The 136101-nt window shown below is 63.1% G+C and overlaps 5 protein-coding genes across 5 annotated transcripts; 2 read left to right on the forward strand and 3 right to left on the reverse strand.

Moving 5' to 3' along the window:
* Window positions 1-1958: 1958 nt before the first annotated feature.
* On the forward strand, window positions 1959-53222 carry CNNM4 (cyclin and CBS domain divalent metal cation transport mediator 4). Its single transcript, XM_077805636.1, has 8 exons — window positions 1959-3308; window positions 28417-28560; window positions 28998-29135; window positions 30321-30490; window positions 30786-30885; window positions 41119-41300; window positions 45391-46536; window positions 48555-53222. The coding sequence occupies exons 1-7, from the start codon at window positions 2021-2023 to the stop codon at window positions 45595-45597; spliced, it is 2229 nt and encodes a 742-aa protein (XP_077661762.1). The 5' UTR covers window positions 1959-2020; the 3' UTR covers window positions 45598-46536; window positions 48555-53222.
* Window positions 53223-54260: 1038 nt separating this feature from the next.
* On the forward strand, window positions 54261-74351 carry CNNM3 (cyclin and CBS domain divalent metal cation transport mediator 3). The gene is made up of 10 exons (XM_077805572.1): window positions 54261-54338; window positions 58773-60372; window positions 67981-68124; window positions 68669-68821; window positions 69109-69278; window positions 69713-69809; window positions 70144-70277; window positions 71099-71234; window positions 72161-72277; window positions 73029-74351. Exons 1-9 carry the CDS (start codon window positions 54261-54263, stop codon window positions 72232-72234), a joined length of 2586 nt encoding a protein of 861 aa, XP_077661698.1. The 3' UTR covers window positions 72235-72277; window positions 73029-74351.
* A 2634-nt stretch (window positions 74352-76985) lies between these two features.
* On the reverse strand, window positions 76986-84163 carry ANKRD23 (ankyrin repeat domain 23). Its single transcript, XM_077805877.1, has 9 exons — window positions 84137-84163; window positions 82314-82469; window positions 81534-81665; window positions 81171-81278; window positions 79262-79360; window positions 78904-79002; window positions 78042-78140; window positions 77691-77789; window positions 76986-77103 (listed from the first exon to the last, which is right to left on the reverse strand). Exons 1-9 carry the CDS (start codon window positions 84161-84163, stop codon window positions 77002-77004), a joined length of 921 nt encoding a protein of 306 aa, XP_077662003.1. The 3' UTR covers window positions 76986-77001.
* Window positions 84164-84821: 658 nt separating this feature from the next.
* ANKRD39 (ankyrin repeat domain 39) lies at window positions 84822-89396 on the reverse strand. Its single transcript, XM_077805573.1, has 4 exons — window positions 89219-89396; window positions 88876-88982; window positions 87677-87817; window positions 84822-87247 (listed from the first exon to the last, which is right to left on the reverse strand). The coding sequence occupies exons 1-4, from the start codon at window positions 89310-89312 to the stop codon at window positions 87104-87106; spliced, it is 486 nt and encodes a 161-aa protein (XP_077661699.1). The 5' UTR covers window positions 89313-89396; the 3' UTR covers window positions 84822-87103.
* An 8721-nt stretch (window positions 89397-98117) lies between these two features.
* Window positions 98118-111247, reverse strand: SEMA4C (semaphorin 4C). Its single transcript, XM_077805792.1, has 14 exons — window positions 111136-111247; window positions 106213-106361; window positions 105782-105844; window positions 105379-105477; window positions 102943-103039; window positions 102657-102773; window positions 102062-102213; window positions 101653-101828; window positions 101235-101379; window positions 100741-100963; window positions 100329-100444; window positions 99920-100077; window positions 99571-99641; window positions 98118-98950 (listed from the first exon to the last, which is right to left on the reverse strand). The coding sequence occupies exons 1-14, from the start codon at window positions 111245-111247 to the stop codon at window positions 98118-98120; spliced, it is 2511 nt and encodes an 836-aa protein (XP_077661918.1).
* Window positions 111248-136101: the final 24854 nt, after the last annotated feature.

Below are 136101 nucleotides of genomic sequence, written 5' to 3' on the forward strand. Positions count from 1 at the left end.
GCCTGGTGGGAATGACCTGTGTGCTTTGTATAACAGTTTGCAAAGCAGTCTGGGATCCTCCAGGGATGGAGTACACTCTAGAAATGCAAGATATTTATAGACCTCCTCAGATGCCAGCATTACCCAGCGGCAGAGTGCCAGGTGCACAATGCAGGTTTTCTCTGATGCCACAATAGGGAGCTCTTTCTGCATGCTTTTTGGAGGACAATCACCGCTGCTGTAATGTGTCTGTCACAAAACCCACCACAAGGAATACAAAGTAATGCACCTCGGAAAACACAATGCCAACTACACATATCAAATGATGGGGTCTAAATTAGCTGTTACCACTCAAGAGAGATCCTGGAGTCATTGTGGACGGTTCTCTGAAAACATCCACTCAATGTGCAGCGGCCGTCAAAAAAATCGAACAATGTTGGGAATCATTAAGAAAGGGATAGAGATAAGACAGAAAATATCATATTGCGTCTACATAAATCCATGGTACGCCCACATCTGGAATACTGCGTGCAGATGTGGTCGCCCCATCTCTAAAAAGATATATTGGAATTGGAAAAGGTTCAGAAAAGGGCAACAAAAATGATGAGGGGGATGGAACAGTTTCCGTATGAGGAGAGATGAATAAGACTGGGACTTTTCAGCTTGGAAAAGGGACGACTAAGGGGGGATATGATAGAGGTCTATAAAATCATGACGGGTGTGGAGAAAGTAAATAAGGGAGTGTGATTTACTCCTTCTCATAACACAAGAGGGATCGAAGGCTGCAGGATGGCGCTGGGCAAGCCGCCAAGGTGTCGGTCCCCTTCCTGTAGTTACTGACTCCTGCGTTTTATGGCAAAGTCATGAATCAATAAACAAGGGGCAAGGAGTGGAAAATTCCACCAGGTGGGAGGGTCAGCGTGCGAGCAGGGAGAAGCTCAGGGGCGTGACTCCCCAGCCGCGCCCTAGAGAGTATCATCATGTCCCTCTGTAGGGGCCTAGCCCCCATGTTAACTATGGGATAGTGTCTTACACCGGGGGCGGGGCAGGGCAGAGAGGCCTAGGCATGGCAGGGCTGCCCCAAAGGACACCCCTGCCCCACAGTTCCCTACATCCCCCTTCTGTACCCCCCCCAAGAATCACCCCCTGTCCCATGCACCCCCTCCCCCACCACTCTGAAAATCATCCCCAACCCCATAACGCCCTCCCCCACCGTCCCCCAAAAGTCACCCCCCGCCCCATAACACCCAAAAGTCAACCCTCCTGCCCCATAACACCCTCCCCCAACACCCCCCCAAAAATCAACCCTCCTGCCCCATAACACCCAAAATCAACCCTCCCGCCTCATAACACCCTCCCCCATCATCCCACCCCATAACACCCTCCCCCAACACCCCCCAAAAATCAACCCTCCCGCCCCATAACACCCTCCCCCAAAAGTCAACCCTCCCACCCCATAACACCCAAAATCAACCCTCCCGCCCCATAACACCCTCCCCCAACACCCTCCAAAAGTCAACCCTCCCGCCCCATAACACCCAAAAGTCAACCCTCCCGCCCCATAACACCCTCCCCCAACACCCCCCAAAAATCAACCCTCCGCCCCATAACACCCAAAAGTCAACTTTCCCGCCCCATAACACCCTCCCCCAAAAGTCAACCCTCCCGCCCCATAACACCCTCCCCCAAAAATTCACCCCCCGCCCCCTAACACGGCCCCCCGCAGCCGCGAACTCCCGCCTCCTTAACGCTCCCCCCAGCCCGGCGCCTCCTTAAGGCGCCTCGGGGGCGGGGCCGGGGCGAGGGGGCGGGGCCGCGCGGCGGGCGACGTGCGCCGTGCGCGCCGCCGCCGGCCCAGCAGCGGGCGGTTGTGACGGGCGAGGCGCGGGGCGAGCGGAACATGGCGCCGGGCGGCGGCGGCGGCGGCGGCAGCGGGGGCGCGGCGGGGGCGCTGCGGGCGCTGCTGGGGCTGGCGCTCGCGCTCCCCCTGGCGGCGGGGCCGGGCCCGCCCGGCAGCGACGGCGGCAGCGTGATCCTGGGCATGCGGCTGGAGGGCACCAGCAAGCCGGCGGCCGCGGCGGCCGAGGGGGGCGTCATCCAGGTGACCGAGGGCAGCCAGGTGCGGCTGCGGCTCTTCGGGCTGGGCATCCGGCCGGGCACCGGGGAGCTGGTGGCCTTCGCCGCCCTGGGCGCCTGGGCCAACGCCAGCGCGGCGGGCAACGCCAGCGCCCCGGCCCGGGCGGAGGGCGGCTGCCCCGAGCCCACCCAGGACCTGGTGGTGCAGCCCCGCATGGCCGAGACCCGCGACACCTCGGGGGTGCTGCTCGTGCGGGTGCAGCCCCTGCGGAAGCACGAGCGGGCCAAGGTCTACGTCCTGTGCACCAAGCGCGGCCCCGGCCAGCCCTGGCTGCAGCACCAGGGCAGCGACGGCCGCCTCATGGTGGTGGAGGAGAAGAAGTCGCTGCTGCCCCTCTGGTTCCAGATCATCCTCATCCTCTGCCTGCTGGTGCTCTCCGGCATGTTCAGCGGCCTCAACCTGGGCCTCATGGCGCTGGACCCCATGGAGCTGCGCATCGTGCAGAACTGCGGCACCAACAAGGAGAAGCGCTACGCCCGCAAGATCGAGCCCATCCGCAGGAAGGGCAACTACCTGCTCTGCTCCTTGCTGCTGGGCAACGTGCTGGTGAACACCACCCTCACCATCCTACTGGACGACCTGATCGGCTCCGGCTTAGGCGCCGTCATCGCCTCCACCATCGGCATCGTCATCTTCGGCGAGATCGTGCCACAGGCCCTCTGCTCCCGGCACGGCCTGGCCGTGGGCGCCAACACCATCGTCATCACCAAGTTCTTCATGCTGGTGACGTTCCCCCTCTCCTTCCCCATCAGCAAGCTCCTGGACTGCATCCTGGGCCAGGAGATCGGCACCGTCTACAACCGTGAGAAGCTGGTCGAGATGCTGAAGGTGACGGAGCCCTACAACGATCTGGTCAAGGAGGAGCTCAACATGATCCAGGGAGCGCTGGAGCTCCGGACTAAGACAGTGGAGGATGTCATGACTCCGCTCCACGATTGCTTCATGATCAACAGCGACGCCATCCTGGACTTCAACACAATGTCGGAGATCATGGAGAGCGGCTACACCCGCATCCCGGTCTATGAGGAGGAGCGCTCCAACATCGTGGACATCCTCTACGTCAAGGACCTGGCCTTTGTGGACCCTGACGATTGCACCCCCCTCAAGACCATCACCAAGTTCTACAACCACCCGGTCCATTTCGTCTTCCACGACACCAAGCTGGATGCTATGCTGGAGGAGTTCAAAAAAGGTAAGCCCGCCCAGGTTGGGTTCTGCTTGCTCCGCTGTTGTGTTGGGGCTGGGCTGGAGCGCTAGGTCAGTAGCTTGCGGCTTTAGTGGGCAGATGGAGGAATGCCAAGGGGCTGTGACTAGAGGGAAAGTGAGAAAGGAAACTCTAGACTGACCATCACTGGAGTCTCTCCACCACTGGGCTCAGTTACACCGGTGCAAATCCAGAGGCATCTCTGCTAACCTCAGTAGAGTTAGATCAGGGGAGCTGAATGACACCTGCCAGAGGCTTCTCCTCCCAATGGGAAGTGCTAGAATCCCAGGCACTCGGGGTGTTTAAAACTAGACTAGACCAAACATTTGCAACTATGCTGCAAGGACCAATCCTGAGCTGGGCCCCTGTGGAGGTGAGCTAGATGGCACCTCGTAGGGGCACATGCTCCGGCTGCAGCTCGCAGGGGAAGGGATGCACTCCTACCGACTGTTTGGCAGCGAGGATATGTAAAACTGAGCATTGCGGGGGAGGGAGAGACTTCTATTTATATTGCGAGGAGGCAAACTCAGTTCAACGCAAAAATTTAGAAATACTTTGTCTGCAAAAAAGGCTTGTTTATTCTCTGAGCAGCAGCCCCAGAGACCCATTAATGGGCACTGATGGATTCCTTAGGCCTCAGATGGAGGTTTTGGTCTAAAAAGTTTCCAAAAGCTAATATTTACATAAAATATTTTACATGCACACAGCCTTTGTTTGGGGTTTTATTTATATCTGGAGCTAACCACTTCCCCATGTGTTTGCAACTCAAACATTGCAGGACCTGCTACAGCAGAGAACCTGAAAGTGAAACTGATGTAGGAGTGCCAATGAAATTGAGGAATCTGTTGTCCGGGTGGAATGAAATGCAGAAAGCAAACAAAGTGTGTGTGTGTGGGGGGGGAATTGTGGCTGGGGGGAGGGGGGGTCAGTTTAGTGTTTTTTTTATCATTTTGGCTGTCCTTAGCCCAGGGAAGAAACGTCTTTACTCAAATACGGGGTTTTTAACTTGGTGATGTCTCTTTAATTCAGACTGTGGGTGATTTTCTCATTTGTTTTCGAGCATTCCTGGTTCCGGGTGAGCCAAGTGCACGTCAGAGACTCAGGGTTCAGCCAGGCTGGGGTGGGGGGTGTCCAAGGCAGAAGTGTCCCCCCTCATGCTGTCCCTTAGATGGGAGTTCTGTGTAATGTGCTGGGGGCAGGGGTCCCCATGTGGTTGAGGACCTTCAATCTGCAGCTCGTGTTACTGTGTAAACTAGGAAGTCAAAGCAACAAATTGCTTGTACGCCACCCTGCCTTCCCTCCCCCACCCCCACCCCCACCCAGCCATGTGGGTCACTCTCTAGCCCCGGTATATATGGGGCAGGACTTGACCCCACCAGCCGTGCAGTGACCGGGACAGTTACTAGCTTGGCTCTCCAGCTTAGCGGGAAGAGAGGCAAACAAGCCAGGAAGCACTGCTCTTTTTCTAGTATAACCGCACTTGCTGGGTGCCCCGGGCCTGATTCTCCTCTTACACTGATTTGGCACCAGGGTCACTGCGCTGGCTTCGGCTTTACCCGATGGGCCCAGTGGTTACATTCGGCAGACTCAGGGCTCTGGCAGTGGGCTGCAGAGACACGCTTTGGAACCGAGTCAGCTGTGGCCCAAAGTCCTGGCAATGCGATGACTGGTTTGTGGCCTGTGTGCAGAGGGAAGAGGTGTTGCACTCCAGTTCCTGATGGACAGGGGTCCACCCCGCTGGCCCCAGCACTTGGGGACAGTCAGAGCAGAGAGCTCAAGATCTGAGCAGGCCATGGAGACAGAAGTCCCCTCTCGCCCAGAGGCCGTTCCTCCACTCCAGCAGCTGGGGGAGTTGCCTGCAATACTTGTGTTGGGGATCAGGAGACAATGGGTCATTTCACAGAATGGCAACAGCGAGGCCCAGGGCTGGCTGTTGGGCCGGCTCCCAGCTGGGTGTGTGGGCCCAGGTCTGAGCGCTTTGTTTGTGTCTCCTGGCCCTTTCCTGGGAGTAGCCGGCACGGGCATCCCAGTCTGCGTGGGGCTTGATCTGTGTTTGCTCTGCGCTGTGCAGCCTTTGTCCCTGTGCTGACCCCGCAGCCAGGCTGGCAGGGCTGGGGCCGGTGATACTGAGACACCTGCAGCCCTGTGGGCCCTGGGCTCCAAAGGTCCCACCCCAGGCAGGGCGAAATACTGGGACAATGTTTACTGCTTCTGGTTCAGCCCCACGGGGCTGCGAGCTCTGCAGGGATCATCTGAGCCTGCTGGGGAACCTGGCGGGAATGCATTACACGTGTCCCCCCACCCAGCCGAACAGGAATCCACTCTCCCTGTTACCCACCTTCCTCCCCAACCACGGGCCCAGCTCGCTCCCATTGCACTGAAAGGGAGTTTTCCCTGTGGCTTCGAAGGGAGCAGGACTGGGACCCTTGCCAGTCCCCTTTCTCCCCAGCCCAGGCAGCAATGGGGGTGGGGAGAGACTTGTTTGCTAGAACCATCGCTGGGGCACTGCCAGTTAGCACCCGAAAATCTGGAAGCTGCCACTGTGCCGGAGCCCCGGTGCCCGCCCCATTCACCCACGCGATGGGCACCACGGACATGGCTGGCCGGCTTTACACACGTGACTTGGGTCTGGTCTGGGGTTGGGACAGGAGCTCAGGTCACTTTAATCTGATCTCTCGTCCCCGTTGGGTGTGGTTCTGGCTCAATCGCCTGAAATCCAGACGCACCCTCCGGTCCGGGCTGGCTGCAGCTTTTCTGCTCAGCTGGTCCAGGTGTGGTTCGTGCTGTACGTTGGACCTAATAAACCTGGTTCCCGCCCTGCCTGGCCGCGGGTAGAGGCTGGCAGGAGTTTGCGCCGTGAGAGCACTTGGGGGAATGGTCACAAGGATCTCTGGCGTCCCCGCACCCCAAAAGCCCCATCTGCAAGAGCCTTTGCAGGCATGCGCCCCTGAGGCACTGGTGTGTATGTTCTGGGGTCGCGGGCATGGGGCAGGTCACACCCTGGCCACGCTACCCCCGTGACAGCAGCCAGGGCCTCAGTCCAGCCAGCTGAAAACTGAGTCAAAGTTGGGAACCTCGCTGAGCTGCAGCTCTGCCCACAGACTTCCCTGATGGGGGAGGAGAGGGGTTATGAGCGCCCAAATATCAATACCCCCAATCCACCCACCCAACACACACACTTAAAAAACCTAAATCAAGGAATTAGTGGCTAAGCTGCAGATTCACTCAACCCCGCCTGCTGGACAGGGCTGGGCATGGACCTAACCTCCCACTGGAGCCTCTTACTGCTTTTTTTAATCATTTTGGGGACAAAATTGGCCCAGGGTTGAGCCCGTGTGAAGATCAAGCCCCTTTCTCCCGCACCCCCCCGAAGTTGGTCCCGCGAGGGTGGGCTGAGGCCCCTGGCGAAGTCAGGCCTGCTGGGTTCTGTGCCCAGCTCTTCTGCTGACTCGCTGGGGTCCCTGGGCAAGTTCCCACCCTCTCTGTGCACTTTGTAACTGGGGCCAGTGACCCAAACCCCGCTCTCAGGGAGCGCGTGCAGAAGCATCCTATGCTGAGTATGTGCTCTGAGATCCTCGGATGGGCGGGGCTAGAGAAGGGCCCTGGGTTAAAGTCCGTGATTGAGGGTGTGTCCACACCCGTGGCTGGCCTGGGCCAGCTGACTCAGGCTCGTGGGGCGTTTGGGCCAAGGGGCTGTTCAATTGCAGTGTAGCTGTTCCATGCTAGGCCCCTGCAAGGCAGGAGGGTCCCAGAGCTCGGGTCTGAGCCTGGGTGTCTAACAGCCCCGCAGCCCGGGCCAGCCGCGGGGGTGGAATTGCAGGGCGAGGCAATCTGGGCAGTGCCTGAGGTCCCTGCTGTGTGGTGTGGGGCACACGCCCACGTAGGAGAACGTACTCACTTTGTAGGGGGCTGTGGAAGCTCTTGCAGGATTTCTCTCCCTCTACCCTTGGGGCCTTGTGGGGCAGGGTCTCTTCGCTCCAGCCGTGGCTAACGCTCTCTTGCCCCCATACCCTGCACCTTGAGAGCAGCACAAAGCACTCCTGCCCCTCTGCCCCCCGGGGCTGCTCCAGGGTGCAGCCAGTCCCTGGTGGGCTGAGGGTCTCCGGAGCCTGGCGCTGCTCTCCCATGATGCAGCCTGTTACTCTGCCAATCGACTGCTGGGCTGGCTGACGTTCTCCAAGCTTGGGCCTCAAGGGGAGATAAAAGGCCTTTAAAAATAAATAGCCTCTTGCCTTTGGCTTTCCCCTTGCCGCAGAGAGCATGCAGCCTGCAAGCCACAGTCTGTGAACGCCGGTTCCTCCTCCCCTCTGCCCCGGCCCCGCTGACGGGTCCGCGTTCCAGTGGCAACGCCTGCCGAAGGAACAGATCTCAGTGGGTGAAAGCTTTTCAGTTCACATTAAGATCCTCCGTCAGTATCGCATCTGGCATCCCACCACCGCCTGCCTTCTTTGTTACCCCCGCATTCTTCTCTGGACACTGATCCATGCCCCCATTAGATCTCCTTGCCCTGCTCTGTCCCGTATTGATTACATCTCTTGCCATCGGTCTCGGAGCATCCGCCCCATCCACCGCTCGTCACCACAATGCTTATCTGGCCCCCGTGGTGGTGGTATCTGGATGTCTCACAATCCTACCTACACTGATCTTTGCAGCGCCATGAGGCAGGCCAGTGCTGTTCTCCTGCTTTACAGACACAGAGCAGGGGCCCAGAGAGACTAAGTGACTTGCCAAGGTCACACAGGGAGTCTGTGGCAGAGCAGGGGATTGAGCTGGGTCTCCCAAACTCCAGCCTGGCTTCCTGATCTCTGGCCTATCTAGCCAAAGTCTTGGTTCTTTGCACATTCAGTTCTCTCCTCTCCAGTCTCTCCTCTATTCTGTGCCATTTCCCAGTCCAGCCTGTCCTTCTCCCCTTCCCACACCACTCTGTGTGCTTTCAGAAAAGAGATCTGGTGAATTTCATTTTGCTGCTGGCTCCTGGAGCAGAGCAGCAAAGCCAAGGATGGGTACTGGTGTCCTTTTCTGGCTCGTCCTGGGCCACTTTCAGCTATGCCCTGAAGAATGAGACTTCGTTTTTCTTGCACCTTCAGATGTAGCTCAGATCGCTGTGAATCAGCCTTGCAAAATCAGCCGCAGCCCAGGGCAAAACCCAGGGTGCACTGGTAAATATTTGTAATAACATTGCAAATCACTCCTTACCTGTCCAGTTCCTTGTCCTGGGTCAGGCAGGAAAGTGGAAACTCACAGAGCATCTGTAAATAGTATTTACTCTTCTAACACCATTCTAAAGTCGTGCAGGAGCATTTCTTTTCCCTCATGTGGCAGTGAGTTCCACAGGCTGAATCAGCACTGGCATGGGGAAGGGCACAATAGATCACTGTTAAACTTCTTGACGTCCCAGTTCACAGCTGTCCCCCTGCTCTTCCCTCCGGGGGCTAACAGCACGATGGCATCTTCCATCCTGTCTCCATGGTCCCGAGCCCGCAAGGTTACTGTCCTCCTCATTCAGAGCGGGGAGCCGGCGGCATGAGGGCAGGGGGCTTGCCCAGCTGGGGAGAGCCAAGAATGGACGAACAAGGGGCCAGATTTTCACAAGAGCTCCACTCCTTTTTAGGCACCGAAATAAATCACCAAGTTTTCAATGTTGCCTTTGAAAATCTGCCCTGACGTGCTACCTTGAGAGCCCGTCTGGCTGTCTGTGCCCTCCCACCCCCCCGCCCGATCTATCTGCTAGTCTGTCATTTTATACGGCTGCCCATTGCTGTCTCACCTGTCACGTCATATCAGTGCAATAGTGAAGTTCAGTCTGGCCCCAGCTGAGGCTTTGAAGTCCTTGAAAACCGGGCCCCGAAGGGAGGGGAGCAGTGGGATTCCCTTTTCCACTCAGCATAACTGCCCGCAGTAGAATCTCCCTTCACAGATATGTCTCTCTGCCCCTCCTGGGTCCCCAAAGCATGTAACCCACATCCGCCTTGGGGGCGTCAGTGGGGTCTAAGCACGTGGTTGAGTGTGCCGCAGAATCTGTGCCTGGAGCCCGGGGCTTGCTGGGTCCGTCTCTGAACATCTGCCGCCGTGTCCCTTTCTAGGTGAGGTGGCAGGAGCTCCGCCCTGTGCTGTCTCTAGGTTCTTACGTGGTGCCCATCACTGTGCTCTCTGGCCACCTCCCCAAGGGAGGAGCTGGGCCCACAATAAGGGATCTGTTTCTCCCCCTCTCCTTCACGGTCGGCAGCTCCTGCTGCTCACGCTTGTGCTGATTTCGTCCAGGAGCGAGATCCCAGTCCTGGAGCAATTTCCAGGGAAGCTCCCTCCTGACTCACTGACACGTAGCGGTTGGAGGCAGCTGTGATCACACAGAGACAGGCGTCTGTGGCCTATCTGGGCTGGTCCAAGGAGTGTTTTAGAGACAGTGATGTCATTGCAATTTGCCCAGTGGTATCTTATTAACGAATGCATGGGCTGTCGATCTGGGCCTACCATGCTCCTATTTAACAGCACTACTGTGCGTGATGGGGGCCGTCGGTCAAAGGATTTACTGTCTCTGGGGTGGTCCCGTTACTCCTGAGTGGGGAAGCTGGGCCAGCTCCAGGAGTGTTCTGTTTGTGCCACCACGTACTTTACCGGCCAAAATCTCTGTTGTAGTATTCTTCCGTACTCCATTGGTCGTGCTCTCCATCGCCTTCACGTGTAAAGCCGGGCTTCCTGAATAGCAGGAGCTCAACTGACCAGCCTCTATGGGAGGGAGAAATTGGAGCTGGTATGATTCTGAAACCTGTACAATTAGCTTTCCCTGCATCATGATGTTGTGATTTTTACGGCCTAGCAGGCTGCCAGCGCTAAAGCTAAACCCCATGTGCTACTGGTAAGGAGAGTTCTTAGCTTTATCATAGAATCACAGAAGATCAGGGTTGGAAGGAACCTCAGGAGGTATCTAGTCCAACCCCCTGCTCAAAGCAGGACCAACCCCAACTAAATCATCCCAGCCAGGGCTTTGTCAAGCCGGGCTTTAAAAACCTCTGAGGAAGGAGATTCCACCACCTCCCTAGGTAACCCATTCCAGTGCTTCACCACCCTCCTAGTGAAATAGTGTTTCCTAATATCCGTCCTAGACCTCCCCCACTGCAACTTGAGACCATTACTCCTCGTTCTGTCATCTGCCACCAGTGAGAATAGTCTAGAGCCATCCTCTTTGGAACCTCCCTTCAGGTAGCTGAAGGCTGCTATCAAATCCCCCCTCATTCTTCTCTTCCGCAGACTAAAATAACCCCAGTTCCCTCAGCCTCTCCTCATGAGTCATGTGCCCCAGCCTCCTAATCATTTTCGTTGCCCTCCACTGGACTCTCCAATTTGTCCACATCCTTTCTGTAGTGAGGGCCCAAAACTGGACATAATACTCCAGATGTGGCCTCACCAGTGCCGAATAGAGGGGACTAATCACTTCCCTTGATCTGCTGGCAAAGCTCCTACTAATGCAGCCCAATATGCCGTTAGCCTTTTTGGCAACAAGGGCACACTGTTGACTCTCATCCAGCTTCTCATCCACTGTAATCCCCAGGTCCTTTACCAAACACCAATCTGTGAGCTTGCGGGGTCAGAAGATATTGGATCTGTCTGGGATGGAGTATTGCCCTGCTGAGCGTCCTTTTGGGTGGGCACATTCTGACACACAGATGTTTGAGTGAGCTCCAGCAGAAGTGTGGGCTGGATGCGGGGGCGTAGGCGGGGGCTCTGGCTTTGCAGACTGGATGGCCAGAAGGGATCACTGTGATCATCTCGTCTGACCCTTGCAGGCCTGCTGGCTCTGCGAAATCCTGCCTTCAGGGCAGCTGGAGAAGGGGCCATTTCTGAGCAGTATTTGGTCTGCGAGTTGCTGGGTGGGTGGTGGCTGGAGCCATCGGCTGGGCAGGGTCTGGTGCAGCGGAGGGCCGACGATCTGCAGAGAACTGGCTGACCACGTAGCGACAGTAGTAACCACAGGCCTGGCTCCTCTCCTCAGGCCTGTTGCAAAGCCCATTGGGTCCCTGGGAGTCTTTCCACTGGCCTTGGGGCTTTGGATTGGGCCCCCCTTTCCAGCTGCTGAGTTGCATGGAGACCCAGCCACGTGCGGCTTCCTGAGTGATGCTTCCATATGAGCAGTTGCAGCTGCTGCCCCAGGGCTGTTGTGCGAGGAGGGGAGGTGGGAGGCGCCCACCCGACGATCTGTCTCAGAGTGCGCCGCACGCGGTGAAAAGGAGAGAGGAGGCCTGGCCAAGTGGGCAGAGTGCAGGTGAGACAGGCCAGAGTGTGCAGCAACCAGGGGGTTACTCCTTCTCATAACACAGGAACTAGGGGGTCACCAAAGGAAATTAATAGGCAGCAGGTTTAAAACAAACAAAAGGAAGTATTTTTTTCACACAACGCTCAGTCAGTCTGTGGAACACGCTGCCAGCAGATGTTGTGAAGGCCAAGAACATAACAGGGTTCAAAAAAGAACTAGATAAGTTCATGGGGGACAGGTCCATTGGTGGCTATTAGCCAGGATGGCCAGGGATGGTGTCCTGAGCCTGTTTGCCAGAAGCTGGGAATGGGCGACAGGAGATGGATCTCACTTGATGATGACCTGTTCTGTTCACTCCCTCTGGGGCACCTGGCATTGGCCACTGTCAGCAGACAGGATCCTGGACTAGATGGACCTTTGGTCTGACCCAGTAGGGCCGTTCTTATGTTCTTATGAAGTCCCAGCGTGAGTCGGTGCTGGAGCTGGGAATGGGGTGCAGGGGTCCTGACCAGCAGCCTCCTGCTCTAACCACTAGACAACACTGTGGCCGCATCAGAGCTGCAGGAATTCTGTATGGAGCGTTCGGCATCCCAGGGGCAGGGGCGGCGGGGCAGCGCCCAGCTGGCGGGAGCTGTCCTAGCCTCTGCAGTCACTGGGCCTGTGCCAGTGGACACCAGCTGAGGTTCAGCCCCGGTTCTCGGGCGCTCGGTGGGGCCTGAGGGCAGCCGTGGGTCCTCTCATCACCTCAGCCATGCTGTGCGCGCCCAGGTGCCAGGTCGGGGCTCGGATCCATCCCTCGCTGTAACTCCTCCCTTCCCAAAGCGGAAATGGGAGGGGCCCCTTCGTCCTGGTGCTGATTGGCTGCGCCAGGGAGCCTGTGGCCGAGGGGGGCCTGGCGGTAAAGGCAGCCTGGGCCCCAAATCCCTGGTTTGTCATGTGTGTTAAATCCCGGGGGTCCCCTTGTCGCTCATATCAGCCAAGCGTCCAGTCCACTTGCACAAACACTCTGGGTGCCGCCCTCCTACCCCATTCAGTTCAGGGTCTCCCTGCAATTCTGCCCGATTCCCCCCATGCCAGGGGCCCTGTGCCCCCTTCCCCCAAACCTGGGCCACCTCATGCCTCCCCACACCCTCTCCCCTCCCAATCTCGGAGTTAAGTCCCAGGGTGCTGGCCTGTGAAACCCGGCGTGGGATGGGCAGAGGAGTTCAGCTGTTGTGCTGGGAGGCGTCAGCGGCTGGGGTCAGCCCTTGTTTGACCATAGACAATTGCAGAGGTGCTCGGGGCTGTGCTAATGAGCTGACAGGGGCTCCGTGTGCCCCCCCAGCGGCCCCTTTTGACTTGCTGATTTCCCCCTAGGACATGCTCTGAAATTGTGGCATCGATCTGATGTGGCATCCAGTAGTCGTGTTGCAGACAGATCCCGGTGTCGCTGCCGGGGCCCATGGCTTCCCCCCCCCCCCGACCCCATGCACAGAGCCTGGGGCCCTGCTTCAGCAGCAGGAGCAGCGATCCCAAGCAGGCTGCAGCTGTGCTCCCAGCCAGGAGAGGAGCCGTGCGGGCTGTCGCATTTGACACCCCTCTCCGCTGTTTTTGGGGGCGCCTGGGTTTCTCCCTGGGATGAGGCACCCAGTGCTAACGTGAAGCTCCTGGAGTCCGTCGGGATCAGGCACCACATGGACTCCCAGCCTCCTCCCCAGTTGCAGCTGTGCTGAACTGTGCCCATAGGCAACATCCCCTAGTGGCGCCATCACCCCAGGTGATGGGTGTTTTCCAGCTCTCCCAAGAATCACGTACTGGCCCTGCAGGGTGTTGGACTGGCTGGGGCAGCCCTACGGACGCTGTGCGGGTGAATGAGGCCGCGGTTTGGCCTGAGGTGGAGGGGGATGGAGAGAGGGGGATGGGGGTACAGAGAAGCGGATGGGGGTGACAGCAGGCAGCGGGGCAGATGTGCCCAGAGGCAGAAAGTCGGCGTCTGAACTATTGAGAGGTGGGTCCCCGTCAGTGCCTGGATACATGTGTGCGAGCTGCTGCAGTTGAGTCAGGGGGACGGGGGAGGCCAGTGTATGGACCACGGCAGGTCTGTCTTTAAATGGCTGCGTGGCTAGAGCCCTGGACTGAACTTCGGGACCTGGATTGTGTTCCTGGCTCTGCCACTGGCCGGCTGGAACCGTTCCTCGGTTTCCCATCTGGGCAGTGGGGAGAGTGATGCTGATGCGCGTTGGGATCTCGGCCTGGCCAGTGCTGGCGAAAAGCTGGGGTTGTCCCTGGGAATTCAGCGCTCTCTGAATGAACGGGCCTTTCGGGCCTGCGGTGCCGAGGCTACGTGTCAGGAAGATCCATCTCTTTCCCCCTCTTCTGTCCTGGCTCCGTGCTGAGCTGGTCCCCGTGTGTCACTCATTGCCAGTGCGGGAGCAGGGTGCGGGCGCAGCGGCTGGCCAGGCAGACGGGGAGCCTCACCTGCTGGGGGGCAGCCCAAGGGGTGAACTGAGCGGTTCGGCAGGGGAAGGGGAAGGAGCTAATGCTGGTGGAGAAGGGCGTGCGGACCCAGGCAGGTGAGAGGGGGCGTTGCCTGATCTGTGCAAACTCCCTGCCGAGGCCGCCCCGCCGCAGGGGGATGGACCTTCCTGCTTGCCCCAGGGTGGTTCCTTTTGATCTTCTCTCTGCCCGGCAGCAGCCTTTCCAGTATGGCAGGCTCAGCTGGCGTGGCTGGCAGGGTGAGCAAGCAGGTTCCCTGCTTCCTTGTGGGGAGGGGGCCGAGGGAGGGACACCAGGGCTGGGGGAAGGTCAGGAAGCGAATAGGGGAGCTTGGGAAGAGAGCCAGACGGAGACTCGCTGAGTGACCTTGGGGGAGACCTTTCCTTGCTGTGCCTCTGTGTACGTGTGACCTGGAAGGATAAGGCACCCACCACCTCCAGCTAATGTCTGTAAGATGCGACCCTCACTGGCCAAGGTGTTCTCGTTCGCCGGTTCCTTGGACTCCTTGCTCCAGAGCGTGACTGGTGTCTAGGGAGAACATTGCAACCTGCTCCGGTGGCAACAGTTTCTGTTTTAAAGCTGAATTTTCGAACCTCTCCCAAGTCCCCGAACGTCGTGAGCGCGCCATGTCCGGGCCAGGGGAGCACGGGTGCTGCAAATTGAGGCCACTTGGCAAAGGGGCTGCTGAGATCCAGCCCCCCAACCCTTCCTCCAATGCCCTGTTTCCCAGACCTGAGGAAGACTCTGTGTAGCTCGAGCACTTGTCTCTCTCCGCAGAAGTTGCTCCAATGAAAGATCTCCACTCCCCGCCCTTGTCTCTAATAGCCTGGGACCGACATGGCCACACCAATGCGGTTTCTAAAATGTCAGCTTTCTGACCGTCCGTTTTTGCACAAAGACAGAGAAAGATCTATAGGCAAAACGCCCATAAAACTCGCCCCACGGGGCTGGTGCTGTGGAGATCCGGCGCTTGGTACCAAGAACAAGCTACAAAGGCTCGTTGTTACCAAGTCATTCACCTTTCGTTTGTGGTACGCTGGACCGTGCATGGGATGCCGGCACGGTGCAGAGAGAGTCCTCTTCCCAACAGGGCCTGTAGCCTAGGGGAACGTGCACTTGGCTGGAGACTGAGAGTCCATGTGTGTTCTGCTAACTGCTTTGCACGCTTTGTGCACTTCACAACCCTGATTGTTAGCCCATTTCTAACGTAGAGACAAACAACTGTCACCCACGTGAGGCTGCACATGGTCACGCTAGCCAGATCTGTAAAGAGCACCCAGATCTGACAGGCCACGTCTAGTTAACTCAACCTCGCTGCCTTTCAGAATGAATGTGCCAGATCTAGAACACGAGACTGGCCAGACTGGGTCAGACCAAAGGTCCATCCAGCCCAGTGTCCTGTCTGCCGACAGTGGCCCCTGCCAGGTGCCCCAAAGGGAATGACCAGCACAGGGAATCATCAAGTGATCCATCCCCTGTCGCCTATTCCCAGCTTCTGGCAGCCAGAGGCTAGGGACACTCAGAGCATGGGTTTGCATCCCTGACCATCTTGGGTAATAGCCATTGATGGACCAATCCTCCATGAACTTATCTAATGCTTTTTTGAACCCTGGTGTAGTTTTGGCCTTCACAACATCCTCTGGCAAGGAGTTCCACAAGTTGACTGTGCCTTGTGTGGAGAAATACTTCCTTTTTCTTTGTTTTAAACCTGCTGCCTCTTAATTTAACCCGTGCTGAGTTTACCATGGTGCCAGTGGCACCGGGCCCAGAATCAGAAGGGGCCCTGGCCAGCCTGATCCCCCGGCCGGCTGAGCTGGTCAGGAAAGCTGTCCGCGCCCCTGCTCCACCTCCACCCTGCCTCTTCCCGCCCCTGCCGCACCTCTTCCCCAAAGCCCTCACCCCTGCTCCGCCCCAGCCCCGCCCCCACTCCACCCCTTCCCCGGAGCTATGTCCCAGCTGGGGGACTGCAGCAGGGGTCGGGCACGCCCTGCATTCACCGGGCGGCGGGAAGTGGAGCAACGTGGCCCCAGCCCGCTCCGCCGGCTCCCAGCCGCGCCGCTGGTGAGTGCTGTGGAGGGGTTTCCCTCCTGTCCTGCAGTCCCAAGGCTGGGAGCCAGGGGAGCAGAGCGGAGCGGGTTGGGGCCAGGTCACTGCACTTCCCGCCACCCCGTGAGTGCGGGGTCAGGCCCACCTTGCAATCACCGGGCGGCAGGAAGTGGAGTGACCCAGCCCCAACCCTCTCCGCTCCGCTGGCTTGTGCTGCGGGGCAGTTTTCCCCCTGCCCCCCCAAGCCTGGAGAGGAGATGGAGTGGTGGTGAAGGGGCATCGCATGGGGAAGAGAAGGGGATAGGGGAAGCAGGGGCTCAGCATGCAGATCCCCTTGGCAGCAACTGGGGCTCCCCTGTTAAGCAGGCCCATCAAATCCTCACCCTGACAAGCCCCACCTCCCCTGCATCTGTACCACCCTGATGAGCCCCCCCAGACACCCTCCCCACTGAGCCCCAACCACCTACACCCCCACCCAAATGAACCCCACCTCCCCTGCACCCAGACACCCTCCCCACCCCCGCTGAGCTCCAACCACTTTGACTTGGTCCCCCCTGCAGACTCCCATGGCCCCTGCACCTGGAATCTCCCTGTGCATCCAGATCCCCCACTGAGCTGCCTGCACCCAGACTGCCCCACACAGAACCCTCTTACCCCCATCTGGATCCCCCCACACTAAGTCCCTCTGCACTTGGATCCTGCTGCCAGGCTGAGCCTCCCTGCCCACATCTGGTGTGCCTGGCACAAAAGGGGCAGGGCCCCAGGGTGTTTCTGTGGCAGGCATGGCCCTTGCGCTGTGTCGGGGTCAGGTCCCTGTCCCAGGGGGGCAGGGGAGGCTGCAGGGTATTCTCCCACCTCAGTGGCCTGTGCTCCCCACTGCCGTGGTGGAACTTCCGTATTTCTTAATTGAAAAAAATATTGCAGAATTTTAAAATATTATGCACAGAATTTGATGCAGAATTCCCTCGGGAATGTGGGGCACTGTACAGCTGTGATGGTGGGACTGTGAAGGGTGTGCTGGACAGTAGGGATCTGTGGGTGGGGGAGCTGGGCAGTTGTGGTGGGAGGGGTCTCAGGGTATAGCAGGTCTGGGGAATTAAGCATAGGGATCTGTGGGGGAGGGCTCTGGGGGAGGGGGTGCTGGGCAGGGGGGCAGTGCAGAAGGGGCACGCTGGTAGCGCAGGCTGGGCGAGCCGGTGTGCGTCTAGCAGTTTGTAAAGTTTCTGGGTTTGTAAACAGTGCCTTTGTGCTGGGCTGAGTGGGGCCACTTCCGCTGCGCTGCGCCTCATTGCCCCCAACCGGCTCCTCGCTCTGCGGCCCGCCCCCCATCACATGCCCTGTTTCCCTAATGGGGGCCCACAAATAGCTTTGGCGCTGGGCCCACAAAAAGTTAATCCAGCCCTGAATTTAACTAGGTGATCCCTGGTTCTTGTGTTAAGTGAAGGAGTAAATAACACTTCCTTATTTACTTTCTCCACACCAGTCATGATTTTATAGACCTCTATCATATCCCCACTTAGCCATCTCTTCTAAAAGTCCCTGTCTTTTTCATTTCTCCTCATACAGAAGCTGTTCCATCCCCTTAATAATTTTTGTTGCCCTTTGTACCTTTTCTAGTTCCAGTATATCTTTTTTGAGATGAGGTGACCAGAACTGCACAGATGTGGGTGTACCATGGATTTGTAGAGAGGCAATATGATATTTTCTGTCTCATTATCTATCCTTTTCCTAATGGTTCCTAACCTGTTCACTTTTTTGACGGCCGCTGCACATTGAGTGGATGTTTTCAGAGAACTCTCCACGCTGACTCCAAGATCTCTTTCTTGAGTGGTAATAGCCAATTTAGACCCCATCATTTTGTATGTATAGTTGGGATGGTGTTTTCCAATATGCATTACTTTGCATTTATCAACATGGAATTTCATCTGCCATTTTGTTGCCCAGTCACCCAGTTTTGAGAGATCCTTGTATAGCTCTTCTCAGTCTGCCTGGGATTCAACTATCTTGAGTAGTTTTGTACCATCTGCAAATTTTACCACCTCACTGTTTACCCCTTTTTCCAGATCATTTATGAATATGTTGAATAGGCCTGGGCCCTATACAGACCCCTGGGGGACACCACTATCTACCTCTCTCCATTCTGAAAACTGGCCATTTATTCCTACCCTTTGGACAGATTCCTCTCTGTTCTTTGGATCTGGGTTCCTTAGAAAGTGCAGACTGGAGAATCACTGTAAGTGTAGGATGCAGGGGTGTTGTAGCTGTGTTGATCCCAGGATTTTAGAGAAACAAGGTGGGTGAGATCATGTCTGTTATTGGACCAGCTTATGTTGGTGAGAGACACAAGCTTTCGAGCTACATGGAGCTCTTCCTCAGGTCCAAAGCTCGCCGTGACAAAGAGAGGTTAGCAAACGTACATCTTCTTCAGACCCGTGGAACAGTTCTGTGTAGCTCAAAAGCTCGTCTCTCATCAACAGAAGTCGGTCCAATAAAAGATATTTCCTCACCCACTTTGTCTTTTAAAGCACATAAAAAATTACAGAAAACAAAATACAGCTGGTTAATGGGTTACAATGTCACAAAATGTGCTCAGCACACAGAGGCACAATTATCCAGAGACACTAAATCAGTTCAGTTCATTCAAGGGTCTTATCACAGTCCTGCTAAAAGGCAAACATCCTGAGTTCTGTGCTAGGCTTGGCTGGGTGGGGTTGGTTTCAAGGTGGAACTATGGATCCTTAAACATAGACCCTTGGTGATCTCCAGTCCCGTTTACTGACCATTTGAATTCGAGGACTGCTTGTGTCACTTCAACCAAGCAAGTCTAAAGTCGAATTGAGAAATGTAGCTGTCAGATTCTGTACTTTGGGGGAGTGTCCTGGAACCCCCATATTCCTCATTTTCCTATAATTGTGACCTTACATATAAAGCGGGCCTTGTAAGGTATCCGGGGAAAGGTTATGATCTGCTGAAAGTCATTTCTCTGTCCATACATGTGTATCATTAATGCATAAGAAGTTGTGAGAATTGTGTTGTATGGTGGTCACTAAAACATGCTGTAAGTTTGGGGAATCAGTGAGATCTTAGCTCCCCAGAGGCAACAGCAAGGAAAGTAACCAACACCCGAGTGGGGTGTGAAACAACCCATCAACAGCCATTGTCCAGCAAGGGAGCACAATGCAATGACTCACCTGCATGAGGCCCCACCAGGGGAATTGCTCAGCCTTGCTTGGAGAGACTCAGCAATGCCCCCCAGACATGCCTGGACTTGTGCTCCCCAAGCACATGGACTGAGTGTATAAAACAGACTCAGTGGACACACACTGGGCCTTCTCCTGGCCCCACCTACGCTGCAAGCAACCAAGACACTGAGAAGAAGACAAGACTCCAACAGAGGAGACTGGCCCAGGTTTAAGGAACAAACCTGTATATTGAGGACTGCAAGATCCAGGGGGGTGAGAAAAACTGCTTCATCTAGATGTTGCTCACTCTAATCGGGTTGAGAGTTCAGACTGCGTGCTGATATTTTACTTCTTTTGACAGGTTTCAGAGTAACAGCCGTGTTAGTCTGTATTCGCAAAAAGAAAAGGAGTACTTGTGGCACCTTAGAGACTAACCAATTTAATTTAAATTGATACAATTTAATCAATTTGTATCTGATGAAGTGAGCTGTAGCTCACGAAAGCTCATGCTCAAATAAATTGGTTAGTCTCTAAGGTGCCACAAGTACTCCTTTTCTTTTTACTTCTTTTGGTAACTAACTCTGACTTTTTGCCTATCACTTAAAATCTACCTTTTATCATCAATACATTTGTTTAATTGTTTATCTTTACCAGTGAGTTTGTATGAAGTGTGGGGCAACTCTGCTCAGGTTTGACAGAGGCTGGTGTCTGTCCACTTTCCATTGATGAAGTGGTGACAGTATATTCCTGGGGTACAGTGCTGGGAGCTGGGGGGATTTGGCTGGTGCCTTTCTCTGTGTGATTCATGAGTGGCTCTGGGAGCATTCATGCAATTTAGCTGGTGGTGGGGGCTCCCCATGCGGTTGTGCTGAGTGATCACAGCGCCTGGAGGGGTTTGCTGCTGGTCACTAGCCAGGCATTGTGAGAGAGAGCCCAGGCTGGAGAGAGTACAGGAGGCACAGTGGTCCTACGGTCCCAGGCTGCACCCGGGGGTATCCCGTCACAGCGGTGCAGCGAGCAGTGTGAAATACACAGCTTGTTGTACTGAGCAAGATTTGCACTTCATATACTGGTGTAAAGATTTTAAGTGAGGCTTTAATTGTGGTGGCTAAGGACAGTCCGGAGGAGGCTTGTTGTTTTTCTGTTTGCTTATTTCGGGTAAGTGAAGTAGGGACAGAAAAGCAGGAAAATGAATGAAAGCAGTGAAGCCATTGCGAAGTTGGAGCTTTTTAGGCTGCAGGTTGCAGAAAAGGAGAGGGAGCACCAGAGAATATTACAATGGGAAACTGGAGATAAAGGAGAAGCGGGAAGAAAGAGAGAGAGAGCGAAAACACTGGGCTTGCTAGAGAAGCAGAACCAGAACCACCAGCCCCAGCGATTCCCATCATGCCAAAAATCCACAGTTGGGACCATTTATTTCCTGCATACAATGAGGCAGATGATATTGCTGAATATCTGACCACCTTTGAAAGGCTGTGTGCAGTGCATGAGATCCCTGATGCCAAGCGTTCCGACCTGGATTGCAAAATTAACTGGTAAAGCTCTGAATATATTCAATGAAATGCCCATTGAGGATGCTTTAGACTATTGTAAATTTAAAAACATTGTTTTGCAAAGGTTTCAGATTATCCCTGAAACATATAGAGTTAAATTTAGGAATCTGAAGAGGGATATTGGTTTGAGTAATGGGGAATATGTGAACAAAATGAAAGATTTGATGGGAAAGTGGGTGAGGGGCAAAGGTGTTACAAGGTTTGAGGGAATGTTGGATCTTGTTGTTCAAGAGCATTTCCTAGTTATATGTAAGGCGGATGTGACCCAGTGTCTATGGGACAAAGAGGTAATGTCTGTGGATGAGATGGTATCTCTTGCTGATGCCTTCATAGACTCATAGAACATCAGGGTTGGAAGGGACCTCGGGAGGCCATCGAACACACCCAGGCAGCTCTTGAAAACAAACCACTGAAAGAGGTGTTTGAAGCTGGTGGGAAGAGGAGATTCCTAGCAAGAGGGAGGGTGGCTGGGAGACTGGGCACTCACCTCCCCAAAACCATTCCTCTAACCCTCATCCCAAACCTCCTGTAAAAGCAGACGAGCCCAGAAGGTGCTATCAGTGTGATTCCACTGATCCCCTGAGGAATAAACGCCCTGTGCTGGGCGGAAGCTCCTGTTAGTTCTGCTGCCCTCAACACTGAAACCGATCACGTTGGTTTTGTGAGGTTAGCCTCCGCAGAACCAGACATGGAGCATGTAACGGCTGCCCAAATTGATGGCAGGGAATACTTGGGGCAGAGGGATGCAGGGGCCCAGATCTCTCCGGTTAAGCAGGGTGTGGTCCCAAAGGCCAGTATGTTACCTGGCCAAATGGCAGAGATTGTGGGGGAGGGTGAAAGCAGATTCCTTGTGCCGCTAGCTAAAATCCATGTGGTTTGGGAAGGTTTGGAAAGTGTTCTGACTGTGGGGGTAATAGAACACCTCCTAGTCGACCTGCTCCTGGGGAATGATTTTTTCCGTGTAGCTCAGGTTAAAGTATTTGCCTGCAGCAGGTGGGAGTATCCCTTCCATCAGCGCTTCTCTGGTGCAGACGTGGCCACGGAGACGTTAGAACAAGGGCTTTACAGCAAGTCTCTTCGCGCTCGTGGACGGCTCTGTCCTTGCTGGGTGGTGTCATCCAGCAGCCTGCCATGGTCATTGACGCATCCCTCGGTGCGAACAACTCATCCACCCTCCACCTATACAGACCAGCTCCGCACCCCGCTGGGCCAGGCCCTGAGCAGCCCTAGGTGTCCGTGAGAAGCCGAGGAAGATCACTTTTTCTCTAGTAATAAACGAGGCCTCAGGCCAGTGGTTCTTAAACTGTGGGTCGGGACCTCAAAGTGGGTCACAATCCCATTTGAAAGGGGTCGCCAGGGCTGGCGTTAGACTTGCTGGGGCCTGGGGCTGAAGTTGAAGCCGGACGGCATCGGGACTCTGATTACAGGCCTCTGGCCTGGGGCTGAAGCCCTTGGGCTTTGGTTCCCCCCGGCCTGGCTTTGGTCCCTCTCAGGCTTTGGTCCCCTCTCCTGGGGCTGGGCAGCAATGGCTGTTGTCAGAAGGGGGTCGTGGTGCAGTGAAGTTTGAGAACCCCGCGGGGCCCTGGGTATTGTCTCGAATGGTGTTGCTGGAGCTCCTGTTGCTCTGACCTCGGCTCCAGGCAGAGAGCTTCGAAACGAGAAGAAAAAGGCAAAGGAGGAAGTTCCTCCCCCCTGGAGCGAGGTTTGCGTTTGGGTGGCTGCTGCCAGGACCCAGCCTCCGTCCCTGCCTGCACTGCTGTTTGACCCAGGCCTGGGTTAGGGAGGCGTCTGGCCTGGGCCGAGGTGTCCGTGACCCCATCGTTAATAGGCTCCCCCGCACGGCATGCTCCGTACCGCTTGGGCTGCTGGCTGGGCTGGCCTGCCCCACTGGCCTGGCCCTCCAGCAAAGGGGGTTAATGTCTCCGGGAAAGGCAGGCCGCCAGCAAGCCATGCTCCGCCGGCCTTGGAAGCGATGGGGCGGGGGCCGGCAGCTCAGGGGGCCGAGGCTGTTGGAACAGGACGATTTGGTGCACTGAGGATGGGCATCGCCCCTGGACGTAGAGGGGAGCTACTGACGCAGGGGGTCCCGGAGAACTCTGGCTTCTCCAGCGCTGAAATACAAAGGGACTCCCCGCACCCCGCACTTCGCTGCTCTCCTCGGGCTCTTCCCCCGTCCCTCTGCCCCACCTCGGCCCAGGCCCTGGGGTGCCCCTCTCTGAAGAGGCATGCCCGCGTCTCACCCCAAGCCCCCAGCTCCTTGCATCCTTCCTGGCCATGGGCGGTGTGTCTCAGAGGGGCATTAAGGACAGGGGAGTGGGAGGCTGGGTTATGGGTGCGCTGGGGGGGTGGAATTCCACCAGGGACGGATTTGGCCCAGGGCCTGCCTGTGGAGGGCAGAGCCGTGTCTGGGGTGGGGGCAGTCGGGTCTAAGGCCGCTGATCGGAATGCGGTTGTGTGCTGGCTGAGATCTGCTGAGTGTGAACGCTGCACATTGGGGGTTATCTAGGGGAACCCAAGGGGGCGGTAGGAAGGAGGGTCCAGTGGACAGGGCACTGGGCTGAGACTCGGGAGATCCAGGTTCGAGTCTCGACTCCCTGTGTGTGCTCGGCCGAGTCGCTCGCTTTGCCCCCTGCCTCGGCTCCATGTCCCTGGGGATGTGCCCTGCGGGGCGCGAGGCTCAGACCCCCAGGGAGGGGCCAGTGCACATCCTGCGGGCGCAGAGAGCTCGGCAGGTGCAGCGGGGGGGACTGAGCGGGGGAGAGTTGAGGCAGGGGAGCCACCGGGCTGTTCAGTCAGCGCCCCTAGGGACGCCTGCCCTTGGACATAGCCAGCGGTGGGTGCTCCTGCCCTGGGCCCCGGGCTGGGGCTAGGCCTCGGTGGGATCCCTGAGGTCAGTCCCCTGAGTTCTGCGGGCTCCAGCGCTGGCAGCCTGGGAGCGCCAGGGCCGTCGATCCCACAGCCCATCCAGTCTGAGCTCCCGTGTTACCAGGCCCCAGACCCTCTCCCCCACCGCCCGGGCTGACGCAGAGCGGAGCCCGTAGGAAGAGACGTCCCATCTCCACCCAGTGACTCCGGGGCCCGAGAGTCCAACGCAGCCCCCAGGACAGCAGCCCGTGGGGGTTCCCCTCCCTGCCCCTGCGGCCTGGGGCTCTCGATAAGACGAGCCTGGTGGCTTTTCTCCTCTCTTTACTGGTGGGGGCAGAAATGGCACGTGTGCAGGGGCCAGGCTGGGGTAACCGAGGGCCCATTTGCCGTCAGCGCACAATGGTGTCTATAGGGTTTTGTTCGGGACTTTTCACATCCAGCCCCTTGCTCAGGGAGCCTTCCCCGCCCTCCCACCCCCCCATCTAGGTGTCGCTGCCTCTGCCCTTTGTTCCTCTTCCTTCCCAATTCTCTGCCCAGTTTCTGAGTCTCTCTTGCTCCTTCCTTCGCCCTGGCCCCCAACCATTCACCAAAACAGTCAGCAATTCTGTAGAATGTCATCGCTGGCCTTCAATGGGGACGCCCCAGTGCGATCCATGCCTGGCTGCTGGTTTCACTCCTCTCCGAGTAATTGTTTCAGGCTCTCTGCAGACTCTGGCAGAGGTCACTGCAGCGGGCGTGCTTGGGGCATGTGTCTTCAGAGCCAAACAGCTGGAGTCGCTTGTTTGTGTTTTCACTGGGAGCTACAATTCTGCAGAGTCCGACTGGCCTCAGGACACGTCAGGCCGGATCCAGGCCGGGTGTGAGACTCCTCTCCGTTGGAGTGCGCCTGGCGGGATGCAGCTTGGACAGCCAAAGTGCTGCCCCGGGGAGTTCTGGGCCACTGGGCGGGGATCTCGGCTCCCCCTTTCCAATGGCCTTGGTGCCACAGCGAGAAGTCTCGAGGCCGGGGGGCTTCCCACCCTGGCTGTGTCTGTGTGTGCTGAGCCCTAGGGCTTGAGGGTGCGGCCCTGTCCGCCTGGCCAGGCTCCTGGCAGGAGACGCTTGGTGCCGCACAGGAATCCAGGACACGGGCTGACATGGGCTCCCCGGGTCCCATGGGTGACCCACAGCCCCTGCTATCCAAGCCCTGGGCTCCCCTGCCCCAGCTCCGCCGGTGCCCTGCGCTCCCGACCCGCAGCCCCCCTCCGCTATTCTAGCATGTGCGTACCTCGCCTTTTGAGAGGCACAGCCATGCCGTGGGGACGAGGCTGAGACGCCCAAACTTGCCTCCTTTGAAATGTCAGCAGGACCCCGCTCTTCCCAGACGGTTCTGGGCGCTGGCCCAAGCCCTCGGCGTTACACCACCGGGCTGTTTACTCGTGGATTTCCTTCTCTCCGAGAGCCATAACCCTGGCTTTACGAGGCACAGACAAGGGGTGGCAGGGACGGGTGCAGCGCCCTGGCTGGTGTGCTAATCTCACCGGCTCCCGCACTCTGCCCTTGGAGGGGTGGGTGGGGGGGCCCCCGGGCTGGCTTCAGGCATGGGCCAATCAAAGGCTGCTCGCTGCCTCCCTGCGCTTCCCTGATGCTTCTGCGCTGGGTGGCCCCAGGTTGTGCCAAGCAGCTTCCTCCTCTCCCCCGGCCCCATTCTTTCCTTCCCCACCGAGCCCTGCGCTGCCCTTTCCCAGCAGGTGCCATGGCTCCCAGGGCTGGGCCCTGCCTCCCACCTCCCTCAATTCCCCTGTGGATTGAATCCGATGGGGTAGCTGAGCGCTGTGGCCCAGTTGCCTGGGCTCTTCCCAGAGGTGGCTGCATGTGAGTGGTGGATGGTGGGGATAGTTCAGATTTCCCAGGGATTCAGGGCTCCCCTTTGTCCGTGCTGGAAGCCAGGCTAGGTCCAGCGCAGCGTGTCCCCAGCGGGCTGATGGGGGCCCAGAGCAAGTGCTACCCGTGTGTACGAGGGAGGGAGAGCAGCCTGCCTACGTGTAGCCTGGGCTAACGTCATGTCTGTTGCGGGGGCGTAACGCCTATCGTCCTCTTCAGTTACAGCCTCAGCCAGGAGGCACCGCTCAGACTTTTACTTGTTTGGTTTCTTTCCCTGAGGCCTGCGGGGAAGGAGCAGGGGGCTCGGGGAAGGGGACAAGGGGGCGGGTGCTGCCCTGCATGCCCAGACACAGACTCCAAATCCCCTTGCCTGGTGCAGGGAGCGAGGAGGAGGCCAGCAGTGAAGGGAAACCCCCCCCCACACACACACACTCCCTGGTCCCCGGGCCCACATGTCCCAGGAGCCCCCCCCGCCGTGCTGGATAAGACCCGCCCCATGTCCCGCCTGCGGGATGAACCTGCAGGTCGCTTTGCCTTGGCCCGGCTCCCCGCAGGGTCTGCAGGCCGAGGGGAAAAGCCGGTTCTCCCCGCTGCGAAAGGCATGGACGCCAGGCTCTGGCCTCGCGTGTCAGGCTGCGCAGCGATGCTGCGGGCAGTGGGGCGGGCGTGTCTGGACACTGCATTGGTGCCCGCCGTGTGCCTGGCTCTGAGAGGTGAGAGGGTCTCTCTTTCCTCGCCTCAGTCCCATGTGCCCCCCATATGGATGCAGCTTGTGGGTGGGCCAGACCGTGGCTTAAAGGGCCTGCCCGTCCGGTGCCATGGGGCCCTCCTGCTGGCAGCACGGGAGTGGGTGCAGCATCCTGGGTCAGGATGGGGGCAGCTGGGAACAGGCAGCGTGGGGGTCGCTTAGGCATGGTGCCTGGCTAGCAAATGACCATGTACCCGCTGAGCGGTGCCCGCTGGCCTGAGACCAGGGCGAGCAGGGGCCGCCCGCCTGGCTGTGAGCTCAGTGTTCAAGTTCCCTGCGGCTGGCACGTCTCCCCTTCCCCGACAGCACCAGCTGCAGCTAGGCCTGGGTCCCCGGCCTGGGGGCAGATGTGGGCGTCCTTGTCCTGTCCAGGGCGCTGGGATATCAGCTAGTCAGGGAGTGGGCATAGGTGGCCCCTGTGCCACTCGGGGGTGCTGAGCTGGCTGAGCAGATATCCACATAGGCGATCCAGCCCCAAGACCCCCAGGGAGCTGCCCCCCCGAATGTCCCAGCAGGGGGAAGGGGTGGGGGACGCTGTGGGAACGGCAGTGTTTTATTTCAACTTTATGCAGGGAGAAAATGTTATCGGGGGCAGGACTCCTGGGTGCTGTCCCCCAGTTCTAGCCCAGGCTCTGGGAGGGGAGTGGGGTCTAGTGGTCAGATTGCGGGGGCGGGGGCAGTTGAGAGCCAGGACACCTGGGTTCTGCCCCGAGGGAGTCTGTGGTTAGAGCAGGGGGGCTGGGACCAGGACTCCTGGGTTCTATTGCCATCTCTCTCTGTCCCAGTCAGTGCCCCCCGGTTGCTCTCAGGGCTGCCTGCATGCACAGGGGTCTCTGATAGGAGTCCCCAGTACCCCTTACGCTGCTCATCCCCCCCGCCCCCTCCCCGCCACAGTTGGGGGTCAGCAGCGTGGTGCTGAGGCTGCTGCCGGGGCCCAGGCAGGGGAGCTGGTGGCTCCCCTCCCCTCATCAGCGCCCAGCCCAGCATGGCACCAGCGGGCCCAGGAGCTCGCGGAGCTCGGAGCCACCTGCGGGAAGGGGCATCCCCCGGTAATGCGGTGATCGCAGAATAGCGCTAAACGAGCCTCATGGCGCGGCACGAATCCCGGGGGCGGGGGGAGAGACCGAGAGCAGGGAGTGGGGGTGGGGCAGAGATCGTGGGGGTGGGGGAGATGGGGTGCAGGTGGGAGTGGGGGGTGAGAGGGATTGTGATGGGGGAGGGAGGGTGTGTGTGGGTGATGGGGTGTGGGTGTGAGGGGGGTGGGGGAGAGACCAAGGGGGCGGGATGTGTGGGAGACAGGGCACAGGTGTGAGTGGGGGAGTGAGGGATTGTCATGGGGAGTCTGTATCTGACACTGGCTCAGTGAGCAGGGGGTTCTCGGGTCCAGACGGACTCGCCGGCTCTGTCTCTGCTGGCTGCCATGGGGTCTTCGCCCCGGGGGCGGAGGGGTCACTGCCCCGTCTGGTGCATGGGGCAGAGCTGAGGTAGTTAATGTCGATGTTTCTCTCCCCGATGTCCCAGTGTCAGCCACGGCGTGACAGCTGTGGGGCAGGACTTCCGGGAAGGGGGCAGGTGCTGCCCCATCCCCGCCTGCCCGCTGCTGTACTGCGGAGCCCTTTGGGGCGTGGGAGCTCCCGCAAGGGCTGGCAGGCAGCCGGGGCATGGCCCTGGCACGGATCCGTCCCTACGGCAGGGCTGAGAGCCCTGGGTGGGGTCACAGCCGTGGGCAGGCTGGCCCTGCCGGGCGCCGATCCACAGCTGGTCTGGGAGCATTGACACAGCAAGCCGGGGCATGGCCCTGGCACGGCCAGTGCCCGCTGGAGCCCAGGGGGCTGCGCCAGGGTCAGGTGCCGCTGGGATTTATGCATCTGGATCAGCCCAGGGCTCCGGCGGACTCGGGCTCCTGGCCCAGCCCGTCGGGGCCCGGATCTGGTGCGTTCATTGCTCGCTTGGTGCCCCTGGGGTTAAAAGTGCAGCGCGGTGGCCAGGCCGGTGCCCGTCCACAGCAGCCAGGCCCAGCGTGTGCCATGCGGCCCCGGAGCAGGCTGGCCGGGGGCCCGTCACACCCCTGCACTCGGCCCGCAGCCCAGGGTGACGGTGTCTGTGTCCCCAGGCAAATCGCACCTGGCCATCGTGCAGAAGGTGAACAGCGAGGGCGAGGGCGACCCCTTCTACGAGGTGCTGGGGCTGGTGACGCTGGAGGACGTCATCGAGGAGATCATCAAGTCGGAGATCCTGGACGAGTCGGACATGTACAGTTAGGTGCCCTCTCCCCCCGCCGGTGTCCGCCCCCCCGCCCCGGGTGCAGCGCCACTGGCCTGGCCCCCTTCCCCACTGGTCCCCCCCCCTTGGGCGCAGAGCTGCTGGCCTGGTGCCCCCAGCCGGCCACCCCCCCGGTGCAGCACTGCTGACCTGGCCCCGAGCAGCAGGCCCCGCTGGCAGACAGAGCAGCCACCGGTGTCGTGCTGGGGGGTTGGAGAGGGGACGCATTGAGCACCCGGCTCTTACCTCGCAGCCCCCATTATCCCCGCCCCCTGGGGGGGCACGACCCTTCTTGGCACCAGCGCCCCCAGGCCCTGGCTGAGGCAGCCGGCGCAGGTAGGGCAGGGGGGAGCCCAGGGGCGCGTGCTCGAGTGTTGGGGGCCCTGGGTGGGAGCTGGGACTTCTCCCACCTTGACACCTCCTTTCCCCCAGCTGACAACCGCACGCGGAAGCGTGTGGCCAACCAGAAAAACAAGAGGGATTTCTCCGCCTTCAAGGACTCCGACGGCGAGCTCAAGGTGAAGATCTCGCCCCAGCTGCTCCTGGCCGCACACCGCTTCCTTGCCACGGGTGAGCCTCTGGGCCGCGCCGGGACCAGCCAGCCGGCAGGGCTCACGGGCGGGCAGCGGAGGGGATGGGGGGTCAGGAAGGACAAGGGGCTGTCGGAGGGCGGGGAGGGTGGTCAGGTTGACGGGGCGATCCTGGCTGAACACTGTCCCGAGTGGGGGCAGAGGCCCAAGCCCTGGCTGGCAGAAGGGGGGCACCAGGAGAGCAGGGGTTGAGAGCAGGTGGCTGGGGAGATCCGGGCCTGGGCTGAGCAGGCTCCGGCGGATGCAGCGAGCTGCTGGTGCTCTGCATGTCTGGCAGCTCCAAGGGCTTTGAGCCCCCAGTTCCCGGTGCCCATCCAGTGCCAGGGGCGAGGAGCCTGGTCTCCCGGCATTGCCCTGAGACTGTCCGGGAGGTGGCGGCCCCAGGCCATGTCGCGGTGGAGCACAGTGAGGGCTAAGGGTGGGGTTGTGGGGGGAAGCACAGGGCACCCACTGGCTCCTGGTGACCAGGGATCCACCCACGGCCACTCCAGGGCGTGCTCGTTTGGGGCTGTTGGTGGGTGCGCCCGGCGTGGCTGGGCCGTGCCTTGCCTGTCACACACACCAGCCTGTAGGTTTCCCTTAGGGGGGTAAGGACGTGTCAGCCCCTCGCATACCCGTTGTGTTCATGACTTTGGCACCCACGTGCCCTGTGCCCGCTAAGCAGCAGACACTGGTACAGGCCCTGGCTCCAGGGCGATGGAGATGTGCGCACGTACAAAAACACATGCCCAGCTGAGCAGGGCCAGGGGAAATGTCCTGCGGTGTCGGGGGGAGCCCCATGCCCGGGCGTGGTAGCTGGCCCAGGGCCTTTCCGTCCCGGGGCATCTGGGAATCAGAGCCAGCGGAACCCACTGGGCCTGTCCGGTACTTCTATGACACGGTACTGCTTCCACGCAGGCCCGCGGCTCCTTCCCCCTGCCCCGGCGCTCGTCCCATGCGGCATGGCTCACGCATGCCAAGGCTGCCAGCGCTTCCCTCCCTCTTCCCCTGGCCAGGCGCTCCACACCAGAGGTGGCTGCGTGGAGCTAGCTTGGAATCGGATGCAAGGGGCTTGGCTCGGTCCCCTGGTTCTGTGGAAGCTCCTGGGGCAGGGGGTTTGTGCCAGGACCAGGGGCAAGAACATGGCCCTCAGGGGGGCATCTGACCCATCCGCCCTCCCCCACAGAGGTGACGCTCTTCATGCCCACCCTCATCTCGGAGAAGATCCTTCTGCGGCTTCTCAGACACCCCGACGTCATCCATGAGCTCAAGTTCGACGAGGAGAACAAAAAATCGCCCCGGCATTTCCTGTACCACAGGAACAAGCCGGCCGACTACTTCATCCTCATCCTGCAGGTGTGCCTGGGCGGGCGGGGCCAGCCTGTCACCTGCCATGGGGGGGCCCAGCATGTCACAGGGGGAGAGCCTGTCATCTGCTACGGGAGGGGGAGCGTGGAGGCAGAGAGCCCAGTGTGTGACCTGTTGCAGGGAGGGGGCATTGGGGGGAGCCCAGTGTGTCCGCCTGCCGCAGGGGGGGACGGCTGGGTGCAGCCCATGGGAGAGGAGGGGGGCTGGGCAGCTGTGGGGAGTGTGGGGGGCTGGGTGCAGCCTGCGGGCGAGCCTGGGGTCTGACAGTGTCTGTGCCCTGCAGGGGAAGGTGGAGGTGGAAGCCGGCAAGGAGAACATGAAGTTTGAGACGGGAGCCTTCTCCTATTACGGTGTGATGGCGCTGAACTTGCCCCCGCCGCTGGGTAAGTTGCCCCCACTCCCACACTCACGGGCAGCCCCGGCCAGTTCACTGGCAGGCACGGGCAGGACAGACTGGGCCAGGGCCTGGGCGCCGTCACCTGTCTCGGGGCCCGGAGCCCGGTTGGGAAGGATGGAAATCTGTGTCTCCAGGGAGCTGCAGTTCCTACCCTAGGGAGTGACCCCCAGGACACCCCCCTCCCCAACCGGGCATGGCTAGGGGCTTACAGGGGTGATACCAGCGCATGGCATCAGCTAGGGACAAGCAGACATGCCGGCTCCCCTCCTGCTCTGCCTGTGCCACTCAACCCCAACCCGCAGCCCCTGCTAGCCCAGCCCTGGGCTCCCCCCAGCTCTGCCGGTGCCCCTCACTCCCGACCCACCGCCCCTGCTGTCCTAAGCCTGGGCTCCCCCCAGCTCCGCCGGTGCCCCTCAACCCCGACCCACAGCCCCCTGCTAGCCCAGCTCTGCTGACACCCCTCAGTCCTGACGTGCCGCCCTCCTCCTCTCCCTGCTAGCCCAGCCCAGGGCCTTTTCGGAGCGTGCTGGGCCACCACCGGGTCCCGCAGTACGGGGCAGGACATCGGCCCCTTGTGCAACTGGCTCCATCTAGTGGTTATATTTGGGTATCGCAGCCTATCGCAAATGGTTCAATGCATCCGATGAAGTAAGCCCACGAAAGCTTAAGCTCGAATAAATGTGTTCGTCTCTAAGGTGCCACAAGCCCTCCTGTTCTTTTTGCGGATATCCTGTAGTACGACAAACATCCATTAATAGTGACGTTCTGGGAGTCGTGCCCTGGGGGTGCTGCACTTGAAGGGCGTTAGCGCCCCCCGCAGCTTTGATCAGCGATTTCTCCTCGCAGTGCCCGTTCCGCCCACGCCCGCCTGCTAGCACTGTGCCGGCAAACGCCCGCAGCTCCTTCTCAGCCGCCGCGGCCGGGTTATCCCCATGGAGATTTCCCCAGCTCTGTCCTCGTTTCGGACTCTGATCGCCGGCTGTGGGAGCTCTCAGCATCCGGAGCAGCAGCGTGAGCTTCCTCGTTTAAATATTTCTTTTAAAACCAGACGTCTTTCCCCTTCTATTCCAATAGACACTAGAGAGTTGTTCTCTTTCCCTGGGAGGTTGCGCCTGGTTCTCCCGGCTCCAAACCTTGTCTGGTGTGCGATCCCGGCCACGCCGGTCGCTCCCGCTACATCCACTGCCTCGGGGGATCGCGCGTAGCCCACAAAAGCAACTTCTCTCTGGCACTAAAACCAAGAACCAGGGAGGTGAAGCTGTATCTCCTCCTGAAGGAGAGCCTCTGAGCTAGGCCAAGGCCCCTCCCAGGCACCGGGCGAGCAAATCTGCTGCCTCCCCACTACCGCAGCCCCACTCCTCCCGGGCCTCAGGCAAGACACCAGACTCCTCTTGTAAGTCCTCCTCCCAGGACATGAACCAGGCTTGCCAGGTAGAGAATCTCTCTCTAAAAAGCCAAGGTTGTTGGTGTCTTCTGCCCTCCAGTCGGGTGCCCATGAGGTGGCTGGTTCCTAAGGTACCCATGGCACGGCCTGACTGAACCATGGCAAAGCCTCGGGCCCAGGGAGCTCATTGGTACCGTCAGCGGACCAAGGTGGCAAGAAGAGCTTGTTCCTCTGCTTCCTTGGTACTGAAGGAGCCTGCATGGGCTCCGACCGCGCTTCCCTCAGAGCACCCGAACCCCACAGCGCTGTCAGCACCTCTCCCCCCATCACCTCAGTGCAGAGCACAGACTTGGTGCCGGTCACATGCTTGGTACCGCAGGACGTTTCCCCGGGACCTGGCTGTATCTGAAATGCCCAATTCTCCGACGTGCGGTCGGTACTGAGAACGCTGAGATGGCCTGAAGTTTGCCCATTACCGACGGTTTCACCGCAGAGCTCTCCAGGTGCGGCGCCGTTCCAGAGTGAGCTTCAGGGAGAGGAGCCTGGTGAAAACCTTGCTCAACTTCCCAAATATCAATTCAGGTTCTCCCCTCAGCCCTTCCCAGAAGCCTCTGGTGATGCTAAGATTGCAACCAATGTCTGGCTGGTATGAGCACCCATGGGTGCCTCCCTGTCTTGTGCCTTATGCACCTCCTCCCTGGCCATGCTGGCCTTGCGCAGCCTAGTGCCAAGAGTTCTCCAGGGCTTCGAGCACCACCCATCGCAGAGAAACAGCCTGCATTACCTGCTCGCCCAGGGACCTGGGACACTAGACCTGGTGAAGAGGTCTCTCCTCCGGCTGACGTCTCCCCCCATCTCTGGGTGACGCTGTCATGCCCCTCGCCCATCCCTGGTGGATGATTTCAAGCTGTTCCAGGATTTGGTCAGGAGAGTTGCAGATTCCTTGCGAGGAGGTGGACGAGCCTCCTCAGGAGCCGCTTGCTACCCTCCACTCTCCCCCACTGGCCGCGTGCCCTACCTGTCAATGAGCCCCTTCTGGACCTGGGGACGAGTGCCCGGCACCCCCCAGCTACCCCTCCGCCTATGGGCAGGAGAGCGCCCAGCACCCCCCCCGGCTACCCCTCCGGGCGGGAGAGCATCCAGCACCCCCCCCCCGGCTACCCCTCTGCCTCCAGGCGGGAGAGCGCCCGGCACCCCCGGCTACCCCTCCGCGCGGGAGAGCACCCGGCACCCCCCCCCCCCCCAGCTACCCCTCCACCTCCGGGCGGGAGAGCACCCAGCACCCCCCCCCGCCCCCGGCTACCCCTCCACCTCCAGGCGGGAGAGCGCCCGGCATGCCCCCACTTCTATTGCGTGCAGGAGAGCAGCTAAGACCTGTTACATCCCGGCAAAGGACTCTTGAGTTTTTCTTTTCTCATCCCTCGGCAGTCAGTGCAGTTAACGAATGCAGAAGGCAGCGCCACGCTCAGCCCAGCTGCGTGAGAAAGGCCACAAGGGTCTAGACCTACAGGGGAGGGAATCTTATTCCCCGGCCTCCTTACAACTTAGAATCACCAGTTACCAGGCGCCGATGGCAAAATACAATCCCATGAACCGTGCCAACCTGAACTCTTGTGCTGACCGCTTGCCAGCAGAGCCGAGGGAGCAAGTCCGGGCGGTCACTGCAGAGGGCCAGCTCCTCGCCAGAGCATCTCCGCAAGCCCCCCTCAACATCGCGGATACGGCCACCGGTCGGTCGCTACACGGACGTTATGAGACGGGCCTTGTGGCTCCAGTGCGCCAGATCTCCGGAAGAGCTCCAGCAGACCTTCCTTTCCGTGGGTCTCCGTTATTCGCAGCCAGCACGGCCGAATCGCTGCGAACGTCAAAGGTCTCTAGAGCTACCTGACGTTCCCTCTGCATTCATACACCACCCACGAGAGAGCCCAGCAAGTCCCAGGTGGCTCAGAGATCCCAACCTGCCCGATTCTTCACCCCCCAGCGGTCATAGGAACCGCACCAAAAGAGACCGGGCTCCATCCAGCGATTTGGACGGCCTGGTCGAGGGCCTGAATACCCATCCTGCCTTGCTCCCTTCGGCGACCACCTTTACCACCACAGGCAGGCTTGGGAGTCGATCCCTAGAGACAGGTGGGGTTTGGAGATCATTTCTCCAGGATACACCATCCACTTTCGCTGGCAAAGCCGCCTTCCCCGTTCCCCCTTCAGGACCCCTCACCCGAGCGTGCTTCGCGGAGAAGTAGACGTGCTCCCACTTGGGAGCGCAAGAACCAGCTCCCTGCAGCGTGGAGTGAGGGGGTTTTATTCTAGGCACTTCCCTGTCTGCCCACGCAGTGCCAGTGCGATTCCCCCAGCGACCTGGAAACCTCTGTCCGCCAGTCTCCCACCCTGCTCCTGTTTGGCACCTCGGCCTGGTCCTTTCCTGCCTCACAAGGCCACCCTTGGGCCCGATGTGTACCCACTCTCTGCTCCACGTGTCCACGAAGACAGCATCCCTCAGCCATGGCGGCAGCCCCCCCTTCACAGTATTTGTTAAGGACAAGGTCACACTGCACCGCCCCCCACCACACACAAACTTCTACCTAAAGTTTCTTCCGAGTTTGAAATGAACCAACCATTCACCTGCCTGTCTCCTCCCCGCCCCAGCTAGATCACCGGGGGCACTGCTGCCCCCCCTCACTGGCAGGAGAGCCCAGCCGGGACGAAGACCCCGGAGTTTTGTCTTGCTAGAGGTCTGCAGTCTGGAATCAGACCTCCCAAGGAGGTACCCGGCTGCATTCGTTCTCGCCGCGAATCGTGCATTATTCAAATCCCTGTGCACATATGTTCTGCGTTCAGCTCGCTGGCCCCGACTCCAAACCCCTCCCGCAGCGAGGGAACCTCTTGGCAGTCCCTTAGAGCCAAGCGCCCGTGGGGACGCGACTGGAGGGAACAGGAATGGTTACTCGCCCTGTGCGGTAACTGCGGTTCTTGGCGATGTCTCTGCTACCCCTGCTTCGCAGCTGTCCGCGGTGGAGCTCGGCGGTAGGGAAGGACCTGGGGGCGGTCCGCACAGTGCTGTATAACAGGTAGGAGGCTGACTAGCACCCGGGCCAGCTGGACACTGCTATGATCGATCTCCGATCGAAGGCGCTGGGGGTGCTAGATTGGAGCACCCGCAGGGGGACATAGCTCACCACCCTCACTGCCCAGGGCGAGTAACCACTCCTTGTGCCTCTCCTCCGAGGATCTCAAAGCGCCTCACACCGGGGGGTCGGTGTCTTTATCCTCATTTTACAGCTGGGGAAACTGGGGCCCTGAGTGGGGAAGGGACTTGCACGGAGTCCGTAGCAGAGCTGGGACTTGAACCCAGGAGTCCTGGTCCCGAAGTGGTTACATGGACATCTTTATCTGCTGCTTTGCATCGGTCTGATTTCACCTTTGTGTCCGTTTCTTCTCCCCCTTACAGACGCACCAGCAGGGCACTTGCTTACAAGCCAAAAGCTGGGATTAGCCCCTGTAATAAGGCAGCCCCACCTTGGGTGCCCTCTTGTGGAAGGTCATGGCATGGCAGGCGTGCCTGCCTCAGTTTCCCTGTTCAGATACCCGCCGGGACACCAGGCCAGGCTCTCTTCCCCTTGTGGTTTCTTTGTCTTTGAGTCCTGTCCATCAGCACAGCAGCCCCAATGGGGCCGATTGAAGTCTTCCCACCGCTCTCTGCCTTGTACCGGCTTTGTCCATCTTTAAACCTTCCTCTTCGGTGCCATCCTGCAGGGGGCTGGAGACATGTGTACAGTGTGGGGGGCTGGGAGCCATTGAACCAAACGAAACCCTGGGTATAATGGAAACCGCTTCAAGCCGGGGGTGCGGCAGCCCCCTAGTTCCAGCCCCTGTGTATCAGCACATCCTCAGCCTTCCTCCGTTCCTAGTCCTAGGGATTCTGCTCTGGGGCCCCACATATGGTGAGCAATCTGGGGCCAAGCTCCTGCTGTAAGTGCATTATGTCCTGGCTTCTTTCCACTTTATTTTAATCTTGGCAATTCCCTCTCCTTGATGGGCCTCCCAGGTCTTTGTCTTCCTGGTCTCCTCCACTTGCCATAATCTGCGTCTTTTCCACGTTGACCTTCAGTCTTCTGCTTTCCCGACCTACCTTGTCAGTCCCTGTGAAGCCTGATGCTGTGAGGTGAGTGTCGGCCGCAAGGCTCGAGTGGTTCCCTGTCCATCAGCTTCCTGTGCGCTCTCCGCACGCTCATTGACGGGCTGGGGGGTTCTGCCCCTTTGAGCGATGTCTCGGGGATGCTGCCCTGTGCCAAGCTCGCAGGCTGCCTGTGTTCTGTGTCCTGCCCCGGACAACGGACCTATTGTACCAGTCCTAGGGGCTCGTGTGTTACACAAGCCCTGGGCAAATAGTCCAAAGAGTCGTCCGTGTATCGCCCCAGGGCCCAGAGTCTTTACAGTCCCGCATCATCTCACCCACTCCGCCCTGCCCACTCTGTCCGTCTCCTCGGTCCCTGGGCCAGGCCAGCCCGCCGGCAGGAAACCCGCCCTCCCCAGCTGGGATCCCTGCAGCCTCTCTGCTGGGGCTCCCTGGGCCCAGCTCGCCAGCCTGAGCTGTCAGTGGGCACGGCCCCCCGCTGCCCTCCTGCCTCCAGCCCTGGCTCCTGGGCATGGCCCCCCCGCTGCCCCCTGCTTCCAGCCCTGGCTCCTGGGCACGGGCCCCCCTGTCCCCTTGCCTCCAGCCCTGGCTCCCAGGGCTGTCCCCCTGCTGCTCCCCCGCTGCCCCCCTGCCTCCAGCCCTGGGTCCCGGGCAGACCCCCCGCCCCACCTCCAGTCCTGGCTCCCGGGCACAGCCCCCGCCCCCTCCCCCCCCCCCGCTGCCCCCTGCTTCCAGCCCTGGCTCCTGGGCACAGGCCCCCTCCTGTCCCCTGCCTCCAGTCCTGACTTCCAGCCCTGGCTTCCGCCCCCCCCCCCCCGCACGGCCCCCCCCGCTGCCCCTTGCTTCCAGCCCTGGCGCCTGGGCAGACCCCCACCCCCCCGCCTTCAGTCCTAGCTCCCAGGCACAGCCCCCGCTCCTGCCCCTCCCCCCCCCCCGCTGCCCCCCTGCCTCTAGCCCTCTGGCCTGGGGCCACGAGCCAGCACCCCTCTCGCTGCTCCCCTCTGCTCCCAGGCAGCCCTGGCTCTCGCCCGGGGAGGGCCCACAGTAGGCGTGAGGGGCTGAGGCGTGCTGGTCTTGCCCCTTCTTAAAGGGCCAGTGTCACCCCGTGACACTGCCAGCTCCAGCCCAGGCCCCCCCTGCCCCCCGCCGTGGGTGCCAGTGACAAGGACTCTGCAGCTGCTGCAGGAGCTTCGGGGGGCTGGTGCGGCGGCTCCGTGGTGATGCTCCTGCGGCCGCCCTCAGGCTCCTTGAGGCTCAGGCAGCTGTGATCGGAGAGCCCTGACGGGCCCCAGCCCGCACCTCCGTCCTGGGGGTAAGGCAGGCCTGGGAGCTACGCCCGGCCTGTGCGGCTGGAGTTCCTGCCCGTGTGCCCCCGGGGCAGCACGGCCCCTCCCCGGAGAGCTGCGGGCCAGACGGGCCGGGCTGAGAGCCGCAGGGAGAGCAGCCTAGGCCTGCGGGGGGCCGTGCCCCAGGCTTGGGTTCGGCCGCCGGGTTCCTCCTGCAGCCGTTGGTCTCCCCCGTTGCCTGGTCGCCTGGCTTCCGAAGGGGCCGGGGTGCGATGAGCCGCTGGTCGCGCGTTGGCCCTGCGGTGGGGGCGGGAGAGATGGAGAAGCAAGGCGATTTCCTGCCCTGCACTGGCCGGCCTGCTCCCCGTTCCCGCTGCCCCCCGGCACTCAGGGCCCCGGGGGCCACTGAACTGGGCTTGCGTTACTACGGCAGAAGCTGCCCGCCAGGCGTGTCCGCTCCGAAGAAGCAATCGCAGAGGGAAACTCTCAGTTCCGTCCTTTTTGGCAGGAAGTCCTGCCCCGCTGGCCGCACCCAGGACTTGAGACGAGACATGGCGGGGACTCGCCTCAGCCCCGCCGGGGGCGTCGTGCTTCCCTCCTGCAGCCACGCGCGATCCCCCTCCGCCCACAGCCGGACCTGAGCCAGGCGGTCGGTCCAGCTGCCGAGCGTAGGAAGGGCCAGGTGGGGGCTGTTTGGGGGTGTCCGCGGCGAATCCCGTCCCCCTGGAGCTGGCAGAGCCGAGCTTTGGCCTCTCTCCTGCGGGTCTCTTATGACGTTCTCCTCCTGCATGTCTCTGTTCTGTCCTCTGTGTGTTTCTGCCTAGCCCGCCCAGCCCAGCCACCCGGTCCTAGAGGGAGGGCTGCTGGTTTCCAGGCTGACAGGTAACCGAAGCCAGTGCGTGGAGTGCTAGACCCATCTGTGACGGGATTAACCCGGGCTGGCCTTCCGGCGACAGACTGGCCGTGTCAATCCGGCACGGCCCCGGGTGAGGCACGGGGCAGGCAGGGCAGCGCTGCCTTTCCTGCTTTGACTCTGGGTGACCAGCCACAGCCGGACTTAACCCCTGGTCCTTAAGGGGACCTCATCCCACCTAGCAGCGCGTCCGTGGGGAGCAGGGCTGAGGCGCACCGCGGGCACCTGGCTGTCCCTCTTTGGCACCAGGGGCCATTTGGGGGAAGCCCGTCCCAATGCGCGCCATCATTTCCCTCCCTCTGCAGTCGGGTTTGTGAGCATCTCCAGGTATCCGCCCTGCACTGCCCCCTCGTGTAGACACATGGTCACACGCATGGCTGGAGCCAGCCGCCCCGGCTCTCCCTGGCCTCGTGGGGGTGGAAGTGAACGGTAGGGCAGAACTCGGGAGCCGTCCCTGCCCAGTGCGGCTGCCACGCCTGCCTTGTGACACCTGCACTGCCGGCAGCGGGGCACAGGTGAGCACCTCTGACCTCCAGCCCGGTAGGAGACTGCGGCTCACGCCTTGCAGGCAGCATGTGGCCGGTCTGTGGCCCCGTAGCCTCCCCCGATCGCCTGCCTTCGCTCTGTCCTTGCACGTGCTCTGGGGGTGAGTGCACGGGGGGTGTTAGAGCTTCGAGCGGGTGTCAGTCTGTGAAGAGCCTGCCAGGAGGTGAAAGCCTTGCCCTGCGGAAGGGGACCGTGCATGCCCACCCTCCCCCGTTGCTCTGACTGATGCCAGGGAGACCTCCCTAACGTCTCTGCCTCGTGCTGCTGGGACACCGCGTGGTTCTGTCGCTCGTAACCCCCAGCTCCGTCTCGAGCCCCCTGCAGAGAATTGGGTTTGCCCAGGTACTTTGAACTGTCTCCTAGTTACCCAGCTGCTGGCTCGGGGCGGGAAGGGGTTAAACAATCGGCTCCGGAGCCTTTCCCATGTCAGCCAGCAGTGGAGTGTTCGGGGCTGGGAGTGCTGGGGCCGGGGAGAGCCCTTTGTCCCGGCCCCTGCCCGCCGGCCGTGGGATGGAGGGGCTGGAGCTCTCCTTCGCAGAGCTTCCACCCCTGGGCCAGCTCCTGGGCCATTCTCCAGCCAGCCCGTGAACGCCAAGAGGGCAGCGGGGGACTAAGACTCCCGGAGCAGAAAGGGGATGCCCGGCTAGGCCCGGGCGCATCCCCCGGAACCGCTGCTCTAGCCCCACTTGAACTCTGCCCCTGCCGGGCTCTCCAGCGTGGGGCTGAAAGGGGGCAAGTGTGTGGGGGAGGTGCTGAAGCACCTGCCAGCTTGGGCCCGGCAGGGAGACTCCCAAAGTCCTGCTGGGCCTGGCGTGGGGACACACGTTCCACCCCTGGTTTGTGTATGGTGCCCACACCCTGTTCCCCCTCGGGGCTGCCCGGCGAGGAAGCATGATGCCCTTGAACCCTCCCAGGCACACAGCTGAGTGCGGCTGCCAAGCACGCTATGGGCATGGTGGGTCTTGTGTACCCAGCCCTGTCTGGGGCCACCCAAAAGGGAACATGGGCCAGGGGCTGACATGACACCATGCCTCTGCCCCTTCCTGTCTCCTCCCTTGGGGTCCCTGAGAGAAGCAGATACCCTAGAGCCTTCCCACGCCAGGGATTCCCTCCCCGTGATCCCCCAGCACCTGCAACCAGGGTCCCCCACGTCGAGCAATGGGGAGGGGGAGGCTGGGGCTCCGGCAGAGACTGCTTCCCAAATGAATGGGATTTGGGCTTGGCTGGAGGGAGCTGGGGACGGGGAGAGCTCTGAAGCTTTCACCCTTTTGGGGCCCTTCCTCCTCAGCCCCACTGGGGGAGCTAGTGCAGGGGCCAGCTGGGCATCTCTCCAGGGTGGCTGGACCCCGGGTCAGATTTGTGCTTGAATTCCAGGGGGTTTCAGTGTCAGTCCCCAGGCTAGGCCAGAAATGGCCCCTCCCTGCCCTGGGAATGGGCTGCTCCCTCCAGCCTCGCCCAGGGTTTAACCTAGACCCAGGGCTGAGGAACACAGCAAAGCCAGGTGACTTTTGGATCCTGTAGGTCCTACATGTAAACAAATGCACAGGTGCACTGGGCCCTGGGCAGAGGGAGCCCTTGGGGGCAATGCCCTGAGCTGGGCAGGGCTGCCTGGGAGGAGCAGGGGGGCTCAGCGTGGCTCTGGGGCAAGCGGCAGATGTTTAGATCAGAGCCTCGGTCACATGCCTGGGGCTTGGCTGACCCCAATCCTGGCCTCTGGTGGTCCGTATGCAGCGAACTGGGGGGTCTGAGTGAGGGCAGGGGGGCCGCCCCCTCCCAAGAGCTGACCCCACCCAGCGAGGCATCCGCGTGCCAGGGACGGTGCGGTGGGGGGCCCTTCGGGCCCAGCCGGGGCCGGCTCACCTCTGGATGGCGGGTGCTGCCGTTGGGCCCAGGAACAGGGAGCGGGGCGAGGCAGGAGGGGGTCCCCAGCTAACCCTGCCCGTGTCTCTCCGCAGAGCTGCGCTCCCTGTCCCACATGAGCAGCCTGAACCGCTCGGCGTCGCTCAGCTACCATGAGCGCTCGGACTCCATCGCCTCCCCCATCAGCGGCAGCAGCAACCAGCTCAACGTGTGCACCAGCGCCCAGTACGTCTCCGACTTCAGCGTCCGCGCCCTCACGGACCTGCAGTTCGTCAAGGTGAGGCCGGGTGTGTTGGGCTGCGGGGTAGGGGGGGCCCTCGGGTCGGCCGGCAGCCTGGCAAGCAGCAGCAGGGAGCACTGTCCTCGGTGCAGCACTAGGGGGCGCTGTGCTGCTGTCGGAGGAGACATAAACCCAAGGCCCTGAGCGTTTGCCGGGGTGGAGATCTCAGGGCATGGCCCAATTCCAGTTTGGGTTTTCTACACTGAGCCTCTTTGAACCCCCCTCTAGCATCTGCTGGACACTGGTGTCTCCTTCGTCTTGGGGAGCATTGCTGTGTGCCGGTTAGCAGCTTCCCAGCCCACCCCAGAGGTGGCTGCAGCGCAGGGCTGGCTTGTGGCCACAGATGAGGTGTTCTGGAAAGCAGTTGGGTCCCCCAGATGAAACATGTTTTGTGCGGGCCAGTTACAGTGCACTCCCTTTCTAAGAATTACCCAATACAAGAACCAATCGCATAAAGTGATCAAAACCTCTGGGGCAAGTACTCCACTTGTAAGGCTCCCGCGAGCCGCTGGTGAGACTCATTTCGGGCAGACTGACTCCCATACTCAAGTGCACCGACATGTAATGAGCCAGCAAAGCTGGTGGAATCTGATCAGATCTCGCGTTACTGGGCACATAGCCCATGTAAAGGAAAATCCCTGCAGAGAATAAACCAGTTGTGCCATTTATGTGAGAGTCAAGATGGCAGGAAAAAGAGAGACGCTTTCTGCAGATGAAAAACGCCACCTTCCCAAGTCCTACCCTCATCTTCCCAAGACCGGCCAAAGAGATGCAGCTCAGAAATTGGGCATTCCGCAACCTACATTGTCTAAGCTTCTCAGCGATGGGGAGAGCATCCTACAGAACGTAGGAGACAGAAGGACTGTGGTCAGGCAAGGCACTTATGGTCCAGGTGGTGCTTATAAAGATGCCAGAGAGAGAAATGCCCCCCTAAGTGGGCTGTTGGTGATGTAGAAAGCAGAACTGGCGGTCACCCTGGGCGTTATCACTTTGAAGGCCAGCACTGGCTGGTGTGAGCACTTTAAGAAACGAGGGGATTGGTTTCCGACAATGTGTGGAGAAGTCAAAGCTGCAGACATTAGATCTTGCAAAGAATGGTTAGAAAACGAGTGGCTCAAAATGAGACGTGACCTCATGGAAGAAAACATTTGGAAAGTGGAATTGACTTTCGAGCCCTGCCTGGTGGCACTTTCACTTTTAAATCAGACAGTAAAAGAGGAGGAAACTCCTCTAAAGACAAGATTGCTGCTCGGTTCACCTGTTCTGTGACTGGTAAGGAAAAGGACCTTTTCGTCCTTGGGGAAAAGTCAAAACCCAGGTGTGAGACATATTCCAGTCCGCTCTGCTGCCAGTGTACCTGCCTGGATAATGCATGAGTGGGATCGAAAGTTGGGCCAGGAAAGGAGAAAGATTTTGCTACTTGTGGACATCTGCCCAACCCAGGTGAGGAAAGGTGTAGCGCTGAGGAATATCCGACGTGAATTCCTCCCAAGGAACACAACTTCTATCCTTCAGCCATGTGACCTGGGAATGACCAGAACGGCCAAGGTATATTGCAAGCAAATGGCTCGCCCGGTGTTGCACCACATTGGTGATGAGAAGAAGAAAGCTGCTGCTGTGGAAATGGCCAGGAAGTGCCGACTTTTAGGTGCCATTCTCGTGCTCACAAAGGCCTGGTCTGACGTCGATGCTTCAGCAACCCGGAATTGCTGCGACAAAGGAAGTCTGGTCATAATGCCCATGGCAGAAGCAGTTGTTGAGCACCCGAGAGAACTTAATGCGCCCAAATTTGAAGAGTGGCTAGCCATCGGTGAGTGTTACGCAGCTGGTCTCTGATGTTGTGACCGAGATCAGAGACCGATTGGAAGTGAAACCCGAAAATGATGCAGAGGCAGACTCTGAATGCAACAAAAACTCAGACAAATGACCTGCGGTACAGGGGGTGCAGTGATTTTAACCTCCTGCCTTGCTCTGAAAAGGAGGTTAACAGTGGTGTGGATCGTGCTGTGATCCAGGAAACACTGGACAAGTTTATAATCCAACGGGGATTGTGCCACGGCATTGTGCATTCACAGCCAGACACTCCACGCCGATGACAGACGGTGACGCTGCGTATTGGTGAACGTGAGCCAATACTGTGAACCAGTCCGGTCGGGTCTTGTACACGGGTCACTTGTACACGGGTCTGTCACACGCCGGGTACTGCGCTTACATGTGTTCGGTTGGCTGCAGTTTGAGAGATTTTTAAAATGTGTCTTTGGCTCCTTAAGAGGCATATCCCTCCACTAGCTCACACCTGCTGCAGTCGCAAGGCAGTAATTGCCTCCAACAAACGCACCTGCGGCGTGAGTGGGTGATAACGACCTGTGGCTCAGTTAGAAAGTTGGTTTGGTTTTGTTCCACGGTGAATATGTTTAAAGTCTAAAGAATTCAGTGACAGTAAATGAGACGTTTCTCAGTTGTGGGGGGGGGAAAGCCAGTTGTTTAAAACGTAACGGCCGATTTCATCCATTATTTGCAATTCCACTTGAAAGAGTCAAGCAATTATAAGAATCGAATTGTCCAGGACCGATGTGATTCTTATGAAGGGAGTGCACTGAATTATCATACTTGGGGGCGGGGGGATGGCCATGGCATGGTGGGGTCTGTAGTTTCCGGTGGGGGAGGGGAGCATTGCATGCTGGGATCTGTAGTTTCCAGTTGGGGTGGGAGTTCAGGATGGAGCATGGCATGCTGGGATCTGTAGTTTCCGGTTGGGGTGGGAGGTCAGCATGGCGCGTGGCATGCTGGGATCTGTAGTTTCCGGTTGGGGTGGGAGGTCAGAATGGCGCGTGGCATGCAGGGATCTGTAGTTTCCGGTTGGGGTGGGAGGTCAGGATGGAGCGTGGCATGCTGGGATCTGTAGTTTCCGGTTGGGGTGGGAGGTCAGGATGGAGCGTGGCATGCTGGGATCTGTAGTTTCCGGTTGGGGTGGGAGGTCAGGATGGAGCGTGGCATGCTGGGATCTGTAGTTTCCGGTTGGGGTGGGAGGTCAGCATGGCGCGTGGCATGCAGGGATCTGTTGTTTCCGGTTGGGGTGGGAGGTCAGGATGGCGCGTGGCATGCTGGGATCTGTAGTTTCTGGTTGGGGAGGGAGGTCAGGATGGCGCGTGGCATGCTGGGATCTGTAGTTTCTGGTTGGAGTGGGAGGTCAGGCTGGCGCGTGGCATGCTGGGATCTGTAGTTTCCGGTTGGGGTGGGAGGTCAGGATGGCACGTGGCATGCTGGGATCTGTAGTTTCCGGTTGGGGTGGGAGGTCAGGATGGCGCGTGGCATGCTGGGATCTGTAGTTTCCGTTTGGGGTGGGAGGTCAGGATGGCGCGTGGCATGTTGGGATCTGTAGTTTCCGGTTGGGGTGGGAAGTCAGGGTGGCGCGTGGCATGTTGGGATCTGTAGTTTCCGGTTGGGGTGGGAGGTCAGGATGGCGCGTGGCATGCTGGGATCTGTAGTTTCCAGTTGGGGTGGGAGGTCAGGATGGCGCGTGGCATGTTGGGATCTGTAGTTTCCGGTTGGGGTGGGAGGTCAGGATGGCGCGTGGCATGCTGGGATCTGTAGTTTCCGGTTGGGGTGGGAAGTCAGGGTGGCGCGTGGCATGTTGGGATCTGTAGTTTCCGGTTGGGGTGGGAGGTCAGGATGGCGCGTGGCATGCTGGGATCTGTAGTTTCCAGTTGGGGTGGGAGGTCAGGATGGCGCGTGGCATGCTGGGATCTGTAGTTTCCGGTTGGGGTGGGAGGTCAGGATGGCGCGTGGCATGCTGGGATCTGTAGTTTCCGGTTGGGGTGGGAGGTCAGGATGGCGCGTGGCATGCTGGGATCTGTAGTTTCCGGTTGGGGTGGGAGGTCAGGATGGAGCGTGGCATGCTGGGATCTGTAGTTTCCGGTTGGGGTGGGAGGTCAGGATGGATTGTGGCATGCTGGGATCTGTAGTTTGCTGCTGCTCTTCTATACTCAAGAAGGCAGTAGCCATGGGCCACGCTCTGGAGCTCTGCTAGGCCAGCCGGGCTCGTCTCGCTGGCTGACCACATCTGCCCCTCTCTCCCCCGCTGCAGATTACGCGCCAGCAGTACCAGAATGGCCTGATGGCCTCGCGCCTGGACAGCTGCCCTCAGTCTCCGGACAGCAGCGCCCTCAAAATGGACATCAGCTTGACAGACAAGGCGGAGCCCTTGGGGGCCGACGAGACCACCAGCCTGCTGAACGAGAGGAACTGCCTGGACCGCAGGAGCAGCCATAGCCCCCAGGAGAACTCCATCTGAGCCTGGCACCAGGGCCCCCGCCGGCGCCCCCGCCAGGACACTTCACACCCTTCGGGGTGGGGAGCCTTTCCCCGCGTCCAAATAGCTCTGTCTAGAGATCCCTCCCTCTGCGAGACACTTTGATCGCCCGGGGCAGCCCCTGCTGCCAGCGTTGGTGAGGATGTGGGTTCGTGGCACCGTGGCCACACTGGGATGCAAAAGGGGATCCCCCACCCCTTCCCCGAAATGGGCCCTGGAGCTGCTGGATCCCAGGGACCGACTTTACCTCGGCCTGGGCCAGGCGTGGACTGGGAGCAGGGAGGGTGACTCCGCAGAGGATTTATAAAGGGAACTCATTGGCTGCTGTTTCTAAACTGGGTTTTATTTAAACGAATAAAGATGGAAACAAAGGGACGAGCTCTCAAACCCCAGGCCGTGCCTGGAGTGCCCCCACCGAGAGCAGCTACGCTCACCCGCTTGGCACCTCAGCATGACCCATTGCACTCCCCCCGCAGCATGGCCCTGGTTCATGTCACACCCTCCCCACCCCTGGTCCAGCAGCAGATCAGTCCCTGGCCATCCCGCCTGGGGAGGGGACAGCGATCGGCCCGGGCAGCAGCTGCCGGTTGTGGGAGTCGCTGGCCCAGCTCAGGGAGCCTTGCTGTCTCGTAGGTTTCTTTTTCTTGTTGTTGTTGCCGGGTGGTTGGGAGTTCGGAGCAGCCAGCACTGGAGTCGGCCACAGTCAGGGTGGTTGGAACCCATCCTAGCCGGGCACTGGCCTTGCAGAGCTCTTCGTGCGTCCGTGTCATTTGGCGCATCTCAGAGGTGGAGCCCAGCACGTGTCCAGGATTCAGCTGGGGGTGGTGGGGCCAGGCTCAAGGGGTACTTCTCGCTCCAAGCGCTGGCCGCAGAGCGGAGCGGTGGCACTGGCCGGGATTCTGCATCGCTTCAACAGACATGGTGCGGGTAATGTTGTGAGCGTGGGTGTGAATGGGGCTGGGTGGGAGTGGAGGGGCCAGGCCCTGGGGGGGTCAGTGAACCGCCCCCTCCGGCCGACATGGCTTGTGAGGGGACGTTGGTTTTGTCCCTGCTTGGCCGGATTCTGCTCTCGCCTGCGTGGGGTTTGCTGTGTCAGTGGGGTACCCTGTGCACACCCGCCTGAGGTCTGGCTCGGTTGGACAGATGCCTGGGCTTCTCCACCCACCTGGCCAAGAGAGACCAAGGGACCTCGTTCAGCTCTCCGTGGCTCCAGTGTCAGTCCAGATTTACCCTGTTGACTCGCTAGCTGAGCCCAGTTGACACCGGAGTAACTGAGAGCAGTGGGGCAGCCTGTGTCCTCGTGAGCCAGCAGAGACCAAAGCAGTGTCGCTTGTCCCCTCCCACAGGCTCAGGGACCCATGGTGCCCCCACCTGTCTGTGGCCCGTGGCTGCTGTCTGGGCTAGCTGGGAGCCCTGGCCTGGGGCACCGCCGGGGAGAGAGGGCTGGGCAGAGAATGCCGTCTGGGAGTGCTGCCCTGGAGAGCCAGTTTCTCCTCCAAACCAACCTGGCTTCTGAGCAATAATCGCTCCGGGGATGCTCCTCAGCAGGGCAGGGCAGGCTCCCCTGGGTGCCCCTGACTCCCCAGGCAGGTGGACAGGTGTAATGGGGCTGTCGCATGACACTGGAGGGGCTGGAAAAGGCAGGGCCTTGGCAGGGCAGCCCCCGTGCTCAGAAGCCCCTCTGGACAGCGAGGGATGCCTATTTGTCCTGCACCCCAGCTGTTCCTTGGAGGTGCAGAGACCTCTGTGCGTCGGGGCTCCTTGGCCCCCCGGCCGTGCTGCAGCGTTGGGGCTGGATCAGGTTCGCTCTGCCGTGGGCTCCTGGACCCTCTGGCTGGGGATGCTGCTCAAGCAGGTTTGTTGGCTCACCAGCCAAGGGAGCCCTTTGTAGCGGGCACTCAGGAAGCTTGTGAGGGGGTGTAGCTGGCACCCGCCTGGCCAGTGTCCTGCAGGTTGGCTGAGGGGGGCCGTGGCGTGGGGGGGACGGGCAGTTGGCTGAGGGGGGCTGTGGCTGAGGGGGCCGTGGCGTGTGGGGGAGGAGGGCAGAGCCGTGCCTGGAGCTGGGGGGCTGACCTAGCCCTTGCTGGCCTCTGGCCTCTCTGTGGTTCGGGGGTTGTGAGGGAGCTGCTGTAGCTGGTTCACACTCCCCATTGACAGACCAAGGGGCAGGGTGTCTGTGGGCACAAGCTGGCCCAGGGGGCACAGCCTCTCCTCAGTGGATCCGGGTCTTCCCACCAGGGCATAACCGCTCCACTGGGGGGACTGGACCTTCAGGGCGGGTCAACAATGCCAGAGCCCTCGGGTCCCTCTGTCCCTGCCCGCAGCCCGGTGCCAGGGCAGCCTTTCTGGCTAGGGCCTCCTGTTTGAACTCCAGCCCACTCTCCCTTTTCAACCAAAGATCAGAAACTAGGACAGTTCAGGCGGCCCCCTTGGGAGACTGCAGAGACGCTCAGCTCCTCCCGCCCCGCTCTTGACTCTGGCTGAAAGGGGAAGAGCTAGGTGCTCTGGCGGGGCCAATCACTACATCTGGGCGTCAGCAGAAATTAAATGTAATTGTTCATTTGTAATGCTCCTCGGCAGCCTCACAGAGCTGGGGGCGGGGGCGGAAGTTGGACAGATCTGTGTGGTTTTAAGACAAATTTTAAAGAAATTGGTGGGTTCATGTATTTCCAGGTGCTTAAATTACCCGTAAACGTATGGCTGTGGAATGAGTTCCAGGGTGTAACTAAACCTGCTGTTCCGCGCCTCAGAGTGACTTTGTCTGAGCGGTATTCGGTGACTCCTGCTTTGGCTCAGTCTCCAGATCAGATCTGCGTTTAGGCCACGCCAGGGTTAACACATGGGACACGAGAGCTGGTGCCCTGGTTGTCAGTGCTGTGGTACTTGATCAAAGAAACGCCCCAGCCGTTGACGTGTTTATGGAATTGTTCACCTCGCAGGGGGACCTCACCTGACCCACACCGAGGCTTTAAACGGACTCTAGACGTTAGCGCCAACAAGGACTGCTGCTTATAGGCCCCAGAGAAGTTTCCTACTGGTGTCCTTGGTTACCTGGGTGAGTCGAAACCTTGTAAAATTGATGTGGATGTTCTGACACCACCTGCTCAGGGTTAGAAGAATCAGGTCGGTTGCCCCCGCCGTCAGTGATACAGTACTCCTGCTTCTGAGCTCTTCGTAGGGCAATTGTACCTTACCCCAAAATGTACTGCGGGGACCTTAGCAGTCTCCTCGGGCTGACTGCCGCACGCGACCATGACGTTGCGATAGGGAAGCAACTCTTCATACTGTTGGATTTATTCTCTTGGGCGTTAACGGTTCCCATAGAACAAATATCGCACACTGATGTATTGCATGCTGATGTTTTAAATGGGTACTGCACAGCGTATGCTGGCTGGCCTCCACGGTCGAGTTCGGATCTGGAGCCCTCGTTTGGGATCTGGGAATAGTGCTGGGTATGTTTTGTTGGTGAGGGAAGCTCCTCGGGGGCTAAGCAGAACTAGAGAGTCTGTTCCACAGGAATCCTCCTCCTTGGCGAGATGGAGGGATGTCAGAAAAGTCCCCTTTGCAGATCGTCAGAGACGTCTCTAGAGAGACGGTTCAATTTTCTGTGAAGTTTCTGAAGTTGTTTTCTTGGGGAAAAAATGGCTCTCCTGCTCCTAACCTTTAAAGTTGGAGTCATCCCGACCTGGAAAAAATTCTCCCTTCAGCCCCACCAGAGCCGAGCGCTCCTGGGAAGTGTCTAGTCACCGTTCTGTTGGTATAGAATCTTCTAGCTGGGGGGCAGATGAACTCCAGTTCGACTCTCCAATCCCAGGCAGCGTCCAGCTCTGGCAGGCGGAAAAATCTTCCTTTGAATTGTAAACGGAGCCGGCTCAGCTTCCTGGTCCACCTCTTCCGGTTTTCTGGGCTAATTACAGAGAGACCTTTGGTCCCCCAAAAGTCTCTCATCCCCATTCATGATAATCACCATCAAAATGTGAAGGAAAGCCATTCAGTACATAGACACAGCTCCAGAGTTCCCCCAAACTCCCCCTCTTAGGGCGCCCCAGGATGAAGGGTGATTGGGACAATAAGATGAGCACTGTGATAATGGATTGGCGCAGGGAGCTGGTCTTTAGAGGGAAAACAAGCCATTTTTACATAGTCACTCTTCAGTGTAGAAGCACACTGTAAAACAGTGGTTCAGTTGGTCTTGGTTTCCACTGGTTTCCAAGGCAGCCTGAATTTTCTCAGTCTTGATCTGCCTCTTGGTGCTCTGCCTGCAGCTGGGAGATCGCCTCCCGTGTCATTACGACGGCAGCCCCAAAAGAGACATTCTCATTGGTGTCATCTAGGCTGCTGTTAAAACCAGGTTTGCTGCAGTATGGTTAGACAGGGAGAGTCTGGCCTTCCTTTTCTTTGCTCCTTGTGTGACCACATATGCCTGGGAATGAGGGGTGCGGGAAGTCACCAACAGCATGGGCGGAGAATTCGGGGTTGGTCGTTTTCCGCCCTCTCAGCAGGTGACGCCAGGAGGTGCAGAGAGGCGAAGGATCAGGCCCAGGTGCTGTGCTGTGTGTGGATTTGGAGCAGATGGGTTTAACTGCACTCTGGCTCTGCTCAGTGATGTGCTCTCCAGGGGAATTTGCCATCACTCTAGCCCAGGCTGTTGGTGACGGCTGTTGGAACACGCCTCTCATGTGGGCCCATGGGCTGGGGAGATCCGTAGGCAGTGGACCATGGTTCCTTTTAAGTACTGTACTGTCTTGATGAAGTTTTCGTTTGACTCCCTGCAGCCAAGGTGCCAAGCAGCAGTGGGAAGCTGTGTCCTCCCCGAGCATGCTCCATGGATTGACTCGCTGAATTCTGCCGCTGATTGATTTGCTGTGTCTCTTCCCAGCGCTGTATTCTGGAGGTGGGACCCCTTGTGTAGAAAAAGGTCCTGCAGCTGTCAGAGTGGCTGCATGTCTGGGGCACAGGACTAGGGCTCTGTAGACGTAGGTGTTAATTCTAGCTCTGCTACTGACCAGCTGTGTGACCTTGGGCAAAGCCCTTCCCCTTCCTGTGCCTCAGTTTCCCCATCTTTGGAACTGATGAAACTCTCCTAAGTTATATGGGGATACATAGCAAAGCGGCACCAGATCATGGAGCACTTCTCACTCCAGCACTGCACAGCACTGCAGGATCTGTTGGGTTTTAATACAGGGCTTTCTCAACCCCTGTCCGATCCATACCATTTCTCAGCTGGTTCGGACGCTGGTGCCAGTATTTTGATTGCACCCTCCCAAAAGGGAGGGGGCCCTTTGGTGTGTGAATGTGCTCACAGTCTGTGAGCGGAGCTAGTGACCAAAGCTCGCAGGCAGCTCCTCAGGTTTCACTGAGAGGCTGGTCCCGTTGACTCATCCAGAGCCACAGGCCTGAGCCCTGTGGGGCAGACTTTATTGCAGACAAATGGGATGGAGGTGCGGAGGGGAGATCCCAGGGGAAATGAATCTGGCCAGGTTAGAGAAGAAGCTGGGAAGGGAAAGGATGTTAAGACATCCTTAGGCAATTGGATCCAGTGAGGGCAGACCCTTGTAAAGTAATAGAGGTACCATATGGGCTGAATGAGCCATCTGCCTGGACTGGGTTGCAGGATTGGGGCCGACCTAGCTCGCCGCTCAGCCTTCTGAAAGGAAAACTCCAGTGACGGGACTTTTTGCCAGGATTTCCCAATTCTCCCATCTGCAGAATGGGCTTTTTAATTTCCATGTATTGCATTTAATTCTAACAGTGTGTTTCCCATTGAAATTCAGTGGCAGATAGACACTATGCCTCTCCAGTCACCCTTCCTGAGAAGTATGGTTGCCTCCTTGTCAGAGTGTGAGCCATCCGTTGCCATAGAAATGCCACAGCTTGCACAGGGATTTTTGGAGTGCATCGTTGTCCCTTGCAATTTCTTCCTTTCCTGTGTACAAGTCTTTCGCTTGCCGTCGCTTTTGTCTGATTTTTCATGTTCTGACTGTGTGTAAAGTTTTTTTTTATTCCAGACAAAAGCACCGTGGTTTCCAAATGCTGCCCACTGGGGGTGACTTTATGTAATTTATTGTGTGGGGGTCATTTTTTAAATTAAGTTTTTAAAATCCATTCCTGTCAGGAGAGACTCTAGAGATTAAAAAAAAAAAACAGTTCGTTTTTTTTTTAAGGCAGAAATATTTCTCTGCAACATTGGATTGGAAAAAAGCTGAGGCTTTTCTCCTGAAGCCCCTTTCTCCGAGCACGCGTGAGCATGTGCATGGAGACGCCCGTGTTCATGCCACCTGTTTCCTCGGAGGTCTGTTGGCAGCAGCTCTTTGAGCAGGGAGTTAGTTATGTGCCGATTAAATTAAATAAAACAGACGGCTCCTTTTTCGGTACGTGTCATTTCCTGTTCTGTTGGAGACCAGGAAGTGACCTCAGAAAGGACGATGCTTCACCCATGGTCATGTTTCTCATCAGTCTGGCTCCAATCCAGGAAAGCATCCCCTACATTCAGGACAGCACCTAAGCAGGTGCTTAAACCCCTTTGGAGTCGCTGGGAGTAAAGCACATGGTTAACGTTAAGCACATATGTCCAGGTTTTCCTGAATCGGAGCTCCATGCACATCTGTAACTCCACTGACTTCAGTGGGTTGATTCGCTTGGTAACTGTTCTCTCCACTGACTTCAGAGGACGGACTCCTAATCTGTGCTGGTGTGAGAGTAGAATCGAGTCACTCGGGCCCTCGGTTATCAGAGACTCGACCTGTTACGAGGAGCAAATCGATTCCGTTTAAAGGCCCAATTGATGTTCTCAGTAGCTGTCATGAGTCGTGTTCAGGTTTTATCCAGGATACTACCGTCTCCATGAAACAATGCCTCCACCTAGCACAGGGGACTGGGTTTGCAAACTGCGCGGCTGGCACCAAAGTGCAGAACAGAGCGAGGGCATGTGTCGATCCAGATCAGACCTTGTCCCCACTGGGATCTTGGGTGGAACCCAACACTCGGCTCCAAATGCCCTCGAATGTTCTGGCCGTTCCATAGTCTGTGGGCCTGATTCTGCCCTGCCCTGCATACAGGCAGTTACACCACTGCAGAGTAGGTACAAAGCATTGCGTTCGGATTTGGCTGCATTTTATACTCTCTTGTGCACAGTGTGAGTGACTGCACAAGGGGCAGGGCAGGAGAGAATCACACACACATCCTCTGCAGGGAATTTTAGCTCCTCCGTGCCGGTTGTCTCCTCTCTCCTGAGCAATCCCAATTCCGCTGGCTTTCCTCCTCCCTAGCCAATCAGCAATAACCCCCACACTGGACTCCCCTGGCTTTGCATCGCTGATGGGGCCAAGGCGGGGAGATCCAAATACTGTAGACGGGCCATGCCAGGTAGCAAATGACTAATATTTATTTTGCACCAGATTTAATTTGTATATGTTTGTGATTATTTGGGGGGATCGTCGTTTCTTGTATATTTTTTTCATTGTTCTGAGTTGTGCCCTTTTGGGAGGGGATTTGGTTGTGTTTCATTTTTGAGTCTGCGTCTCTTGTCACTAAGAAATTATGATATTTGCTAAACGAAATATGGAATTTATTTTTTTGATTGGGTAATAAAATATCTCTCTATATTCCCTTCCTTCTGCGCTTTGTGGCCCCTGAAGGTTCATTCCCAGCCGCGCAGGTGGAAGCCGGGAGACCGAATTTGCGTATGTCTAATTTCATGGGCAGTGGAGTGTCTGTTTCTGTTGAATCGTTTCTCTGTTCACGTGTTTGGTGGGGAGCAAATTACATGATCTCACAAATGCTCACATTTCAGCCAGATCCTCAGCTGATGTAAGTTGTTGTAGCTCCCTTGAAGTCAGCAGAGTTTTGCTGCTTCACACCAAATGAGGATCTGCCCTGTGTTGTTTATCCTATTTTCATTTCTTTATTCAGCTCTAAGGGCCAGGTTGCCAGCTGATGTAAATGGACATTGCTCCATGGGAGTCTATGGGCCAGATCCCAGCTGGGGTCAATGGGCCATCGCTCCGTGGGAGTCAATGGGCCAGATCCCAGCTGGGGTAAATCAGCATAGCTCCAGTCACAACAATGACCTATCTGCTTTACACTGTCTGAGGATCTGGCCCTTCGAGTTTAGTAAAGAGATGGAACGGGAACTGGGGCAGCACTGAAAGAAACAGAGTTTCTTATATTTGCTTCTTCATTTTCCATTCACCAATTCAAAGCTGTTAGTGCTTCCCTGCTCTGGCTGGGCGACAGCAGCCACCTCCAAAGCTAACGTGCCCCCCACCCACTCATCAGCACTGCTTTTGGCTCCTAGAGCAGCTGAGAATTTAAAGGGACGGGGCAGAGTTTGGGTCCTAAACTTACTTTAAAACAAAAAAAAAAAACCCTAATTTTCCTGATTTTGTTTTGAACGAGAATCATGGTGGCAGTGGTATTGTGTCCCCATTGACCGCTCTGTCCCTGGGGTTTGCAGAATGATGCCAGGGCTTTGCCACGCCAGGGCAGGGGTTTGCTAGGCCTGGAGAGCCCCAGAGTAAAACTGACTTCTATACAAAGGTGAAACTGACCAGTCCGTTTTCACTGGGCTGGGGGCTGTGTGTGGAGTGCCCTGCACGGTGGGGCCTTTGGACACTACTGTAATACCCCATACGTAATGCCACCGCATGAGAAAGCGGATCCAAGACCAGGCCCTTATTGAGGAGCTGAGGCTCCAAATCCAGCCGGGCCCCGGCCTGTGGCTGGTGGGTAGGTGGCATTGCCCTGGGCTGTGAGAGCTGAAAGCCTGGGTCTTTACACCTCCGGGAACACGGGTGATGGTACGGAACGCCCCGAGATTTCCCAGCTGGAACCGTGTCCAAGCTGGGCAGGCTGTTCGGGGCTGAACCAAAGCCCGGGAAACGCACAGGAGCGGGCGTGTGGCCCTGCTCCCCCTTCCACTCGCTCCCCTGCTGTAGTACAGCAGAGAGGACGAGGCTGGAGCTCGGTGCTGAGCCGAGTTTTACAGTGTCTCAGCAGCATCTTGAGCCTCCCCCAATAGACAAAATGAGCTCACGCTCATTCAGAGGCCGAGTGGGTCGGGCATTTCCCCAGAGCTCAGGAGACCTGGCTTATATTCCTAGTTCTTCCTCCACCCTGCTGGTGACTTTGGACAAATCACTGCACCCTCCATGCCTCAGTTTCCCCTCCCACGCTTGGTTTATTTACACTGTCGGCTCTTAGGGACAGGGCCTGTCTCTTGGTGTGCAGGTCCATTTCCACTGACTGCTACGGTGGCTGGTTCGAATCTGATTGCTAAGCCTTGGAACAGCAGAACAGGGCGCGCTAGGGCTAGGCTGGGCTCGTTCTTTGGGGAGGACGGGGTGCAGACTACAACTCTCTAGAATTGCTCCCGCCCCACTCCCTACGACCCCCTCAGCTGGGACCGCCCCCAAGAGCCAGTGTTCCCGCCCTGCTCCTTCCAGCACTGTCAGCTGGGGGAGAGGCCAGGATCGAAGAAGCTCTTGTCCCCCTCCTGACAGCACCCCCTGCTGGGAGAGGCTGGGACTGAAGAAGTGGGTGCACCCCATTGGCAGCACTCCTGCGGTGTTCCCGATGGTGGTCTCGAGTGGGAAGCACGATATTTTGATTAAACAGCTAGAACACTATAAAATGCTCAGCACCTTGGCACACAATGCTGCGATGGGGACGCAGAGGTGGGGCAAGGCTGTTTATTCAAGGCCAGAAGGGACCATTGTGATCATCTAGTGTGACCCCCTGTAGCGCACAGGCCAGAGGCCTGCCCACAATAATCCCTAGCGCAGATCTGTCAGACAAACAGCCCATCTTTATTTACAGTTACATTTAGCCATATTAAAACACGTCCTGTTTGCTTGAACCCAGCTCCCCAAGTGAGCGATCACTCTGGATCAGTGCTGGTCCTCGCCATTATTTACCTCTCCCTCAACGTTCGTGTCATCTGCAAACTTCTTCAGGCATGACTTTGTTTTCTTCCAGGTTATTGATAAAAATGCTAAATAGCATAGGGCCAAGAAATGATCCCTGCAGGGCCCCACTGGACACAGATCTGCTCAGTGATGAGTCCCCATTTACATTTTGAGACTTATTAGTTAGCCAGATTTTAATCCATTTACTGTGTGCTGTGTTCATTTTATAGTCTTCTAGTTTTTTAGTCAAAATGTCATAAGGTACCAGGTCAGACACCTTACAGAAGAGTAAGTACAGACACCGGAACTATTATCTTTATCAACCAAATGAAAGGGATATCGGGGTTGTTCGGCAGGATCTATTTTCCACAAACCCATGTTGATTGGCATTGATGATTATTCATATTATCCCCCTTTAGTTCTTCATTAAGCGAGTCCCATATCAGCTGCTCTATCTTGGCTGGGATCAATATCAGATTGATAGGCCTGTAATTACTCAGGTCATCTCGGTTACACTTTTTGAATAATGGCACAACATCAGCTTTCTTCTAGTCTTCTGGAACTTCCCTGTTGTTCCAAGACTTATTGAAAAGCAACATTAATGTTCTAATGACCTCCTCAGCCAGCTCTTTTAAAGCTCTTGGATGCAAGTTATTTGGACCTGCCAATTTAAAAATGTCTAACTTTAGTAGCTTCTGTTTAACATCATCCTAAGATACTAGTGAAATGGAAAGAGTGTTATCATATACTATAACTGCATCATCTGTTTTTTCAAAATACAGACAAGAAATATTTATTGAACACTTCTGCCTTTTCTGCATTATTATTGATAATTCTACTATTTCTGTCTAGTAATGAACCAATACCATGGTCAGGGTTTTTTTGTTTGTTTCTAATATACTTAAAAAACTCCAACTTATTGGCCTTAACTTTTGCTGGCCATAGAGTTAATAACATAATAACGGCCATACTGGGTCAGACCAATGGTCCATCTAGCCCAGTGTCCTCTTTTCTGACCGTAGCTGGTGCCAGATGCTTCAGAGGGAATGAACAGAACAGGGAAATTTTAAGTGATCCATCCTGTTGTCCAGTCCCAGCTTCTGGCAGTCAGAAGCTAGGAAGCAACACCCAGAGCATGGACACGGGCAGCGGGTACTGAGCACCCCCAGCTAGGGCAACACCTGACCATCTTGGCTAATAGCCATTGATGGACCTATCCTCTAGGAACTTACGGAGTTCTTTTTTTGAACCCACTTATTCTTCCTTCGCAACATCCCCTTCCTTATGTTTTTTTTTTAAACTTGCTGCCTATTAATGTCATTGGGTGACCCCTGGTTCTTGTGTTATGTGAAGGGGTAAATAACACTCACCTGTTCACTTTCTCCACACCAGTCATGATTTTATCATACCCCTCCTTAGGCGTCTCTTTTCTAAGGTGAACAGTCCCAGTCTTATTCATCTCTCCTCATGTGGAAGCTGTTCCAGACCCCTCATCTTTTTTGTTGCCCTTCTCTGCACTTTTTCAAATTCTAATAGATCTTTTTTGAGATGAGGCAACCAGAACTGCACACGGCATTCAAGGTGCGGGCGCACCATGGGTGTCTTTCTGTGTCCCTTGGCTTCTCATCAAGTTTTGACACTGCCTAGCTTCTGATTATAGGCATGACGATCAACATCCCCTTTCTTCCTTCCCCCTTTTTTTAATAGCTGCCTTTACTTCCCCTCTAAACCAGCTTGCTATTTTACCCAAGACGGCCTTCTTCTTTGATGGGGGGATTGTGGCTTTCTTGGCATCGAGTACAGTGTTCTTAACCAGCTCCCAGTGATCATTCATGTTTTACTGAGTGAATGCTTCCTCCCAGCCGATTTGGCTCCTCAGTGTTTTCAGCCCTTTTAAAGCACCAAGGGCTGGTAGATCACTGAGCTGGGCTGCCTGCACAGGCTAACGTGATGCAGAGGAAGAGGGGGTGGAATCTGCCCCTCTGAGCCCGCCCCAGTTTGCTCAACCTCGGCCTTGGAGAAGGAGAAGTCCCGCCGGCACAGCTCTGAAGTGTGGGCAGGGTTAGGGTTAAGGGTGCCAGGCACCTGGTTTCTGACCAGAAGACCGGGTTGAAAAGAGACACTGGTGGCTCCGGTCAGCAGGCTACCCGCGGCCCCGTGGCTGGGGGGCTCAGTACCCGCGGCCCCGTGGCTGGGGGGGGCTTAGCGCGCGGGGTGCGGCCCGAGCTGGGGGGGGGCTCAGTACCCGCGTGGGGGGCTTAGCACGTGGGGTGCAGCCCGAGCTGGGGGGGCTCAGTACCCGCGGGGGGGGTTAGCACGTGGGGTGCGGCCCGAGCTGGGGGGGCTCAGTACCCGCGGGGGGGGTTAGCACGTGGGGTGCGGCCCGAGCTGGGGGGGCTCAGTACCCGCGGGGGAGGCTTAGCACGTGGGGTGCGGCCCGAGCTGGGGGGGCTCAGTACCCGCGGGGGGGGGGCTTAGCGCGTGGGGTGCGGCCCGAGCTGGGGGGGCTCAGTACCCGCGGGGGAGGCTTAGCGCGTGGGGTGCGGCCCCATCTGGGGGGGGCTCAGTACCCGCGGGGGAGGCTTAGCACGTGGGGTGCGGCCCGAGCCGGGGGGGGGCTCAGTACCCGCGGGGGGGGGTTAGCACGTGGGGTGCGGCCCGAGCTGGGGGGGGCTCAGTACCCGCGGGGGGGTAGCACTTGGGGTGCGGCCCGAGCTGGGGGGGGCTTAGCGCGTGGGGTGCGGCCCGAGCTGGGGGGGGGCTTAGCGCGTGGGGTGCGGCCCGAGCTGGGGGGGGGGGGCTCAGTACCCGCGGGGGGGGGGGTTAGCACGTGGGGAGCGGGCCGAGCTGGGGGGGCTCAGTGCGCGGGGTGCGGCCCGAGCTGGGGGGTGTTCGGTACCCGCGGGGGGGGGGCTTAGCCCGTGGGGTGCGGCCGGAGCTGGGGGGGCTCGGTACCCGCGGGGGGGGGGGGCTTAGCACGCGGGGTGCGGCCCGAGCTGTGGGGGGGCTCGGTACCCGCGGGGGGGGGGGCTCAGTGCGCGGGGTGCGGCCGGAGCTGGGGGGGGCTTAGCGCGTGGGGTGCGGCCCGAGCTGGGGGGGGCTCGGTACCCGCGGTCCATGTCCAGGGGTTCGGGCCGAGGAGCCCCCCGCCTCCACTCCGCAGTAGCTGCCCCGTGCACGGGCCCGGCGGATAAATGTCCCCGCCGCTATGCCCGGCTCGGAGGGGGAGGGCCTCTGGCCCTTTAAATCCAGCGCCCCGCCCCCGCCTCGCGCTTGTTTACCGCGCGGCGCAGCCGAGCTTGCGCTCCCCGGGCCGCCAGCCCCGCCCCCTGCGCCCATTGGCCGCGGCCCGTCAGCCGCGCGCTCCGATTGGCCGGGCGGCCCGGGGGCGCGCGCGGCGAGTCAGCTGACCGCCCCGGGGGCGCGCACGCCACTCGCGGCCGGCCATGGTGGGGGGCGGGGGGCTGCGCTGGGCCGTGGCCGCGCTGTGCCTGGGCTGCGCCGCCGCGCGGGGGGGGGCCGGCGCGCGGGGGGGGCGCGCCCCGCGAGCCGCCCCCCCTCGCCCCGCCGCGCGTGCCGGGCTTCCGGCCGGAGCAGGGGGCCCGGGCCCGCGGGGGGCTGGTCCGGGCCGCGCCGGGCGCCCGCTTCCGCCCGCGCCTCTACGGCCCTGGCATGGCCGACGGCCGCTGGCCCTGGGCCCCCGCCGCGCCGGGGCCCGCCCTCCCGGTGGGCGAGGGGCGGGGCGAGCGGGCGGCCCCGCCCCCGCCGCCCTCCCGGCTGCCGGCCCCGCCGCCGGCCCCCAAGCTGCCGGCCCCGCCCTCGCCGGCCCCCAAGCTGCCGGCCCCGCCCCCGGCCCCGCCCTCTCCGGCCCCCCGGCTGCTGGCCCCGCCCCCGGCCCCGCCCTCTCCGGCCCCCCGGCTGCCGGCCCCGCCCCCGGCCCCGCCCTCTCCGGCCCCCCGGCTGCCGGCCCCGCCCTCGCCGGCCCCCCGGCTGCTGCCCCCGCCCCCGGCCCCCTGGCTGCTGCCCCCGCTGCTGGCCCTGCTGCTGGCCCTCTCCGCGCTGCTGCGGGCCCTGCAGCTCGGCTGGCTCTGGCCGCAGCCCGGGGAGCTGGGCCTGCTGCGGGGCCGCGGCTCGGAGGCGGAGCGCGAGGCCGGCCAGGCGCTGGCGAGGCCCCGGGGCCCCTTCGCCCTCTGCTCCCTGCTGCTGCTGAGCTCGCTGGCCAACGCCGCCCTGGCCGTGCTCGCCTGCTGGGCCCTGCGGGCCCTGGCCCCTGCCATCCTGGCCGCGGCCGGCTTGGTCTTCCTGCTGGCCGAGCTGCTGCCCTTCGCCGTCTGCGCGCGCTGGGGGCTGGTGCTGGCCCCCCGCGGGCGCTGGCTGACCCGGCTCTGCATGCTGCTCACCTGCCCCGTCTCGCTGCCGCTCAGCAAGCTGCTGGAGCTGGCCCTGCGACGCGACGCCAGCCCCTGCCTCCTGCGGGAGACGCTCGCGGACACGGTGCGCGGCAGCGGCCCGTACGACGAGTTGGTGCGCGAGGAGTTCAGCAAGGGCGCCCTGCGCAGCAAGACGGTGGAGGACGTGCTGACCCCGCTGGACCAGTGCTTCATGCTCAACGCCAACTCCGTGCTGGACTTCCGCAGCATGTCCATGATCATGCAGAGCGGCTACACCCACATCCCCATCTACGAGGAGGAGCGCACCAACCTGGTGGACATGCTCTACCTCAAGGACCTGGCGCTCGTGGACCCGGACGACCGCGTGCCACTCAGCACCATCAGCAAGTTCTACAACCACCCCCTGCACTTCGTCTTCAACGACACCAAGCTGGACGCCGTCCTGGAGGAGTTTAAACGAGGTAGCCGCCCCGCCCTTGGGTTGCTCGGGGCTTGGGCAGACGCACGGGTGCTCTCCCCTTGCGGTCAGTGCTGGCCCCAGTGCTCCAGCTCCGTGCTGGGGGGGTGCTGTGCTGCAGGGAGTGGGGCGACGGGAGCTCTGGACAAGGTGCTGACCCGATGCTCTGGTGCTGTGCGGGGGCCAGGCTGGGGGTGCCATAGGAGAATCGGTCCCCGCTCAGCCTGCACTGACCTCCTGGCACAGCGCAGCATTAGGGGATATTGCATTGCCTGGAGTGAGTTGGCTAGGGCCGCTTTTCCCTCTGGGTCAGTGCTGCCCCCAATGCCTGAGCATGCCGCTAGAGGCCCTGCTGGGCACTCCAGTGAGTGTCAGCACCCCGGCCGAACTTCAGCCTTCCAGCTTCAGCTGTAGGTGGCAGTCTTCTGTCCCTGCCCTAGTGTGGTGGTAACGTACACTGCCCTCTCCCGCCCTGGAGAGTGCCACGCTCTGGGAGCATAGCCTGTAGATTGGTTTGTACCAGACGCTCTGCAAATCTCCCCTGTAGAGTGGAGTGTCTTCCTATAGTCCCGCAGACTAAGCCTGAGATCAGCCTCTGTTTTATGGCCAGAGACCTCACGAAGCAAGAGTCCTAAACAGATGCTGTGTAGGTGGGGAGCCCAGTTGTTCAGTACTTGGCAACTCACAGGATACTGGACTCTTTGGTCACTTTCTGTTGAGTTTCTTCCACCCGACTTGATTCTAGCAGAAATGGTTTTGAGACACCCGCACCTTAGCCCACTTCCAACTGTTCTGAGGGCCTGTGAGCACAAATCTCTAACTCACGAGCTGAACTCTGCTGCTGAAATTATATGCAGATTGAGGGGAGGCGTGCAGGGGTAATCGGGTTGCTGGGATTTCTAAGTTCCTATGTCTCAAGGCCCCATGGTCTGTGGGGGCTGGAAGCAGGACTCTGAGCTGGCTAGAACAAATGCTTACAGGGCTGGAAACTTCCCCAAGCGCAGGGCCAGCAGAGAACACAGGGGCCTCAGGATGCTGTGACTGCTACTGTGTTCAAAGTAATGGCTAAGGAGAGGTGCCTTCTGAACGACGGGTCTGGGAACAGTGCTGAGGGGCCCCACCGTCCGGGTGCTGGGTCAGGCTCATCGCCTGGGGGTGGGGACACAGAGGGGTTGTGATGTCTCAGTGGCCATGCAGCATAGACCTCATTTGCTCAGTTGTTACCTCGTGACCCTGACATTAGTCCACTGGACCATGCTGTCTGATGCTAGAGTGCTTTATCCCCTGGCTAGTTTATCCCCTGGCCCCTCTGCACTGCTGAGACTCTTCCTAAGCTTGCAGCACTGATTCCATTAGCCAGCCAGCAAGAGGCGCTCTTGGGGCAGAGCAGAGCACGGTGTCCAGCGGTGCATGATGGTGCCCCGTGAGTAACCCTGCCGCTGGCACTGGTCTCCTGTGGCATGCTGGTGCCTGCCCATCAACTTCCCGTGGGGAGTAAACCCTGCGTATCGTACCTGGGGCCCACGGTCAGCAGAGTGCCAGGGTTGCAGTGGCAGGCTGAGCTTTCCTGTGCCAAGGAGGCCTGAGACACCAGGCCCAGCTGATGCTCTGGGGGATGTTTATGCTGTCTGCTCTGGCACAAGAACGTCCGAAAGCACCTTTCTCGTATATCCCTGCAGATAGCCACCTGCCCCGGGCAAGCAGTGTCTGCATGATCCGAGTGAGAAACCGTGAGATCGTTCCTGGGCAGCCAGTGAAAACTGCCCTCAGCTCAGGGGCTTAGCTGGGCTCTGACTGCTGGGAGTTAAGGTGCAACCACCACGGGGCAGCTCATGCCTCGTCTGCTGCTGCGGGGTTTTCTGCACCGCCCTCTGAAGCAGCTGGGATACTGGGCTACGTGGGCCTGGGCTCTGCTCCAGTCTGGCACTTCTGGTGCTTTATCGTCTCCTCCCCATGGTAACAAAGCTCTGGGAGGTACCTCCGTGTGCAGGATTGCAACCTCTCCAGCCATGCCACGCGCCAGCCACCTGCGCCAGGGCTGCCAGACCAGCTCTGGAAGCTCGCCCGGTCGGGGGAATCCTGGGGGCTGCGGAGCAGGTCATAGTCCCCACCCTTGTGGAAGTTCTGCCCTAGCTATCCCCGCCACCCCCATCAGCCGGACCCCCTCGGAGCCCACGCGCAGGCTGACGGGAATTGCAGACGTTCCTCTGGTACCTGCGGGTGCCTCTTGGGAACATCAGATGTTCCCGGTGGGGTTTCTCTTGGCCTCCTGGGAGGGCACAGCTGGGCAGTGGAGTGAGCTGAAGGACTGTAAAATCTTTAACAGAGAGAGCTTTGCTCCCAAGTGGTTCGTGGGTGTCTGAGTTGCATGTGGTTGGCAAAAACTAAGCGAACCACACGGTGTTTTAAACAGCCTGATTGCAAACCCTGCCCCGTCATGGCTGCTTCGTGGGCATGGTGCTCTCCTTGCCCGGCTGCAGAGCCTGGTGGACAACAACCAGCAGAAAAGCCCTTTTGTCCTGACCTCCCCCAAGGTAGTGCCAATTTCAGTACAGTCAGGAAAAGCCCTCCTTCCCTGTGGGTCCTGGGGAAGGTCACCTTCAAAGCCAGGCTCTTCCCTCCCACAGGGTGGGGATAGGCTGTACGTCCCCAGGCCTGCTGGGCTCCAGGGCACGGGCAGGCAGGTCTGGCTTTGGTCTCTGCGGGGAGAGCGTTTTGCATGAGCCAGGGCCCACTGCTGCCATGGAAACATCTGGCAGGGCCAGCTCGTTGCCTCCGTGACCTCGGCGTCACTGCAGGGATCTGGCCGCTCCCACGGCTGAGTGCATGTCACCTGCTCCGCGCTCCCCAGGGCCCTCGGAGCAGGCTGCTTCACTCCTGGCTGGAGGCAGGGGAGGGGGGGATCCATGGGTCTGGTGTCGAGCCCCAACTCCTGTCCCAGCCATAATGAGGGAGGAGCCTCTCCGTCTGAATGCTCTGCAGCTCTCACATGTCAAAGCCAGCACTGGACCAGGGGGCCTCCAGCCAGCTCCTGGGGCCCCCCTGGCTAAAGAGAAGTCAGGGCAGGGAGACCTCGCTCTAATGCTGGGGGCAGGGCAATGGGTGGCTGGCCTGGCTAAGGCACTGGACTGGGCTGTAGGAGGCCTGAATTCAAGCCAGGCTCTGCCACTGACCTCCTGTGACCCTGGGCAAGTCCCTTCACCTCCCCAGGCCTGTAAGAGAGAGAACTCTGTTGTCTCTCTTGGGGTGCGGCCTGTCTCGAACAGGGTCTGTGCAGTGCCTGGCACAGCGGGGGCCCTTCCGGACTGCTGGGGTCCGAGTGCAAAGCAGACCGGCTCTGCTTGGCCCCTCACCTCTGTCAGAAGGCCGCTTGTTGTTGTGCCTTTTATAGGCTGTGCCCCCAGCCCTGGCAGCTTGCGTCATGTCCGAGTCTAAGGACATGCGAGCTCTGAAGTAGCAGCCCACCCACAGTGTCTGTACGGCGTTAATCCAGGGCCGGTCCCTGCAAAGTCTTCCAGGAGCGGGTGGCCTCCTCAGCAAACGTGCACGGCTGGATATCTGGGAACACCTGGCCAAGGGGCTAGAGAGAGGACACAAGCCTGCAGCGGGTCAAAGCCGTTCACCTGAGCCCTGGAGGGCGCTGGCAGGAGAGGAGTACATCCTGTTTGCTGAGCTCAGACAGCCCGAGCTGAAACCCGGTGTGTGTGAGAACAGCTCGGGGAGACCCCACAGAGCAGAGCACGACCTGCACCCACGTGTACTGCCCATGCTGCGGGGGCACTGAGATCAGCACAAGGAGCCCTGTGACTCAGGCTTCAGCTGAGACAAACCCACGTGGGCAGGGCTGGGGGCGATGCCAGGCCTATTAACGTTGCCTGGTGTGCCCAAAGGCCCACTCCTTTGCTGGAGCACCTCACTGGGGGCAGGGCGTCTGGGTGGCTTCTCCTGCCATGCTGCTTCCAGCGTGCCACTCTCTTTCCCCCATCCTCAGGTATGTCCTGGCTGGCTGGCTGGCTGGCTGGCAGCAGGTGTGAATGAAAAGTGCTCCTTTGCCCAATCACCACTGATTTCTCCTGTTTCCAGAGCACTGTCAGTCAGCACGCCTGGGTTCTGCTGTGAGCTCTGGGAGGGAAGTGGGGATGGGGCTGGCAGTCAGCCCTCCTGGGTTCTGTGCCCAGCTCTGCTACTGACTTATGTTGTGGCGTTGGTCAAGTCACTCCCCCCACTTCTCTACCTCTGTTCCCCCTCCGTAGAGTGCAGGTGACAATAGAGATGCATGTCACTAAGTGCTCTGAGCTCCTTAGAAGTGTGATAGGAGCTCAGAGCATTTGTTACGCCATTGTACTGCAGTAAAACCAGCTCTCCCAGGCCAGAGACGTGGGATCGGCAGCAAGAGACCAGTCTTCTCGGCCTACCTGCTGAGCACTCTCGGGCCAGAGCCCAACTCTGCTGCATGTGCAGCCTGGATGGTGTCACCAGCCTGAAGCAGCTGAGATAACTTGCATCCAAGAGTTTGAAAAGAGCTGGCTTAGGAGCTCACTGGACCTTTAACATTGATTTTCATTAACTCCTGGAGCCCTGAGAGAAGCTAATGTTGTGCCAGTATTTAAATAGGGTAAACTGGATGACCGAGACAATCACAGACCTGTCACTCACACCGATCCTGCGCAGGGTAATGGAGTGGCTGATCCAAGACTGGAATAATAAAGAATTAAAGGAGGGTGATATAATTAATGCCAATTAACATGGGTTTATGGAAAATCCATCCTGTCAAACAAATCTGATGTCTTTTTGGATGAAATTACAAGGTTGGTTGGTAGAGGTAACAGTGCTTCTGTCAGGCATTTGATTTAGTACAGCACAGCATTGCTGATCAAAAACTGGAAGGACATACAATTAACCTGGCACATGTTAAATGGATTAAAAGCTGATAGGTCTCAAAATGAGAGAGACAAAGTGGGTGAGATAATCTCTTTCACTGGACCCACTTCTGTGGGTGAGAGAGAGGAGCTCTTCAGGGCTTGGAAAGGTACTCAGGGTGTCCCAGCTCATACCAGGCGGAAGGGGTTGGTGTGCGTAAGGAGTTACACCTGTCGTGTTGGAAGAGACCATTCAGGATGAAGTGGGCAGTTAACACCTCTGCAGTCATGGGACAGCAGACAGATTGTTGGAATGAGACAGGCACTAGGTGTCTCTACTGAGTGCATGGTTTCTAGTGTCTAGCAGAGTTAGGAATTGAAGGTCGCAGGCTTGTCTTTTGAAGGTGTTGTGCAGGCTTCTCTTGAAGACAAGAACTGATGGGTCGGAGGCAGGCTGATCGCTTTGTGAAGAGTGTTCACCCACAGGGTGTGTTTGTGTTTTAGCATGTTCCTGGGTGAGTTAATTGGAGAGCGCAGTGATTGGCTGGTTTCACCCACACAGTTGTTGGGGCGTTTAGTGCTGTGACAGGCCTGCGTAGGACCCATGGACACCTGTCAAGAGGTGTGTGGTCAGGGGTGTTGATCATCGTAGCAGTGGAGATGTGTCTGCAGGTTTTGCAGCAGTTGTTCTGTGTGGGGAGGGATAGCTCAGTGGTTTGAGCATTGGCCTGCTAAACCCCGGGTTGTGAGTTCAGTCCCTGAGGGGGACATTTAGGGATCTGGGGCAAAAACTGGGGATTGGCGGGTTGGACTAGATACCTCCTGAGGTCCCTTCCAACCCTGATGGTCTATGACAGGCTCTGGTGCTGCTTAGAGGTCCTGGTCTGTGGGGAGCTGGCTTCTGATGATGAGATTAGCCGGTTGTTTGAAGGCTGGAAGAGGAGGGTTTGGGAAAGATTTGTTTCAGGATGAGGTCTCTGTCGAGTATGGATTGTAATTGTTTGATGATATCCCATTTGGGTTTCAAGGTGGGGTGGTAGGTGACAACTAGGGGTGTGTGGTCAGTGGGGGTCTCAAAATGTAACTGTAAACAGGGAATACTCATTGGATGGGTGTGTTTCTAGTGGGGGCCCGCAGGGATCGGTTCTTGGCCCTATGCGATTTAATATTTTTATCAGTGACCTGGGAGAAAACATAAAATCATCCCTGATCAAGTTTGCAGATGACCCAAAAATTGGGAGAGTGGCAAATAATGAAGTGAACAGGTCGCTGATAGAGAGAGACCTGGTTTGCTTGGAAACTGGGCTTAAGCAAACAGAATGTGTTTTAATACAGCTAAATGTAAATGTACACATCTGGGAGCATTGACTGCAGGCCATGTTTTCAGGATGGGGGACTTTCTTGGGAAAAAATAACTCTGGAGAAGATATGGGGGTTAATCAGCTAAACATGAACAAGCAATGCAATGCTGTGGCCAAAGGGCTAATGCAATCCTGGGATGTAGACGGAGGAATCTCCAGCAGAGGGGCGATTTTCCCTCTGTATTTGGCACTGGTGCAACCGCTGTTGGGATCCGGTGTCCGGTTCTGGTGCCCACAGTTCAGGAAGGATGTTGATCAATTGGAGGGGGGCAGAGAAGAGCCACGAGAATGATCAAAGGATTAGAAAACCTGCCTGAGAGTGAGAGATTCAAGGATCTTAATTGATTTAGTTTAACAAAGAGACTTGATCCCAGCCTATCAGTACCTACGTAGGGAACAAAGATTTCATACTGGGCTCTTCAGTCTAGCAGAGGAAGATCTGACACCATCCAATGGCTGGAAGTTGAAGCGAGACAAATTCAGACTGGAAATAAGGTGCACATTTGTAACGGGGAGGGTAATTACCCAGTGGAACAATTCACCATGGATCATGGTGGATTCTCCGTCGCTGTCCAGTTTGAAATCAAGGCTGGCTGTGTTTCCAGACGCGCTGCTCTAGGAGGTGTTGTGGGGCAGTTCTCTGGCTGGTGCTGTACAGAAGGACCACCCTGTTCAGTGATGTGGGCAGTATGCTGAGGCGTGTGGCACCTCCCCAGGCAACATACACAACCCAAAAGGTGTCCTCCATGTGTATGACCTCACCCGTACGGTGCACACAAACTCCCCCCGCATGGAGGGTGCTGTTTGGCAGAGCAAAGTGGTGCGCAGCCAGACGGAATGGTCCTGAGGATCTGGCCCGCAGGTTGCCAGTTGGACCCCCGTGTCCCTTCTGTTGGAGTCTGTGAGTCCCGTAGTCAGAGAATGGGAAGAAGGCAGGGCTGGATACCAGCCACCTGAGGGCTCCCCAAGAACAAGCACCCCACGCATCCCTCTCGGCTCCCTGGAGTGTACTGTGGTCCCTGGCCTGTGCGCGGCGCTGCTGAGCCCCAGCCGGGAGAGGGAAGGCCCTGCTCCGAACAGGGCCCTTGAGGAAAATCTCTCCCTTGGCCATCTTCGCTGCTGCAATGTCCGGCCTGGGAGTGGGGGGACAGAGAGTGCTGGGGGGCAGGAGAAGGAGGCTGCCGCCTAGCCCCTTGCTCTGCCCCACCCTTCCTCTGCTGCTCCGTAGTTATTTATAAAAAGCTGCGTCAGGATGGAGAGGCAGAGTTCTCTAGTGGTCAGAGCATGAGGCTGGGAGCTGGGCTCCTGGGTTCTCTTCCTGACTTGCTGGGTAGCCTTGAACCTCTGAGGCCTCCCTGGCACCTGTAGCAAGCTGTGTAACCCGCCCCCCAGGCAAATCACACCTGGCCATCGTGCAGAAGGTGAACAACGAGGGTGAGGGCGACCCCTTCTACGAGGCCATGGGGCTGGTGACACTGGAGGACGTCATCGAGGAGATCATCAGGTCGGAGATCCTGGACGAGTCGGACGACTACAGTGAGTGAGCCCCGTCCGGCGCGCCCAGCAGCTTGGCTCGGGTCTGGGGGGCTGCAGAGTCAACCCCGGGGACAGCAGTGGCAGGCGGGCAGTGCTCCGGGTGCATTGTTCTGTGCAGGCGGCTCCGCGCCTCCCTATCCCCCAGCCCCTTCTCCTCCCCCCGGCCCAAGCCAGGCTGACAGCAGAATGCGAATTCCCCCAGGACTGCCCCCAAGCTCTTCCTCAGGAGAGCGGGGAACGTGGGTTGCCCACAGTCCATTCCTAGCTGTGGGCTCAAGCAGTTAGTGGGAGCATGGGGAGCCTCGCTGCAGTGCTGTATTCCCAGCTGTCGCTGTTTCCTGCATGACTTAAAGCAAGTCCCTTCCCTGTCTGTGCCTCGGTTTCCCTGTGTAAGGTGGGAGGTGCTGAGGTGCCTTTGCACTGTGCTTTGGGATCATCGGCCTGCAGCTGCCCTGGGGATCCCCAGAGTCCGGGGACCAGGTTTATGCTGCCGGCTGGTGTGACGCTGGCTCGGCCTGCCCTGTCCCCTTCTCTCGTGCCCTAGAGGAGAACAAGGTGCGGAAGAGGCCGGCCCCCATGGGCACCCTGCTGGAGCACAGGAAGGAAGATTTCTCCTTGTTCAAGGGCTCTGACGACGAGCACAAGGTGAAGATCTCCCCGCAGCTCTTGCTGGCCACGCAGCGCTTCCTATCCCGAGGTGAGTCAGGGCAGGGAGCCCGCCGGCCATCCCTCCCTGTGCCCAGGGGAAAGGCCCAGGGGCATCTCCAGGCTGATTGCTGGCAGGAGAGGGCTCTGGGCTCCCCCTGGCCTGCCTCCCCGGCAGACTGCTGCCAGTCCGACCCCGTTACGCACAGCGCAGTCCGTCCCCTGGGCTTGGGGCAGGGGGAGCAACTGGGGCCCGTCCCTCAAACTCCCTGCAGGGGCGCGGCCTGTCCCTGGAGCCGGCGGCTCAGGCTGGGTTCTCTGCCCCTCGCTCCCCACCAGAGGTGGATCTGTTCAGCCCGGCCCGCGTCTCCGAGAAGGTCCTGCTGCACCTCCTGAGGCACCCCAGCGTCAGCCAGGAAGTGAAATTCAACGAGCGCGACCGCCTGGCCCCTGAGCACTACCTGTACCAGCACGGCCAGCCGGTCGACTACTTCGTCCTGGTCCTGCAGGTACCGGCCTGCCCCTGCTACCCCCCGAGATCAGATCCGCCAGCCGGCAGGGCCCTGGGCTGGTTTCTGGCCCTGGCTGTGGCCTCGGGCACGTCCCTGTCCTCCTCCGCGCCTCTCTTCCCCTCCCGCGCTCCATTTTCACCGGACCGGGCAGCACCCTGCACAGCCGAGCCCTGATCTCGCTGCTCTGCTGCACACGCCTAGGAGTGCGGGGAGCCAGGCTGTGGGTTGGCGCAGGGTTCGCAAGCGCGTTGGCTCTTGGGAGGCCGGCTGGGGGGCAATGCCAGCTTGGCAGCAGGTCTGGGCAGAGAGCCGGGCGGGCACTGACTGCCCACCCTGTGACGGTGGAGCCTCTGCCCCGCTGGGCTGGGGCAGGCGCCTCTGGTGAGCAGCTGGCCAGTGCTGCCCCTGACCTGCGGCCCTCTCCTCCGCAGGGCAGGCTGGAAGTGGAGATCGGGAAGGAGGGGCTGAAATTCGAGAACGGCGCGTTCACCTACTACGGCGTCTCGGCGCTGATGGCGCCCTCCTCGGGTGAGCACCTGCGTCCGGCCACCGGCAGCGGGGCTGGGCCCCGGGGCCTGGCGCCCGCTCTCTGGGCTGGGGCTGCAGCGCTGCAGAGTCGCCGCGGGGCCACGGGTGTGCCCCGCCCCCGAGAGCCCGGTGCTGGGGGGAGTCCAGGCCCCGAGTTCTGCACGGCTCCTGGCCTGGCTGGCTGGTAGCAGAAGGGGTGGTGAGCCTGGCTGTGTGGCCATAGGCCAGGGGCGGGGAGACCTGGAGACCAGGTTCCTTCCCAACCAGCCGTTGGGGTGTTGGGCTCCCCGCTGGCTTCCCGTCCCTCTGGCCCCTGATTTCTGCCTGCCAACAGTTCACCAGTCGCCAGCGTCCACCCTGCGGCCGAACCAGTGTGAGCAGCCGCTCGACTGCAGCGAGAACACCGCCTGCCCGCCGTACTGCCCCGACTACACCGTCCGGGCACTCACCGACCTGCAGTTCATCAAGGTAAGGGCTGCCCGCTGGCGTTGGAAACGCCGCTGTTTCAGCTGGGCTGGGAGCTGCCAGCCCTAACCCTGGGGGAAAAGAGCCGGGTTTTTAGGGCCCTACAGACGCGCACCTTTGTGCTCTCGGTGCCGGGCTTGCCAAGGTGATAAGCCGCTGCACGGTGTGATCCTTGCCACAGCCACACTGCCCCCTCACTTGGGTGAATGGGTGTGCAGCCTCACCCTGCCCTCGGGAAGGAGCAGCAAGCCGGGACTGCTACCTCCTGCTAGGGTTCCAGCACTGGCTCTCCCCTAGGACCATCTGGGTTCAGATTCGGAGCATGCCACAAGTGAAACGACTCTGCTGGTGCTCAGCCGTTCCTTGGGTCTCTGGCCACGTCCCCCTGTGCTTGAAGGAGAGCCGGGACCTGTGGGAGGTACACAGCATCCCAAACCCTGGGGTGTCCCTGGTGGCACTGTGCTTTGGGGCAGCCTCTCTCCCCTCGTGATTGCGCACCTCTGCCTCCTCCCTGGCTGGGAGACCCCACCTCTGGGGACGCCTATGGGGTGCTTTGCCCCATCCCTGCTCTGGTCCCCTTTTCTCAGGAATCATGCGCCCCTCTGGGTCTCTCTTGCTTTCCCACACAGCAGCCTTTCTGGAGCCGCTGCACCCATCTAGCCTGGCCCCGGGTGAGCACCATCCCTCCAGGGAGGGCTGGCTGGAGCCCCAACAGCACCCAGCCCTGTGGCTGGAACCTGGGCCCCTGCCAGGAAAGGGGAGCACCCAGGCCTCTGTGCCCGGGGTGGGCTTGCGCGCTCAGGGCTCTGGCTCACCTCCCCCAGGTGACCCGGCTGCAGTACCTCAACGCCCTGATGGCCTCCAGGATACAGCCGTCCCCCCAGTCGCCCGACAGCGTGGAGCTGAAGATCGTCCCCAACAGCCAGACGAAGCTCCTGGACGACAGGAACACTGTGCCAGGTACCGTGGTCGGTGCCCAGGGGACTTGGTGCAAACGCATTCTCCGAGGCTGCCATGCAGCACTGGAGGTCCGCTTAGCTGGCGTTCGCTGGAGTGGCCCAAAGCACAGCACCCTGGGGGCTGCTCGGGGGGGCACACGCCAGGCCTCCATGTGCCCAGTGCAGATGGGCTGGGCAGGCTGTGGCCAGCTCCAGAGCTCCCAGACCCCGTCCTGGCTGCTGCGTGAGGACTCGGGATCCGAGCCCAGCGGGCTGCCTGCACCCATCCCTTCCTGCTCTCCCCACTGCTGCATGCAGGTCTGCATTTAACCCCTTCGCTGCTGCCCACGCAGGCGGGGCTCTCCGCAGCAGTGGCTGTGTCTGGTGTCTCGGCCAGGTTTCCTTTCGCTCGCCGACTGGCTGCGTGTCTCTGTGTTGGAGGACGAGGCGGCCTGTGCCCTGAGCTCCTCCCCCAGCTACGAACCCTCATGCTGCAGGGCGTGACGGAAGGGGTCAGGAAGGAACTTCCCCGGGGCAGGCGACTCCAGAATTGGTCACAGGGAGGCCTGGTCCGGGCTGGCTGGGCTCATTCTCTGACCCAGCTGGAAGGCAGCACGCTGCGCTCCCGGGGATGGAGGGTCTGTAGGGCTGAGGACGGGGATGTCTGGAGTCAGTGCCCGTCTCCAGCGTCCCCTGGAATGGCCCGGTGCTGCCCAGTCTTGTGTGCCCCATTTCACCTCTCCGTGCCCAGCACCCCTGCAGTGACCTGGGGACCCCGGCCTCTCCCAGCCCCCTCAGCAGGTGCTCCCCATCTCTGCTGTTCTCCACAGGAAGCAGCTGAGGGTTGCTTGGTAGCTGCTGGGAGCATGTGCTGGCGGGCACTCCCCAGCTCGGCCGATAATCCCGCCCGCGTGTCGTGTCTTTCACTCTCTCTTCCCTCGTTTTCAGCGGCTGACCATCTCTCTCTTGTGCTCTGTCCAGCCACGCGCTCTCTCTTGAGCACCCCTGAGCTCTGCAGTTGATGGCAGGTTCTGCGCGATCCCTGGGGTTACTGATGGGCAGGAGGTAAATATCTGGACCTTTGTCCGCTTGGTACAGCAGGGTTCTCCCCCTGCTCTGCTCGGGGTGGGGAGGGTTCCCTTCGATCTGCTCTGACTCCCAGGCCTGGGAGCTGTGACTGGTGCAGGGGCCTGGCCAGTCCCCAGGGGCTGGCTGTCTCCGTCCTAATCCTGTGGCTGCCGGATGCTCATGCACCATCGCAGTGACGCCCCCTGCAGCCGAGGTGCAGAGCAGTTCCCGCAGGCAGGGTGCTGGCGGCCCAGCGTGGCCAGCACGCTCGGCCTTCCCTTCTGCTCAGCCAGGGAGCCATGGCCCCCAGCACAAGCCTTGTTCCCTGCTCGGGCTGGTGAACGGGGCCCCAGGCCCTGGGTGGTGGGTCAAGAGGGGAATTAGCCCCCCGCGTTCCTGGCTCCCGTGGTCCAGTCCGGGTCACGGCACTGCAGCACAGCCCGAGCTCCAGGACACGGCCGTGGGGGGGTGGGGGGGCAGGGGGTTGAGCTGGAGCCGTCTCCCTGGTTACACTGACTGCTGGCAGGAGCTCCTGGGCCCAGCCTTGCAGCAGGCAGCGTGGCCTACTGGGCTGAGACCTGGATCTAGTCCCAGCTCTGCCACTGGCCTGTGCGTGACCTTGGGCAAGTCCCTACCCTTCCCCCCGCCTCAGTTTCTCCATCTGTGCAAGGGCTTTTGGGATCTGTGGGTCCTAGAGATCTGGGGCCAAATGGGCGTGTAATGGCTGCTCTCTCTGCTCTGGTACCAGGAAAAAGCAGCCAGCCGCTTGGGGAAGACGAGAGCACGGGCATGGAGCCCCTTCCCCCCGCAGGACCCACTGATGTCAGCGCGAGAGCTCTAGGCTAGCATCCTCCCGGCTGTCCTAGCCGCCCCTTGGCTGGGAGTTGGTCCTCGGGGACTCTCCTGACAGCAGCAGTAATCTCATGGGGCGGGATGCCCCAGACGCCCTCCGCACCCCCCTGCTGCCCTGAAGGATGCCAGCCACTTGGACTCTGCTCCAGAGGATCTCGCTGCATCAGGACCAACTGCCAGGGCAGCCAGAGCTGGATTCCAGTCCACGGGAGATCGCCCCAGTCCCCCCTCAGTGGCCGGAGCCCTGGGCAGCGTCTGTGCCAACAAACCTCCAGGGAGCAGCGTGCCCAGATCGAACCAGACCTGCTGGGGGCACCTGGCGAGCTGGGTGGGGGCCGCAGGAGAGATGCAGGTGGCGGGTTGTGGGCTGGTTCCTCCATGGGGTGCCCTGTGTGTGTCCCTGGACTGGGCATTCCTCTCCTTGGTGTGTTCTCTGCCAGGCTGCCCTGGGCTGTCCCTCCTCTGCCAGCATCAGCCTGGGCCATTCCCCTGTGCCCGCCAAGCCAGCTGTGCTCCAGGAGTCCTGCTGGGATTCCTTGACCTGCCCCAGGGCAGAGCCGTGTGATCAGCTACCTGTCTAGGCTTCCCTCCCCATGGGGCGCTGGGTGCCACCCCACCCCGGCCACTCAGTGCGAAACACCCTGCCCTCCTGAGCCAGGGCCCATCGCCACCAGCCCCTTCCAGCGGCTGCCAGCAGAGAGCCCACACGGCAGGCTGGGAGCTCTGGCCTTGCCAGTCTTCACAAGTGGGCCCCGGTGGGGCTGCCCATCCGTCAACTGGGCTGATTGCTGGGGGGCACAGTCCTTGCAGCCCTCCCCTGCCCTACCCCCCAAGGATGAGCGATCACAGGGGCCCCAGGCACCTGGTGCCTTGATTGCAGACGGCGTCAGATGGTCTCCCGAGCAGCCCTATGGACCGGAGATCCCCACACGTGGGCGCAGGGACATTGCTTGGCCGCCAGCCCCGGAGAGCTCGCGGCCGCCAGGGGGCTAAAGCTCTGCCATGGACGCAGTCCGCCTGCAGCCGGGCCCGCCCCTCGTCCGGGCGCAGGGCCGCTAGCCGCAGCACAGGGCGCCGGGCCGGACACCTGCCTTGTGTGCTCATCTCCACCACCAGTGTGTTCAGTCCGTGTGAAGCTGGGCGCCAGGAGCCGAGTGTCTCCGGAGCGGCAGAGCCCGGCGAAGAGCCGGGGCCACGCAGGTAAAGGAGTTGTAATCTGCCCTGTCGTGTCTGTGCCGTTCCCAGGGACTGCGCGCCGCGTGGGGGGGGCTGACAGGCTGCAGAGCGGGGAGAGTCCTGGCTGGATCTTAGGGCACAAGGTAGGTGCTGCAGTTAAGTGGGGTGGGGGGGTGGAAACGGGGGGCTGGGGGGCTTCCATCTTTCTCGGCCAGAGCCGGAGTGGCCTGAGCTGTCAGGGCTCCTCTCGGCCAGAGGACCAGGCTTTTTGTGAAGGCTCCCGCAGGGGCTCCCCGCGAGGGGCGCCCGCCCCCCATAGTGCCCTGCGTTAACCCCCAAGAGCAGACCCACCACCTCCAGGGGGTGACCCACCTGGCACAGGGCAGGAAACGCCCATCCCAGGGCCCAGGCGAGTCACTTTCCCGCCCCACTCTGCGCCTTGCGGGAGTGAAAGGAGGTGCCCGGGCCGGGTGCTCTCCTGGAGGGGGGGGCCGCCTGCTGGCACAGTTCATGCGGTGCTGCCCTGCGTTGGGGGGGGAAGGGGAATACCTGGCGTGACCCAATCAAGCTGAGATCCAGCCCCCCCGTCTGCCCCACCTAGCACAGCCCGCGCCCCTCCGCTGCCCTGGCATGGCGCCTGCAGAGCAAGGGCGGGCACAGACCACACCACCGCTGCTGCTTGCCACGGAGCTTTATTCACGCGCCTCTGGGGCGGGGCCGGGCACCCGCAGGCCTGGAGCCCCCCCTTGGGGGCTGCGGCCAGAGCAGATCCCCGGCTGCACCAGCCTGCACCTGCTGCCTCCTTGTGCCTGTCCCGGCAGGCCTGGGGCCCCGTTGGGGCCACTCCAGGCAGTGACCCAGGGCAGGGGTGCAGGGACCGTTTCCTCTAGCCTTACCCCCCCGGCCCTGGGCACAGGTTCCTTGCCCTCGCTGGGCACTGGAGCCTCTACCAGCCAGCGGGCCCTGCTCCGAGCACTGTTCGAAGGGGGGGCAGCCCTGTAGCAAGCCCACGCCGCTGTCTGCTACGCCCACGTTGCATGCCTCCCCCGAGCGTGAACAGCTCCGGTGGCACCTGGGTACCGGTTCTGTGCCAGCGGGGGTGAGATGGGGCACAGGGGCCATGCTCCAGCAGCTTCCTGGGCACATGAAATCCGTCCAGGGCGACCCACACACTCTCAGCCTGACCTGCAGCGCTGAGACGGGAGCCCGCGGCTCAGAGCTGCCCGTGGGCTGGGTATGAACCCGGGGCACGCTGCAGCCCACCCACTGCACTGCTAGGGGGTCCTGGAAGCTGGCTCCACTCACTGTTACCCCATTTTACACAGAGGGAAACTGAGGCAAGGGGCAGGACTCACCCAAAGCCTGCAGCAGAGAAGTGGGACCATCTGCCTCTTGGCCTGGGCACTTTTTCCCTAGTGCTGGGAGAAGGGCAAGGACCATGCTGGGCAGCCTGGGGCACAAACGGGGTGTGGGTGCTGCCCGGCTCCAGGCTAAGTGGCTGGAGAGTCATGGGTTGCTTGGCCCCCATCCTCCCTATCTGCCCCCCCGGGCATCTCAACCAGCTCGGCTCCTGGGACAGCAGCGCTCCGGGAACAACCTCCAGGCAGGCCAGAGGGGGCCGTACCTGTCCTGTGCCAGGCTGCGAAGGGGGCACCCCCTGCCCCGCGAGCCATCAGCCATGTCCCATCCTGCTGCTGTTCCCCACTGGCTGGAGCCTGAGCCCAGGGGATGCTCATTGCTGTGGGGCTGGCTGCTGGGGGACAAGGGCAAGGCTGGGTGCAGGGGGGAACAGGAGCCTCTCAGGCACTAGTATAAGGAGGGGCCAGGCCCTGCCAGCCCGCAGTGGTGGTGGGGGGGTCTGCACCCCCTTGGGGGGCTGCCATGGCCAGAAGCTGGGCCAGGGCACAGACTGACAGTGGGAGCGGCCGAGGGCAGGAGGTTCCCCCCACCCGATTTTCCCCCAGCTGGGAAAGCTGCCTGCCTCCATCAGCCAGGAACCTGGGCTGGGACTGGGCCCTGCCGCCTCATCTCACTGCACCATGCTCTACCCCCAGGGCCAGGTCAGCCTCTCCCCGCAGTTAGGGGGCACCCCACGCCCAGCCCCATGCCTCCAGCTGACTGGGGTGCAGTGGGGGCTGTATGCTTAGGCCCTGGGGGCAGCCATGTTCCCTACAGCACACAGCCTTGGGAAGGCCGCAGGGCTCGCCCGCCCAGAAGAGGGGCGGGGGTCAGGCCAGGGACAGGTGGGGGGTCAGCTCAGACCCCAGGGCAGTGCCTCTCCTTTTGGTGCTGGCCACAGAGAGATGAGTGCGGCTGGGAGAAACAGCAGCTCTTCCCGTAACCAGCCATGGGCAAGGCTTAGCCCCTCCATGCCTCAGTTTCCCTCAGGGACGGCAAGTGACTCACCTGGGCAAAGGGAAGCATCCCCAGGGCACCAGGAATGGGGGAGCATCCGGGTCAATCCTCTGCCTAGGACCAACCTCAAACCTCACCCCACCCCACGGGCACCGCTAGAACGTGGCACTGTCCCCAGGTTGGTGTCCCCTGGCTAGGTGTGGGAGCCGTGTGAGGACGAGCACAGCCTGCAGGGGGCACCGGAGTAGCTCAGGGCAGCGCCCTGGTCCCCCCCCCCCGCCCCCTTTGGTGGTCACGGAGGGGGGGGGTGGGGGGGAATGAACGCTGGTTCTGCTACATCAGTGCCGCCGAGGGGGGCGCTGCCGGTTGGCACACGCCTGCAAGGTTTGCCGGATGCCCCTCTGCCAGTCCTTCACCAGGTCCACGGGTCGCAGGGCCTCCTGCGGGGAGCCGATATTGTTAGGCTGCCGAGGGGCATGAGCCCCTTCCCCGGCACTAGGCAAGGACTGGGACGCTGCGGACCCGGCGCACGCTGCATGAGCAGGCCGGGGAGGGGGCAGAGCCTGCTGGCCAGGGCAGTGCTGTGCAGACAGCATGGGGCAGGCCCGGGGTCAGCATGGGGGGAGCTCTCCCCAGGGGATCCTGCAATCAGCCAAGACTCCCATGGGAGCAGGAACAACCGGGCTGAGGGGCTCGAGCAGGGCTCACAAACACTCGTCCCATGTCTGAGCGCGAGCTCCTGGCCACGATCCCAGAGCTGGGCTAGAACCCAGGAGTCCTGGCGCCCTGCCCCCGCTGCTGTGACCGACTAGCCCCCCCCTCCCCTCCCAGAGCTGGGATAGAACCCAGGAGTCCGAGCCCCCTCTTCAGGGTGTCATTGGTAGGGCACTGCCTGGGCTCCCGGCTGAGGGAGCCTCACTCTGGGGGTGGCTGGTTTCTACCATTGGCTACAGCCCCCCAGGCTGGGCAGAGGGAGCAGCCCCTGCCCTCCCAGGCTGTCCCCGGGGGAGCCCCACACGGTGCTCACCTGGTTCCGGACCCTGAGATTGGCACCGTACATGAGCAGGGTCTTCACAGCCTTGAAGCGGCCCAGCCGGATGGCGTCGTGAATGGGCGTGTCCCCCTCCTGCCAGCCAAAGGCACGGGCAGCTCAGCGGACCAGGGCACATGCCTGGCAATGCCCCCTCCCCTGCCCACGCACAGCCCTGCCCCCATGCAGCTGCCTCTGGGGCCCTGTGTGGCACCCAGCCAGCCCAGGGTACAAGCCACAGCTCCGCGCCTGCTCCCTGGACCCTGCAGCATCAGCCAGGGCCCCGGCCCCTGGCTCTGGGCCATGCCCCGTGGAGTGAGGCTGGGGGCTCAGGCCCCGGGCCGCTACCTTGTCCTGGGCGTCAATCTCGGCCCCACAGGCGATCAGGTGCTCGGCGCACTCACAGTGCCCCGTCCGGATGGCCACGTGCAGCGCCGTGCTCCTCAGCTGCAGGGAAACAAGGGCCCGTTATCATGGCAACACACCCCTGGGGCGCACACCCCTCCCCACAGCCCCCAATACCCCGCTTCTAGCGCCACCCCCTCCCCGGGGTCATAGAAGCACAAACTATCGGGGTGGGAGGGACCTCAGGAGGTCATCTAGACCAACCCCCTGCTCCCAGCAGGGCCAATCCCCAATTTTTGCCCCAAATCCCTAAATGGCCCCCTCAAGGATTGAACTCACGACCCTGGCTTTAGCAGGCCAATGCTCAAACCACTGAGCTATCCCTCCCCCCTCCACAGCACGTTTGGGCACGGAGCTCGGACCAGGCCCCAACCAGCCACCCTCGCCTTTAACCTGGAGGGGCAGCTGGGGGCCCTGTCCGTTCCAGTGCCCCTGCTCCCTGGGGGGCGCACACCCTGCTGGACAGGCCCAGAGCGGGGAGGGAGCTGCCGGCTGGCCTGGACAGCTTGGTGCCAGCCCCTGTCTCCACTGATCAGGCTCACCCCTGCATCGCACTCCAGTTTAGGACAGGAAGTGAAGGGAAATAGAGGTGGGATGGAGTGATGTAGGGAAGGTGGCTGGACGCAGAGCGAGAGCCAAGGAAAGGCTGGCATCAAAACGGGACCGAGAGCAGGGAAGGAGCCTGCCCCATCGGTGCTGGGAAACCCACTCCCCCCAGCAGAGCCCCCAGAGGGAGCCACCTCTCACGGCCGTGGCAGCGGGCCCCGGTGCTGCCCCCTCTCGGCTGCCAGCCCCAGCCCCTCACCTTGTCCCACGTGGAGATCTTGGCTCCTCTGTCCAGCAGGCGTTTGAGAATCTCCAGGTGCCCCCCGCGGCAGGCCCAGAGCACGGGCGTGGCCTCCAGCTGGGCAGAGCGAAGGCAGAGTCAGGCGCCGGGGGGCCAGGGCACCGGGCTGCTCGGGGACACGGACCCTGGGCCCCAGGTCACAGCGCCCCGGGGGGCTGCGGGTCACCAGCGCTCATGCCTGGTTCTGAGAGTCTCTAGGTTTGCCAGCCCTTGGGAATGACTCAGAGCAGGACCCGGGGGGCTCTGACCCCACCAAGCGCCCTGGCCATGGGACCCGGCAGGGGGACGGCTCTGTGGGCACCAGACGCTCGCTCACCATATCCCTGGGCTCCAGCCTGGCTCCAGCCGCCAGCAGCTTGTCCACGAGCTCCGCGTGGCCCCGGAGGCAGGCCCAGTGCAGCGCCGTGCACCTGAACTGCAGCAGAGACCCGTGTCACCCGGCGCCAGGCAACCCCAGCTGCTCTCAGCGCTGGGTCCCCGCTGCCCTCCTGCCCTGGGCAGCGCAGCCCCAGCTCCCCAGGAGCCAGGCACCAGATCCCCCCTCCACGCACACACACGCGCTCCGGGCGCTAGATCCCCCACCCCACACTCTGGGCGCTAGATACACACACAGTCCGGGCACTAGCTCCCCCCCCCCCACATGCTCCGGGCGCTAGATCCCCCCCTCCCACACACACACACGCTCCGGGCGCTAGATCCCCCCCTCCCACACACACACACGTGCTCCGGGCGCTAGATCCCCCCCTCCCACACACACACACGTGCTCCGGGCGCTAGATCCCCCCCTCCCACACACACACACGTGCTCCGGGCGCTAGATCCCCCCCTCCCACACACACACACACACGCTCCGGGCGCTAGATCCCCCCCTCCCACACACACACGTGCTCCGGGCGCTAGAATCCCCCCCACACACGTGCTCCGGGCGCTAGATCCCCCCCTCCCACACACACACACACGCTCCGGGCGCTAGATCCCCCCCTCCCACACACACACGTGCTCCGGGCGCTAGAATCCCCCCCACACACGTGCTCCGGGCGCTAGATCCCCCCCTCCCACACACACACACGCTCCGGGCGCTAGATCCCCAGCCCCCCCACCCCCACGCTCCTGGTGCTAGATCCACACACACACATGCTCCGGGCGCTAGGTGTCCCCCCCACACACACGCTCCGGGCGCTAGATCCCCCCCCCTACACACACACACATGCTCCGGGCACGAGGGAGCCAGCAGGTTCGAACCGCCGGAGGGCTCGGGCTCTGGAACAGCCCCCCATGGGCATTGCTGGCCAAACACCATCACGGGTTTGAAGCGTGCGCAGGACAAACAGACAAGAGGGGCGTTGGTTGGCCGGGGCGTTTGGGACCATGGTGGGCTGGGCGGGTTGAACTCCCATGTGCCCAAAGCTCATGCTTCAGGTTTCAGCTGGCCCCCCGCCAGGGTCAGGAAGAGATCCCCCCTCCCCCCAGTGTATTCTGGGAGGTTAAACAAGGGGCAGCCCCAGCTGGGGATGGGCCCGTGGGGAGGGCCAGGCTCTGCGGGGGCACCGGGCTCTCTCTGTCTCAGGCCCGTGGCTGGCCGGCTCTGGCTCAGACCCCCAGGTCTCCCTGGTGGCTTGGGGGGGTCAGGAAGAAATTTCCCCCAGGTCAGACGCAGGGACCTTGGGGGCTTGTCACCTTCCCCTGCAGCGTGGGGGGTGGGTCCCTTGCCAGGGTGTATCTCACGTCATCGTTCCCTGCCACTGCGGGGCACCGGGCACCTCAGCCCCTCCTGATCTCCGCCTGGGGCACATGCCAGCCTGGGCTCCCGAGGGCTGGGATCTGTGGTTGTTGGGTCCATGGGTGGGGGTGGTCTGGGATATACAGGGGGGTCAGACTGGGTGAGCTGGTCCCTTCCGCCCTTAAGCTCTATGACACCCCCGCCATCCCGAGGCCCTGGATCCCGCACACACACACGCACGCGTGCTCCAGCTGCTAGATCACTGCCCCCCTCCCCCCCGCAAGGCTGGGCACACCCTCCCCAAGGCGCGTTCTGCCGGGGGAGCCCGGCCAATCAAAGGTCCCAGCCGGATCCCCCCGGCCACGGGGCGTCAGCCCGAGCAGGGGACGTCCCGTGGCACCCGGAGGGGCTCAGCCGCAGGCTGGGCTTGTGGCGAGAACCAACCTCGCTCAAGGCACGTTCTGGGTTAAAGCCCCAGGACCCGCCCTTCCCCCGGCCCTCACACCTGGTCGTGAGCATTGGGGTCCCCGCCGTCCGCCAGGTACTTGTCAATCGTGGGAACCTGGTTCTCCAGCACCGCCTGCAGGAACCGTGCAGCATCCACAGGCTCCGCCTAGGGCGGACAGGGAGGGGTGAGTGCCCGGGCAGTGCCCCCCCACCCCCCGGGGCACTGCCCAGCTGGCTCAGCGCATCTCGCCAGCATCCCCCCCGTTCCCCCTGAGGGCTCCAGCCACCGCTGCAGGGGGGCAGAGCAGCCCCTGAGGAGGGGTCACTGGCTCCGGACTAGCGCAGCTGGCTGGGACCGAGTGATCTGAGCCCCCGGCGGCCTCGCTCCCATCCCGGGCCGGGCGGCTGGGGTGTCGCTCACCGTCACTGCCGGCTCTGGCTCCTTGGGGCGGACCACCCGCGTCCGGCTCTTCTTGTGCTTCCGCAGCCTCACAATGTCCTCCAGGTCTTGGAGACTCTCCAGCCGCACCCGGGAGCTGTTGAGCGTCTCAAGCTGGCCAGGGCAGGTCAGAGAGCAGGTTAGGGCAGAGCCAGCAGTGCCTGGTGCCGGCACCAGCCGCCCAGGAGAGTGGACAGGACCTGGGGCCATGCCACACCCAGCTGGGGTTGTCCTGAGCACGGGACAGGAACTGGGCACTTGGTCCCCGCAGGGACATCGAGGCCCGTCTGAGCTCCTGGCACAAAGCCAGGTCAAGGGGGTCAGATTCTAAGACGAGGGGGGAGAGCTAGAGTCCCCCAGACACCTGGTTCCACCAGCCTAGGGAGACCACCGCTGAATTCTTCAGTGCTCTCTGCTGAGCGGGAGCCCAGCGCTGGGACGGCAGGGGCCGCGGGTCGGGAGTGAGGGGCACCACCAGAGAAGGGGGTGGGGGAGCCCAGGGCTGGGGCGTAAGAGGGCTAGGGGACGGGATTGAGGGGCTCCAGCAGAGCTGGAGGGAAGCCCAGGGCTGGGACGGCAGGGGCCGCGGGTCGGGAGTGAGGGGCACCAAATGCCATTCTGGCCTTCACAGAGCAGGACAAGCAAGCACAGAGTTCACAGAGCTAGACACCGGGGCTGGGGAAAGACCCTATGGATCCTATAGGATCCTGTCCCCCGAGTCCCCTTGTGGCCACCCCACCCTGCCAGGGGCCAGCTGCTCACCTTCTTCCTCCTCTCTTCCTTCACCTTCTGCTTCTCCTTGCTGACGGCATCCCGCACCCCGGCCACGCCGCTCCGCCAGCCCTCGGGCTCCTGTGCTGCTCCCCTCGCCAGCACCTCGAAGGCCCGCACCGTCCCCTCATACCTGTCGCCACTTACCTGGGGAGAAGGGGGGGCAGGAGAGGTAGAGGGCGGAGCCAGGGCATGAAATGTAGGAGATGGGGCATCCCCATGGGACATGGGGCCTTTCTTCACTAGGGGGCACCGGCTGCCATCTGACCCCAGGGTGGCCAGGGACTGGCTGGCTCAGGGCAGCAGAGAATGGGACACGGGGCCTTTCCCCTCCAGGGACACTGGTTCCAGCCCCAGGGCTTGGACTGGCTGTCTCGGGGGCAGTGAATGGGGCACGGGGCCTTTCCCCTCTGGGGGGTGCTGGCTCCCATCCAGCCCCAGGACGGAGACTGGCTGGCTCAGGGGGCAGGGAATGGGATGCACCTTTCAAACATGAATTAAAACTCAGGGGGTGTAGTGAGGCCAGGCCTTCTCTACAGCTGGGGAAGAGGCACAGAGCAGGGGCGGCTCAGGGCAGAGCGGGAGCCTGGCTCACAGAAGGACGCTGGGAGAGGAGGCTGGAAGTGCTAAGCCCGGCTCCCCATGACTAGCTCCGCGCTCCCCAGCTGGTGCCAAGTGCGGGGGTGCGAACGGGACATTCCCAGGTCGTTGGGCCCTTGGCAGGCCTGGCTCCGGGCTGCGCACAGCTCTCCCCGGATCACTCGCTCCCTGGCTGGCTGGGCCCTGCTCGCCCAGGGGAAGGGGGTGTCCAGTCCCTGCTCTGCCATCTCCCGTCACGGCTGCCCGGGCGCCCCGCTGGCTGCGGCTGGCATTCCGGCCGTGCACCTGTCCGGGCCCAGGGCAGCGTCAGCCCCTATTTATACCCCCTCCAGGGGCTGGGGCCCGCCTGAAATAAACAGCAGGTGTGGTGGATGCTGCCCAAGGGCAAACAAGTGCCAACAAGCCTGCAGGGCCGGGGGCCAAGGGGCAGCAGGGGGTACCCAGCCCACCCTGGGGAGACTGAGCCAGCAACCCACAAAGCAACAGCCCAGTCCCACAGCGGCCTTGGCCCAGCCCGGAAGGGCCAGTGCAGGGGCTGCCCAAACAGCCCCCGCGGCACCGAGCACCAGCTCCCCCAACCCCCTCGTCCCTGGGGCTTTAGCCAGGCGCCAGACCCAGGCGAGTGGGGCGGCGCAAGGGGGATCCCACCAGACCCGCCGTGTAGGGACTGAGGAGATCACAAGGGCAGGGGGTGACCCAGGGGCAGTGCCCTGTTCTGGGGGGTGAGGGGGCAAGCTCCATGGCAGTCCCCTGCATCCCCCCAAGGGCTCAGCTACAACTCCACAAACCCACCCCCCACCTGCCACGTCACCGCAATGGGGGGCGGCAGCCCAGTGGGGCCCCCAGCCGGGTCTGTTCCCAGGAAAGCCACAGCCCAGCGCCCTGGAGACCTCCGGGTTGATACACGACGCTGCCGCCGGGAGCAGACATTTGCCCCATAACCAGCCCCCCCGGACACAAAGTCAATCCAGAGGCCCCCTCCCCGCACCTAAGGAGAGTCCGGCTGGCACCGCCCCGCCCCCAGCCTTGGCCCGCAGACCAGGGGGCTGCGCACGCCCCGCGGACGGGGCTTGGGCCAATGCAGCCACCTCTGGGGTGAAGCGAACCCGCCGCCCTGGACGACCCAAGGGCTCCGGCCGGGCCCAGCAGCGCAGCGCCCCCGTGTCCCGCACGGCTCCCCGGGCTTCGCCACCCCCGGGGCACCCTCCGCTCACCAGCTGCTGGACGCTGATGAGCTCCATGGTCCGCCCGCGCCCGGCTCGCCCCACCCCGCTGCTTTTATCCCAGCGGCGGGTCCGCCCCCCACCCCCTGCGCCGGCCCCGGTGACCCGCCCGGCTCCGCCTCGGGCTCCCCACGGGCAGCGCCGGCCCGGCCCCAGAGCGAAGGGAGTGGGGCGGGGCCCACAGGGCCCTGCCACGGGGTGCCCTGACCGGGCAACGCCTCCCGGAGAGCCCCGGGAACAGCCCTGAGCCCTTCTAGCGCCCCCACCCCCTCAGAGCCCGTTGCCAGCAGCCATCACCCCCCGTCCCCAGCGGGGACACTGAGGCACAGAGCTGGGGCAAAGGCCTGGCCGAGGCAGGACTGGAACCCAGCTCTCCTGCCGTGCTAGGCTGGCAGGTAACCCCCCAGCCACGCTGCCCCTCGGCCTCCCCCGCGCCTCAGCACCAGGGAGACCGGCCCGGGGACCAGCGCAGGACCCGGGGCAGGGAGCAGGCGTCTGCCCCACCAGCGGCTAGCGGGACGATGTGCCCAGCCCAGCCCCCAGGAGCCGCCTTGGCCCAGCCCCCCTTGCCAGGTGCCGCACTGGCACGGAACAGAGACAGTCCCTGCCCCACACTGCTCCCATCTCCCCGTAGGTTCGTCAGGGTGAGTTTACACAAAACAGGGACAGTGCAGTTGGTGAGGGATTTATTATGAATTTATGCCCTGCCAGCATGTCCCCACCCCCCAGAAACAGGGCACCTCCCAAAGACACTGCACACTGCAGGGGGCTGGCCCTAGTGTGGCACTAGGGGGCGCTGTGCTGCAGGGAACATGGTGGGCGCTCAGCAGGGGGCGCTCTCCCCGTAGGTCGGGGCTGGCACTAGGGGGCGCTGTGCTGCAGGGAGTACAGTGGGCGCTCAGCAGGGGGCGCTCTCCCCTGTAGGTCGGGGCTGGCACTAGGGGGCGCTGTGCTGCAGGGAGTACAGTGGGCGCTCAGCAGGGGGCGCTCTCCCCCGTAGGTCGGGGCTGGCACTAGGGGGCGCTGTGCTGCAGGGAGTACAGTGGGCGCTCAGCAGGGGGCGCTCTCCCCGTAGGTCGGGGCTGGCACTAGGGGGGCGCTGTGCTGCAGGGAGTACAGTGGGCGCTCAGCAGGGGGCGCTCTCCCCGTAGGTCGGGGCTGGCACTAGGGGGCGCTGTGCTGCAGGGAGTACAGTGGGCGCTCAGCAGGGGGCGCTCTCCCCTGTAGGTCGGGGCTGGCACTAGGGGGCGCTGTGCTGCAGGGAGTACAGTGGGCGCTCAGCAGGGGGCGCTCTCCCCGTAGGTCGGGGCTGGCACTAGGGGGCGCTGTGCTGCAGGGAGTACAGTGGGCGCTCAGCAGGGGGCGCTCTCCCCCGTAGGTCGGGGCTGGCACTAGGGGGCGCTGTGCTGCAGGGAGTACAGTGGGCGCTCAGCAGGGGGCGCTCTCCCCTGTAGGTCGGGGCTGGCCCTGCTGCCTGAGGCTCAGCGTCCACCTCCCAGCCCCTGGGCCTGCCCTCCATGCAGTTTCCACTGACCACAGCTTGGGGGGCTCCGCTGGACCCTCCCTGGGAGACAGGGCAGCCCCCCTGTTCCACCTCCACTTAGCACTGGGGATGGGTGGGAGGGGTGGCTCTCTGTGGGCCTATGGTTGGGGGGGTTCCTTTAGCATGGGGAGGGGGGAGTAGAAGAAGCCACCCTGCCCCCAGCCAGATCACTGTGCAATAGATGGGGAGGGGTCTGGGCTTCCCTCCCCCTTTTTCCCCTTTGGTCCCCTCCAATCCAGCTGTGAGCAAGTGGGGAGGATATGTTTGCAGGACCGCACCCCCAGCCTGCTTCCTGCTGGGGCGGTGAGGGGGTGGAGCGGGGCGGAACAGCAAGGGGATAGAGGAGCAGGCAACACAGGGCAGGGGTGGGCACTAACCTATCTTCCCCAGCAGAGGGCAGGACCCCAGAGACCAGCCCCTCGGGACACACGGACAAGGCAGGGGACTAGGTGGGGAAGAGTTAATGGTGGGGAAGCCCGACATCCTGGCACCAGATCCTTGGGGGGTTCCAGTTCCCCAGCCCAGTACCAAGGACTGAAATAGCTCCGCGAAGGGGGACAACCTATCTCAGCCCCTCATCTCCCCCAGCTCAGGGTTGCGGGCACAGAGAGGAGCCCATAGCAGCCCTAGCCACGGTGAAAGGCCAGAAATCCCAGCAGACGCTGCCTGGCACCGCGCTGCCACCTGCTCTGGGCACGGAGCAGGCCACCGGCCTTCACCCCAGCCAGACTCCTCCTCCCAGGGGATGTGAGCCTGCAGCCCCCGCTGGACGGGGTCCGTGGTGCCCAGCGCAGGGGACCAGCCCACGCCTGTCTCTCAGTGCCCACAACCAACATGGCTGCCTCAGCTTCCCGCCAGCCGCGTGGCCCTGGGAGCCTGGCTCAGGCCTGGGCAGTGGTGCCTGGCTCACGCAGAGGGCTGGACACAGGCCCCTGCCCCCCAGAGGCCCACCCCGCCGCCAGCCACTGCAGCTGCCTGAGAGCGGAGCCGGCAGCCTCTTCCCTGCCTGCGGAGGCCAGGTCAGCACAGCGGGAGCCCCCGCGTGGTGACATCAGCAGTGCAGGCCGGGAGCAGGGGCACCCTGGCGGCTCCGGGTGTCCTGCCGTCTCGCTGGACTCCCCTTGATCTCAGCCCCCGAACGTGGCTCCCCGCAGCCAGGGACACGTACAGGGTTTATAGCGGTTCCCTCCTTTTCCCTGCCCAGCTGTGCCCGTTCCCCTCTCCCGCCGCAGGCTCCCCAGAGCAGCCGCCCAGTGGGGTGCGCGCCCAGATCACCCAGGGCTGCACGCACAGGGACAGCTCGGGAGAGGCCGGAGGGCCCAACGGCAGCACCGGCTGCAATCCCGCAGCAGGCCAAGAGGGGGAGACAAAGCACAGAGCACCCTGGGGCGGCACCACCCCGCCGCGCGCTGCCCTCAGGGCTCCAGGAGGTCCCGCAAGGCACCGCTGCCGGGGACCAGGTCACGTGCGCTCCTGGCCCTCCTGTCCCGGACGCCCTTCAGCCCCGGGCTGTGCCGCAGCAAGAGCTCACAGAGCTCACGGTGGCCTCGCTCGGCGGCCTGCGAAAGGAGAGCAGGAGTGAGGCAGGGCGCGCGCTCCCGTGGGGCGGGGGGCAGGGTGCGGCACGGACCCATAGGGAGTATTCGCTCGACCAGATGCCCATGGAGGAAGGAGACGTCTCTTGTCAGCAAAGGGGAGAGAACCAGGCCCTGCCCCAGGACAGGGCGCTGACTCTGCAGCCCCACAGCCTCCCATTGAACCACCTCGGCCCTGGGGCCCGGGAACAGAACCTGCAGCCCGCGGCTGCGCAAACAGGACCTTCCCGGCTCCAGGCATGGAGTGGCGTTGTCCGCTCCAGCCAGCAGAGGGCGAGCGACACACCTGCTGGGGCAGGTCTGCCTGCAGGGGGCAGTGCTGTGCACTGAGACCCCCGCCCGCAACAGGGAACCACAAGGGGACAGCGGGGGGGAGGGGCCCCAGCCCCGCACCTTATGCAAACTTGTCATGCCGTCGTCATCCACGATGCCGGGGTCGGCTCCGTGGGCCAGCAGCAGCCTGGCCACGTCCACGTGGCCGCAGTAGCTGGCTCGGTGCAGGGGGTGGGGCCACACCGCCCTGCACCGAGCCAGCTACTGTCGGGCCACACGGGCCGTGGCCAGGACTGCTAGCTGGCCCACGGGCCCGACCCGGCATCGTGGATGACGACGGCAGACAAGTCTTGCACTAAGGAGCGGGGCCTCGGGCGCCCCCTCCCCCCCACGCCTCAAAGTGCTCTGCCCACCCAGCCCCAGGACGCCTCGGTCTGCCCTGAAGTGCAGCTGGCTCTGGGGAGGGACACCATGATCACAGCCCAGCTCGCAAGACAAGCTTCCAGGGGATCTGACTATTTAAGAACCTCCATTTAATCCCCCACCCAAGCCATGGCATTTTAGCACCAGGCAGGGCACGGGCACACAGCTCTCGTTCCGAGTTCAAACTCTGGGCCCAGCCTTGCGGCCTTGGGTAAGTAACGCTCGCCCGCTCTCCCCCCGGGGAACGGCATCCCCTAGGGAATCCCACCAGCCCTCCACCACGAGACCTCCCAGCCAAGCCCTCGTTAAATCCCAGGCCTTGTCTACACGCAGACGTCACACCGGTGAGAGCGGAGCCTAGTGGGTGCGAGCCGTGTGGCCTGCGTGGGCCCAGCCCCGGGGGCTCCCCTTGGACCTGCGCTCAGGCAGGTGGCCCCGGATTGAAGAGCGTCCACACACACAGAGTGCGCCAGGTTAGCTGTCTGGGGTCAACCCCCTCTCTAGCTAAGCTGGCAGCGGGGGGTGGGCACCGGGCGACGAGGTCACAAGGCTAGATCCCATCCCTGCCTCCCCTTTGAGCCCAGCTGGCTGGCACCCTGGGCACCGGCTGCCGGGAACCCCACAGGCTCCGTGCCCTCCTGCCCTTTCCGTGGCCACCGGCGTGGGGCTGAGCCACGGGGCGGTTACGTCTTCCCGGGGGCCGGAGCTTTCCACCGAGTCTAGCCCTGGCCCCACGGGGGCCCCCGCCCCTGAACCCCCCATCTCCCCCCTGCCCCAGGCCGGCCGGTCACAGGAGCCGGGGCCCAGCAGCTCGTGTCACCCTTACCCTGCCCCAGGGAGTCCGCACCAGCCCCGTCCCCCCCGAAGGGCCTGGGGGGCCCGGCCGAGGCACCTACCAGGGCGGTGTAGCCGGCCAGGTCGGGCTGGCTGGGATCCACCCGCTTCTCCACCAGGAGCCTCCGGACCCGCCCCAGGTCCCCGTCCAGGGCGGCCGACCAGACCCCTAGAGAGAGAGGCGAGATGTGGGGTCCGGGCGTGGGGGAGGGGCCAGCCCCCCCATCCGCCCCGGGCCCCCCCATCCGCCCCATCCGCCCCGGGCCCCCCCATCCGCCCCAACCGCCCCGCCAGCCGCAGCCCCCGCCCTGCCCCCCAGCCGGGCCGCCCCCCGGGGCCGATCTTCAGCCGCTGCCCGGGGCCGGGGGGGCGGGACCGGTCCCTGCTCCCCCCCCACCCCGGTACCTCGCTCGAAGTCCATCTCCGCCGCGGTCTGGTGCGCGCCGGGCACGGCCGGCGCGTGGGGGCAGCAGGAGCCGGGGGGGCCCGAGGAGGCCATGGGGGCCCCGATCCCCGGGCCGCCGCCTGCGGGGGAGGGGGGGGTCCGGCAGCGGGAAGCAGCCTCGGCCCCTCTCCGGCCTGGGCTGGGCGCAGCCCCGTTTCCAGTCCCCCGGTTCCGGTTCCGGTTCCGGTTGGCGCCGATCGACCCGCCTTCGCCGGCCCCGGGCTCCCGCCGGGCGCCGAGATCCCCCCCCCCCCCCGCCCGGGCCGGTTCCCCGGGCGCGCTGGCAGCGCGGAGCCGCCAGGGGGCGCCCGAAGCGCAGGGTCCGGGCGGGGGCGCGGGCGAGGGGCCCAGCTGGGCCCGGCTCCGCTCCCACGTGCGCCCGGGGGGGCCCGAGCCCGGCTCCCCCTCCACGGGCCCGGGGGCGGCCCGGCGGTGCCAGGCCGGCCGCGCTGCCCGGGGCCTGAGTTCGGCAGGGGCCGGCCTCGCCCGCGGCTGGACCGGGGCAGGACCCGCAGGACGCTGGCCCCGGGCAGCGCGGGATGCCAGGCTGGGGGTCTGAGACCTCCAGCCCCGCCGCTGCTCCTGGCCCCGGGGTTCCTGCTGGCGCGGGGGGTGTCCTGCCCCGCACGTCCTCCCCCCACGGCCACGCTCCCACAGAGCTGCCACGGCTGAGCTACAAAACCGGGAGCTGCAGGACCCTCCTGAGCCCGTCGCCGTGGGCACGGGGCACCTGGCAGGTTTCCGGGTCAGCAGCCTCCTGGAGAGCCTGGCAGGTGGCAGCCGATCTCCCCCCGCCTGTGAGGGGCCCCCAGGAAACACGGTGGCACCGGGGTGGGGGGGCTGCACAGTAACCCAGGCAGGGGCTTTGATCGGGTTGGAACCCCGCACCCCCACCTTCGCTCCAGACACTCAGGTCCCAGCAGGTCTCGATGGGGATGGAGGAGACTGCTCCCCACCCACAGTGCTAGGATTTGGGCAAGCCCCTCTCACTAGCCCCCCACCCCAAAGCACCAGGCGTCCACACTGCTTGGGCCAAAGCCAGCCTTGGGGTCAGCATCACGCAGAGCCCAGCTTAGGGGCCTGGAGACAAGCGGGCCCCAGAGCTCCAAGGGGAGCAGGGGAGGCCCCTCTAATTTACCGCTTCCCCCACCTCCCTCTGCTCTCCTGCCCTGCAGAGCCATGGCACAAGCCCCACGCCCAGCCCCTTTCCTTTGGGAGGTCACTCTGCAGCTCCCAGTCCTGTTTCCCCCCACCCGCCGGAGCAGGCCATGCCCATACACCTGATCCGTCCAGGTGGCTGCATTACAGCCTGTCCTTGGCCTCCCTCCAGAGCAGGATCCCAACCCTGCCAGCAGCTCCCCCAGCTCAAGGAGAGACGTGCTGGAGAGCCATGCAAATGCCCCACCAGCCAGCCCTGGCTGAAGGGGGAGCTCCGGCCCCACAGCCCTTGGCCTCCCAGCTGTGGCAGCCCTGCCGATCAGTGTAAATTACCAGGGGGAGGGTTGGGATGGCCCAGCTCACCGAATGCGCACCACCACCAGATGGGCCTGCGTCAAACACGGTGGGGCGGCTCAGATGCCCCCCAGGCTTCTCCCCAGTGGGACAAGGCCCACGTCCCATGGTTCTTGTAGCATGGGCCTTATCCCATCTGGCCGGTGACCTCTGGGGCACGCAGGGAGTGGCTCAGCAGCCATTGGCGTGCTTTGGTAACCCCACGTGAGGTGGGGTTCCCAGACAGGGCAGTCCCTCCCAGCGTCCTGGCTGGCACCCTCTGCAGCCGTCGCCCAGTGCTCCCCACACACTGCCTAGTGCACCCTGAAATTAACCCACTAGCCTTCCCGTTAGGGGAGAGCCCTGACCCCAAATGACAGGCAGCCCTGGCCAGATGCAGCCCGGGTGCCTGTCATTTTGGAGCTCCTTGGCTTAATTACAGCCTCTGTTCAGAGCCGTGGGCTGCTGCTCACATCCGGCGCTGGCGTGGCCCAGCCAGGCCCTCTGATTGCAGCCTGGGGTGAGCGGGAGGCCAGGCAGCCGCTTGCTCGGAGTGGGTTCCCCTGACATGGAGCCCTGGGGGAAGGTGTGGTGGTTGCAGAGGTGGATTGGGGCACAGGTTCAATTCTCAGCTCTTCCGTGGACTTGCTGGGTGACCCCGGGCCAGTCACTGCCCCCCTGCCTCAGTTTCCCCCTCTAGAATAGGGCTAATGAACCTTCCCCGTCTCTCTGGTCTACATGGCTTTGGGCAGGGTCTGTCTTTCACTCTGTGTTTGTGCAGGGCCTGGCTCAGCCGCCCCTGATCTCCCCCGGGACTGCGAGGTGCAGCTGTCATACAGGTGTGCAGGGACTTCACCTTGGGGTTGAGCTAATGCAAGCCCTGGAGAGGGAGGAAGGCCAGCCCGGGAGCTCTGTGTCCTGGGTGCAGGCTGGATTGCGACGGATCCCAGCGGATGGCCTTGGCGGGGGTGCCAGGTGTACGCCAGCCGTGTCTGGTCCATGGCGCGCTGCAAGCTGGTCTGCTGGAAGCTGGCTGGGTCAGAGCGCCCCAGGCTCTGGAAATGGGCTGGGCCCTTCTCCGGTCAGTGGCGTTACCGGTACCTGCTTATCCCCCTTGCTGGAGCCTGCCAGGCCCCTCTCACGGTGCCCGGGAGGGGCAGGGAACTTGGCCCCCCAGGTGCTGCATGCAGGTGCCAGCTGCTCCACATGGCAACAGGCCAGTGCAGCTTGTTGACTAGCGATTTCCCACAGGGCCAGCAACGTGCCAGCCGGGACAGGAGGGCCGAGCGACGCATTGTGGGTACTTTGCGGGCAGTTCCAGCCCATTGTAAACAAGAGACGCTTCTCAGGAGGTGGCTGCAAAGAGGTGTGGGGGGGGAATCTTTCAAGGGGGAGGGATAGCTCAGTGGTTTGAGCATTGGCCTGCTAAACCCAGGGTTGTGAGTTCAATCCTTGAGAGGGCCATTTAGGGATCTGGGGCAAAAATTGGGGATTGGTCCTGCTTTGAGCAGGGGGTTGGACTAGATGACCTCCTGAGGTCCCTTCCAACCCTGATAGTCTATGATTCTATGATCCCCCCCTGAGGGCCTAGGCCCCTGGCTGAGACCCAGCTGCACCCATAGGCCTGAATCGCCAGGGTGACGCTCCCCCATGGGCCACCAGCAGCTCTGGGGCGGGCTGGGAAGAGCCCAGAGGGGAAGGATCTTCACTGGGCACATTCCAGCCGTTTCTTGCTGGCCCAGCACAGGTCCCCAGCCCCCGCCCCCCCCTCCCCCCCTGGCAGCTCTCAGCCTTCCGGGGAGCCCTGGCATTGCGGGGCCGTGAGGAAAGGAGACGAGCCATTCCCCCAGCCAGGAAAGGGCCAGCCTGGAGAGATCGCACCTGTCCCGGGGCCACAGGAGGGGGTTGTTCTTCCCTGGGGCTGGTTGTGCTGGCATCACCACCGGGGTTCCCATTGGGGCTTGGCGGGGGAGCGGCTGGCTGGTGCAGGGGGACCTGGCCTTTCCCACAGTGAGCCGCAGCGCTTGCCCTGCCGTAGCCTGACGGTGACGTGCCAGCAGCCAGGCCCTGCGTCAGGTTCCCATTAATTGCAGGGCTGCATAACCCTGCCCCGAGGAGCTGCCCTTTCCCAGGCTGGGAAGCCGGGGCCACGAGAGCGGAGCTGGGCTCCCCCCAGGAGCTGCCTCTCCCTTGAGCCTAATTCCTTCAGGGGAAACGACCCTACAGGGCAGCGCCAGGAAGGAGAGGCCAGACGGAGCCTGCCCCCGCCACGGAGTCACCGATTCACCTGGGACACACAAGATTGCCGCTGAGTGGAAGAACTGAGACTAGAACCCAGGAGTCCTGACACTCTGCCCTAACCACTAGTCTGTGCTTCTTCCTGGAGCCTGGCATAGAACCCAGGAGTCCTGACTCCTAGCCCTGTTCCAACCCCTAGCCATGATTGTGCCAACTCCTCCGGACAGGGGAGACTCAAAGCACTTTGCAAAGCTGAGTCAGTATTGTTAGTCCTGGTTCACAGCTGGGGAAACTGAGGCACAGCAAGGGGAAGGGACTTGCCCAAGGTCAGCCAAAGTCAGTGATGGAGCTGGGGATAAAGCCCAGGAGTCCTGACTGTCTCTCCTGTGCTAACCACTACAGCGCACACCCCTCCCAGCACAGGGAACAGAACCCAGGCGTCCTGACGCCCAGCCCCATGCTTTAACCATTAGACACGATTGCTGCTGTATCTTTCCTCCTTATGAAGCTTCTTCCTGCGTGGGGTGGGTGTGAAGGAACGAGCGCCCCAGACCTGCGTGGGCCAGGGGACCTGCCCCATCAGCACAGTTGAATGGCTAGCAACGTCCATCTCTGCGTGGGGCCAAGGTCTAGGGGCAGCAGGGTGGGAGGAGCAGGCTGGCCAGAGAAGCCATGGAGACAACACGGACCCTTGGCGCTTTCCTGTGAGGCCAGGGGACTCTGCAGCCCCATTTCCCATAATCAAGCATAATCCCTGCGTCTCCATCGGGGACTGGGCCCAACCCCACTGAGCCAGGCACCAGTGCTGGGAAAACCTGTGACCCTCTCCCCGGGCCTGACCCCATCTCCCTCCCCCAGCCCTGCCAGCTGGACAGCGGCCAAGCTGCGCTCCAGGGAGGGCCTGGCCGCCAGGATTCCCAGCGCTGCCCCCTTCGCTCGGCGGGGCCAGCTGGGCAAGGCTGGGAACGCGCCCGGCGCTCTCATGGGACACTTATTTTCCCAGCCTAGCTCGGGTTTGTTTTCCTTAGTGAGCGGCCCTGGGCTGGGTCTGACGCACGCTCGTGCGTCTCTGCTCGCTCGGGGCCTGGGGCTCCGTCACGTTCCCCGCTCCCCTCCCACAAAGCAGTGCCGGGGTCCTACTGGCCGCAGGCCCCATGGCAGAGAGGGGCAGGAGACTGGAATGGGAACCACCCGTGGAGGCAGCAGAGGGCGCTGCAGCCCCTGGCCAGAACCCCAGTGTCCCCAGGAGTGCAATATTGGGGGGGGGGGGGCTGAATTCATTAACCTTTGCAATGGGGGAGGGTGCCCCCAGATGGCACCAGGTGCCCCTGCCCCTCTCCAGCACCCGATGGCTCGACCCGGGCTGGGGTCTCCCTAGAAACACCCCTCTGCCTGTTGTCCCACCCACCCCAGAACCCCAGCAGGCAGAGGGGTGATCTGCCTGCCGAGGGGCTCCGCCCACCCTGGGGCAGCCCCGTGAGAAGGTCACCCCTTGGAGGGCTGGTGGGGAGCAGCCCAGCCCCGGGACACGCCGCTGTTACACAACCTGCTTCCCAGAAGTTCTCGTCAGGGCAGGAAGATAAAGGGCCAGTGAGGACGTGCAAAGGCAGAGCCACCACGGCATGGCACAAAGCCCTCCTCGGGTTCAGGGAGCGGCCCGTGGGAGCCTGCCGCGGGCCCCTGGCATGGCCACCACCAGCTGGGGGCTCTGAGAGCAGGCCCAGCAAAACCCCACTGGCAGGGCCCAGTGTACACAGACAGCCACACTGGGGGGGCCCCTCATTGGGAGGGTGAGGGGTGATCTGGCATCAGGACACAGCTCCGCCCCCCAGCATACACCCTTCTGTCCCACAGCCCAGGCTTCCTGGCAGCTCCTGCCTCCCTCCCACTCCTCCTTGACATCCCCCAGCCACTGTGCAGCTGGCAAGGGCCCAGCATGGCCACATCCGCTGTGCTGCACGCCTGGAGCGCAGTGTAGCCCCTCGCATGTCCGAGGCAGGGACCTACCCCAGCCACCTGCTCGGAGGCAGGACTAGGAGTCAGGGCTCTTGGGTTCTCCTCTTCGTTTGGTTGCTCACAGGCTGGGTGGCCTGAGCTGGCTTTGCCTCGGTTTCCCCAGCTGTAAGAGGTGGGCGGAAGGAGCAATGCTACGCTCCCGTGAGGATCAGTTATGAGGGAAGCGGTTTGGGCAGCTCTCCAGCTATGGAGGGATGGGGTGATGGCCCATGCACACCCCCCTTTGCTGGCTCCGCTTTCTCCAGCTGTTTCCGGTAATTAATTAGCAAGGACGTGGCGCCAGGCCTGGAGAGCGTGTCCTGGTGCTGCATGGCCATGGGAAGGAGCCGCCCGGCCAGGAAGGGAGGGGAAGGCCTCACTGCACCACAGGAGGGGATGGACCCTCTCCCCTCCCACCTTCCTGCTTTGTTCCACCCTCCCCACGGAGCACCCCTGCCCCAGTGCCGAAGGGCCAGCAAAAGCAGATCCTTTGCCTGGGCCCAGCATGGCACATGGCCTCCCCCCGCCCTAGCAAAGGGGCTGGCCAGGGTCCACTGCCCCTCCAGCAAAGGCTGGGAGGGTCTGTACGGGGCTCAATAGTACCTGCTCCTCCACCCACCACTAGGGGGAGCTATGGCACTGGACTGCAGGGGGCCAGGACAGCCCCGCCCATCCCCAGGCCCTGAGCGCACAGCGCCCCCAGCAGGATGGCGCCGGTCCCCCCGGGCGCTGCACACTCTGGACTTGGGGGAGTCAGAGCCCGGCCGTTCGCGTGGATTTAACCAGGATCGACTGGGGCTTGGGCCAGCCAGCCCCGAGAGCCACCAGCGCTGGGGTGGCCCTGCAAAGCGGACAGCTGTCAGCAGGGACCAAGCACCTGGCCAGACTCCCGAGAGCTACCCCACAGGGCTGCTCCTGGGGGACCCTGGGCAGTTGGCAACCCCCGACCCCCACTTTCACATCACACCCCAGTGAGCAGGGTGCTGGCCCTGCCCAGAAAGTCTCAGCTATAGACTGGCTCTGCCTCTAAAGGGCTAAGCAGGTTAGCACTTGCTTTGGCTGCAGCTCATCTGGAGAGTGACAAGGTTGCAACGACTGTTCTAAGCTGCACCTGTGCTTTAGAGGAGCAGGATCTTTCAGTCTCTGTGGTTTGGGGAAAGGGAAGGACTAGGGCTTTCAAGGCAGAGCTTGTCACATGCTGGGGCGGGGGGGGCACAGTTCTGAGAGGCGCCTGCAGGCACGGACCCTGGGATTGGGCTGCAAAGCCGGCAGGAGGGGTAGGGTTCAAAGGCCAGCGAGCGAGATGATCAGTGGGGTGCCCTGAACCCCCCTAGCCTGATGCCCCAGGGCAGGCAGAGCACAGCACAGATCCACACATGCCTGTCCCCATGGGGCTGCAGCAGGATCAGGCCCCTCTCCATAGGGCCGTGAGCCTGGGCCCATGGGGGGCGGTGCCAGAGTAGGGCATGGAACCCAGGGGCCCTAGCTTGTGTTGGTGGAGGGGGGATCCCAGCCAGCCCATGCACTGATCCCAAGAGGGGTGGGAACAGAGGGGGCTGGGGTGGGGAGGCAAAGCTGCAAGAGGCTCCCCCCAACCCACAGAAACCTCCCACCCCGCCGCACGGATTAGGCGGAGACCCTGCGGCTGCCGCTTTAAGAGTGCTCCAGGCCCGGCGAGGGCCCAGCCCTCCCCCTTGGCAGGGAGGCCAGCTCCCAGGGGAGCGCTGGCTTTTTCCACTCTGGGAAGACTCAATGCCCTTTTATAGGCCGCCCGCTCCTTTTTCCATGAGCTCACAGGCCGGGGGCCGGGAACAGCCCTCCGCCAGCCCAGGCAGGGCTCCCGCGCTTTGGCCCGGGCGCCTCGGGCAGGGGGTGCAGGGCCCAGGTTGGGCACAGACAGCGAGGCCAAGCCCCAGGGGGTGCGTGGGGAGGGTGATGCGCTAACTACAAAATGCAGTGCTGTCCCCCCCCTCCCCCCCCACTCAGCCCAACTGCCCACCCCCACGTCTCTCTCAAACCCACCCCAACCCCAGCAGAGCCGGGAGCAGAACACAGCACCTGCCGACACCTACCAGCCCCCCCCCACACACGGCAACAGGCACCGGCTGGGGTTTCTCTCCCTTTTATTATTAATATAAAAATACTCCAATATTTACAGCCAATAAATATATTTCCGTAACAAATAAATTACACAGGGGTGGGGTGGGTCCTTGTTGCTTATTTACATGGATGGGGAGAGGGGGGCAGCTGGCGTGCAGGATGGGGGGTAGGTGGGGCAGGAACTGGCTTGGCCAAGGGGCAGGGACCCAGGCGGGGTGCGTGGGGGGGTATTTACACTGGTGACCCCCACCCCACCTCCTCCACTCCTCCGCCAAGTCACCAAGTCCATCTCTGCAGTTTGAGCTGGCCTGGGGGGGCACAGGAACACAGCCCCCCATTCCACCAGCCCCTCCCCCACCTGGGCACAAGGACACCATTGGCCCATCGCCAGCATGCAGGCTGTGGGGCATGGGAGATCACCCGCTTCGGGGGGCCACAGCCGACTTCCCCCCCTCCTCTCCAAGGACTGCCGCCCACAGGTAATGGGGATGGGTGCCCCGTTCCCAGCATGCAATGCAGTCCTGCCCAACGTTACTGGGAGGGCGTCTTGTGTCAGCTCAGGGTCTGCCCTCGCTCCCACATGCCAGCGCCCACCGGCCAGTGCCATGCCAGCCAGGATGGGCAGTCACAAGCAGCCAACAGCACCAGGCCGTGCTTCTCGGGCGAGCCGGCCTCCAAAATCCAGCCAGCATCCACTCCAGGCACCAGGTCCCAAGTAGGCTCCGTCCACCCAGGATCCGGGGCAGACTCGTGCGCCCCCTCCATCCGTCCAGGACCTGCCCGTGCGTCTCAACCAGCCGCCCCCAGGGCCCAGCCAGGGGGGCAGAGTCCAGGGCCGGGGCGGACTCCGGAACGGGCCCGATCCAGTGAAACGCCCACCCCGGGGTATCGAAATCCACGGGGGTCGTTCGAGAAAGGGTCCCACGCGTGTCCTGAAATGCAAAAGCGTCCCGGCGGGGCGGGGCGGGGGAGCCCGGGGCCCCCGGCCGGGTCTGAGGTAGCCGCGCCTTGCGCCAGAGGCCCGCAGCCCCGGGCTCACACCGAGGACTCCTCGGGGTTGGAGTCGGGCAGCGCCTGCCGCTGCTGGAGCTTGCGTCGCAGCTCCTCGGCCAGGTCGCCGTAGCCGGGCCGCTCCTCGGCCCCCAGCTGCAGGCGGATGTAGCCGTTGGAGGAGGATCCGCGGATGCTGCCCAGGTGGATGCGGCTGGGCGAGTGCGGGGGCGGGGAGGCCAGGGGCTGCCCGGGGATGCCGTTGGCAGGGGGCGAGGGTGTGGCCGAGCCGTTCTGGCACATGGCGCGGCCCGGCACGATCTTGAGGGAGCCGTCCGAATAGTAGTAGCTGGCCGGGTCCCAGAGCTTCTCGTCCGAGTCGGCGCTGGGGACGAACTTGGGGCTGGAGGGCTCCTTGGGCAGCTCGATGGGGTACACCAGGGTGCTCTCCGCGGCTTTGGCGCCCTTGGCCAGCTCCTCCCGCAGCCGGCGTCGCAGGGACAGCACCCCCAGCAGCAGCACCAGGCACAGGGCGCCCAGGGCGATTGCCACCATCCACACCAGCCCCAGGCTCTCCAGCGGGGCCCGGGCCTCCAGCGTGGCGGCCGGGCCGGCCACCACCGACACCACGTAGCCCTCGGCCGCCAGGCGCGCGCCCTGCTCCTCCGAGAAGCACCGGTAGGCGCCACCGTGCTGGGGGCCCGCGCCCAGGAGGACCAGGGCCTGCAGGTGGGCGTCGTACAGCAGCGAGGCCTGGTCCTCGGCCAGCTCCCGCCCATCGAAGGTCCAGCGTGCCCGGGCCAGGTTGGAGGTGAGGCGGCAGGGCAGGACCAGGTCTGCGCCGGCCACCACCGTGACGTTCTTGGGAGTGACTTTAACTGCCGGACAGAGGGGAGAAGGGGTCAGGCTGAGGTGGGGGCTGGACCCCCTTCCCACCAGCCCTCTGCCCATCCCACAGCCCTGCCCCAGAGGGATGCCCCGCGGGCGATGCCAGCCTCAGGGCTTGGCCTAGGCCTCTCTGCTGAGGCTGCAGGGACCAGCCTGGAGACAGTGTGTGCCCCGTGGGCACTGACGTTGCTGCGGGTTTCACAAAGGCCGCGGCAGGAGCTGGGCACATGGACGCACCTGGGCTGTGCCACGACCGGCAGGGCAATGGGGGGTGGCTGTGGCCTGTAGGATGGGTACACGGGAGATGTTTGGCCGAGTCATGGACTGGCCTGACAGCCCAGGGGCCAAGTGCCCTTCACCCAGGTCCTGGGGATGACCCAGGAGAGGCCCTGGGACGGGAACCCAAACCCTGCAGCACAGGGCAGCTTCAGCTCCGGGCAGGTACCTCAGCACCCGTCAGCCTGGCTGTCCAGCTGGGGAAACTAAGGCACAGAGAGGAGTCCTGGCTCCCAAGCCCGCGCTGAGAGGGGGCCCCCCAAGCTAACAGGGTGCATGTCCCCCCCAGCCCCTTTGGCTCCCAGCCTGGGGAGGGGCGCCGGTGTCCTCTCACCTGAGGGGGCTGCTCGGAGGAGGTTGCAGAGAGCCGTGTCCGCGTTCACCACGTCCTGGACCAGCAGGGACCTGAGAGAGACCCAGACTCAGCACAGCCCCAGCTGTCCCCGTGGGGCGCCAAGCCAGTCACTGCCCCTTGGCAGTCACTGCTCCGGATGGGGGCCAGAGCCCGGCCGGGGGGGAGGAGGAGACCTTCCAGTGGGGTGGGGCGGGGCGGGGCAGGGCAGGGCAGGGCAGAGAGATGCTAATCAGGGCCCTCTGGGAGGGGGCAGCCCCTTCCTGCCCTCCACATGGGAAGCGTCCGGCCCGCAGGCCATGACCCCTCCCTCAGCCCGCGGCCCCCTCACCCGTCAGCGCCGTCGGCCCGGAGGCAGCGGCTGGCGTTGCGGCTCCAGGCGCAGTAGGGGTCCTTGGCCAGGACGCAGTCGGCGCAGGAATGGTACTTGGCGCAGTCGGCCAGGGACAGCCGCACCACCTGGGAGCGAGATCCGGCAAAGAGCAGCTTCTGGGGGGGGCAGGGACACACACATCACTGCAGATGGAGCAGCCTAGAGCCATCACTGCCCATACCCTGTGCCCCTCCCTCCCCCCACAGCCTCCTGGTTATCCCCCCCACACCTGGCCCCCTCCCCCACGGCACCCCCTGTTATCCCGGCACTCAACAGCCCAGGACATCTCCCATCCCACACACACTCCCTGTGCTCTACCCCGCCCCCCACTGCCCTCTGGTTGTCACCAAGGTGCCCCGCCCCCTACCTTCTGGCGGGCCAGCACGAGGCTCTCGATGGGCTGCGCCGGCTCGAAGACCTGCAGCTCCTCCACGAGATGGACGCGGGAGGGCAGGACTAGGGCCTTGTGGAGCCACCCATCACCTGGAAGAGCCGCAGGGCAGGGTTGCAGGGAGCCGTGCGCAGGGGAGGGGCCCCGGGCAGCCCTCGTCACTCCTGCAGGATCCCCACGGTGCCCCCAGTAACGCTTCGGCCACCCCAAGCTGGGAGAGGCACCTCCCAGGTTGCCCCCCCATCACATGCTCACCAGCTCCCAAAGCGGCCCCTCCCCCCATCGCACCCCCCGCTGGGCAAGGCTGGGCCCAGGCTGGTGGCGGGGGGTGGGGGAGAGCGGAGCCTCTCGAGGGAAGGGGAAGGGGGAGCAGAGCCCTGGTGGGTACCTGTCCCAATGAAGAGCACGTTGTAGGAGGCCCCATCCAGCCCGCGCACCCGGTCCACCACCAGCCGGGTGAAGTTGGCGTCCTTCTTGAGCAGCAGGGGCCGGTTGTGGCATGGCAGCACCGGCTCGTCCATCAGCGGGTGCTTCTTGGCGAAGTTCAGCGTGTTGTCCGGCAGCTCCAGCGAGCTGGCTACACCGTTCTGCCGGTGCCAGTCCGTGATGCACTGCGGGGAGAGGGGCCAGGCACCAAGTGAGGGCAGAGGACACCACCAACCTGGGGGGCAGGGCATAGCTTAGCTGGCAGCCTGGGGGGCAGAGGCAGCTGAAGTGCCCGTGCTGGGAGGGGGACCCCTTTTAGCCCTGGGGTGGGGATTGGTGAGTGCCCACCCAGCCCCCAAGGGGGCACTGCTCTGGGGGGTGGTCCCTGGCAGAGATGAGAGCAGCTGGCGCTCCCCGCTGTGATGGCTGGGTCCCCCCAGTCCCCGTGGCACTTACCGCCCCAGGCCGGGGGCTGGGCACCTGGTCCGAGTACCTGCCCCACTTCTGGGCCTGCTCCCGGTACTCCTTGTAGGGCCCCTCGAAGGCCTTGCGCACGTCCTCGATGTGGTACTGGCAGACGGCAGAGACGTCCACGTCCCCCCTGTGGGGAGGGAGGGTGAGACCCAGCGTGGGGCTGGGGGTGCTGGGAGGATTGGGGGGGGATGGCCGGGGCAGAGCCTGGGGGATGGGAGGGAGCCAGGGGAAAGCTTCTTCCCTGGCCCGGGGGGGCGTATGAGAGTTGGGGGGCAGCCCTGGGGAGACGGGGTTGGCACCGGCTGCGGAGGGGCGGGGGTCTGTGGAGGTGGGACGGAGGCAGCAGGGCCTGGGGGGATGCCCAGTGGCCCGGGGCTCCCCATTCGCCCGCCGTGCTCACCAGCGAGCCTGGAAGAGGCCGAAGAAGGTGGTGTCGCGCCAGCCGGCCCCGCCCAGCGTGTACACGGCCTGCAGCCGGTTGAAATGCAGCTGCTGCTCCGGGATGGAGCAGACCAGCCGGGCCTTGAGGAACGTCGTCCACTTCTTCTGCAGGGTCCGGGCGCCGCCCACGTCCCCCTGGGCAGAGGGAGGCACCGCGTGAGGGGCCGGGACAGGCCAGACCCCGAGAGCCCCATGCCCTGGCCCAGCCTGCCTGGCACCAGCCCCGGGAGCTCTCCTGCCCCCCTCGACACCGAGCCACCACCAGGGTCCACCCCCCCCCCAGGGCCCGGCCCCCCGGGCTCCAGCCACGCCGCAGCGTCTCTGGGGGCCCCTCCCCGAGGGCTGGTGGCCGCAGCTCCCGGCCGTACCTTGCAGACCCGGGCCACCCGGGCCACCACCTGCTCGGCGTAGCAGTCGTACTCCACGGCCCGCTCGCTGAAGAAGAAGTAGACCTTGTCGTCGTCCCCGCTGCTGCTGCCCACGCTCTCCTGCACGTAGGCTGAGCCCACGAAGTGGGGCTCTGCAATGGGGGCGGGGGGCACATGAGACCAGGGCTCCTGGGCCCCACATCCCTCCAGCTCCCCGCTCGGGCCCCCCAGCCGTCACGCTTGGTGCCAGATGCCCTGCTGCGCCCCCTCCAATGGCCCCCCCGGGCTGCTGCAGGACCCGCTCCCCCAGAGCCCCCAGCTCAGCGATGCAGCCTCCCCGCCGGCCAGAGGCCACATGGGGAGAGACCCAGACTTGGGTAGCAGGAGCCCAGGAGGAGGCCTTACAGCTCGCCAGACCCACAGTGGGATGGGCTGGTACTGGGGGGCCCAAGGGGGCTCCTCTCAGAGCCCCCCCCCAGTGAGAATCCCTCCCGCGACAGAAAGGGGGCTGCAGGACCAACTGTGCGAGCTGTGGCCCCGGGGCCCTTCTCCCCACCCATTCAGCCAGCCCCCCAGGCCTGTGCCCCCCCCTCACCATTCAGCCAGGAGGCCAGGTACTCCGTCTTCATGGAGTAGTGGGGGCCCCGGTTACGCAGGATCACGGGCTCCGTCCCCAGGAAGTTGTTGAGTGTCGCCGAGTACAACTCACCATCTGGACGGCATGGCCAAGAAGGGGTTAACTGGGTGCACAGGGCAGAAATACCACCCCACCCCCCAACCCCAAGCACGGGCACCCTAGGCCCCATCCCAGCCCAGCCGGACACCCCCCGGCCCAGCCCGCGGGCCCCCAGCAGAGCCCCCCCCCAAAGGGCGCCACCTACCCACGATGAGGCCCGTGTGGCCCTTGGCCGGGTCGTAGGGGCACTTCCCCTTCCCATCCTCGAAGGCCAGCCTGTTGAGGGAGAAACTGGACAGCTCCTGAAAGAGATGCCCCCCACGCAGGGTCAGTGGGGCCCGGCGGGACACAGCCTGCAGAGACGGGGCTGTGCTGGGCCCACAGCCGGGTCTGAGAACGCCCCACGGCTCGGCTCCACCCCACCCCGGCCCACGCAGCGGGCAGCACCTGTCAGCATCCCCTGCTTCGTTCGCCACCTGGGACTCCCAGCCTCTACTGGCGAAATGGGGCAGGGGGAGCTCCCGGCTCCCCCCATCCCGTCCCAGCAGGGGGCGCGGGGCAAGGAGCCGCTCCCGTCCCGGCACATCCCAGCGGGGGGCACGGCGGGGGGGGGGCGCGGGGCAAGGAGCCGCTCCGGGCCCGTCCCAGCAGGGGGCGCGGCGGGGGGGGGGCGGGGGCAAGGAGCCGCTCCGGGCCCGTCCCAGCAGGGGGCGCGGCGGGGGGGGGGGGGGCGGGGCAAGGAGCCGCTCCGGGCCCGTCCCAGCAGGGGGCGCGGCGGGGGGGGGGGGGCGGGGCAAGGAGCCGCTCCGGGCCCGGCCCAGCAGGGGGCGCGGCGTGGGGGGGGGGGCAAGGAGCCGCTCCGGGCCCGGCCCAGCAGGGGGCGCGGCGGGGGGGGGGGCGGGGCAAGGAGCCGCTCCGGGCCCGGCCCAGCAGGGGGCGCGGCGGGGGGGGGGGGCGGGGCAAGGAGCCGCTCCGGGCCCGGCCCAGCAGGGGGCGCGGCGGGGGGGGGGGCGGGGCAAGGAGCCGCTCCGGGCCCGGCCCAGCAGGGGGGCGCGGCGGGGGGGGGGGGGGGCGGGGCAAGGAGCCGCTCCGGGCCCGGCCCAGCAGGGGGCGCGGCGGGGGGGGGGGGGGCGGGGCGGGGGGGGGGGGCGGGGGCAAGGAGCCGCTCCGAGCCCGGCCCAGCAGGGGGCGCGGCGGGGGGGGGCGGGCGGGGCAAGGAGCCGCTCCGAGCCCGGCCCAGCAGGGGGCGCGGCGGGGGGGGGCGGGCGGTGGCAAGGAGCCGCTCCGGGCCCGGCCCAGCAGGGGGCGCGGCGGGGGGGGGCGGGCGGGGGCAAGGAGCCGCTCCGGGCCCGGCCCAGCAGGGGGCGCGGCGGGGGGGGCGGGGCAAGGAGCCGCTCCGGGCCCGGCCCAGCAGGGGGCGTGGCGGGGGGGGCGGGGCAAGGAGCCGCTCCGGGCCCGGCCCAGCAGGGGGCGTGGCGGGGGGGGCGGGGCAAGGAGCCGCTCCGGGCCCGGCCCAGCAGGGGGCACGGCGGGGGGGGGGGGCAAGGTGCCGCTCCGGGCCCGTCTGAGCAGGGGGCGCGGCGGGCGGTGGGGGGCGGGGCAAGGAGCCGCTCCCGGCCCGGCCCAGCAGGGGGCGGGGCGGGGGGCGGGGCAAGGAGCCGCTCCGGGCCCAGCCCAGCCCAGCAGGGGGCGCGGCGGGGGGGGGGGGGCGGGGGCAAGGAGCCGCTCCGGGCCCGGCCCAGCAGGGGGCGCGGCGGGGGGGGGGGGGGCGGGGCAAGGAGCCGCTCCGGGCCCGGCCCAGCAGGGGGCGCGGCGGGGGGGGGGGGGGCGGGGCAAGGAGCCGCTCCGGGCCCGGCCCAGCAGGGGGCGCGGCGGGGGGGGGGGGGCGGGGCAAGGAGCCGCTCCGGGCCCGGCCCAGCAGGGGGGCGCGGCGGGGGGGGGGGGGGGCGGGGCAAGGAGCCGCTCCGGGCCCGGCCCAGCAGGGGGCGCGGCGGGGGGGGGCGGGCGGGGCAAGGAGCCGCTCCGGGCCCGGCCCAGCAGGGGGCGCGGCGGGGGGGGCGGGCGGGGCAAGGAGCCGCTCCGGGCCCGGCCCAGCAGGGGGCGCGGCGGGGGGGGCGGGCGGGGCAAGGAGCCGCTCCGGGCCCGGCCCAGCAGGGGGCGCGGCGGGGGGGGGCGGGGCAAGGAGCCGCTCCGGGCCCGGCCCAGCAGGGGGCGCGGCGGGGGGGGCGGGGCAAGGAGCCGCTCCGGGGCCCGGCCCAGCAGGGGGCACGGCGGGGGGGGGGGCAAGGTGCCGCTCCGGGCCCGTCTGAGCAGGGGGGCGCGGCGGGCGGGGGGGGCGGGGCAAGGAGCCGCTCCCGGCCCGGCCCAGCAGGGGGGCGGGGCGGGGGGCGGGGCAAGGAGCCGCTCCAGGCCCAGCCCAGCCCAGCAGGGGGCGCGGCGGGGGGGGCGGGCGGGGCAAGGAGCCGCTCCGGGCCCGGCCCAGCAGGGGGCGCGGCGGGGGGGGGCGGGGCAAGGAGCCGCTCCGGGCCCGTCCCAGCAGGGGGGCGGGGCGGGGGGGCGGGGCAAGGAGCCGCTCCGGGCCCGGCCCAGCAGGGGGCGGGGCGGGGGGGCGGGGCAAGGAGCAGCTCCGGGCCGTACTCACGATGTAGGTGCACTTGGGCTGGAAGGCGAAGGTGCCGCACGCATACAGGTGGGAGCTGTTGTAGCTCTGGAGGAAGCGGATGTAGTTGAAACAGTCGGTCTGGGGAGAAAGGGGCTGGTTAGTGGGCGGGGGGGGGGGGTCTATCCGGGTTCCCCCCCCTCCCCAGGGCAAGGGCTGGCCATGGAGCCAGCAGAACTTGCCTGGGGATGTGGGACCCCGCAAGCTCCCCCAGCCCGGGGAGGGACGTGGCACGTGCCGTCACCCTGCCGCACCGGGACCTGCCCCCCACGCGCAGTAGGGGCTGCAGGACAGACCCGTGGGCTCAGGAGGGGGGGCCCTGCCCAGGGGGCGAGGCCAGGGGCGGGCGGGGGGAGCCGGGGCCCCCTGTGCCCAGCTGACGTACCTGGTTGTTCTTGCCCTTCTGGATACATTCCACTTTCTTCTCTGCCGGAGCCTCCCAGGAGATCTGCCAAGCCAGAGGGAGTGGGGTCAGGGGCGAACCAGCCCCCCAGGTCCTGCCCCACCCCCCATCTCCTGCAGCCACACAGGGCTCAGCCCTCCACCCTCCCCGACATCTGGGGGGGCCCCTAGCTGGGTCAAGAGCCACCCCCCCTTCCCTGCAGAGGAGGTGCCCAGCAACCAGCCCAGGGCACGGCCAGGAGAACACGCCCGCGTTCAGGGGGTGCCCAGCAGGGGGTACCGCTCCCCAAGGGGCTGTTTAACCAGCACCCCCAGGCCAGCCAGACCCTTCGTGGCTCCGTCCCCCTAGATGGGGGGCACCGCCAGGCTTTGGGGGCCACTCCCAGGCCCTGTGGTGACCCGCCCCCCTCTTACCGCTGCCTTCAGCTCCATGGTGCCAGTGGCAAGGGCGAAGATGGCCTCCCGGGCACCCACGTACAGCACCCTCTCGGCCTCGCCCAGCGTCAGCGTCTTGTAGTGGGACACGCCCGCCTTGGAGAACCGCTTCGCCACGTCCTTCAGCTCTGCGGGGAGGGGACGGGAGGGCGTCAGGGCACTCGGGGGCCTGCAGGCTCCTGGGGGCACAGGGCCAGACCATGGCCTGGCACCACCACTGTGACCCAGGCCGCCTGCTGCCCAGTGCCAGCCGAGGGGCCCGGAGAGAGGCTGCAAGGCCCCAAGTTCCAGAGCCGCGTGGTAATGCCAGGGCTCCCGCCCCACACCCTGCCCCAGCGAGGGCGAGCGAGTCCCTCACTCCCAGGCTGCACCCTGGGGGCAGGCGGGATCCAGGAGTCACAGGGGTCCTGCTGGCTGCTTGGCTGGCACCCCTGGCACTGGACCAACCAGTTGTAGGGCAAGGGGGGATCCCACCCACTGGGGGGCAGGTGCTGAGGGATCCCAGGGGCCAAGGCTAGCAGAGAACGAGGCCGAGTCTGAGCTGGCCCCAGGACAAGGCTCCATGAACCTTAAACCCTAGAGAAGGGCGTCCTGGAGACAACTCGCTCTCGGCCAGCAGGAGTGTAACTGCCCCAGCCGCCCCCCGCTTCCTGCCCTGAGAGCCAACAGCCCCCAGCAGAGATGGGGCCGGACAGGCAATGGGGCCAGGCAAGCGGCTGCTGCCTCCTTGCACTGTCATGGCTGGCAGCCCCTCGCTCCCGACCCGCAGCCCCCTGCTAGCCCAGCCCCGGGGTCCCCCCCAGCTCTGCCAGTGCCCCTCACTCCTGACCCGCAGCCCCACCCTACCACCCACCCAGCTCTGCCGGTGCCCCTCGCTCCCGACCCACAGCCCCCTGCTAGCCCAGCCCCGGGGTCCTCCCCCCAGCTCTGCCGGTGCCCCTCACTCCCGACCCACAGCCCCCTGCTAGCCTAACCCAACCCTGGGGTCCTCACGGAAGCTCCACCGATGCTCCTCACTCCCAGCCCGCAGCCCCCCACGCTAGCTGCTATCCCAGCTGGGAACAGCCCTGAGCTTGTGATCTCGTCCACAGACGCCCTGAGCCTGGAGACAAATTCAGCTCTAACGTGCCCCTTCCTTGGGGCCCAGGCCCCACAGGGCGCAGAGACCCGCTGAGCGCCCTGGGCCGGGGGAGCTCACGTGGGACCAGCCAGCCCCTTCCCGGGCGCCAGCCCCTTCCCGGAAGCCCCCCTTACCCCCCAGGGATCCGCTCGCTCCTCGCGCTGGCTGGACAAGGGAGCCATTGTCGGGGATGCGCCGGGTGGAACCGGAGAGTGCTCAGCCTGGCGCCCTGGCAGAGGGGCCCTTTGCCGCCCCTGCCCAGCCCAGCCCCCAGGGCCAGCTTTGTTCAGAGAAAGGGCACATTGATGGGGAGAGTGGAGCCGGGGGGGGGGGGGGGGGGCATATAGAGCTAACTCCAGCCACTCTGGGCTGGGGGGAGGGAGATCTGCCAGGCACTGCTGGGGGGTGTAGGGGCTGTCGCCCACACAGCCCCCCCATTCGCTCTGCTCCACGCTGGACACAGCGCTGGGGGCTGCACGCTCTGCCTTCCTGGGGCACCGCAGGGACCGGTGCAGGGAGACTGGAAAGGGAAGTTGGGACCAGCAGCTCCGGCCCCGTAAGCGGAGCTGGGCCAAGCTGATGGCAGGAAACCCAGCACCAGCCCGGTCGTGTTACCAGCCGCAACGTGAGCCCCCGATACAAACCCATCCCCCAGGCTGGCGCAGAGGGCCCAGGGTACGGATCGCTTCACACTGGCCTGGAGCCTTGGGAGAAACAGGGACACCCCCCCCCCCCCCACTTCCAGGAAGCCTCCTGTGTCCCAATCCCCAACCCAGGAGCACGTCACCCCAGGCCAGGGACCGGCTCTGCAGTCCGGGTCTGTACAGCGCCTGGCACGATGGCACCAGGGGCACAGGGAGATTCCTAGACGCTGCCATGTACAACACTCCCAAATACACACACGCCAGCTGGCATGGGGAGGTCCAACCAGGCCGCATCTCCCTGGATCCTGAACCCGGGGTGAGGGCAGCCGAGCGCAGACATCAATGCAAGACACGGCGCCGCACACCAGGCTCCAAGCCAGAGCTGGAACCGCCGTGGCCAGCTCACCCCTGCCCCCAGCGCTGCCCCCATGCCCTGGGGCACAGACCCTGCCAGACTTGGCATCCCCAGCGCCTAAAGTCGCAGACGGGCAGCATGGGCACCTTGAGGTGACATAGGCAAAGCGGGACTGGACGCAGGGAATGAGCCTCCCCAGAGACGGTCGCACCCGCTCCCCCACACGAACACCCAGAGACTCCTTCGGCACAGGCCAGGAGCACTGGGAGGTGGGGGAGACCCCCTGGCACCCTGGAGATCAGGGCTCCCAGGGGAGATGGAGAACCTGGGGCCTCGGCACTGAGGGGGCTGGCTCGGCCGCTCCGCCAGCTGGGGCCCATTAGACCCGGGGAGCAGAGCCCGTCACAGCGCCGCGGCTGATCAAAGCGGGCACCTGGCTTCAATCAGCCTCCCTCCCCCACTCACCAGCCCAGGGTTCGGCTGGGCGGGGGAGGGGAGCCCGCAGCACTGCCCAGCCCCCACCATATGGGGAGACAGGCCACGGGCAGCCGCACCCGAGAGGATGGGCCCAGCCCCCTGCAGCGGGCAGAGCGGGCACCAGCCGCGCTTGTGGGGCGAGGCCAGCGCTGGGCCCCCTGGCGAGGAGCCAGGGCCCCCGACCCCCTTCCCACCCCACAGCCAGGCCGGGGCCTGGGAAACGGACCCAGCGGGCAGCACCCAGCCCCAGCGCAACCCCAGGCTGGCTGGTGCGTCTCAGCTCCTGCAGGGACTGGGGTGCCCAGAGAGCCGGGGGGCGGAACGGGGGGGGGGGGGGGGGGCTGCAGAGGCCGAGTGCTGAAGGGGGCCCAGGAGGAAACCTGCCCTGGGCACAGCGGGGCCAGCTTCTGAGCAGCCCTGGGGGCAGAGAGCCTGGCAGAAGCAGGGGCTGCGGGTCGGGAGCGAGGGGCACCGCCTCATGACACATCCCCGCCCACGCGCCAACGGGGGCCGTCAGCCCCCCAGAGCGAGCGCCAAGGCGGGGAACGAAGACGGGTTTGTGCCGCGCCACGGGACCGAGGGGGGAGCGCCCAGGGAGCAGAGACTGAGAGCAGAGCGGGCACAAGGGCCGGGCGCCCGCCCCGCACGGCAGGAGCCGAAGGAGGGGCTGTGGGCACGAGGGAGGGACGCCGCCCCCGGGCCCAGCCCCTGCGTTGGGGGAGCAGCAGGGCGCAGGATGGAGGGGAGCCCTGGGGAGGGCAGCAAGCAGCAAACAGGATGAGATCATTGCCCGGGGCTGGTGCAAACACCTGATGTCACCTCTGGAGAGGCAGCCCCCTGGGGCCAGCCAGGCCCCCTTCCCACCAGCCGGGGCAGGGGGAGGCAGGGAGAGTCTGGGGACCCCAGCGTAGGTACCACGGAGCCAGGGGGCGAGCAGCTGGCTGACAGGCCAAACCAGCCATGGGGGCCAGGCCGGGGGGGGTCACCCCGGCAGCAGGACGGAGGCCCCCGCCCCACCCCACAGAGCTCCCGGTCTGGCCAGTGTTAACTCCTGCAGACAGCTGGAGCCACCCACGCAGTGGGAGGGCAGGGAGGCTGCTGCTGGGGGTCCTGGGAGGGGAGGGGGCTCCCAATCCCATGCCAGCGGGAGATGCCCGCCAGCAGCGCCCGGACGTCACGACTCACCATGGCCCGGCTGTGCCAGCCAGATTTATGCAAAGGGACGGGCTGCCCCCAAGGGAGGGGCCAGGCTGCCAGGGCCACAGGTGCTGCCCTGTGCCCCACGCACAGTCCAGGAGACACCCCCTCTGGGCAATGGGCCCGGTACTGGGGCCTGAGCTCCCCAAACCAGCTTCACCCCCAAACAGGGTTCAGAGCGACTGTGGCGTGTCCTCCCCCCCGCCCCCCCCCCCTCCAGCCAGGGGCCCCAGGGCTGAGCACACCCCAGCTTAACTGCAGCAGTCACTCCTACCCTGTCCTTTGCCTCTCCCAGCTCCCCGCTCCAGCCCCTCGAGTCAGACCCAGAGGGGGTGGGGGGGACGTGCTCCCGTCCCAGGGAACAGGCTCCAGGGACTCCCGTGGGACACAGGGAGGCCATGGCTGCCCAGGGAACTGTACCTAGGTCTGCCAAGTCCCAGCTAGCACCCTAACCACTGGGCCTGCCTTCCTCTGCTGGGGCGGGTACAGGCTGGATTGGGAGCTTCCCCCCGCAAAGGCAGGGATTCTCCACAGCTGCCCCCCAGCACAGGGACACTGCTGGCCCCTTACCCTCACTGCACAGCGAGCCAGGGACTGGCCCTGCCCCAGGCACATAGGATTTGGGGGTTTCCTCAAAGCCTCAGCTCCTGGAGTCCCAGGATCACGCGAGTGCATTCCCCTTTAAACAGCGAGAGATGGTTGTGGCTGCAGAGCCAGGAACGCGAGCCTGACAGTGACACGCACAGACCCCCCACCTCTCCCCAATCTCAGCACTGCGGAGCCAGACCCTCGACTTCTTCGTTAAAATTTGTCATCCCTCCAGGCCCCTCTGCCCTGAGTCGCTAGGATCCCAGCTCAGCACCGTGGGGCGGATGCTCCTGGGGACAGGCTCCAGGGGTCTGTCTGATGGGGTGTTCCCAGCCCCACACCTCCACAGACCCTCTGCTGCCCCCCCATCCTCTATCAGCCAGTTTAACGCCAAAAAGCCCAGCCCAGCCCAGGGCACCGCACTGGTTCTGTGCTTTCAGCCGGGGCTGGGCACCACCCGACAGAGACACGACACGTCCCCCCAGCCCGGCCACGCCCGGCCCGGCCACGGGTGCACTCACCGTTGTAGGGGATGGTTTTCCTGGGCACCAGGTTCCACCAGGCAGTGTCGGTGGTGCCCACACTCAGGCAGATGGCGGTGAGCAGGGCGAGGCCCGGGAGGCTGGTGTCCATGCTGCCCCGTGGCATGCTGGGGTCTGGCCTCCCTGCGCCCGGCTCCACTCGCTGCTCCGGGGGCCTGGCGGCGAGAGACGGGCAAGTTACGGGGGGCCAAGGGCAGAGGAGCCAAAGCACGTGGGCAGGCAGGAAACCGGGACAAGGGAACCATTGAGATGCGTCTGCTCTGAACACTTAGCTGGGGGGGGGGATGGGAGGGGGGGGAGGGCTGAGCCAGCCCCAGATTCCCCCCACCCTCCCCCGCAAAGCACTCCCTGCCAAGCCAGCCCCAGCCCCATGGAAGAGTAAATGGGTCTGACCCAGCCAGCTAGGAAACGACCATGGGGGGCAGCCCTACCCCCAGATCCAAGGGCAGGCTGGTGGGGGATTTGCCCAGTGTCAGAGAGGGAGGCACACACAGGAGCTCTTGGCTTCTCTTCCCTTATCCACAGCCACCCCCCTTCCTAGGCGAGTGTCCCCCGCAGGGAGCTGGGGGTGCACCAGCCCCTCCTGCTGGGAGCTTCCCCCGACTCTGCCAAGCGGAGCCGGTGCCACCCCTGGGTCACGGATTCCCTTTTTTGTGGTCACCTCATTCGGTAACTACTTCCTGCCATCAATGGGGCTGGTGCTGAGTCAGCCCGGGGGGGGGGGGGGGGGAAGGGGGAAGAGCCGCGGGGGCTGCCAGCAAAGCTGCTCCTTCCTCTTCCCAGCTAACACACAGCTCCCCACCCCCACCCCCACACACACTCCCCTGGGATTACTCCACCTTGCAGCCATCACATCCTCTGCAGGAGGAAACTCCACACAGGGATGGGTGAGGGGGTTTCCCCATTCAGAGCCCCAAAGGGGCCCCTCTGAGCCAATCCCGACAGGGCAGGTCCCCACAGGCTCCTTCCGAGAGGGAGCAGTGACTCCTGGGTTCTATTCCCAGCTCTGACAGACTCCCTCTCTGGCCTTGTGCCTCAGTTTCCCCCTCTAACATGGGTAGAATGACACCAGCCCAGGTGGCAGCTGTTGAGTTACCTCCACGCCAGTGAGGGGCTTTGGGACCCTTGGCTCTCTCCTGCCCTGTGCTGGGCCCTTGCCACCCCAGACACCTGGCTTCCCGCTGCCAGCCTGGAGCAGAGCGGGCAGAAACATGCCTGGAGCCTCATGGGGAGAGGGGGGCACTGCTGCCCAGAGTCCCCCAGCATGTCCTGGGGAGGGACTGACGGAGACCATGGGTGGGACACGGCCTCAGAGGACAGAAGGTGCCCGTGGCATCCAGCCGGGCAGGGGCCAGAGTGGGGGGGATGACAGGGCAGGGCTGGGGGGCGATGGATGTGGGAAGAGCTCACAGGTTACCAGCCGGACAGCGGCAGGAGCATAACTGTTTTCCATGAAGGGAAGCAGGAAGCCGCCTCTCCCACCCCGCAGGACACGGAGGGGAGAAGTGGATTTCCGGCCAGGAAGCGAGGCAGTGGGCTATGGGAATCCTGGCCAGGAAGCCAGCCACACCAACGGGAGATCCGGCTGGGGACAGGCCAAGGCGGCAGCCCCTGCCCCTGCCCGAGTTCGCCACTCCCAATGGAGTCAAGGGAACATCTGGAACCCCCCCAGCCCAATCCAGCCCGCGGGGACCAGCCCCTGCTCTCAGCCCCTCGGAGTTGGTGGGTCTTCGACCAGTGCATCAAACACCCACGTCACAAGAACCACCACTGTCTGGCAGCTGCTCGGGGGGGCTGGAGGGGACAGGGGACAGGCAGCTCAGGAGACCAAGCCCGAGGCCTTGTTGGCTCCTGCGCAGGGGACAGATCCTGCCCCTGCTCCACCAGCTGCTGGACCCACGGGTCAGGAGGCACCTGCAGCAGGAGAGCGCCGTGCTCTCCCTCGAGGAAAGGCCTGCCCCTGGCACACCCGCCTTCCAGCTGCTGCGGGGCAGGGGGAGACGATGGGCACCACATGTGTGGGGGGACACTCCAGGAGCGCGGCATCACCCCACGCACAGGGCTCAACCAGGGGCAGAGGAGCCCAAGCCCGGGGATCACGGGAGACGCCAGGCCCCGAACCCACGGAGCGTGGCAAGGGGCAGTGCCAAGGGGGATCCCCGGGGGCCCAAGACCCCCGGCCACACACGGTCAGGCCAGCGGAGCAGCTGCCCATGCCAGCCTAGCCCAGCCCGGGGGCCCAGCTGCCGTGTGGGGGAAGGGGGCCAAGGCAGGCGCAGCCCAGCCGCCGTGGGGCTCGCCCATTCCCCAGCCTGGGGGGGAGAGACCCCCCTAGGTCTCCCCATTGGGCTCCCCGCCTGAGGGGGGGACAGGGGTGAGCGCACTGCCAGCAGGCCCAGCACTAGTCAACCCCGCAGAGCCTGGCCAGCCCCTGCTCTGCCCCACGGAGCCAGTCCAGCAACTGGGGCAGGGGTGGGCTGCGGGGACTCTGCCTGGGGTGCAGTGGGGCCGAGAGCTGGCCCCGCCGCCCAGCACGGAGCCGCCCCCCAGCAGCCCTCCCCGCCCCCGCCAAGCACGCAGCCCCCCCCTTGCCAGCACGGAGCCACCGCCTCCCCCAGCAGCCGCCCCCGGCCAGCAGCCCCCCCCCCCCGGCCAGCACGGAGCCGCCCCCCCCAACAGCCGCCCCCCCCCAACAGTCCCCCCCGGCCAGCACGGAGCCGCCCCCCAGCAGCCCTCCCCGCCCCCGCCAAGCACGCAGCCCCCCCCTTGCCAGCACGGAGCCACCGCCTCCCCCAGCAGCCGCCCCCGGCCAGCACGGAGCCGCCCCCCCCCCAACAGCCCCCCGCGGCCAGCACGGAGCCGCCCCCCCCCAACAGCCCCCCGCGGCCAGCACGGAGCCGCCCCCCCCCCCCAACAGCCCCCCGCGGCCAGCACGGAGCCGCCCCCCCCCCCCCCAACAGCCCCCCGCCCCTCGGGCTGCGAAGGAACAAAAGCCCGGCTGGGCCCGGCGCGCTCCGCCCCCTGCCGGCCGGCGCGGGCACTGCCCGTTGCTCTCGGGGACCGGCCCCGCCGAGCGGGGTGGGGCAGTCCCCCCCCCAAGGGACCGAGCCGGGTGGGGGCGCTGCCAGCTCCGCGGGCTCTAGGGAAGCCGCCCGGGGCTGTAGGGGGCGGGCCCGGGTCCCCCACCCCAGCCCCCCAACTCCCGGGTCGTCCCCCCCCCCCCCCCCCGAAGATGGGGGCAGGCGGGAGCCAGCGCCGCGGGGCGCCCCGGAGCCGGAGCAGTGGGGGGAGCCCGAGGCCCCGCGGGGCTGGAGCCGAGCCCGGAGACACGGGGGGCAATAACCCCCCAAGGGGGCAGCGGAAGAGGCTCGCCGAGGGCGCTGCTTGCGCCCCCCCGGCCGCCCCCGGGGAGCGGGGCTGGGCTGGTTTCCCGGCGGAGCTGGGAGCAGAGAAAGGAGAAGCGGGCGGAGCCTCCGCAAGCTCAGCGGGCCGCGGCTTTGCTGACACGACCTGGACAGGGGGCGAGGTCCTGCGCCCCACAGCGCGGAGCCGGGATCCCCCCCCCCCGGGTCCTGCCAGCCACCGACCCCCGCCCCGGGGACTTCGGCCGTCGGCGGGGAGCCCGAGCCCCTGGGCTGAGGGGCCCCCGCTCCCCCGAGGCGAGGCTGCAGGAGCCCTGGGTGCAGGGAGCGCAAAGGGGCTTTTCGTGGGGGGGGGGGGGGCCGATCTGCCCCAAGGCCCCCACCACCGGAGTCCAACCCGCCCCAGCCCTGAGGGCCCAGCCTGGAAACTTTGCAGCGCAGTTGGTGCTCGCAGAGAGCAAAGCCAGTGCCCCCCCCCCAAAGTCTGGGGGGGCCCCGCCCGCCGCGCTCGGCTGAGCGGGAGGGGGGCCGGGGGGGGGACGCTCGCCCCCAGCCCAAGGCTCGTTCGCACAAAGAAAGTGGGTCAATTGCGGGGGAGGCTCCGCGGGCTGCAGCCTGCCCTGGAAAGCGGGGTGCCGGCTGCACGGGGGGGCTCCCCGCCCGACGGGGGGGCTGTGGCGAAGGGGGCCCGGGGCGACGCGCTGGGGTTCGCTTCCCTTTGAGCCGCAAGCGAGCCGAGCCCGGCAGCCCCCCCGCAAACACCGGAGAGGAACAAAAGCGGCTTCTCGCCTCCCCCCCACTCACCTTCGGGGCTCTGGGGCCCGGCCCAGCGCGAAAACCGACGGGCCCGGGGCTGCGGGGCGCTCGGGGGGGCCCGGCACACGGCGCTGGCGCTGCCCTTTCTTCGCTCGCCCCGAGCGTGCAGCCCGCTCGCCTGCCTGCCTCGATTCCCCTCCTCCGGCTGACGTCAGCGGGGGCGGGGCTCCCTCGCCAGATGAATGGGACGCTTCGGAGCCCAGCCCCCCAGCGTCCACTGCTGCCGCGGGGCCACGGGGAGCCCTTGGGATCAGCCCCGGGTGGGGGGGGGGGGGTGGATGGTGTGTGCCGCTGGGGCTGGGGGTGGGGCTGGATAGGGCTGGAGGTGTGGATGGGGGTGGAGGGCTGGGGGTGTGGATGGATTGGGGGATGGATAGGTGGGGCTGGAGGTGTGGATGGGGGTGGAGGGCTGGGGGTGTAGATGGATTGGGGGATGGATGGATGGGGGTGGGGGATGGATGGGGTGGAGGGCTGGGGGTGTGGATGGGGTGGGGGACGGATGGGAGCGGGAGGCTGGGGGCAGGGGTGTGGCTGTGGCTGGAGGTGTAGATGGATGGGGGTGGAGGGCTGGGGGTGGGGGATGGATGGGGCTGAGGCAGGGTGTGTGGATGGCTGGCAGGGGGTGGGGGACCGATGGGGTGTGGATGGATGGTGTGGGGGGCTGGGGTGTGGGTGGATGGGGCTGGGGGCAGGGGGTGTGGATGAGGGGTGTATGGATGGTGTGGGGGGCTGGGGTGTGTGGGTGGATGGGGCTGGGGGCAGGAGGTGTGGCTGTGGCTGGAGGTGTGGATGGATGGGGGTGGAGGGCTGGGGGTGGGGAATGGATGGGGCTGAGGCAGGGTGTGTGGATGGCCGGCAGGGGGTGGGGGACCGATGGGGTGTGGATGGATGGGGCTGGGGGCAGGGGGTATGGAAGAGGGGTGTATGGATGGTGTGGGGGGCTGGGGTGTGTGGGTGGATGGGGCTGGGGGCAGGGGGTGTGGCTGTGGCTGGAGGTGTGGATGGATGGGGGTGGAGGGCTGGGGGTGGGGAATGGATGGGGCTGAGGCAGGGTGTGTGGATGGCTGGCAGGGGTGGGGGATGGATGGGGTGTGGGTGGATGGGGCTGGGGGCAGGGGGAGTGGATGAGGGGTGTATGGATGGTGTGTGGGGCTGGGGTGTGTGGGTGGATGGGGCTGGGGGCAGGGGGTATGGAAGAGGGGTGTATGGATGGTGTGGGGGGCTGGGGTGTGTGGGTGGATGGGGCTGGGGGCAGGGGGTGTGGATGGGGTGGGGGATGGATGGGAGCGGCAGGCTGGGGGCAGGGCATGGGGCCGGTTTGTGGCTGTCTTGTGCTAACTGAAACACGCGTTGGTTACTGAGTCCACCAGCCCCGCCAAACAAAGCGGGAGATACGCTACCACAGGAGGCCCCAGGGATCGGGGAATGGGTCTGTTGGAGCGGCAGGGTGTGTGCGAGGCAGCCCTCTGCTGGACAGAATCACATCTGTTTGCTCGTGTGTCATAGTCCCTATAGTGCTAACAGCTAGAGGAGCGTCGTGTAAGAGGCACAGGGCCAGTGCTTGCCTGCAGGGAGTCTGTGCAGGCCTGTACCCCGTTAGCCTCCAAGGGTGGTGTGAAACCAGAGCAGCAGGCCGGCAGCTGCTCCCCTCTAGAGCGGCTTTAATCCGGTTTAGGTCAGACCGATTAGGCTGAAGGTTAAGCCAAGCTGCAGTAAGTGGCTCAGACCAAAATCAGCACCTCCCCCAGCAGTGTGCACGGTGGGGGAGGGGCGGTAACAGGGGCAGCCCCGGGCGGGTGTGCACAGGCCTGAATTCCCTCTGTGCTGAGTAACCCCCCTGGAAATGCAGCCAGCAGCCAGGGGAGGGGGGTGAGCCAAGGAAGGCCAGAAAGGGATCAAAGAGTTGGGTCCCCCCAGCTGGCATTGCTCTCGCTGCAGGGTGGGCGCTGGGCAGCCACTCGGGCTCTGGGCCGTTCCCATCAGCTGCCCTAGGGGCATGGATCTGGTGGCCGATGTGTCAACCTCAGACGTCCATCACTGTCTGGCCCCTGGGGAAGCCGGTGGCTCCAGAGGTGTGGCCCGTCTCATCCCCACCCTTGGAAAGCAGTGGGAGCTGCAGGTGACTCTGAAGCCTGGCTGCTGGTTTCGGGGCCTAGGCAAGGGCCGGGTGAATCTATTCCAGCAAGGCCTTGGGACCACTTAGTCCTGCTGACCAGCATCAGTGGGACTAACATGGTGCAGAGGCCTGGCGCTGCCTGTTTGCCCAGGGCGGGATTTAACTCCTCCCTGCCTCACGTCTGATCCCTGGCATTGCTGTGCGTTAAATGGTTTGTGTTGCACTCCGGAGATGATCCAAATAACCTGAGATACCTCCATTGCAGGGTGTGTCTGTGCCCTGGCCGGGGGAACAGAGCTTATGGCCTGGAGGGTCCATCGGATTGTCCAGCCTGACCCCCGACTAGCAAAGGAGGGAGAACGGCCCCCGCTTGCCCTGTATGCAGCTCAGGGTGGGGAAATCAGGGACTGTGAAATGAACGTCTAGTCCGTGCTATCAATCCCCATGCCCGGCCCGATTGCAGCCCCTGACACGGCCGTGGTGCAAAGCACGAGGGCAGATGGGGCCAGGCGGTGATTTGCACCCCGGATGCCCACCCAGGGACGCTCCAATGGTGCAAACAGTGGCTTTGCCTAGCGATGCACAGCGAGAGATCCTGTCCCTGAGCCATTCCACCAGTGTGCGGGGTGGGTAATGCCCGGGCAGCATGGCACGGCCCCAGGAGTGCTCCCCGCACAAGCCCAGGCACCCCGGGCATTCCAGGCCTGTGGTATGTGGCGCTGCAGTGACTAGACTGCGCCACAGCCCATGGGCAGCTCAGCTGGGCTGCCGCTAGAGCATCCTGGGGCTGCTCTAATTTACGCCAAGGGCTATTTGGTCCCCGGAGCAGTCCAGGATCTGGAAGGCCCCACAGGTGGCGTAAAGTCCCCTGCCCCTGGCCTGGGCCCTCTGGAGGGGCTGCAGAGAACTCCAGGGCTCTGCCCCGGTGTCGTGTCGGGAATGGGGGCCGGTCCCAGTAGAGCCAAACCTACAGATGCTCCTGGATTCCAGCTCCTCGGCAGCTCCCTGATCCTTGTCTGAGGTGGGGGGCGGGGCTGGGGAGGGCGATGCTGGGAGCTGGGCACGACAGAAGGAGCTGGGAACAGTCACAGCTCTCAGCCCGCCTGCGCCAGAGCTTGTTCTCCAGATCTGGGGAGCGCAGCCCCCGCCAGGCTGCTGAGCATTAGTCATCCTGCCGGTTGGAGGGGAACCTGGTAATTACAGCAGTTGGAAAAACCAGCCACAAGCCTCTTCTGAACCAGCTCGGCTCTGCGGCTGGCGTGGAAAGGCAGCGGGCAGCGTGCTGCTCCTCTATTCCACCTTTGATCAACGGGCTCGCAGGGCTCGGCAAGCGTTAATTCAGTGTCACGCTGAATTGGCGTCAGGGCAGCGCTGTGCCCAACACGGAGAGGAAGGAAATTCCCTGATGGCGCGTAGCAAATCAGTAACAGTCAGAAACAGAACCCAGGAGTCCTGGCTCCCAGCCCCCACTGCTCTAACCCACCAGCCCCCCCTCCCTTCCAGAACTGGGGAGAGAACCCAGGAGTCCTGGCTCCCAGCTACCCCTGCTCTAACCCACCAGCCCCCACTCCCCTCCAGAACTGGGAAGAGAACCCAGGAGCCCTGACTCCCAGCCACCCCTGCTCTAACCCCTAGACCCCACTATGCATGTGTAACACAAACCCCAGCCATCCCACACTGCCCCCTAAAGCTGGGACTCCAACCCAGGGTTCCTGGCCCCTAGCCTCCTGCCTCCCCAGAGTCATGCTAGCACCCGGCTCTCACTCCCTTCAGGGCTCAGCACCCACCTCGGACAAGGACTCTTGGAGGGCTGGGGACCTTCCAGGATCCTGGAGGAAGCTGACCTTGGGTAAACGGGATGACCCAGGCCTGTCAGTCTGACATCGATCCTGGGCAAGATAATGGAGCAGCTGATCCAGGACTCGATTAATAGAGAACTAAAGGAGGGTGATGTAATTAATGCCAATCAACGTGGGTTTCTGGAAAGCGATCCTGTCAAACTAACCTGATGGCTTTTGATGGGATTCCAAGTTTGGTTGATAAAGGTGACAGTGGTGATGTAATGATCTTCGACGTCTGTGAAGCATTGTTCGGCGTGCCACGCGGCATTCTGATTAGAAAGCGAGGATGATAGGAAACTACCAAGGCACACAGTTAATGGATTAAAAGCTGGTTGACACACAACTCCAAATATCACCGTAATGAGGAATCATCATGGGGTGGGTGTCTTTCTACCGGGATCTCTTCTGGGCCCTACGCTATTTAACATTTGATCTGGAAGTAAAGATAAAATCATCCCTGATAAAGTTTCCAGCTCACATGAAAACTGGGGCAGCAGTGACTGATGAAGAGACCAGGCCGCTGATAAAGAGCGACCTGGATTGTTTGGGAAGCTGGGCACAGACAAACAATTTGCGTTTTAGTCCGGCTAAATGCAGACTTAGGCATGGAGGAACAAAGACCGCAGGCCACACTTCCAGGCTGGGGGACGCTGCCCTGGGAAGCGGGGACCCTGAAAAAGATGTGGGGGGGGGGTGGATAATCACATGAGCTCCCCGTGGGATGCTGTGGCCAAAAGGAAGAACGTGCTTTTCGGATGGATAAACGGGAATCTCAGCTAGGAGGAGACGTGATTTTACCTCTGTGTTTGGCACTGGTGCGACGGCTGCTGGAATACATAGTTCCGGTGCCCAGAAGCCAGGAGGGATGCTGATACATGGGAGAGGGGGCAGAGAAGAGCTACAAGAATGATTGAAGGATTAAAAACCCTGCTTCCTAACGATGCAGACCCAAGGAGCTCCGTCTATTTAGCTTAACACAGAGAAGGTGAAGGGGTGACCTGATCCCAGTCTGTCAGGACCTACATGGGGAACAAAGATTTAATACGGGGCTCTTCAGCCTCGCAGATCCAATGGCTGGAAGCTGAAGCTAGACAAATTGACTGGCAATAAGGTGCACGTTTTTACCAGGGAGGGGAATTAACCATGGGAACAATTTATCCAGGTCAGGGTGGATTCTCCATCACTGGCCATTTTTAACACAAGATTGGATGTTTTCTAACAGATCTGCTCTAGGAATGACTATGGGGCAGGTCTCTGGCCTGTGCCCTACAGGGGGTCAGACGAGATGATCACAATGGTCCCTTCTGGCCTTGGAATCCATGAATCTGTTACCAAGCCCTCCCCAAGCTGTGACTAGAACCCAGGAGTCCTGGGTCCCAGTGCCCCCTGGTCTAAGCACTAAACCCCACTCCCCTCCCAGAGCCAGAGAGAGAACCCAGGAGTCCTGGCTCCCAGGCCCCCCCTGCTCTAACCACTAGACCCCACTCCCCTCCTGGAGCCAGGCCCTAGCCCCAGCTTACAGGCTCGCTGGGGCAAAGCCCTGCTTTCAGTCTCTGTGCGTGTCTCGCCCCTCCCTGGGGTGCTTTATAACTAACAGTCTCTTCCGTTCACCAAGCCACATGACCCTCACAGCAACAGGCTGCCTTACACAGGGTCTCTGGCTGCCTCGGCTCCCAGCTCTCTTCCCTGTCCAGGCACCACCAGGCCCCTGCTCTGCAGCATCACGGGGCCGCTCAGCCCCGCAGCCGAGTCTCCTCGCACGGGGACAGTCAGTGCGTCCCCACCCCAGCCCTCCAAAGGCCCGAGGCTGGCGCCCCAGACTGGCAGGGCATTGAACATCATTTGGGCTCTTTTTATTTGCCTTTGGGGCTCACGGGGGGGGGGGGGGAGTCACAGAGGGTTCACATGGGGGGGTCATCTGGGATCACGTAGGGGGGTCATGCATTGGTCACTTTGAGTGTCACTCTGGGGGTCACATGGCCTCACTTTGGGGGATCGTGTGGGGTCACTTTGGGGCGCTCACATTGGGGGTCACAGTTCCCAGCTTTCTCTACCCCCTGGAGGACGAAGAGCTGGGCGGAGAGCCCAGCGTCTCCCCACGTCCCAGGGCTGGGAGCAAACGCCAGAGCCAGCGGCACTGACAACCCAAGGGGTATCGCTTTGCTCCCTAGTGCGAGGGGGGAGCCTGGCCCCTGCCTGCCCCTCCGTGGTCACCCCCCGCCCGTTTGCCCTGGCGCATCCTTCCCCTGCCCCCTGCCCATTGCCTCCCCGCGGGCGTCAGGCCAGTGACGGCGTGAGCAGGGATGGTCTGCCAGCAGCCCGGGCTGGCCCCAGAGCTGGGCTGGCTGAGAGGGGGCCCGGGCTCAGCCCACGGGCGGGGGACTGCAGGGCCAGGAACTCACATCCGCATCCTGCATCTCACACGCACCCACCCAACGGGGCAGAGCACCGGGCCGAGGCCCAGGTCACCCGGGGGGTAAGCAGGACGGGGCCCTGGCCCTGGGTGGCGTTTCAGCCCCGGCTCCCTGACCCCACCTGGAGCCGTGGCACCGTCAGTCTCTGTTGTGCGAGCGCGGGCCGCCCGGACTCTGATGGTTCCCGGCCCCGGTTCTCCACCACGACCCTCCCCGTCAGCGCAGCCCTCACCCGCGGGCAGGAGCGACCGGCTGAGCGGAAAACCGGTGTCAACAGGCGGGGGGCGGGGGGGGGACACGGGCACAGATCAAACAGCTCAGCCGCCGGCTGCTTTGCCTCCAAGGGGAAATGAACAAAGCCCGCCATCTGTTCCCATCCCACCCACAGCCAGCTGGGATGAGCAGCCCCCACCCCCGCAGCAAGCGCCCCCTCACAGATCAGAGTTTACTTCAGGGGATGCCCAGACGGAGTGCCCCAAGCTCAGGGACTGGCAGGGGCTGGGCGTCGGGGCCCAGAGGCTGCCTAGCAGTGTGCACAGAGGCTAGTGTTTGTGCAGAGCCTAGCACTGGGGGGGCCCTAGACAGGTAATGACAAGAAAGGGGGCTGGGCCCAACGGGCAGGGGCTGGCTCTAGAGCGAGGAGCCTTTCGGGAAAAACGAAGGGGTTCCAGAACGTAACGCTGCCATTCCCTGCCTCGGTTTCCCCTCCTGTGTCTGTTGTGGCCATTCAGACTGTGGGCTCCGTGGGGCAGGGCCTGACTCTCACCCTGGCCTGGTCAGCCTGGCCTGACAGGGCCCTGAGCTCAGGGGAAGGTCACCAGGCATGACAGACCCTGGACATGGAGCGTTCCAACCGACCCCTGGGATTTAGCACGGCACTCGGAGCCGGCTCCGGGCCACAGGCTCTAGGTGGCAGCGGCCCTGAGAGCAGGCCTGACCCAGAGCCAGATGCCACCTGCTCCTTCCCATCAGAGCTAAGCCTAGCAGGCCAAGGTGTCACCCCAGGGCTCCTCGGAGGTGGTGCTCGTCCAGGAGCACTAGAGGCCCCCGCCACACAGTAAGAGACAGTCCCTGCCCCAGAGACCTCCCACACTCAACAGATCAGCTAGACACAGGGTGTGAGGGGAAACTGAGGCACGGAGCAGGGCAGTGACTTGCCCAGGGTCACCCAGCAGGCCAGTGTCAGAGCCAGGAAGAGAGCCTGGTTCTCCTGACTCCCAGCCCTGGGCCCTGCCTCAGTGGTGGATGTGCCCCCCACCCCCCGGACCCCGATTTGCTAATGAAGACTCAGTTTAACCTTGGGATAATATTTTCCTGCCAGCGCCCGCGGCCATGGGGGCAAAGCAGCATCTGTGAGCATCAGGGCACATAGAGATGCCTCCCAGGGATGGGTACCGTCAGCTCAGCTGTGCCAGCCCCCACCCCCCGGCACATGGCAGCAGCTGCTGGGCGTGCCAGGAGGTCTCTGTTGCAGTCCCTTGCTTCTGGGTGCCTGGGACCGCCTGGCGTAGTCACATCTGGCTGCACCATTTTTCAGCCCTGGCTGGGGCCCGGGGGCCTCCTCTCCCTGCCGGAGACGCTGACCCTGCGTGGAGCTGGGCCCCATGCGATTGGAGCGGCCCCGGGCTGGGCAGGTGGGGGCAGGGGCTGAGGTTGGCAGAGCTCTAATTCCTGGGACACATGAGTGGGGAGCAGCTTGGGGGAGGCTGGGGGGGCTCCTCCCGACTGGGCCGTAGGTGTGAGCTGGGTCTGAGCGTGTGGAATGTGGGGGGGGGCTGTGCTCCGTGGGGGAGACCCAGCCCCTTCGCTATGGGGCGTGGGCAGCAGGGGGCTGGGGGTGGCAATTCAGGCCTATTAAACCCAGCTGCAGAGCACCCCCGCCTGCCCCCTATGGCCCCTGCAGCAAAACCCCTGCAACCCCCTGTAATCCTCTCCCCGTCCCACCCCACCGGGCAAGGCCCTTTGAGCTCAGCCATTAACCCCGCCCTGGGCTGGGGTGTGCGGTAGGTCCTGGGGGTCACACTCCTGCTGCCATGCTTTGGAGAAAGCTGAGAGCCTGCTCGGTGCCCCGGCCCATGCTGTGAGAATGGGGGGGGTCCCCTTGTCCGGGGCAGGCTGTTCTCCGTGGCGGAGCCGGCTCAGGCCAGAGCTGGGCACGCTGAGCCTGGAGACAGGAGAGCTGACACCTCTGTCCGTGACCCGTGGAGGGTGAGCGTTGGCATGAGCTTGGCTGCAGGTCCCTGCTCATGGGGCTGGCATGGAGGAGTGCCCCTCCCCCCATCTGCTGTCCGAGGGCAGGACCCCACCCCCTCCCTGGGGAGTGCAATGGGGGGTGCGTGGGGGGGAGCAGGGAATCCGCCCTCTGGACGAAGGCCATACAAAGCTGGGGTCCACTGCCCTGCCCGGACAGGACCCCACAGACCAGACCTGATGGGACCCCAATGCCCAGCCCAGCCTGGACCAGTGCTGCCCGGATGGGATCCCACGGACCCAGCCCATTTGGCTCTTTGGGGCAGGCCCAGTGGGTGCCAGAAACGCGATTGGCCGGTTTCGCTCCCGGGCCGGGGGCACGGCTGCAGCGCGACGTGCAGTTGGCTGAACCGGGACGGCACTCGGCTCCCCGGCACCGGCCGCTGCGAGCCACGGGACACCGGGCGCACTGGGCTCTAAAGCTGCCTGCTGCTGGTCGCTCACAGGCAGCCTGCGGATCCCTGCAAGGGAGCCAGGACTCCTGGGCTCTATCCCAGCTCTGGGAGGGGAGTGGGGATGAGTGGTTTGAGGAGGGGGGGGCAGCTGGGAGCCAGGACTCCTGGGTTCTATCCATGGCTCTGGGAGGGGAGTGGGAGCATGTGGTTGGAGGTGGGGGGAATACAGATTGGGACTCAGGGCACCTGGGTTCTTTTCCTGACTCTGCCATTCCTTCCATCTGTGGCTACCCCGTGCCTCAGTTTCCCTGCCTGTGAAATGGGGATGCTGATACTGAAACACCCCCTGGAGTGGGAAGGGTTAAAAATGAATCTCCGTAAAGATCTCTCAGGCTTGTGGCTGGAGGATCCTACCTCAGAGCTATGTCCGGCTGGTGGTGACCCTCCCTCTGGCCTGGCACTGCCCCCTCAGCCCAGCGCCTCCAAGTGGACTGCAGTTAAGACCTGCCCAGGGGTATCCGGCCAGCGATCAGGTCCCGCCGTGGACTGGGCTGGGGGAGGGACTCCAGGCCCTCGGCCCCGGGGTGGGGGCACAGGCAGCCAGGCCCCACTGTCCCTGTGCGCAGGAGGCTGCTGAGGGGATCCCCTTATGGGGGGCTCAATGGAGGCCCCTGCGCCAGGCAACGGGCATTGTGTTGGCACCTGCTGGGGTTCCCCAGGCTCTGGTGCCCCCCCCCCACCTGGCAGGCTTCAGGGCACATGGGGTCTGCATGGCTGCGCTAGCCGGGGGCTCCCACAGGACGTGGCCCCAGGCCGAACCCCAGCACCGGGAGCGTCAGACATCTGGTGCCCGGTTTCTCCATCTGGGCTGGGGCTGTCACCCCCCAGGCACATCTGGGCCTGACACTGGAACCCCTCAGCCCAGCCAGAGCCAGGCCCAGGGGGCTGGAACGATGTGTATGGGGGGGGCCATTGAACCAAACGGCAAACCCTGGATAGAATGGAAACCACGTCCCGCTGGGGGGGCGGCAGCCCCCGTAGTTCTAGCCCCTATGGCCAGGTCCCTCTGTGCCCCACGCCCCCGAGCTCCCATCTCACTGCCCCGGTCCCAGCCAGCACCCTCAGCCCTCCTGCCTTAGAGAGATGGGGTGGTGGGGGGGGCAGGAGCCATGGAAAGGGGGTTTGGGAAATGTGTTCAGAGGGAGTTGGGGTGTTTCAGCGTGATGCCTTGGAGGAGCTACCTAGGGCCTGTGCCTCAGTTTCCCCAGTGGGGATTGCACCTCCAGCCTGGGGGGCTGCATTTGCCAGGCTCTGCTTGGCCCCGCACCAGGGCTCCATGGGCTTGATGGGCACCAGCCTTGATCCCACCAAATGCTGCATCTCATGGGGCTGTGCCAACTCCCCTGCTGCCCCGTGCCCTTGGGTCCCACCGTGCAGCCACCGGGGGCCTTGCCCTCCCGCCTGCCCCGGGGCTGCCACGCAGGGCCCCGCCTGGCACTGCACCAAGCCCTGGCACAGCCCCCTGCTCTGCTTGGCCCCAGCAGCCCGATGGCTCTGTGGGCAGGTGGGGGCAGCACGCATGGGATGGCGTTTGGGGGGTTACCCATCGGCGTGAGAGAGCCTGACCCCCCCACAGGGCCCCCCACAGGGAGGACCCAGAAGGCAGCACACGGAAGCTCTCCGGCTGGGCGATCCTGCTAGGGTGGCCAGGCGGCCGGTTTTCAACCAGAAAGTCCAGTCGAACAGGGGACCCGACAGCGTCCGGTTAGATCTACCGACCGGACACCCTCTGTCCGGTTACTGTGGGTGGGGGAGGCGGGGAGGTGCCGGGTCATCACCTGCACCAGCCCCTGCTCAGCCAGGGCCGCCTCCTGCAGGCCCCAGCCCCGGCTGCGCAAGCAAATCTGTCCTGACCCGGCGAGCAATGGCCGGGGGGGGGCACTGCTGCTGGGGTGTCTGGTTTTTAAATAGTACCAAGTCGGCAACCCTAGGTCCTGCCCCAGAGGAACCCGGGTCCCTAGCCCAGGGCAACGGGCATCTACTCTAACTCGGGTGACCAGACAGCAAGTGTGAAAAATCGGGACCGGGGGTGGGGGGTAATAGGAGCCTATATAAGAAAAAGACCCCAAAATCGGGACTGTCCCTATAAAATCGGGACATCCGGTCGGCCTAACAGTGACCCACGGCAGCGAGGCCGAGAGCTGGGGCTGCAGCCGCCCGACTCAGGCAGGAGGTGGCCCCGGCTGAGTAGGGGCTGGTGCAGGTGATGTGGGGGGGATCTCAGAGCCTGGCCCCCGGCCCCAGCCACTCCCCGCAGGCCCGGGCCACTGGAGCCAGCCCTGCCCCTGGGACTTTCCCAGGGGAGCATTTAACCCTTAACTCCCCCTGGTCCCAGCTCCGGAGGGTCCTGCCAGCGCGGGATCCATGCAGGCCCACGGCTCTGGCTCCCCTGCAGGGCCCCCGGGGCCACGCGTGTCCGTGTGCGCGTGTTCTGCACATGTGTGTCTGGGCGTGGCTGCCTGGCTGCCTGGCTGCGAGTAGCTCAGCGAAGAGCCGGCTTTACAGTAATTTTCCCAACCCACAGAGCTGGGCTCCAGGCAGGCGCTTGGCTCCACCCGGTGCCGCGTCCTGCCCAGAGCGCAGCGCCCCCTGCAGGCCACGTGCTCCAGAGCCCGGCCTGTGGGCTCGGCGGGGAGGGTCTCTGCTGCAGCAGGCCTGGGGAGCGGAGTGAGCGCAGGGCTCCGCTGGGTCCCCAGGGCTTCGAGAGCAGAGAGCACGCCGCAGGAGGGGGGCCAGGAGCATCCCCCTGGCACAGATGGGGAAACTGAGGCACACAGTGGGGAGGGTACTCAGCTGGGGCAGGGCTGGGAATAGGCTCCAGGTTGCCTGGCTCCCAGCCCCACCCACTGGACAGCACAGCTCTGGGGGGCTGAGCCGGTGAGCGGGACAGGGCAGCCGTTACGCTGTCTGACCGGCGCAGTGAGCGGTCAGCCCCACAGAGCCCCAGCAGCTGGTAGAGGGGAGAGGAGCCGGTGGGAGCTCTGGAAAGGGGCTTTGGCCCAGCTCAGCGCCCCACAGCCCTCTCCCTCCAGCATCCTGGTGCTATAGCCGCGCCCTTCCCACTGGCACCGCAGGCCACACCGGGGCCGGCTGCGCCATAGGGGCAGAGCGGGGCCACGGCTGGGGTGCCCTGCTCCCTGGCCTCGGGGCTGGTTTGATGGGGGGGCGGCCAGCAGCCACGGGCAGTTTTACCCTCCCCTCCCCCATGGCATGGTGGCTCCTGCCAATCCCCTGCAGCAGGATCTGAACTCGCGACCGTCCGGGCTGTACAGCTGAGCTCCCTGCAGCCCTCCTGGGCCCCGCCTCAGCACAGCCCCCACATTGTGCCCCGTGGGCTGTCCTGGGCTTCCCCCACTGCCCATTGACCCCAAATGCACAGACACAGGGGACCTCTGCAGCCATCTCTGGGGTGGAGTCCAGCAGGCTTGGCATGGGATGAAGGGAACAGCCACATAGCGACCCCTGCTGGGTGCCCTGGGGTCATGGCAGCTGCACCACAGGCCTCAGGGCTGCCTGGATCAGTGGCCTCTGGCAGCCCCACGGGGGTGGACTCAGAGCGGATCCGGTTTAGTGGAGAGACCCGGTGTCACCCCAGGAGGGAGCGTGGCCTAGTGGCTGGAGCAGCCAGCAGGGAGCCAGGACACCTGGGTTCTCTTCCCGCTGACCTGCTGGGTGACTGTCGTGTCCCCTCTCCCTGCCCCCCCCCGAATGGGCCCTTTGGGGCGGGCCTGGGGCCACTTGCAGGGACTGGAGCCGCTCACTGCTGGAGTCGCTCCGAGCCCTGGGGAAAGGCAGGAACTCTGCAGTGAACAGCCCCAGCAACCCAGCCAGGCGGGGAAGGGGGGGCTCCAGGGTGGGAGCTAGACCCCCCCTCCTGGGACCCAGCCCTGCACCCGCCCTTGGGGCCAGTTCAGGCTGCTGCAGCAGCAGCTCCCTTGAGCACCTCTGGAAATCACCTGGGGGGGTGGGGTCGGACATGCCCCCCCCGCCCCCCGCCAGGGCTCGGGCCCCAGCCATACAAGGGGACTGTGGTCCTTGCTTGAGCAGTGTCAGAGTTATTCAGTATACCCCGTTGTACACATGGGGAAACTGAGGCACGGGGCAAGAGAGAGACTTGCCTGAGGCCCCAGCGAATCAGTGGTGGAGCTAGGAGCAGAACCCAGGTGTCCTGGCTCCCAGGTGGAGGCTGTCGCTGAACCCCTGCCTGTGCCCTGCACACCCCCCCACCCCGCAGAACCCTGCTATGTGGGGGGAGGAGCAGCTGTAGCTGAGGGGAGAGGCCTGGCCGCTGCCCCCCTAAGTTCCTGTGCCCCAGGCAAATCCATGGGGCTGCAGCTACCGTCCCAGCCCCGCAGGCCCTGCGTGTGGCAGCCTGGCTCCTGCATGCTCCATCACGCTGAGATCCCAGCCCCAGCGCCGTGACGCCAAGTCAGTGTCGGCCCCGCACGCCCCTAAGCTCCCCCCCACCCCACCCCCAGGGAGCGGGAGCAGGTTGGGAGCCTGCCACCTGGGAGGGAGGATGGGGCTGGAGAGGAGCCACGGCGGGCAGGGAAGGCGGGTGCTGTTGGCGCTTGGCTCGACTGGAAGCTCCAGGATTGGGAAACGCCCCGTGTCCCAGGTTGGGAACGGCAGGGGGCTGCGGGGCGGGAGTGAGGGGCACCGGCAGGGCTGGGGGGGGGGTCAGGGCCGAGCGAGCAGGGGGCTGCGGGGTGGGAGTGAGGGGCACCGGCGGGGCTGGGCGGGGGGTCAGGGCCGGGCGAGCAGGGGGCTGCGGGGCGGGAGTGAGGGGCACCGGCGGGGCTGGGGGGGGGGGAGGGGTCAGGGCTGGGCGAGCAGGGGGCTGCGGGGCAGGAGTGAGGGGCACCGGCGGGGCTGGGGGGAGCCCGGGGCCAGGCTGGCAGGGGGCTGCGGGGCGGGAGTGAGGGGCACTGGCAGGGCTGGGGGGGGTCAGGGCCGGGCGAGCAGGGGGCTGCGGGGCGGGAGTGAGGGGCACTGGCAGGGCTGGGGGAACCCGGGGCCAGGCTGGCAGGGGGCTGCGGGGCAGGAGTGAGGGGCACCGGCGGGGCTGGGGGGAGTTAGGGCTGGGCTGGCAGGGGCTGCATGTAATAAGTGCGGGAGGGGCACCGGCAGGGCTGGGCGAGGAACACTTGCCCATCCTGCCCAGCGTTTCCCAGGGGCTGCCCAGGCCCCGGTTCCCAGTGCAGCAGCAGCCGGCTCTGGCACCCAGGAGCCAGGCAGAGGAGCTGTCCAGACAGTTCCCCGGGTGGGAGGAGGCTGCAGCCGGGCTCCACGGGGCCAGGGCCGGGCAGGCAGCAAATCCACAGCCCCTGCTCAGAGCCAGCCTCTCCCGGGCAGGCAGGGCCTGAGTCTCCGGCCACCTTGGCCCAGGGCAGGATGACTCCAGGGGCTGGGGACGGGCAAAGGATACCGAGCACAAGCCAGGGAGCCAGCCCCCACCCCACTCCGAACCAGCCTCTGGCCACAGCCCCGCTCCCTGACTCAGTTTCTCCATCTGCAAAGGGACAAGGGCTCAGCTCGTTAGCCACAGCACAGGGCGAGCCCAACAGACACCAGCTCTCATCCCCACATCGGCTGCCTGGGCCAAACTCCCCGCTTTTATATGCTGCAGGGGTTTCCCAGCAATCTCTGCTCTTAAAGTGACAGCACCCCAACCCCCAGAGCCACAGAGCATGGCCAGGTCAGGGGGGAAGGTTAATTAAGCCGCAGAAGATGGCAGGGGAGGTTTTTAATAGAGCCAGGCCAAGCTGCGGACAGTTTGGTTCAGCGTCTCATTCTGTTAGGGTGACCAGACAGCAAATGTGAAACATCGGGACGGGATGGGGGGTAATAGGAGCCTATATAGGAAAAAGCCCCAAATATCGGGACTGTCCCTATAAAATCGGGACATCTGGTCACCCTACATTCCATAACGAAGAAAATCTGCCGAAATGTGTCCGGTTCGAATGGGCAAGACCTCGAGCGATTCAATGGCTCTGATCCAGCTTGAAAGGGGGGAAACGAATAAAGACAAATGAAAGTAACGAGCTGAATGTGTCTATTTGGGAGAGGAGAAAAATCAGAGAGATCAGCATTATGCACTGGGTGACGTATCGCTCTGGCAGCAGCTACTGCAGCCCCGACCGAGAGACCCCCCTGCCTGGGACCCTGCACTGAGCCCCAGAGCCCTGCACCTAGCACGCAGAGCCCTGCACCCTGCACCCAGCCCTTGGGCCCTGCACCAAGCACCTTGCACCCAGCTCCAGAGCCCAGCGCCCCACGCCCTGCATCCAGCACCCAGAGCCCTGCACCCAGCCCTGGGGCCCTGCACCCAGCTCCAGAGCCCTGTACTCAGCATGCAGAGCCCTGCACCCTGCACTCAGCCCTTGGGCCCTGCACCAAGCACCCTGCACCCAGCTCCAGAGCCCAGCGCCCTGCACCCAGAGCCCAGCACCAGCCCTGGGACCCTGCACCCAGCTCCAGAGCCCTGCACCCAGCACACAGAGCCCTGCATCCAGCACCCTGCACCCAGCTCCAGAGCCCTGCACCCAGCCCTGGGGCCTTGCTCTCCAAGAGGCTTGGAGAGGCGGGAGCAGCAGGCCGGATGAGCAGGGGCCAGAGGGAGCGACCGGCCCAGCCTGGTGGGGTGACTGCTACTTGGGGGGTGGGGAACATCCTGCAAGTGCCTCAGGCGGGCGGGGTTAGGGGGATCCCTTGGCATCTCTCAGGGAGGGAGACCCCTTCGACTGCGGCGCTGTCCCCCAGGGCTCGGGCGCTTACAGCCAGGCTGGGCGCTGGAGGGCAGGATGCTGCCCTGGCTGGGTGGAGCTGGTGGGGAATGGGTGGGGAGGCTGTGTCTGTCCATGTCCCACCTGCCAGCGGGGCTGGATCCTGCAGGGAGGGGTAACTGGGGCGGGCTCTGCTGACTGGGCCAGCAGGGCCCTGTGGGACAGGAGGACCCAGGGAAGGGGCTGAGCAGTGCAAAGGGAGGAGCCCTGGGGAACCGGGTGGGGAGCCGGGCTGGGCTGAGCGAATGCTGCCCCCAGACGGGGGGAGCTGGCCCTGGTGGCAAGCAGAGCTGGGCTGGCAGAGGCCCTGTCCATGGGCAGTGCTGGCAGCAGAAACAGGCGGCCCATTGCCACACTGGACCCGCCACAGGACAGCGTCCGCGGCCCCAGCCTGGGAGCTCGGCTGTGACCGCCCGGCCCTGCTGCACCCTCCCCAGGCGACAGCTCAGCCCCCGGCACTGAGACTCCTGCAAGGCCCCGGAGCGCGGGGCTGGCATGGAGCCAGCCTGGGCACAGAGAGAGTCTGTCCAGCTGCCCTGCTGCTGGGCGAGGCGGGGGCTGCCTGAAAGGGCCCCATTGACGGGAAATGCCACGAGGCAGCCGGGCCTCGCCCCTAGCCCTCTGCAGATGCCATCCAGGCCGGCGAGACGGGGGAGTCCGGCCAGGGCCCCAAGACATCGCTGGGCTGCGATCACGGGGGACCTGGGGGTCCAAAATGCCGGCCGATGGGGGAATCCCCTGCCTCAGGCATCCCTCACCACAGAGCTTCCTGCCCATGCCAGCTGAGATCTAGGCCCCGCTGCGCTGGGTGCTGCACAGACATGGGCAGATGCCGGGAGGGTGAAGGGGGCGCAGAGCGGGCAGGGAGCTGGCCTGAGGTCACCAGGCCAGGCAGTGACAGAGCTGGGAATAGAGCATGGCTCAAGCCCGGCACCCCCCAGCTCTGCCGGTGCCCCTCACTCCCGACCTGCAGCCCCTGCTAGCCCAGCCTGGCACTCCCAGCCCTGCCGGTGCCCCTCCCTCCCGACCCGCAGCGGGCGCTGCCCAGACCCTGACCGAGATCAGGGTCCCGCTGGGCCAGGACCGGCACAGATACAGTGAGAGCCCGTCTGTTCACAACCCAAAGAGAATGATTGCTCTCCTGCAATGTAACTCCTGACAAAGGCGGCGAGTTATATGGGCCCGTGGGGCCCGGCCCCACCAATGTTTGGGCTTAGTTAGTCAGAGCCGTCCTGTCCATAGGACAGACCAGGGCAACTGCCCCGGGCCCCGCGCTTTGGGGGCCCCGCACTTCAGGGGGACATGGGGTCCAGGGAGGCCTGGGGGGTTAGCAGGGGGCCTGTTGCCAGCAGCAGCGAGTGACCTGGCCCCAGCCCGCCCGTTCTCCTCTGCCCCCACTCCACCCCTTCCCCCAAGCCCCCGCCCCACCCCTTTCTGGCTTTTGCCCCCTCCCCTGAGCAGTGCCCCCAGCTGGCTAACAGGGCTGCTCCCTTAGGCCAGCCAGGTGCTGGGTTGGCCCCCAGGTAAATGGGAGAACCTCGTCCTCCCCACCCCCAACTAGATTCCCAGCCCCACCAACCCCCACCCTACACACCACGCAGTATGTCACTAGAACAACCCCCTATGGGCTGACGTACACAGGGGGGCAGGACATTTCCTCCAGCACTGCCCAAGATCTGTCCCATCACTTAACCCTTTCAGCAGCTGCCACACAGCGGGAGGGGGCAGCCTAGGGGCACCTCCCCATCTGCTCTCAGGAGCCCCCGGGACACGCTGCTTGGGGCTCAGAGGCTGTGTCCCTGGGTGGGCAGAGGCCTGGCACTCTCATGAAGATATTGAACAAAACTGGCCCGAGGATTGACCCTTGGGGCACTCCACTTGATACCGGCTGCCAACTAGACATGGAGCCATTGATCACTACCCGTTGAGCCCGACAATCTAGCCAACTTTCTACCCACGTTATAGTACATCCATCCAGCCCATACTTCTTTAACTTGCTGGCAAGAATACTGTGGGAGACTGTGTCAAAAGCTTTGCTAAAGTCAAGGAACAACACGTCCACCGCTTTCCCCTCATCCACAGAGCCAGTTATCTCGTCATAGAAAGCAATTAGATTAGTCAGGCATGACTTGCCCTTGGTGAATCCATGCTGACTGTTCCTGATCACTTTCCTCTCCTCTAAGTGCTTCAGAATTGATTCCTTGAGGACCTGCTCCAGGATTTTTCCAGAGACTGAGGTGAGGCTGACTGGCCTGTAGTTCCCCGGATCCTCCTTCTTCCCTTTTTAAAAGATGGGCACTACATTAGCCTTTTTCCTGTCGTCCGGGACCTCCCCCAATCGCCGTGAGTTTTCAAAGATAATGGCCAATGGTTCTGCAATCACATCCGCCAGCTCCTTTAGCACTCTCCAATGCAACGCATCCGGCCCCATGGACTTGTGCTCGTCCAGCTTTTCTAAATATTCCCGAACCACTTCTTTCTCCACTGAGGGCTGGTCACATCCTCCCCATGCTGTGCTGCCCAGTGCAGCAGTCTGGGAGCTGACTTTGTTTGTGAAGACAGAGGCAAAAAAAGCATTGAGTACATTAGCTTTTCCCACATCCTCTGTCACTAGGTTGCCTCCCTCATTCAGTAAGGGGCCCACACTTTCCTTGACTTTCTTCTTGTTGCTAACATACCTGAAGAAACCCTTCTTGTTACTCTTAACATTTCTTGCTAGCTGCAACTCCAGGTGTGATTTGACCTTCCTGATTTCACTCCTGCATGCCCGAGCAATATTTTTATACTCATCCCTGGTCATTTGTCCAATCTTCCACTTCTTGTAAGCTTCTTTTTTGTGTTTAAGATGAGCAAGGATTTCACTGTTAAGCCAAGCTGGTCGCCTGCCATATTTACTATTCTTTCTACACATCGGGATGGTTTGTCCCTGTAACCTCAATAAGGATTCTTTAAAATACAGCCAGCTCTCCTGGACTCCTTTCCCCCTCATGTTATTCTCCCAGGGGATCTTGCCCATCAGTTCCCTGACAGAGTCAAAGTCTGCTTTTCTGAAGTCCCGGGTCCGTATTCTGCTGCTTTCCTTTCTTCCTTGTGTCAGGATCCTGAACTCGACCAACTCATGGTCACTGCCTCCCAGGTTCCCATCCACTTTTGCTTCCCCTACTAATTCTTCCCAATTTGTGAGCAGCAGGTCAAGAAAAGCTCCCCCCCTAGTTGGTTCCTCCAGCACTTGAACCAGGAAATTGTCCCCTACACTTTCCAAAAACTTGCTGGATTGTCTGTGCACCGCTGTATTGCTCTCCCAGCAGATATCAGGGTGATTGAAGTCTCCCATGAGAACCAGGGCCTGCGATCTAGTAACTTCTGCGAGTTGCTGGAAGAAAGCCTCGTCCACCTCATCCCCCTGGTCCGGTGGTCTATAGCAGACTCCCACCACGACATCACCCTTGTTGCTCACACTTCTAAACTTAATCCAGAGACTCTCAGGTTTTTCTGCAGTTTCGTACCGGAGCTCTGAGCAGTCATACTGCTCCCTTACATACAGTGCAACTTCCCCACCTTTTCCACCTTGCCTGTCCTTCCTGAACGGCTTATATCCATCCATGACAGTACTCCAGGCATGTGAGTCATCCCACCATGTCTCTGTTATTCCAATCACATCATAATTCCTTGACATCACCAGGACCTCCAGTTCTCCCTGCTTGTTTCCAAGGCTTTGTGCATTCGTATATAAGCACTTGAGATAACCTGCTGATCGCCCCTCATTCTCAGTAGGAGGCAGGAGCCCTGCCCTCTTGCGCGCTCCTGCTCGTGCTTCCTCCCGGTATCCCACTTCCCCACTTACCTCAGGGCTTTGGTCTCCTTCCCCCGGTGAACCTAGTTTAAAGCCCTCCTCACTAGGTTAGCCAGCCTGCTTGCGAAGATGCTCTTCTCTCTCTTCGTTAGGTGGAGCCCGTCTCTGCCCAGCACTCCTCCTTCTTGGAAAACCATCCCATGGTCAAAGAATCCAAAGCCTTCTCTCCGACACCACCTGTGTAGCCAATCGTTGACTTCCACGATTCGACGGTCTCTACCCAGGCCTTTTCGTTCCACGGGGAGGATGGACGAGAACATCACTTGTACCTCAAACTCCTTTATCCTTCTTCCCAGAGCCACGTAGTCCGCAGAGATCCGCTCAAGGTCATTCTTGGCAGTATCATTGGTGCCCACGTGGAAAAGCAGGAAGGGGTAGCGATCCGAGGGCTTGATGAGTCTCGGCAGTCTCTCTGTCACATTGTGAATCCTAGCTCCTGGCAAGCAGCAGACTTCTCGGTTTTCCCGGTCAGGGCGGCAGATAGATGACTCAGTCCCCCTGTGGTGAGAGTCCCTGACCACCACCACTGCAGATAAGGACCTAGGGGTTACAGTGGACGAGAAGCTGGATATGAGTCAACAGTGTGCCCTTGTTGCCAAGAAGGCCAATGGCATTTTGGGCTGTATAAGTAGGGGCATGGCCAGCAGATCGAGAGACGTGATCGTTCCCCTCTATTCGACATTGGTGAGGCCTCATCTGGAGTACTGTGTCCAGTTTTGGGCCCCACACTACCAGAAGGATGTGGAAAAATTGGAAAGAGTCCAGCGGAGGACAACAAAACTGATTAGGGGACTGGAACACATGACTTATGAGGAGAGGCTGAGGGAACTGGGATTGTTTAGTCTGCAGAAGAGAAGAATGAGGAGGGATTTGATAGCAGCCTTCAACTACCTGAAGGGGGGTTCCAAAGAGGACGGAGCTTGGCTGTTCTCAGTGGTGGCAGACGACAGAACGAGGAGCAATGGTCTCAAGTTGCAGTGAGGGAGGTTTAGGTTGGATATTAGGAAACACTATTTCACCAGGAGGGCAGTGAAACACTGGAATGGGTTCCCT

The sequence above is a fragment of the Eretmochelys imbricata genome, chromosome 26 (assembly GCF_965152235.1).
Source record: "Eretmochelys imbricata isolate rEreImb1 chromosome 26, rEreImb1.hap1, whole genome shotgun sequence".
NCBI classification, from domain to species: domain Eukaryota; kingdom Metazoa; phylum Chordata; order Testudines; family Cheloniidae; genus Eretmochelys; species Eretmochelys imbricata.

Coding starts and splice junctions, on each gene's coding strand:
- CNNM4 (XM_077805636.1), top strand. CDS start 2,021: ATGCGGCTGGAGGGCACCAGCAAGCCGGCGGCCGCGGCGGCCGAGGGG. Junction 30,886..41,118: donor GAACTTGCCCCCGCCGCTGG/GTAAGTTGCCCC, acceptor GTCTCTCCGCAG/AGCTGCGCTCCCTGTCCCAC. Junction 41,301..45,390: donor CGGACCTGCAGTTCGTCAAG/GTGAGGCCGGGT, acceptor CCCCCGCTGCAG/ATTACGCGCCAGCAGTACCA.
- CNNM3 (XM_077805572.1), top strand. CDS start 54,261: ATGAGAAAGCGGATCCAAGACCAGGCCCTTATTGAGGAGCTGAGGCTC. Junction 60,373..67,980: donor CCTGGAGGAGTTTAAACGAG/GTAGCCGCCCCG, acceptor CCCGCCCCCCAG/GCAAATCACACCTGGCCATC. Junction 68,822..69,108: donor GCAGCGCTTCCTATCCCGAG/GTGAGTCAGGGC, acceptor GCTCCCCACCAG/AGGTGGATCTGTTCAGCCCG.
- ANKRD23 (XM_077805877.1), bottom strand. CDS start 84,163: ATGGAGCTCATCAGCGTCCAGCAGCTG. Junction 79,003..79,261: donor GGCTGGAGCCCAGGGATATG/GTGAGCGAGCGT, acceptor CGCTCTGCCCAG/CTGGAGGCCACGCCCGTGCT. Junction 77,790..78,041: donor AGATTGACGCCCAGGACAAG/GTAGCGGCCCGG, acceptor TTTGGCTGGCAG/GAGGGGGACACGCCCATTCA.
- ANKRD39 (XM_077805573.1), bottom strand. CDS start 89,312: ATGGCCTCCTCGGGCCCCCCCGGCTCCTGCTGCCCCCACGCGCCGGCC. Junction 87,818..88,875: donor TGGCCGGCTACACCGCCCTG/GTAGGTGCCTCG, acceptor GCCCGACAGTAG/CTGGCTCGGTGCAGGGCGGT. Junction 87,248..87,676: donor GCATGACAAGTTTGCATAAG/GTGCGGGGCTGG, acceptor CTCCTTTCGCAG/GCCGCCGAGCGAGGCCACCG.
- SEMA4C (XM_077805792.1), bottom strand. CDS start 111,247: ATGGACACCAGCCTCCCGGGCCTCGCCCTGCTCACCGCCATCTGCCTG. Junction 100,964..101,234: donor CCAGCCCCCGGCCTGGGGCG/GTAAGTGCCACG, acceptor CTCTCCCCGCAG/TGCATCACGGACTGGCACCG. Junction 100,078..100,328: donor TCGTGCTGGCCCGCCAGAAG/GTAGGGGGCGGG, acceptor TGCCCCCCCCAG/AAGCTGCTCTTTGCCGGATC.